The 139237-nt window shown below is 38.8% G+C and overlaps 16 protein-coding genes, 1 long non-coding RNA gene and 1 pseudogene across 22 annotated transcripts in view; 9 read left to right on the top strand and 9 right to left on the bottom strand.

Moving 5' to 3' along the window:
• The window catches only part of LOC116259710 (mediator of RNA polymerase II transcription subunit 4), a 2042-nt gene extending 1411 nt beyond the window's left edge, over nt 1-631 (bottom strand). Inside the window, exon 1 of the mRNA XM_031637618.2 lies at nt 1-631. This exon is cut by the window's left edge and continues 23 nt beyond it. Within this exon, the coding sequence (XP_031493478.1) occupies nt 1-260 (260 nt within the window). The 5' untranslated portion in view covers nt 261-631.
• A 2785-nt stretch (nt 632-3416) lies between these two features.
• LOC116259302 (uncharacterized) lies at nt 3417-8572 on the bottom strand. Its single transcript, XM_031637045.1, has 5 exons — nt 7928-8572; nt 7152-7413; nt 6609-6704; nt 6277-6485; nt 3417-3678 (listed from the first exon to the last, which is right to left on the bottom strand). The coding sequence occupies exons 1-5, from the start codon at nt 8434-8436 to the stop codon at nt 3603-3605; spliced, it is 1152 nt and encodes a 383-aa protein (XP_031492905.1). The 5' UTR covers nt 8437-8572; the 3' UTR covers nt 3417-3602.
• Nucleotides 8573-16085: 7513 nt separating this feature from the next.
• Nucleotides 16086-19970, bottom strand: LOC116258363 (formin-like protein 16). The gene is made up of 2 exons (XM_031635486.2): nt 18208-19970; nt 16086-17607 (listed from the first exon to the last, which is right to left on the bottom strand). The coding sequence occupies exons 1-2, from the start codon at nt 19740-19742 to the stop codon at nt 16314-16316; spliced, it is 2829 nt and encodes a 942-aa protein (XP_031491346.1). The 5' UTR covers nt 19743-19970; the 3' UTR covers nt 16086-16313.
• Nucleotides 19971-32638: 12668 nt separating this feature from the next.
• On the bottom strand, nt 32639-35026 carry LOC116258377 (two-component response regulator ARR17-like). 2 transcript variants are annotated; one of them, XM_031635505.2, is made up of 5 exons: nt 34799-35026; nt 34540-34604; nt 34343-34420; nt 33866-33936; nt 32639-33101 (listed from the first exon to the last, which is right to left on the bottom strand). In XM_031635505.2, the coding sequence occupies exons 1-5, from the start codon at nt 34890-34892 to the stop codon at nt 32798-32800; spliced, it is 612 nt and encodes a 203-aa protein (XP_031491365.1). In that variant the 5' UTR covers nt 34893-35026; the 3' UTR covers nt 32639-32797. The 2 variants fall into 2 exon arrangements, with proteins under 2 accessions (XP_031491365.1, XP_031491364.1); XM_031635504.2 differs by lacking the exons at nt 34540-34604; nt 34799-35026 and adding an exon at nt 33254-33799 and having other exon boundaries at nt 34343-34395.
• Nucleotides 35027-43921: 8895 nt separating this feature from the next.
• Nucleotides 43922-46926, top strand: LOC116259046 (uncharacterized). Its single transcript, XM_031636646.2, has 3 exons — nt 43922-44213; nt 44482-44570; nt 46559-46926. The coding sequence occupies exons 1-3, from the start codon at nt 44187-44189 to the stop codon at nt 46704-46706; spliced, it is 264 nt and encodes an 87-aa protein (XP_031492506.1). The 5' UTR covers nt 43922-44186; the 3' UTR covers nt 46707-46926.
• Nucleotides 46927-56716: 9790 nt separating this feature from the next.
• Nucleotides 56717-58509, top strand: LOC116259005 (peroxidase P7-like). Its single transcript, XM_031636585.2, has 4 exons — nt 56717-56993; nt 57183-57374; nt 57525-57690; nt 57909-58509. Exons 1-4 carry the CDS (start codon nt 56781-56783, stop codon nt 58298-58300), a joined length of 963 nt encoding a protein of 320 aa, XP_031492445.1. The 5' UTR covers nt 56717-56780; the 3' UTR covers nt 58301-58509.
• A 4122-nt stretch (nt 58510-62631) lies between these two features.
• Nucleotides 62632-64347, top strand: LOC116259006 (peroxidase P7-like). The gene is made up of 4 exons (XM_031636586.2): nt 62632-62877; nt 63058-63249; nt 63449-63614; nt 63688-64347. Exons 1-4 carry the CDS (start codon nt 62665-62667, stop codon nt 64077-64079), a joined length of 963 nt encoding a protein of 320 aa, XP_031492446.1. The 5' UTR covers nt 62632-62664; the 3' UTR covers nt 64080-64347.
• Nucleotides 64348-67118: 2771 nt separating this feature from the next.
• Nucleotides 67119-69065, top strand: LOC116259721 (peroxidase P7-like). Its single transcript, XM_031637634.2, has 4 exons — nt 67119-67363; nt 67813-68004; nt 68184-68349; nt 68532-69065. Exons 1-4 carry the CDS (start codon nt 67148-67150, stop codon nt 68924-68926), a joined length of 969 nt encoding a protein of 322 aa, XP_031493494.1. The 5' UTR covers nt 67119-67147; the 3' UTR covers nt 68927-69065.
• Nucleotides 68933-79890, bottom strand: LOC116259724 (uncharacterized). Of its 3 annotated transcripts, XR_007574030.1 has the most exons (5): nt 79753-79890; nt 77863-77970; nt 71372-71467; nt 69338-69610; nt 68933-69070 (listed from the first exon to the last, which is right to left on the bottom strand). It is a non-coding gene; the product is annotated as an uncharacterized LOC116259724 (long non-coding RNA). The 3 variants fall into 3 exon arrangements; XR_004173963.2 differs by lacking the exon at nt 69338-69610 and having other exon boundaries at nt 68936-69070; XR_004173964.1 differs by lacking the exons at nt 68933-69070; nt 69338-69610; nt 71372-71467 and adding an exon at nt 74105-74217.
• LOC116259719 (peroxidase P7-like) lies at nt 72155-74059 on the top strand. The gene is made up of 4 exons (XM_031637632.2): nt 72155-72547; nt 72952-73143; nt 73322-73487; nt 73662-74059. The coding sequence occupies exons 1-4, from the start codon at nt 72332-72334 to the stop codon at nt 74054-74056; spliced, it is 969 nt and encodes a 322-aa protein (XP_031493492.1). The 5' UTR covers nt 72155-72331; the 3' UTR covers nt 74057-74059.
• Nucleotides 78289-80214, top strand: LOC116259723 (peroxidase P7-like; annotated as a pseudogene).
• A 2081-nt stretch (nt 80215-82295) lies between these two features.
• Nucleotides 82296-83100, top strand: LOC126410285 (uncharacterized). Its single transcript, XM_050078972.1, has 2 exons — nt 82296-82667; nt 82970-83100. Exons 1-2 carry the CDS (start codon nt 82307-82309, stop codon nt 83002-83004), a joined length of 396 nt encoding a protein of 131 aa, XP_049934929.1. The 5' UTR covers nt 82296-82306; the 3' UTR covers nt 83005-83100.
• Nucleotides 83101-90414: 7314 nt separating this feature from the next.
• Nucleotides 90415-92276, top strand: LOC116259720 (peroxidase P7-like). Its single transcript, XM_031637633.2, has 4 exons — nt 90415-90641; nt 91049-91240; nt 91417-91582; nt 91761-92276. Exons 1-4 carry the CDS (start codon nt 90426-90428, stop codon nt 92153-92155), a joined length of 969 nt encoding a protein of 322 aa, XP_031493493.1. The 5' UTR covers nt 90415-90425; the 3' UTR covers nt 92156-92276.
• A 2037-nt stretch (nt 92277-94313) lies between these two features.
• On the top strand, nt 94314-98057 carry LOC116258505 (E2F transcription factor-like E2FE). Its single transcript, XM_031635673.2, has 11 exons — nt 94314-94684; nt 94773-94840; nt 94917-94969; nt 95068-95145; nt 95334-95393; nt 95503-95629; nt 96058-96125; nt 96211-96286; nt 96402-96463; nt 96580-97027; nt 97720-98057. The coding sequence occupies exons 1-11, from the start codon at nt 94593-94595 to the stop codon at nt 97824-97826; spliced, it is 1239 nt and encodes a 412-aa protein (XP_031491533.1). The 5' UTR covers nt 94314-94592; the 3' UTR covers nt 97827-98057.
• A 4023-nt stretch (nt 98058-102080) lies between these two features.
• Nucleotides 102081-115575, bottom strand: LOC116258863 (alanine--tRNA ligase, chloroplastic/mitochondrial). Of its 2 annotated transcripts, XM_050079157.1 has the most exons (13): nt 115401-115575; nt 114125-114256; nt 113814-114010; nt 111604-111782; nt 108893-108971; nt 107663-107797; nt 107427-107576; nt 106895-107005; nt 105841-106758; nt 104110-104382; nt 103269-103478; nt 102704-102858; nt 102081-102610 (listed from the first exon to the last, which is right to left on the bottom strand). In XM_050079157.1, the coding sequence occupies exons 1-13, from the start codon at nt 115546-115548 to the stop codon at nt 102274-102276; spliced, it is 3024 nt and encodes a 1007-aa protein (XP_049935114.1). In that variant the 5' UTR covers nt 115549-115575; the 3' UTR covers nt 102081-102273. The 2 variants fall into 2 exon arrangements, with proteins under 2 accessions (XP_049935114.1, XP_031492151.1); XM_031636291.2 differs by lacking the exons at nt 111604-111782; nt 113814-114010; nt 114125-114256; nt 115401-115575 and adding an exon at nt 109078-111554.
• Nucleotides 115576-117477: 1902 nt separating this feature from the next.
• LOC116258952 (SEC12-like protein 2) lies at nt 117478-125788 on the bottom strand. Of its 2 annotated transcripts, XM_031636474.2 has the most exons (12): nt 125593-125788; nt 124566-124703; nt 122936-123258; nt 121587-121681; nt 121112-121262; nt 119934-120025; nt 119721-119820; nt 119569-119641; nt 119344-119464; nt 118065-118181; nt 117913-117980; nt 117478-117704 (listed from the first exon to the last, which is right to left on the bottom strand). In XM_031636474.2, exons 3-12 carry the CDS (start codon nt 123212-123214, stop codon nt 117625-117627), a joined length of 1176 nt encoding a protein of 391 aa, XP_031492334.1. In that variant the 5' UTR covers nt 123215-123258; nt 124566-124703; nt 125593-125788; the 3' UTR covers nt 117478-117624. The 2 variants fall into 2 exon arrangements, with proteins under 2 accessions (XP_031492334.1, XP_031492336.1); XM_031636476.2 differs by lacking the exon at nt 124566-124703.
• Nucleotides 125789-126515: 727 nt separating this feature from the next.
• On the bottom strand, nt 126516-132271 carry LOC116258577 (protein EDS1L-like). Its single transcript, XM_031635774.2, has 4 exons — nt 131803-132271; nt 129549-129611; nt 128530-129267; nt 126516-127596 (listed from the first exon to the last, which is right to left on the bottom strand). Exons 1-4 carry the CDS (start codon nt 132112-132114, stop codon nt 126826-126828), a joined length of 1884 nt encoding a protein of 627 aa, XP_031491634.1. The 5' UTR covers nt 132115-132271; the 3' UTR covers nt 126516-126825.
• Nucleotides 132272-134617: 2346 nt separating this feature from the next.
• LOC116258513 (protein EDS1L-like) overlaps nt 134618-139237 on the bottom strand; it is a 5446-nt gene continuing 826 nt past the window's right edge. Inside the window, exons 2-4 of the mRNA XM_031635684.2 lie at nt 136849-136911; nt 136013-136744; nt 134618-135719 (exon numbers count right to left, since the gene is read on the bottom strand). Of these exons, the coding sequence (XP_031491544.1) occupies nt 134949-135719; nt 136013-136744; nt 136849-136911 (1566 nt within the window). The 3' untranslated portion in view covers nt 134618-134948. The remainder of the gene's footprint in view (nt 135720-136012; nt 136745-136848; nt 136912-139237) is intronic.

Below are 139237 nucleotides of genomic sequence, written 5' to 3'. Positions count from 1 at the left end.
GTGAGGGCGGCCATCTGATTGAGGAGGGTGAGCGCCCTGGTGTGAGGAGGCAAAAGGGACAGCAGGGTGGTGGTCTGCTTCTGTTGGGCGGTGGAGGCTGACCTTGTTGCTGCCGCTGATGGTGGTGGTACTGGCGGTTGTGGCGTTGGGTTGGTGCTAGTGGATGATGGGGGAGAGAGGATAGATGGGGAATGGGGATTGGAGAGGCCAAGCCTGGCAGGCGATGGTGCCATCATCTGGGTAGGGTTTTGCATCATCATCTTCTCCTCCTCTTTCCTTTTGCTTCCTCTTCTTAACCCCTCTGATCAAACCAATCGGCCGTCAGCCGTCAGGTGGAATTGGTTGTGGCAGAAACCCTTTGAACAGAGATGGAACGCAAACAGTTGAAGGCGCAAGCGGATATGCTGCCCTAATCCACAGGGAGAGACATAGAGAGAGAGGGAGAGGGAAAGGAGCAGATTCCTACAGTTCCCCCTCTTTTCTCGCCGGTTGGAGTTCCCTCCCCCTTTTCTTTCCAGTTGAGAAAATCTTCCAGAGTATCGGCATTCATAGATCACAACGGAGCCCGACGACAGTCTTTTCTCTTGCGAAAGGGAAAACTCACAGGAAAACGAGATCTCAAGTTAAACACTCTCTAGTTTTGATTTCTTTTACATAACCGTTTAAATCAAATAAACAAACGTGTAGTTAAATGTAAAAAAAAGGACAAGCTTACACGTATTTTTATCTACCACCAAAATTTGAAGTACTTTTATTACAAAATCAATAAATTTTCTGCCAACTTTTCCTTTCTGAAACCAGACTTCTTCTTGGTTATTCTTCTAATTCCCGTTTTCTTTCGGAATACAAAGTTATAAAGAACAAGAAATTTCTCCCATTAAAATGTTCCAGCAAAATGCCATAACAGCTACTCGATAGGGGAATATTTTCAGCTTTGAAACTGTCTTTGAATATGCACAGACCTACTGGATTGTACATTGTTTAGCACTCTTTTATGAAATTAACTGCTTGGAAATAATCATTATAACCAACAGCTTGAGGATCGAGACAAATATCTTCTCAGTCTAACAAACAAAATTTTTTGTAATTTTAGAGATCGTTTGGCATTAGGAACAACATATTGTTTGATGAATCTATCTTAAAATTGAAGCAGTATAGTAAAACTCTAGTTGATGTGTTTCGTATATTTACTCTAATTTTGGGGTAGGTTCATATAACATTCATATGGTATAATGCCGGCCCTAGAAAATTTCATCGAATTTTTTTAAGGGCTGGTATTCGCTGGAGTGGGTAGTGACCCACACCAGTCCACACATAGCTCTGGGTGTTCCTAATGTGAAACAGCCTCTTACAAAAAAAAAATATATCCATTTTGTTTTGGCTTCTTAAGGTCCCTTTTTAAGACTCCAAAAGGGGTTGGCAAACCCGGCCAGCCAAACGAGCTTTGACAATCAATATTCAACAAAACTTCCCCTTCGGATACAATGGGAAAATTTGCATCTAGGGAATTGCTGGAAGATCAGTAAAATTTTCTTGAATTTTTTTACTTTGTCTTCCTCTACCTCCCATCTATTCATATCAGCTAACTCTGCCATGAGAGGGCAACTGTTTCACTCCCTGGAGAGCTGAACACCCAGCAGCCTTCTTTTCTCATCTGTTTCCCCGTGGACTTGGATGGCAACCTGCTTGCATAAACAGACCTTCCCTCTTCCTTATTGGGTAGTCCAGGCACCACTATTGCAGAAGAAAGGTGCTAACTCTTGGACAAGTACCAATGTAAAAAGACTAGCCCGAGCATAGTGTACATATACCGTAGATTCCCCATAAACATCTACCCTAAGCAGATGTTAACAAAACAGTATTATCACTATGGGAGAGTAGTCGAGTTAGAAATTTAACTTCCATGGGGAAATATGACGGGCTTACTTTTCCGAACGGTTTCACAAGTAAGTTTTCATTCAGTTGTATTTTCACCCAGTTGTATTGAGAGCCAGGGCAGAGACAAGAATTTTTCTTGATGGGAACTGAATTATAGTTTCAAAATTTTAATAATTATAAACAATTTATATATATATATATATATATATATATATATATATATATATATATATATATATATATATATATATATATATATATATATATATATATATATATATATATATAATTGAGGGGATGGGGTGCCAGGCCCCTAATTGGGAGACTTTTAGGAAACCTTCTACATGAGGGTAGGCCCTCCTAACCTTTTTATTGCCAAATAGTTGAGTGCATTGAAGTAAAAAAGAAAAGTACCCAATTGAAGCTATTTATCGAATATGCATAAAGCACAAAGCAAACAATCATCGATTATATTAAGCACAAAGCAAGCAACTCTGGCTTTACTCCATGCTGAATATTTGCTTTAGTCATCCTCGTGTCACCATACACAGTTGTGGTTGCAGCCTTCTACTTTGAGAATTAACTATAATTTGTGCATTGCCTAACACTATACATGGGAATGTCAGGCAACAATAGCTTGCAATTGAGCAATGGTTTGTAATTGACCAAGGCTTATAGTATGGTGCCTTGGTACACTTGCTTGCCTATCGATGCAGAACGTTTAGCTTGTCTTCGCATTTGATTGCTCATATATAGATTCCAAACCGTGTTTGAGTCTGGTTGCTCGAATGTCGTATATTATGCTCTCGACGGAAATAGACAGAGTCCGGTTTCAGTTCACAAATATGCAAACCATGGAAACCACTGTCATAACCCAAATTGATTTATCAATGTCGGGTTTTGAATTAAATGAGGTTGCTATGAGGAAAGAGACCCACCGTTACCTTAGTTGTTTACAAGTATCGGCTTGAATCAGCCGATTTAACTTGAACAAGCAGCAAAGCGTTTTGATTCATCAGTCACTAATCAAATACAAGGATTACTTTTAAACATGTCGAAGTTTTGGTAGTTTTGATTAATTATATGCATCGTTATAAAAATATATATAATAATAACTTTATGCGAATTCACAATCAATTCAGCTGAATCACTAACTCAATAGGATATTCGATTCCATTTCCATTTTTTACAACACTACTGGTGAAGAAGTCCCAAGATGAAAACTGGTCACCCTAAAATCGAAGGCCGTATTTGGATATTTGGTCAGACAAGGCAGCAACATGACCTGACAGTGACTTTGCCACCGCGAACTCGAAGGCTGACACCACGGGACAATGATCTGATACCATTCGATTCCTAGAAATGAACGAGTTACAGAACGGTGATACACAGTCCACGGAAAGGGATGGCATTCAAACCCTGAGCAAGAAGCTGTAGTGCAACTAGAGCGAATGTCCGAATGACTCAACTCGTCACATTCAGAGAACAATGGTGCCTAAATGCAAGCCATACGTGTAGAATGAACATAAAAAATCAAATGCTTCAAAAACTTGGAACTACTTTTATAAATGGAGCAAAAAGAGGTTCACTTTACAAGTTCCTGGTTGCAAGCTACATCTATCAGTCTGATGAATTAAGATATAGAATATACTGGACGGTGGCACCGCCAGATTGGTATGGATGGCTCAACTTGATAGTGAAGAATGTACAGCCTAATCCTCTCTTTATAAGATCCCAACCACGCAGCTTAAGTGAAGCCTGTACTCCAACCCTCTCATATGGTGCCCCAAAAGCATGCACCTGCAATCACCACAATTTCGACAGTTAATGTACATGCATTGGTTCGTTGCATAATGTTATGCCAATCCTAGAATTACAGAAGAGACCAAACATTATGTACCAGATGTAAAGAAGAAGGAAGAAAAGAGTAAGCAACATTGTAGCTAGGCCAATGTTGGGTATATCCTTAACCTGAAGCAAAGAATGCTAGCGCAGCACAAGAGATGGTACATTCATCTGAACAGTTTCATCTTGGGAATGATTTCATCTCAAATTCCATAGCAATAAAATCTGACAGTAAAAATTAAAGCGGCACGCTTTTCCCATCAATGAATGAGTGTATGCTCTGCACACCTACATGTACCATAATCAAATGATCTCACTGCATTTCTCAAATTCACTTTAAAAGGTACCCTCACACTTCAGATGCTAAACCCATGGAATTAATTCTGTAGGACATGAAGTTCCTATATTCCAGACAAACTGCCGTCTAGTAAACTCTAGAAACTCAACAGTCACGAGCTATTACATTAGAATTTAGATTCTGTTGTCTGCAACAAGTTTATATATGCTGACAGGGGTTGTAAAATAAATTATTAGAGCTCACGCCCTAGCACATTCAGTCTCAATTATGAACCATCGAGCAATATTAGTATTTGTTCTGAACAAATAGTTTTACAGTAAAAATGTACACTGAAATCCCTATCACTGCTTTAACGGGAAAACGTATACTGCATATTTTGATGCTGCAGGACACATTTTGACCCTTTCTAAATCATGACACCTTACATTGACTCTCTCTCTCTCTCCACAACCCAGTTAATAGGACACAATGAATATACCAATAGGTAGATCACCAAAGGGCAAAAGCAAAACTCAAATGGTTCATGAGATGCAACTCTCTAGGCGAATCAAAAACACACTCATGACAGGCAAGAGCATACACAGATAGAAAAAATTAGGCATGCACTTGTGGTTGGTTATGATTCTAAGGATTCATATAAACAGGCTTGGATGTGACGAGGTGTCTGAAGCACAATTACTATACTTTGTATCATGAAGAGCAGCAGCTTAATTACTGTGCGCAGCACACTTCACAGATATATCCAGCATCTTCCACTGGCTCATACATTTGCACTAGCATTCAACTTCAACAAGAACGTAGAAGTGCAATCCATAGGATATAAGTTTTGAACAAGTCATATGCTCATGTAGGCCAAAAATAAATGTTCATGAGATAGATCAATGTTAAAGAAGTGACAAATGGTGAAAGTTTAACAGTAAGGAATGAAAATGGTGTTAAGATGTAAGCATTGTTGAGGAGGCTAGGTACAGCATAGATTAAGGTCAGTTAGCTGTTCAGAAAAGATACAAGTGGTAAAAGTTACAGGTCCAGCCACATAAAGATCTCAAATGTAAACTCTTATTTTGGCATGGCAACTGAATCTCCTTTAACTGTCACAGTTCATATGGTGTTCTCCCGTGTTACAATTACTGTAGTTCAAACTCCAAAGGAAGCTCTGGAACTTGAGAGCTCAGTGGAAAATACAAGGTGTACTGCCTTCAGATAAAATCACAGGCTTTTGGCTTAACTTGACTTAAATTTGACAACATCTGGATTTTTTGGAAGATCTAATGATTCTACATATCAATATTGTAGTTCAGCATGTCAAGAAAAACTGAACATGTTTCTCTTGTAATCGGTGCCTACAGGCAAACTCCAGACAGTTAAAGTACGTCTATTAGCCAACAAGATTATGGTCCATGTCCTATGCAGCAAGCATGTACATAAAGCAGGCATGGGATCAGTGTGAATTATTCATAAATGTGTTCACCTAGACAAGGTCGCAGTTTACCCAATATTTGTCCCGACTCTGAAGATCAAGAGCATACACTAGAAAATCTAGCTTTCTCTAGAAATAAGGACGTTGCACCAATATCATCAGCAACATCAACTGTATGACCACCACATCAAGAGAAACTTAGTGGAGCAGGAGAACATAGTGAAATAAAGCTTGCCGGAGCAGAAGAACCTAGTGAAGCCAGCAAATATTTATGACATATACATATTCCTACTTACTTTGATTAGCTGAAGGGTTTGGTTATTACGGATTGCAGTTTAGAATCATGTATATGAAACTTTACTCTTAGACTTACGTACTATGAACCTTAAGTTGATTGAACCAGTATACTTTGATTATCATATAAGGCCCATTAAATTGGTGTTTCTGTCAGCCATTAGTCATTACTTATCTATCAACTTTTTTTTTTAATGGAACTTGATTTCTTGGTAGGAAACACATTTCCCATTATTTCCAGTTTTTTCTTATGGAACTTGATTGTTGGTCCTACAAGTGCACATCACGTTACGTTTACGTTACAATATTGGTCTAAGGAGTAGAGAAAACCCAGTCCTAAACCCCCATGGGAACAATGGTAAAAAGAATCCCACAAAGCCTCCCTCGGGCCAAGAACTCTTGGGGCCTTTAACTTCCCTTTAGATGAGGGATTACGCCTGGATTTCACCTACGCTTATTGCAGAAAAAAAAAAAACATGACAACTCAGTACCTGATGGTGCAAAAGATCAATGGCATAAGTAAATCAGAAGGCACACTAACCAGAATATCAATTTAGCAAGGTAATCTCGAGAAGTTCCCATTGTGCTTCCATGACGAACTTCATCTTCAACATAACTCTTCATTGCCTCTGTAGCTTCCAAGCTATCTGAAGAATTTTCATTCTTGAAGAATCTTTGTAAGATGTTCTCAACAAGCTGCTGAATAATCTCCTCCACTTCGGGTGATGATGGGCGTGATAATTCAGTCACCTGCAAACCAGATTCAATAGAAAGATATGAAATGATACAAAGTCACTTTGGTACAGAGCCACTAGAGTTACTGTAAAGTGTAAACACATCAAAAGTTAGACTTTAAAGCAACAAAGGAATTACCATTTCAGGTTCTAAAGATCTTAAGTAGTCTAACAAGTCATTGCATTCCCCATTCTTTTCAATGATCGCAGTTTGCTTTTTTTCGGCATCCAGCTCCTGCAAAAACTTTTACGTGTCAAAACAATAAGAAACTGGATAGTCAAGACTCAAGAAATGGTTGACAAACTTGATAGAAGCTTTTTGGGAATCAAATAACTTTTTGATGCATGGACATTTTATCATTGATATGTTTGCAATAAGCCGTCATGTAAATAGAGCTGTTTGGGATTTTGTTAGTGTGTCATGCCCAGCGAACCCAAGATTACCATTCAAACTACATATCAATGGATGAAATTTTCGACTTTCTTAAGTGTTTCTAGTGAACATATCCAATATCCTAGGGACGGACATGGTTTGAGCCATGTACATGACTCGAAGTTCAGTGAGATTAGCAAAGCAACACCTTAAGGTAAAGGAAGTAATTAATCTTGGATTAAATTTTTGAGCAGAATTACAAGAATACTGCACAGAGTTTCAGGGAGTAGAAGGAAGGAAAACGTTTACCTCCTCTACCGTGGCCAACGCCGATTCCAGTTCTTGGATGTAGCTCAGAGCTTCCTGAGACAAATGACCAATAGTCCGCAGCCCTAGCTCACATTCTCCCATTAGTTCTTCTCCTGTGTGAACTCCAACAGCATCGTTCTGCTCGTCATTCAAATTGTCCAAGAATTTGGGGTCATTAGGTGAGACTTCCAACTCTCGTTCAAGAGGAATATTGAAGTTCCTCATCAATGAAACACGGTATTCTGCATTCCATAGCGTATACCTGGCAATGGAAATAAAAAGTGACCAAACGGGACGGAAATTAGACGAAATTTCATCTTTTTAACCACCAAACCTTCTCCCCATTTCAGAAACTGAAAAAGAACTATATCGTGGTGAGCTCAATAAACCGCAATTCCCTCAAATATTAGAGAAACCCAGTTCAGATACTTTGAGAATCTGAGTTTTACTCTTCGTGAACTTGGCTAAATCTTACTTCCGTATGGAAGCAAACCATAAAGCTTTGGGATTAGAAAATATTACTCACTGTTAAACGTATAGAAGAAAAAGGTCAATTTAAATTACTAAAGAAGCATAATTCATCGTAAGCGAACAACATCAGGAATTTTTGGTGGAATGTTGACAAGCTGTGACAACAGAGTTATAGAATATTGTCAAAGAACCATTAAGTCCTCAAAAGTCAATGAAAACCAGGCAATTCCATGCTCCGAAGGACCAAAAGCAATCGAAACACCTAAAGAAAAAACAATTTCGATGGAATTCAAAAGAATCAATACCCGGTGATTATCGAAGACGACAGAAGCCTCGCCATCGGCTGCTGCGGAACCTTCACCGTAACTGCGAACTGGTCCGACGGCAGCAGCCCCAGCATCGTTGAGATCGTCCGCTTCATCGACTCCTTGGCCGCGCTGGAGACTCCCTCGCCGATCACCGACGTGTCAAGCGGCTCGATCCGCTTCAAGATATTAGCGAGCACTGCGAATTCCCGATGAAACCTCACCCTCCGCGTCGAGACACAGTCCTCGCCGTCCTCACCGGTGCCGTCCGCATCGCCGCCACCAGCAGTCTCCCAAAAGCCGCCGTCGACACCAGGGAACAAGCAATTAAGGGACGAAGGGGAGTTAAGACTCCGCTTCCTGCAGCAGCCGTCGATTGGTCTGGGCGAGGCAGGAACCGCCGGCCGGAAATCGCGGGAAAAGGAGAGGGAGGGGCGGTGGAAGAGGCAGTCGGAGTGGGAGGCGGAGAGGGCGAGGCCGAGAACCCTTGCAGCTGAGGCGACGGCCATCAAGAAGAAGAAGAAGAGGAAGGAGAGGATGACGGGCTTTCGTCTCCCTCTCCTCACTTGGCTCCTCTTCGTCGCAGAGAGACGGGACGCTCACCTTCGACACCTCACGTTCTCTTCCAATTTTCCTTCCCTTCTTTTCTTTTTCCGTTTATCTCTTTTCTCCTCCATATTCCTTTCTCTTCCTTGTTTACCAATGAGTCGCCTGAACAAGAAGCCACCAATGGCACTTTTCCACGTCAACAGCAGTTCTCATCTCGCCTACCTTTCGGTAGGCTGTGTTTGATTCGACTTTCTTTCTTAGGAAAGCAGCTCTTTTCCCGCTAAAGCATGGCAGAAGGTTTCCTTCATATGAATCCAAGTAACATTTTAGTTTAAATAAAGGGCGGAATCAGAATTTTTTAGTTGGGTAAGTGGAAGTACATGGGAACCAACAATATTTTTCATAAATTTTTATATGAAATAAATTAAAAATTTTCAAAAATATAACTATAGAATTATTTCCCAAATTGAGAATAGGACAATGACCTTCTGAGTTAATTTTGCCTGTGACTTTCAAGAAAATTTCATGTCATGTGAAAAAAAAAAGAGAGAAACTGATTGTCAAACTTAATCTAGCAGAGGCTTCTTTTCCTCTTATTTTTTTATTTTCACTTTTTGTGGGGTCTGTTTCAATTGTGGTGGGGGAAAATCTCAGCATTTTTCGATGAAGTCTTTGTCACAAAAAATGTCACCTCGAAAAAGCTTTTTTTTTCCTACCAAACACATGGAATGAATGGCTAATTTTCACACCGGAAGAAAAAAAAAACGGTAACTTTTATACTATCTATTTGTGCCTTGCTGTTAGAAAAGAAATCTTTTACATTGTTGTTTAATAAATTAAAAAAATAAATAAATGGCTTCAAAAGACAAAATTGCACAAAGTGAAGATTTTCCCAGAGAATTTTCCCTAAACTCTTTTCCGAGATGCGTAGCCGCAACGCTTCCATGGGATTCCACGTGGAAGTCTTAGAACGCGGCCTAATCTTTTTGCACAAGCCAAAAGACGCCACGTGGCGATCGCTAGCAGGAAGAATCCCTTCTTGGAAACCCTTTCGAGGGAAGTGAGGGGCTTGTTCTTCAAACTCACCGCCGCTGTCGTGAAGACCAGAGATTCCGTTTCGTCTGTTCAGCAGTCTAACGTAGTCTGGTGTCCACTCAGCAGCCATTACAGTAGAACGACGGAAAGGTCCTCGCCTTTCCATTATTTGACACGAGAATTCCCCCAAGCAAAGTGGTGGTTTTGGGAGAAGCAGTGCACATATTTGGAAATTCACCTTGGCGTCGTTTCCTCCTTGCTTCCCTCTCTGTCTCTTTAATTTGCTCAACTTTTTTTGTTTTTTGTCGAAAGGAAGATCTTTTCTATATTCATAGAAAGGTGTTATCGTGGACTCGAGTCTCTCGCATTGTTGTTGATCTTGCGTATATAAGAGTTTGATTTTTTCTCCTTGAAAATTAATTATACACGAGATCTTCTGATCTTCACGTGTTTTCCAATGCATAAAAGAAATTGCTTTTCAATGTATAAAAAAGTTTGGTCGATTTCCAACTTTAAAAAAAAAAAAAATCATATCTGCCCATAAAATATATTTTTTCTAAACAGAAACTCAAAGCTTAAATCCCCAAGTACAGTAAAGTCGAGCCTGATGGATTTGCTTCGAATTTACAGTGAAGGGTGCTAGATTGATGAAGGAAAATCGCCGCGCTCTATGAAAAATTAAATAAGTATGAAATGATGTTCTTTCTCTTTTATGTTGCTATATCATGACAAAAAATCGTCTTCAACTTGAACTGTGATTTATCATGTTTTGAAAGTACACAGAACCAGCGCATTTGCTCGAACATGCATGGCAAATACCAAGTTTTCTTGATAAAATTAAGCATAGATATGTGGGTCACGAGGTACTTATTTTTAGTAGAGAGGATTTGATTTGGCATTGTGATCATCGTGAATCATTTCTCCATGCAAGTAATGTGTTTATTCTCTTAAGACAACAAAAACGTGATTCAATTGCAAATTATTAAGAGTAAGGCAAAGTAAGAGTAAAGGGCAAAAGAATAGTCAGCTCAGCTCTGTGGTCACCCCGTACAAAAGTGGTGAGATTGACACTCGATCTGTAAAGTTTCATCACCGACTCTCTTGGAAGAGTCGAGAAGACTCAAGAGCTATGAGCCTCCTTTTTAAAAGATTATGCTTAATTGTAATGATTAAAAGGTTTTTTTTTATAAATATAGGATTATGTGTATTCTTCCACCACCACTAATCCTCCCTATAAATAGGAGTGCTGGCCATCGTATAATGCATAAAATATAGTAAAGTGGGTTGTTTTCAAGTGTGTGTTCAAGTGCAAGGGTTGTTTGGGCATTAGCTCACTATGTCAGTTAGTTGAGGTGAGTTCTTATACTCCTTTTAAGTTTCATTTTAATAAGTAATAGAAGTGTATTATTTAAAGTCTTCTTGGTGCATATTTTACATCATTGTTTAGCTAAGTTCATTTTGTGAACTTTGTTGGCTTGGTTAATGAGTTTTTACTAAGCCAACTTTGTCAAGTTTATTATTGAGAATTATTTTGGACATCGAGACTCTATCGGTTTTTCTCCACATAAATTATTCGGGTTTATATCTAAGTTATATCTAGGGTCCACATTTTTGCCTACAATTGATATAAGAGAGAAGTTCAATCTAAAGGTCGGTTTAATAGTGAGATTATTTTGGTTAATTATATTCTGAGATTATGGTGACATTAGCCGTTGCATTAAATAATATTTAAAAATTTAACAATAACAATTATGGTTATTGGAAATCTTGCATAGAGTCATATCTTTTAGGACAAGAATTATAGATATAGTATCGAGATCAGACATAAATATTTCTGTTCATGAGAAAGCTAAGAAGAAATGAATGAACAAAGAAGGAAAAACTCTATTTGCAACTAAGATATCAATTGAGAAGGATTTATTTGAGCATATACGTTATGCTAAAACTTCTAAAGAAACATGGGATGCTTTTGTAACACTATTTTCTCGAGCTAATGACGTACGCCTACAACTGTTAAAAAATAAATTAGTTATATTAACTCAAGCAAACATGTTGATAGCAGATTTTATAAAATCCATAGGGAGATTTTCAAATTAATCCTAAGTCTAAAATTAGTGAGACCCATATGCAGAGAATTCTTGTTCGTGGACTTCATCCAGAATTTAGCAATTTTATAATTGGTGTTCAAGACTGGCCAGTTCAACCAACTTTATTGGAGTCAGAGAATCTTTTGATCAATCAAAAAACATTAGCAAAGCAAATCATTGGGTTTTCACTCAAAGTAAATAATGAGAAAACTTTGTTTAGTAAATATCAGAGATCACGTTGACCTGCTAAGCCTGTCATTAGGTCTCAAAGTAAGATCATTAGCAAAAAGAAAAAGAAAAATATAAAAAATAAAACAAGAGAAACTACATAGCAGTGGAGACCAAAGAAGAAGTGTTTTAGATGTGAAAACTTGAGTTATTTTGCTCGTGACTGCAAAGTCAAAATAGATGAAGGAAATGCAGTTACGACAAGTAAACAACATGAGGGAGCTAATGAGACTGTACAGAAAAGTTCGTTTCTGTACTTAATGAAAGTTAAAGAGGATATTAAAAAAGAAAGATGAAAGATGTAATTCTGCTCAAATAAAACTTGTAAAAGAAAAAGTGGAAAAAGTCAATTATCAAATTGATTGGACAATTGATTCTGGATGCTCAAATCATATGACACATATTGGAGAAATAGAGGTTGTAACTAACCTTGGTAAAAACCTGATTTTACGATATCATATTTTAGAAAAGACGAAGAACTTATTGTTTGTACCACAACTTATTTGGCATGAGAGACTCGCTCATGTTGGATATAACAAACTCCGAAAGATGTCTAATAAAAGACAACTGATTGGTTTGCCAAAGCATGCAGTACGAACAAACAACTTACAGATGTCAAAATGGAAAAGTATATAAGTGGTCATTCAAATAATTAAAATATAAAGTCAAAACATCATTCGAGCTTGTGCACTCAAATATATTCGAGAAAGTAGTAGACCTATCAGTTGGAGGTAAGTAGTTTTTTATCACATTTATTGATGATTTTTTGAGATATACTTATGTTTATTTAATGAAAGAAAAGTTTGAAGCACGTTAAAAGTTTAAGGAGTTTCACCAGATGGTGAGAAAGGAACTTGAGTATAGAATTTAGTTTCTACAAATCGATAATGGTGGTGAATAAACATCTGACATCTTTATGACATGCACAAAGCAACATGGTATTCAAAGGCAATTTACATGTGCCTATACGCCTCAGCAAAATGAAGTGGCACAACGAAAGAATCATCACATAGCAGTAACATGCTGAAGCATGATGCATGCGAATAACATGCCACCAAAATTTTGGACCGAGTGTGTTAGTACCGTGCTGTACACATAATTAGTCGATTACCATTGTCGAGATCTAATTTTATGTATCTATATGAAATACTCCATAAAAAAACCATTTGTAAGTTATTTTAGAATATTTGATTGTGTATGTTATGTTTTTTATCTAAGGAGCACTTGACCAAGTTCAACAAGATGGCATAGAGGTGTGCCTTTGTTGGACATGATCTGTATTAAAAGAGATGAAGATATACTGATCCTAGCACATGACAAGTTCATGTTTCTCGCAATGTCATCTTTGTGGTAAGAAGAGAAGAATGCATTTCTAAACTCTCCAGTTTTTTACAGAGATGTTTAAAATAAAATATAATTTGAGATGAATGAAGAAAAGTCAAAGCCAAAGCCAAAAAAAATTGAAGCAAGGCGATTACATAAACAAGTTCAAAAACTTGAACATAGCCCAAGACAAGAAGAACAAGCAAATCCATGGAGAACAACAGTTAGTTATGTTCAACAACGAAGTAAAAAAGAAGGAAAACCATCACAACTTGTAGAACCATAAGGAGCACCTATAACACTAAGAAGATCAACAAGAGTACTGAAACTAAAACCCAAGTATGCAAATGCAGACTTTGCCATCATGGAGGAGATCAAGATGGGCTTTTTTTTGAAAAAGCAAAAGATGTTGAAAAATGACAAGTTGCAATGAAAGATGAAATGAAGGCATTAGAGCATAGACTTGGGAGTTCATCCAAAGCCTGTAGGAGTAAAGCCCCTTACTCGTAAGTGGGTTTATAAAATAAAATGAAAGGCAAATGGCGCAGTCGATAGATATAAGGCTCAATAGCCATGAGAGAATTTTCACAGCAATATGACATTGACTTTGAAGAAACTTTTAGTCTTGTTGTGAAGATCACATATGTATGTATGCTGATAGTTATTTCTGCAAGCAATTCTTGGAAGCTATGGCAAATGGATATGAAAAATGCTTTCTTGTATGGAGATCTCGATCATGAAATTTATATAGAGCAACCTGAAAGATTTAAATCTCCAAACAAGCCAGACTGTCTGCAAGCTAAGAAAATCACTCTATGGATTGCAACAATCATCCAGAGCATGATACGATAAAATAGCTAAATTTTAGGTGGTTAGTGGATTTCAAGTTGCCTCAGCAGAATCAAGTCTCTTCATCAAGACAAGAGGTATAAAAATTACTATTTTGTTAATTTATGTTGATGATTTAAATATTACTAAAGATGACAATGAAGACATTAATCTCATTCATGAACATCTTACGGTGAGATTCAAAACGAAATGAGTTGGGGAAGTTATGACACTTCTTTGGATTGAAAATTGATTATGAATCTAAATGTTTATTTTTAAGTCAAAAGAAGTACGTTCATGACTTAATGCTCAATTGCAAACCTATTTCAACACCAATTGAAATAAATGTGAAACTTATAATTGATGAATGAGACAAGTTAGAAGATGTTACTATATACCCGTAACTAGTTGGAAGCTTAATCTCCTTAACATTATGAATACCAAGTATTGCCTATGTAGTTGGTGTTGTGAGCAGATTGATGCAAACTCTAAGGAAGCCACATTTAAAAGCAGTAGAAAGAATATTAAGGTATGTTAAATGAACTTCTGGCTTTAGTATACTTTATAAAAGAGAACCAATTTGTCAAATTGTTGGTCATTGTGATGCAGATTATACTGGAGACTTGTCGACTCGAAGATCGACCACTGGATATACATTCAGTCTTAAAAGTTGTGCAATTTCATGGTAGAATAAGAGACATCTTACAGTTTCACTATCTACAACAAAAGTAAAGTAGAAAAAAGCATCTCAAGCAGCACAAGAATGTGTGTGGTTGATGCATCTTCTGAAAGACATTAAATAAGATATGGATTATACAGTAAGACTCTATTACAATAATCAAATTAGATTTGCAGATAATCCGGTCTTTCATGCTTGAACAAAACATATAGAGGTGGAACATCATTTTATTAGAGAGAATGTACTCAAATGAGAGATTTAGTTGCAGCCAATCATTTCAGAAGATCAAGTCGCTGACATATTTACCAAAGACTTGTCAATGCAAACATTCACCAAGCTTAGAAGAATGCTAAGAGACATGAGTAGAGAGTCAGTAATGATGGGAAGATTGTACAGAGTCATATCCAACTCTCTTGAAAGAATCTAGAAGACTCAAGAGTTGTGAACCTCTTTTTTAAAAGATGGTGCTTAAATGTAATGATTAAAGGTTAAAAAAAAAATTATAGAATTTGGTGGATTCTTCCACCACACTAGTCCTCCCTATAGATAGGAGTGCTGGCCATTGTGTAATGCATGAAATCTAGCAAGTTGAGTGATGTTGTGTGCTCACTTCATGAGCTGTTTTTTCAAGTGTGTACTCAAGTGCAAGGGCGTTAAGTGTTTGGGTTTTAGCTTACTATGTGAGTTAGTTGATGTGAGTTCTTATAGCCCTTCCAGTTTCATTTTAACAAGTAATAGAAGTGTATTATTTAAAGTTTCATTGGTACATACTTTACATCATTCCTTAGTTAAGCTCACTTTGTGAAATTAATTGGCTTGGTTAACAAGTTTTTATTAAGTCAACTTTGTCAAGTTTATTATTGAAAATTATTTTGGACATTCGAGACTCTAACGGTTTTTCTCTGCATAAATTATTTCGGTTTGAATCTAAATTATATCTAGGGCCCACATTTTCGCCTACATGATCTACGGTATTTAATTTCACACCCTCGTTTACTTTCCCTCTTACAACTTGCTTATCACCTGCGATGGTTCATCTTACATTTGTTAAATCAGATTGAATGCAGTAAGTAGTAATTAACTTAAAAATGTATTATTTTCGGATTAATAGTTAATGATCACAAAATGACGACTTAATTAATGCAGTTTCTGCTAGTGCACATCATCAGATCTTCAATTACTTAAGAAGTGCTATATATATTTTTTGATCAGTGGCAGAATAAGTGTTAGCATATACCTTCGTTCCCAAATATATTTATTAATTTATTCCATAAACAATATGGTCATATATGCTAGCGGAAGGAATTAAAATACTGTCATTGTTTATAACCCAGTTTTAGTTATATATCACTGGAAATTAATTGAATGGGGTTCTATATTTCAATGTAGAGCTGTCATTCATACTAATTCAAATTAAGAAGATCAAAACTGTACCAACCCCAACGCTAAGCATCATACATGATCTTGGAGTTCTATATATCAACATAACATTAAAAAAAGGTAAGAAGCAATTCACTAAAGCAATTACTGGCTTCAATCTTTCCCTTGTAATGCAAGGGTTGCCCTATTTACAGATTAAAAAAATGGAGGTGTACCCCTGCCTCTCTTGTTTTCCCCAACAAAAATGAAATAAATGCCGACTCGAAATGATATACTGTCAGTCGTCTTCAAAATCATCGTCTGAATCTGTTGAAGTTCTTAAATTGTCTGTCAAGAAATGCGCCGGCAAGTTCGCGAACCTCGTCGGAGTCCTTTCTAGTCGGCCGCCGGGCGGCGAAGCCGTCCCAGTACTCTTCTTCTTCTGTAAGCCCCTTCCTATCTCAGCACACACCTGATCAACCATGTTCAGGAAATCCTTAACTATAACAAACAACTGCAACAAGTTCTCAGTCCGACCCTTCGACGCACTGGCATGGTAGTATTCCGTCGTCTTCTTGACAGACTGCAAGACCCTCTTCTGTTCTTCCTTCATCTCCTTCATCTCAGCCTCTGCGGCCTCCACAAACCTCATCATCTCCTCCTTGAATTCACCACCATCACCACCCAAACTCCACACGAACTTCTTGATCACACCCATTTGAGCTCCGAGTCTGTCGCAGCAACCAGAGATGAACTCATAATCGATTCCGGCAGCGCTTTTGACATTGGCAAGGTCATTACTAAGCCCACTGACTACTGGCAATCCGAGCTTCAAGTGCTCGTTCTCCCTTTCCTCCTTACTGCTAGCGCCAGTGACCAGGACGCTTTGATTCCGGTTGGCGACGCATCGTCTTCCTTCGTAACGGATAACTTCTTGCACCACAAAGTACAGAAGCGTGGTCTTGCCGTCCGTGCTCTTCACGTCGGCGAGCTTACGCAGTGTCACGAGATTAAAAGCCTGAGCGTTCCCCCGCTCCGTGCCGGCGTTCATTCGATTTCCTGCCTTCAACACGACCTCAAGCAGTTTGAAGAATAGGTCACAGTTCCTCAACTCTCTGCTAGCGAGCTCCAGTGTCTGGAGGCTCTTCTTGAGAGTGAGGATCTCCGGTTCGTAGTTTGATCGGAAATGCATTGCCTCAACCCGCCGGAATGCTGTCGGCACGGCAGTGAGGAGGTGGTAGAGAAAGGATTCGGCGTCTGCTAGCTGGGCTGCGTCGCTGGCAGGGTGGTTTCGGATGGCGGACTGCTCCTCCAGGGTGGGTGCGATTCCGGCTAGCTTCTCAAGTGTCTCGCCGGAAAGGCCTTTGCCTTGGAGGAGTGAGTCCATGATTGCTTGGCGGGATGCGCCCAAGGAGCGCAGGACTATGGCTATGTTCTGTGACTTGCGTGGGTCAAGTATGAAGGTTGATTGAGGGCCTTGGCTGGCAGGTGGGTTAGGTTTGGAGGACAAGGTGGGCGCGGTCGTCGGCGCCGCCGCCTTTGTGGTGGTGTCTTTGTAGCCAAACAGAGCTTCCATTAATTCATCGTCAAAGCTGCAATAGGAGAATATGTCCAATGAGTATTTGAAATGTGTTTGAAGGACAGTTGAAATTGACACTTAAAAAAGCTTTTCCGAACGCGAGAAAAACGTTAACAAAAATAAGCAAAGCCAAAAATTTCCATTTTGTCCCGTGGAATGGGAATTAGGGTTTTTTCAGGTCATTAAAGTAATCTAGGGCCCCCAAACATGTTCATTTGTTTATCATGTTGAATCAGTCAAGGTGGTAGATATGGCTAAAATAATCGATGAAAAGGACCGGCGACCTAACTGGAATGAAGTTGACGAATTGTATAGCGGCTGACTTCTCTGCTCAAGTTTATATTCAAAGATTCCATAATTGTTCAATAGCAAATTCCAAAATTTTTCTATGATGTAATGAAACAGAAAACAAAATTACTTTTTATTTTCCCTGGTTTGATGTTCTTTATAATCCAACCATTATTATTACCGTTAACTTAGTAACCATGTCTTGTCTTGGAGGGCTGATTGACCAAAGAGGCAATGAGACTGGCTTTCTTAAAAGGTCATCTAACAACGATAGGTAGAGAAATAACTTAAAAAAAGGAGGTCCACGAGGAAGGTTGAGGGGTACCTGAAGGAGCCGTCCCGTAGATTGTCCCACACCATGGAATGGTCGGCGTTGGCCGGAACCTTCTCCCAGTGCAATGGCTTCAACTTAGCCAGTGGCGCCGATTCATGCTCCGGCGAGCTTCCCGGCAACACCGATGAAGACGGCGCTCCTTCTCCCTTTACCTTGGCCGCCGGCTTGGGCTTCACAAGGGCGCCTCCCGGTGGTCCTTTTCCTGGCGGTGGAGGTACTGGCGGAGCCTTTCCAGGAGCGGGAGGAGGAGGTGGGGGAGGAGTCGAACTCTTCTTGGCACCTGGTGGAGGTGGTGGCGCCGTTGGAATTGGATTTGCCATTGGCGGAGGTGGTGGCGCCGTTGGAATTGGATTTGCCATTGGCGGAGGTGGCGGCGGGGACCGAGTTGGTGGCGGTGGTGTTAGTATCGGAGCCTGACCAGGAGGAGGGGGAGGAGGGGGCGGAGATGGAGTTGCCGCCGCTGGCCGAGGTGGCGGCGGTGGTGAGACTGTCGGAGCCTTACTAGGAGGAGGAACCGATCTGTACTTGGCACCTGGTGGATGTGGGAGTGATGGGGCTGGAAGTGGACTTGTCAGTGGCGGAGGTGGTGTCGGCGGTGATACTGTCGAAGCCTTACCAGAAGGAGGAGGGGGAGCCGGACTCCTCCTGGCACCCGGTGGAGGCGGAAGTGGTGGCCCTGGAATCGGATTTGTCGGGGGCAGAGGTGGTGGAGGACGTGATGCTTCTGAATTCCCGTCCGGCTTTAACGTAACAGCGAAATTAACATCCATTATTGGCTTCAGAACAGAACAGGGAAGAGGCGGAAGAAGATCAGATGAATTTGATCTCTTGGCACGGCCTGGTGGAAGTGGGAGTGGTGGCGCCGGAACTAGATTTGTTTGTGGTCGTGATGGCGGCGGACGTGACGATGGCAACGATGGGGAAGCCGAACTTGCCTCCACTATGATCGTCGGAACCAAATTCAAGTCCATTTTCGACTTGGGAGCCGAATTGGGGGCGCTTACCAGCAACGGTGCTGGGTTCGCCGCCGGCATCAGCGCGGGATCCATCTCATACTCCGTGACTTCGTCCTCTCTAGTCTGGTGGGATAGGAAAACCGGAGAAGTCGAAGAGAGGGATCCCGGCGTTCGGAGGGGAACCACCTGGGTAGCCCTCTCACTCTTTGCGTTGTTCTGGACTCTAAGCTGACGCCAGTAGAGAATATCGAGTCCGCTTTCATCGACGACCAGGCTCCTCTGCGCAGACCGGGGACGTCTGAAGGAGTCGCGCCTGGTGAAGGAGAACAGAGGGGACTGGCTACTCTGCAGCCCGCGAGTCTGGCCAAGCCAGGCGGCGAGCTCGCGGAGGAGACAGAGGAGGATGAGGTAGAGGACGACGGCGGCGACGATGGAGCCCAGAACGGCCGTGATCACCAGGGCGCTCTTGTGATCAGATGCCGATAAGGAAGGATAAGCGGGAGAAGAAGAGGACGTACTGAGAGAGATCATGAGGGAGAAGTGAACCAGGAGGCAGAGAATTGCAGCCATGTAAGAGATGGGGATCCCCTTTCAGACCTTCGCTGTAATGCTTCGTAAATTTTGGAAGGCTTTTTTCTTTTTCTTCTGTTAATTTATCTTCAACTGCCTGGAACGCTGAATATTATAAGAGTTTGCCGCCATTAATGTAACGTGTGGTGTTGTAATGGAAGAAAGAGGCAGCCACAGAGTCCAGCAGGGCTTGACTCCTTCAAGATGGCAATTGAAAACAGGCCTTTATATATGCAAACAAACAGATTATTTAACGTGACTTTGACTTGATCCAAATAGTAGTTATCGTTACGTAGGTCAAGTCCTTTGGCGTCATATGAGCTGCTAATGCTTTTGCTTATCTAGAAAGTTCATTTGATTAAACATTAAACTTTCGATTTTAACACTTTTTCTATTAAAATAAAGAGAACGTAATATCTATCTACAAAGATAGATTAGTTAGGGAAGCATGCAAAATCAGAGATATAATTTTTTTTTAACATATTAATAGCACCCGGTGCATCATCATAATTATGAATCCTCTCCAAAATTATAGTGTTCTCAACTCCACAATTTCAACCTTATAAGTAAGCCTAAGCATCGGGCCAGGCCACCGTCGGTACCTGGTTCGATTTGGTTCGAGCCTGGAAAAAGGCATCGGCTTAGCTCAGGTGAACCCGATAATTTTTTAAATATTTATTTTATTAATTACATATAATATTTTCTTATGATTAATTATATTTATATATTATTTTTTATTAAAAATATATTTGTTAATTTAATTGGGTTGGCCCAAGCCAAGTTCGAGCTTGGGTTTTAATGGTCAGGTCGGGCCTGAGCCTAGGTTTCGGGAGTCAGACCGGACCAGCCCGATGCCCATGCTTACTCATAAGGGAACCTTTTTTCTCCTAAAAATTTTGTCGTTGCATCCCGAGAAAATGACTTTTAAGCTACTCAATAGCAGTTGAAGACCATGAAGGTAAGGGGAATAAGGACCTAGTGGGTTGTCAATTTCATGATCACCCAAAGAAAAAGAAGAGGAAGCCGCCACCTTAATAACATAATAGCATGACAACATATTGGTTGGTGTGGCAGTTGCCCTCACTAGCCCCACAATTTTTTAATTCTCATACAGGTGCCTTCAAATATTTGCTTATTTACACATGTTGGTGCTTCATAAAAAGAAAATAAGTTTCTTAAATACTGTATCTTTTTCAAAAATTTGTGGCTTGTCCACTGAGAATTACATAATACCATAAAATTTTCTGTCGCTAAACTGTTTATTTGTTTAATGTTGAGCTTTCCTTTTCAGGTACTCAATGGGGTCGAATGTTTATGATATGTTTACTTGTTTGGATATGAAGTTCTATAAAGAAAATTTTAAACTATATGTGAATCCAAATCCTAATTTTGAATCTAATTCGAATCCAACTTTTATTCACAACCAAATTTGAATCTGACAGTTAATATTTTAAATATATAACTTGTAAATCCAAAATTGTACCATGGCATGTTAAGAGCAAGCATTCGAAACGAAAGAACGTTGGACGTATGGTACTTGTTTAGAATTAAATCGGAACTCAAATATGATTAGAAATCTATTTAATACCAGGTATGAATCCAACGGATCCCATTTGTTAAATCCATATGATCTCATAATCGCATGTTAAGATTTTCTTTTTCCACATCCGACTTTTCTGAAGCAGTTTGGTTGGATATCGAATCTAATAGGCTTCCATCGGAACTTCAAGAATTCTTAGGGGTGTTTAATTACTTTGGATTTGAAATCCATAAATCTAAGTGACATGCTTTTGCTAATATGGATACATAGTAAAGTTCATGTTCATCAAACTAAGATATTTATTTTACTTCTTTACATTAAGAAAATGTTGGATTTAAGATCAGAGTAGGGAGGGCCTGATTTGATTTTAAATTCACAGTTCTCAAATATGAGACTACCAAAAAGCATTCTAAGAGAAAGACATTTTATTTTATGAGTGTCTCATGAATCTGCCCTAAGGATTGGGCAGGTTTATTGGACATTTGGGCTAGGTGTCCATGAATCTACCTAATCTTTAGTGCAAATTCATAAAATATTCACAAATTATAACATTTACCAAATGATCTAGCATTTACCAAACGCTTGGCGTTAGAAACAACATGTGATTGTTTCATAAATCTACTTCAAACTTGAGAGTGAGTCATGTGACACTTGTTCAAATGTTTCAAGAATCTGCCCCAATTATGTGATAGACTTATAGAACATTTGCACTTTCTTGCTGATGCCAAATGACCCCAAGAGTAGTAGAGATACTAAACAATTGGTCGCATCCTAATATTTTCAAACATTTTAAAAGTGTTTTCTTATTTTTAACTAATTCTTACATCTTTCTTCTTTTATCCTTTGAATCAATATGATAATAACTTTTGCTTACTCATAATTGATTGAACCAAGCGGTTCGTAGGGGAGTACTTCTCTCGAAGCTCTTGGGAGTATTGTCTTTGGATCCATATTAGAAAGATATATATATATATATATAATATATATATATATATATATATATATATATATATATATATATATATATATATATATATATATATATATATAATATATATATATATATATATATATATATATATATATATATATATATATATATATATATAATTAACAAATTTTCAATTGGTCTTGAAGCAGAGACTGGATCTTGTGGGGCTGCATCATATAACTGAACTTGTGTGGCATATGCCTTATGGAGCCCCCACCTATCTCAGCCCCACAATGTACCATAAGTCCACTTAAGTCCCAAAGCATTTTTGGACCCTATGGGCAAGATGAATGTAATGGGGCTTCGGCCTCATGCTCAGATGGTGGGATCTTCTCCCTCCCAGTTGCCCAAAGCGGTTTTGGATTTTGGGCATTCTTTCAATAAATTTTGAACCAATTTTGCCAAATCCTATCTTCATTGCATGTAAGTCACTAGAATTCGAGCAACTTACAATATGAACCCGGTCGCCCATGTAGCCTAGTTTCACCATGTCATATGAACTGATCGCTGTTTCAAATCAATGCATGCATGCATTCCCACGGCATGGATGATTCTTCTGTGGAATTGCTTCCAATCCCTTCCATAAGAAAGTAGAAGAAACCCTAATTTCATTGTGGATCTTAGATGCATGGATAAGATGCATATATAAGGTAACAAAGGAAATCCAATATCTAAGAATGTCTTCCCATTGATTGAACTTGTAAACAAGAAAAAGTAAATCCAAACAAAACCACCAAGATCCATTTACTCCATTCTTCCCTTGAGCATCAAATTTGAATCTGGTTTTTAAAATCATATCTCAATACAGGTCAGATTTTTAAACCCAATCCAAACCGCACTACAATATGGAAAAACAGACTTTTAAAATATATGGACATTAGATATAGGATATTTGTTTAAAATTGAATTTGATATCAACCCAAATATGTAGAGAATGGAAAGTCGTATCTGAATCCAAATCAGAATTCTGATTTCACAGTTCGAATCTGATAAGGACCCAATTTTTACATATATATCTGAATCCCAATCTGAATTTTGAACTGAATGTGGCCCATTTTCAAAACGTAAGAACATTGGATGTAGGATATTTATCCAAAACTAAATCTGATGCAAATCGGACCAAATATTTATGTATGTTCGAATCCAAATCGGACATCATTTTGTAAATCTTAATCCAATCTGATTTCTTAATTGGATATTAGTCTTAATCAAATCTGATTGAGAAGTTTGCAAGATTTAGCTTTTTCATTAACATTTCTTGTTGGTTAATCTCAAGCTCTTGAAGGATGGAACTAATTGTAACATAGGTAGCGTATGACAGTTTGAACACCGAGACAGATTCATAGACTTCACGTTTTAGTATTATATGAATCTACTACAATTTTTAATGCAGATTCATGTATAACACTAACTGAATGTTCACACTGTCAAACGACTCATAAATATATTCTGGAAACTTGTTTTCATAATAAACATAAAGTTGGCTGCTTTTATGTAAATTAAGAAAATAGCGATGGCGATGGCATGACTAAATCGCGGACGAAATTTTAGCTTTTCATACTCAGCTTACCTCATTGTTTCATAATTACTCTCAAGAAGTTAACAGATTGAAAAGAAAAAAGTTTTTTCACAAGGTTTTCTTGATGAATCACCGTTTTTACATATTCCAGATGGAGGCTGAGCAGTTGGAACATAGTGGAAAATCTTCTCGATGGACCAGTTAGGGTGTCCAGATTGCTGCATTTGTGGCTTCTTCCTTAGCTCCAAAGAACTACAATAGCAAAAATTTGGCAGTAGTCTGGCTCTAGTTAGGTGGCAAACATTATAATTTTGGCCCCAGACTCAATTATTAAACCGTGAACAAGAAGCCAAAGCCCCCATTGTACACAGGGTCTAGGGCCTAGAGATACAGTGGCTTGCCTAGGGAATTATGCCCAACAGGGGCCAAGGCAGGTGTAGCATGGTGTGGGCAATTGCCCACACAAACTCATAAAAATGTTTATTTTCTTCATGGCTGTTTTTTTTTTCATTTACTTTTAAGAAATTAAAATTATATATCTAGTGCCCCACCCAGGCCGACTTGAAAAACCCTCATTGTACGTAGGGTCTAGGCCTAGAGGTCCAGTGCCATGCCTAGGGAATCGATGCATAACAAGGAGCGGAGGCAGGTGTAGCATGGTGTGTGCAATTACCTACACCAACCCATAAAAATGTTTTTTTTCATATTGAAACTTCATGCCTTTGAAAATTTAAAATTATATAACTATGCCCCTTTGCAGAATTTTCTTGCTTAGGGACTCCTGATGCCCATAGGAATGAAACTAGGAACTGAACTTTTACTAAGCCGGAGCATCGGGCTGACCCGACATCTAAAACTCGGGCCCAAGCCCAGCCCAACTCGAAAAACCCGAGTCCGAGCAGGTCGGGCCCAATTACATTAAAAAATGTTTTTAATATAAAGTAATACATACAAATAATTAATTGTAATGAAATATTATATATATATATATATATATATATATAAATAAAAATTTTAAAAAAAATCATTATCAGGCCCACCCGGGCCGGCCCAATAAGAAGTCGAGCTGACCCTGGTCTCATTTTTCCAGGCCCGAGTCAGGCCGAGTGCCGGGTACCCGGTGGCAGCCTGGCCCGGTGCCCATGCTTAACTTTTACCAATTGCTCAGTCGATCAGGTAGACCAAATTATTGAATTGAGTAACTTTTAGTTTAAAATAGTAACTGGCCTTTTACTAATCTCTCTCTCTCTCTCATCTCTCTCTCACACACACATTTTCTAGTATGTTAGAGAATTAGAGAAGGTTCAAATAGTGAATTGAATGAATCTTAACAAGGAAATTAAAAGAGGGCCCAGTTGCCAAGCTGAAAGGATAGAAGTGAAGGAAATTTTGATGGAACTATATATATATATATCTGTCCACATCAAGTCTAATCGGACATACATAAGAATGCATGCAACAACTTAGCAAGAGAATAGAGGGTGTTTGAACTTACTTCAATTTTTGTTAAAGAGAAGGTCTATCAGCAAGCTGTTGCAATGTCTAATGGGCACAGTTACATCTTTGTCTATTAAGAGCTTACCAAAAATTTAATTTCATTTATGGGGCACTCCAACCTTGTTGGTATATGAGGCCTCTTCTATTTGGCATGTTTGAAGCATAACCACAAATATTGTTTTTGGGTTTTAAATAGTGACGTTTTGTACTGGTATAAAATGGTAAAATTGTTTTTGATTAAAAAAAATTCACTAACTTCTAAAACAATTAATCGTTCAGCCAAAATCTTAAAAATAATGTGTATAAAATAAAAATCAAGTAGCTAAAAACTGCAAAAAAAATGAAAAAATGTGGAAAAACATGAAAAAAAGGGGAAAACAGGAATAGTGTGAATAAAATGCGTTTGATTTTTTTTTTTTACTTAAAAAAACATATTTTTTGGGTTTTGTTTGGCTAAAAAGTGAACGGAAAATGGATAGGTACTTAATTATGGGAAAAAGTGGGGAAAGACTGGCTGTAAAACTTAATTAGCACGAAAATATTTCTAATGAATTTGTTTTTCTTATAAGGCCAGACACTGCAGGCTAGAATTCTTAAGTTTATGTACTTATCTTGATATACTTGAATACACTCAGAGTGTGGTCTAATGGAGCCCCCTCATATTATTTTTTGACTGGTACAAGCATATTTTCCCAGTTTCAGCATTTTTCTGCCAAGGAAAGAAACTTCAAGCTTCAAGAAATAGAGAGCAAACCTTGTTAATCATGAACAAACAAATTTGCCTTTGCACTACTATCTACTTTTGAGTGCCCTCCATCAACTAAGTTTGTTATTGTTCCACGAACTTGCTCTAAAGGTTGAGTTAGATAAATAAAATATTGTTACATCATCTTTTATAAATTTGTCACATTTTATGAAGTAGATTTATAAAACAATCACAAATTATTCGTATTGTGAATACCACAATAGCAAACTATGTAAGAGTGCTCTTCCTACCAAATGACGTCGGTTGGAATACTTTATGAATGTTTCATGAATTTTTTCTAAAGAATTAGTATGAAACACTAGAACTACGTGTCCATGAATTTACCCCAATCTTTGAAATTGATTCGTGTAACACACAAGCATTCCATTTGCCAAACAAACTCCAATCGTACATTTGGCAATCCGAATGATATGTAACTGTTCCATGAATATAGCCCAAAGATTAAGGCATATTCATAGAAAACCTTAAAAATTATAATGTGAATTTGCAGTAACTTTTGAGGTAGATTCATAAAACAATTACAAACCGATCTATTTGTCAAACAGGCTCTACACGATTGAAAAACAAAACCACCATAATCAAATACTTGAAAATCTACATCTACCAACATGCACCCATTATTAATTGGTGGGAAAATGGACTCACTGCAAGAGAGTGGAGAGCAGGTGAAAAGCAGATCATGACAAGAAACTCCAAGAGATTTTGCCAACGATTTGGGTTGATTTTTTGGCCCACTTGAAGGACAGAGACAACGTCTCCGTTTTCTTGACTAAGGGTGGAAAATAGTTTCTCCTTGATCGTCGCACGACTCGCATACTCGTGTTGTGATCACAACAGAGGTAACTTTAAGATTTTTCCAGCAAGACGCCACGAAGTAGCAGCAGTTGCCCACACCAGTCTCGCAAAATATGTTTATATTTATCTTGTTGTTTTGGAATATTAGATTGTTTGTATATAAATGCCGTCAAAAGGATTGAAGCCAAAATCTCATTTTCCACTAATGATTAGCAGTCATTAATAGAGTGTGCTTCTCTTCACTTAGTGACACAAAATTTAACCATTCTTGATGTATGAGGTGGTGGACTTTACTCTGCAATTTTTTTTTTCCTCTAACAGATGGGCAAGTTCTTTAAGTCGTGAAGCCAAAGATCAACACAAAAGGTCATTCCTTCACATACTTCCAAACCGGCACAGCAATTATATGGGGATCTTTTACATTGTTTACATGTTATTCGATCACTCCAAAGTTCATGGATATAAAATTTGGGATGCAACAGTCCGGAAAATGATATCAATTCTTTGATAGGATTCCGATTTTTTGCTTGCCCGGTACAGGAAGCATTTAATATTCTTGCTGATGTGAGACTTCGAAAGACGAACTTCGCAAGATTTGTTGGGCCATATCAGCAAGGGGGAAGAGAGAGAGATGTCACGAGCATTATGAGATAGATCATAGATATGGAGCCCACCCTGATACGAAAAATCTCCTCGGAGACTTCTTTTATTGAACTCCTAGCAATCATATATATATATATATATATATATATATATATATAGAGAGAGAGAGAGAGGGATAGAGAAAAAAAAAAACCCGATCAAATGTGAATGCATAACAACATTTAGGGACAAAGTTTATTTTTTTCTTCTTTGAGTTATCTTGGCTAGGGTTTGTGCTTGGCTAAGAGAAGAGGAAGTTCCGAAGAACGATGCTTACCAATGAAAGCGTGGTAAGGCCCTAGGTTTTAGGGTTGCATCAAGTTATGACGCCCGCAAGAATCGAATCAGGAAATTGATCTTCTATTGGTTACTGGTCCAACCAGCTATGCTATGCTAAAGACCCTTGAGACAACCAAGCACAAAGGGCTGTACACAAGCTGAGTCGAGCCCGAGCTTGGCCAGCTTGAACTCGACTCGGCTCAAAAAACTTGAACTCGAGTTTGGCTTGAACTCGATTCGAGCTCCTTGTAGCAAGGTCGAGCTCGACTTGACTACACAAAATCGAGCTCGAACTCTACTCGTTTAACCCATTTAACTCGTTTAGTCATTAACTCGTTTAGTGTTAACTCGTGTACATTAACTCATGTAACTCACATAACTTGTGAAGCCAGTTTTGACAATCTTATTTAGAGTACCGGTTTGCGAGTCGAGCATGAGCCGAGTTTTTTCGAGCGAGTTCGAGTCGAGCCCGAGTTTGCTCGGCTTGTTTTGCAGCCCTACATGCACAAGGCTCACAGGTAACCACAATAACAATAGAAGAAAGGACAAAAGAAAGTTGGTCTCATAGGGCCCTCTTCTCTTACTTCTTTTTGGTCACTGCATTGAACAAGGACCTATGATTAAGTAGAGATAGGGAAAGATGCGGTAGGAGTCATGTGCCCTCAATATCTTATAAGACACTTGTATTGTTTGGACAATATTGGAAGCATCATGATGCTTAATTGATTCATTGCGAAGGAAAGTGGTTGAAATTTCTGAGAAAGGAAGCTGGCCAACCTCAGTGTCATGGTGAGCATGATAATTGGCTACATGGCTGCTCTTGTTGCACTTACAATAGTACGAGGACATGCCAACTTTAACATTGGATGTTGTTTGGTGACTCAAAACCCATGCGAAAGTTGATTTATTTAATGCACAGAGTCTCGGTTGTAGTTGTCTTTTTCTTGCTTGTTAAGAAGTGCCCCGTTTTGACTGGGGAATCTTGCTTCTAGTGGGTCTTTAATTTGATTTATGTGCACGGGGAGTAAACATATGTGGCTCTTGAGAAGCGGCCAAATACCAATTTGCATTCAAATGTTTGGTTATCTACTGTTGATATTAATACTAAACTTTTTAAATAACTCGGATTCTTAGATCTTACATATGGTTCATGTACTTTGTTTATTGTCAAAAAGTTTACTTGGCTTGGCCACTGTCTCACAAATATCCACCGTTAGATCAGGTGTGACGTGCATCAGCATCTTGGTTGTCACCTCAATCCCACTGCCGACTTTTCTCGCCCTGCTCTCTCTCCCACTAGAAATTTTGGGCTGAGAAGCACTGTTGTGATTCTTTTCAAAAATTTTATATTATTTTAAGGGGTACTAATAGATACAAATAAGTAAAAAGTAAGAGGCACCTACACAAAAATACTGGAAATTTGTGAGGCTGGCGGAGGCAAGTATTGGCCATATTGTAAGACTGCTCTTGTTCTTCGGATCTTCTTATGCATTTGTTTTTCTTTGTTTCGAAAATAATAGAAATTTGTGAGGCTGGCTTGGGCAAGTATTGCCCATACCAGCCTATTTGTAGCTCAGACTACTTCTCTTGTTCTTTTGTTTTTCTTATGCATGTATTTTTCTTTGTTTCGGTATTTTTTTTATAAATTGGTGATGTTTAGCAATCCATTTTGACAATAAATCTTCCATTTTATCGTGTTTCTCTCTCTCTATCTTTCACTCTCTTACACACACACATATTAGAAGAAATCAACTGCTCGACATAATACTCTCTCCCTTTAAAAACACAGCCATGTGGTGAGTCGAACCGCTACAAACATGATGAGATTGATGGATGTAGTTTGGTAGATGCCTCGTGGGTGTCTTATGAATTTGCTCTAAAGATCAGAGTATGCTCGTGTGTGGCACTAGTTCTAGTGTCACATAAATATGCTCTAATTTTTGAGGTAGATTCACTGGACACCCACATATTGTCACTGTTGCCAAACAACTCCATCAATGAACACAAGGTTCTGTTTCCTAGATACGAGGAAGGAATACTTGTTCCCAGTATTCAATCTTTTCTTCTACCTAAACAATTACAAGATTAATACCAGTGAGTGCATTTCTTTTCGAGCAAAGGCCCCGCAATGATCAAGAAGCAAAGAGCCATAAACTTTGACATTTGATAGCCTTTCCGATGAAGTACTCTTCCCTTCCAGGTTTTTGAAAAAAGGAGCTCAACTACCAACCTTTTGTAAGTGTTTATAAACTAAGTTCAAGAGGATATACTTAACAAAGTATGAGCTAAGAGAGAAAAAGCAGTTGCTAGTTGACAAACGACGTGCATGTCCATTTTTTATGGGAAAGTTGATCCAATTCCCACTTACTATCTTTTCTCACCACCTGGACTGACTTTCTCATTTTTTTTGGTATCCGACACAACCGCAAGCACGAGGAAGATGTCACAACAAATCCAGGAGAAAAAAAAAATCAAACGAAATCTTCAGAATCTTGCAAATCTTGGTTGCTTTTACGTTTTTGTTTATATCTTCAAGTACTCTTGCAAGTTTAAGACCCCATTGAACCACAATAATTGAGGTTTTGATGTAAGTTTATGACACAAAGGCATGATTTGCTTCCCTTAGTTGATTAGAGGGTAATTTATCAAACAAGAATATGATAAAACACGCATCTCGTCATACCATCTTTTCCAAACCCATGAGGGCTCCCCACATCTTCACAAATGGATTGAATCAAGAAACCCTAGATAAAAAAAAAATCATTAGATTTATCCCAAGGTTCAAGAAACCCAAGATAAAAAATCATTGGATTTATCCCAATGAAAGCTTGTTATGTGCACTATCCTAATGCAGATTCTTGTACACCAGACTACCTTTGGTTGGTGAAAAGGGGAGACACTTCTTAAGGATTTTTTTTTTTTTAAGTAGTGAAAAAAGTACATTAAAAAAAATCCTAAACAAAGATTAGATTTCACCACCATATGAAAATGAGGATTTGAAATCCTTCGTATGCAGCTAAAACCTCAAATTAAAGGTCCAAAGACATCTCATGGTTTCTATAGTGAAAAAATTATTTTTTTCCCTGCATTTTAAATGGAAAAATAAATTCAGAGATTGATGAGGTGAGAAATATGAGAGGAAGGTCGAAACAAACTTATTAGTTTGTGAACTAAATCATTCACGCAAATGGCTTCCTTTCAACTAATCAATCTAAATCCAAGAATTTGGGTTTAGGTTTTCTAAGCTGCCAACTTGTTCCACATGTCATCTTAAAGAGCCATCTTAAAGAATCCAACGTTGGTGGTTGGGCCATCTTCCACGGGAGCACTTGCTAAATGTGAGACTCTTTTATGTTGTTTGCTTACGGAAGAGATTCTCTTCTCTTACAAACTCTGCTTTAACAAAAGTTGAGGCCCCAAGATGCTTTAGAATGATTCGGGCAAAGAAATATCCGGAAGTTTTAGAGTTTTTAAAATCAGGATCTCTCAAAATTGTCTCCGTAATATCTGGAAAAAGAAAAATCCGGTTCCCTCTAAAGTTCTAAAAACTGGACGTGTCCTCTCTATAGTGCATGTATAACCTGGAAACGCCACCACCGGATGTGTCTTTTCTAGTAAGTCGATCGAATCTACTGAACATGAACCACATAATTACAATAACATTACTATCGGATCTGTAAAATCTTCCAGAGTATATCAAACATGCATTGAAAAGAAAATAAAAGAATCTCCGAAATACTTGCGCCCTCCAATGGTGTCACCTCAATCATCAGATATATATATATATATATATATATATGGTGCCCACTGATGCTTTCAGTTTGACATTATTGAAATTTGGTGGCACAATTCCTTTTTCTTCAAAGTTCTATAGATATATGCTTATCTCACAAGCCGATATCCTGTCTATCCTTAAGCACATTAAGCATATGCATGGATATGCGCGACCCATTTTTGAACTATATATTCTCTCAAGATATGACGTGATGTCGATGCCCAAACATTCAAAATTTACAAGAGGAAACTCTCAATTTGAAGCTATGTTATTTTTTTATGTATTCTGCGTACATGTTGTTCTAAGTACAACCGTGCAGTATTCAAGTAAATTAATGCCATTTACCACAGTCATTAATGTTTTGATACGTGGAATATTTCATTGGTATGGCTAATGCAAATTTTTAATAGTCAAAAATTGATATTCTTTATTAGTTTAAATTAGTTTTAGTATTTCATGAATTTATCTCAAATTTTGAAGTGAATTCATCGACACACTATTACCAAATGTCATCAAGAACACAATTGGTGTGAGCAACATAACACATGGAGGTTCACCAATGGCTCGAAAAGTTTTATTGTTCGAAATCGACAAAGCTGCCGAGCCAAAAATGTTTACCTAAAGGGACACAATTATAAAAATTCTGTTTTTTTATAAGGCACATCATATATAAATATTTAATTAATTATAAAACATCTGTATGAAAATAAAAACAAAAATAAATTGTTGCCGTATTCTCCCTCCCCTTTTCACATGTTCGCTCTCTCTTTTCATCTCTTCTTCCCCGCTGTTATTTATTTGCATCCTGCTTTCTCGTGCTGCGGACGTTTCGCCATTCTCAAGATCCCCCGGGTAAACAGCATCTTTATATGTGCACCTGCCACCACTCTTTTTGTTGGCTCATTATTTCTTCTCAACTTGATCCGATTTGTCCTCACACGCCACATGTCGTCACATGCCGGGGTAGAGAGACTAGAGAGAGAGAGATGAATTAATGCGTCAATATAGGGACCATTTAGCCTCCAATAGCATACGCATTCCACATGTGACCGCCACAACGAGGAGGAGGGAAAAAAAAAATCAATGCAAACGTATCCAGAAAAGAAGACTTTTCTGATTCATTCCGTATGAACAGATCTTAATTTTTCTTTTTACATGATTCTTGTACATATCTTCAAATTGCCATCACAAAATTAAAACAGAGAGAGAGGGGGGAGAAGTGCTCACGGCTCTCCCTGTACCTCTCTCTTTCTACGCCAGTAAGGAGTCAACAGTTACGGACTGAGAGTCTAGTCTGGCCAGCTTCTGTGGAGGCTGCGACGAAGAGGGTGATGCAGGGGGAATGACGTCAAGGTCATTGCATGGCAGTAAGGATGAGGACGATGGTGATGGTGATAATGGGGAGGAGGGCAGCTTCCTCTTGCGGGACTGCGCTTGATGCCCCTCTTCTACTTGCTCCACCACCTTCTTCCCAACCAGATAATCCTTCAACCTCTTCAAATCAGAGGGCTTCAACGGCTTCACTATGAAGTCCTCCGCCCCTTCCTCCAAGCACCTGCTCACACATTCACCACATGCTCAGAAGCAGACTCAACAAATACAAACTAGAAACTGACAAGCGAAAAAGGCCGTTTACCCTTTCCACCGTTTTTGTGCAAATCTGAACCAGAAATGACCAGTATTTAAATACACCAAAAACTTACGTACTTATAATTTTTCAAAGTCTTTGTGAGTTTTTTGAAAGGATGGTTGACGAGATGCGGCCGGAAAAGATCCGCCGGACAGTTCTCGATTCTGGACAGGCCAATTGCTCCTGACACTGTGAAGTTTCGACCTGAAAGACCCTGAACGGATCGATAATCGAGGCTCAATGTTCCGTACCGCGACGCAAGACGGGGCAGACCAACCGCCAAGTTACAAGCGAGAATCCCGGGTCCGGAACCCGAAATGAATAATCTCCAAAGTCGAAAGATTATGAATCCCGTTGTCCAGCCATTCCATAAAACGGACGGCCGCCGCCCATTCGAGAGGTCCCTGTCCCCAATGGGAAGATGAAAGTACCACCAGAACTCATCCCGGAAGGGAGGGAGCATCTTAAGGGACAGTTTCGCCATTAAAGGGAGCACCGGCGCCTTCCGCAGAAAGGAAGAAACCGGAACAGAGGTTGAAGACGTCGGGCGTTCGTTGTTCTTTTTATACAATGTGACGATAGTCTCCAAAAGAAAACACATAATTCACTGAAACGTTCGTCATCTGACAGCAGAGGGGCGATTTTGGTCATTAACAGCCTTAAAAGAAATCAGAGAAGTAGGGGCTCACCGGTCGATACGAGCGACGATTTTCTCCGACGACATGACCACCACGGGGATTTCCCTCAACGCCGACGATTGCTGCTCCAGAAAACAAAGCGCAAAAGAGACACAATTAGTCCCTTCACAGAAAAGTTATCGCCTACTTATCCGAAAAAACAGAGAGATTGGTCAGGTGTTCCAGCAAAAGACGCAGGGTCGGAGTCATGGTATCGGACTCGGATTCACTGAATTTCTCCAGGCAAGGAACCAACGCTGGAGAATAACGGCATGCATAAATTTCACAAAGAGCTAAAAGCTTCGATAACTGGAAAACCCGCGGAAATTTCATGATCGCGGTGAATTTCTACCGGCGCTAATTTAAAAAGCCATTGCTTTCTCATATGCTTCAAAGTTTAAACCATTATGAACGATTGCTGTGGTCTACAGACTCACGCAGGGCAACTCAGGGAAAAGGAATAGAAGAAATGAGGAAGAAAAAGCACACCTTGATTTTCTTAAGCAGCTCGAACCCGGTCATTCCGGGCATGCAGTAATCCGTGATTATCATATTAACCTTCAAGCTCTGAAATTTCCAAATAAAAAAACCGAGACAAAGCGAGAAATCGTGAGAACAGGACTCGGATCCAAAATCCTGCAAACAAAAGGGAAATAAACGGCGGATTTGCTCATCGGCTCACCCACCGGCTGCTGGTCGCCGTCGATGCCGAGGAACTGAAGCGCCCGCCTCCCGCTCTCCACTGTAGTCACTGCAATCCGAATTAAGAAAAGGTAAATCAGACACCGAAACAGAAAGAAAGAGTCACCAAGCAAGAGAAGCAGAGAGAAATTCAGCACACTGAGAGAATGACAAGTCCAAAAGTACGAAGCGAGGAGAAGGAAAGGAATATCATAACAGAGACATGGAGATAGTGTGTGTGTGTGAGAGAGAGAGAGAAAGGACCTCTGCAAGCGGAATTCTTGAGGAGGCGCTCGATAACTTTCCGGTCGACTAGGCTGTCGTCGACGGCGAGGACGTGAGGCACATCGCAGGCCATGAATGCGCTTCTCGGACTCAGATGATAGACGAAGTCAGACTCCCGTCAGGAACCAAAGCGAGAAGAACCAGAGAGAGGAGGGCGACGGAGAAGCAGCATGAGGGAGCGCACCAGGGGGCGAAGGCGGGAGAGGGAGACGATATTTATACAGAAGAGAGAGCGAGGGGGCGGTTCGGGGATGAAGGGAGAAGGCGAAGGGCGAGATCGACTTTTTGAGAGGAGCGTCGCTCTCCGGAGAGATTCGAGAAGGAGGATCGAGAGGGAAAGGAAGAAGAGGGCTTTGACCGGGAAAGCTCTTAAAAGGCCGAGCCCGTTGTGTTCATTGCTGACGGGACGTATCCTAGTCGACGGCTGCGACGCCCCTCCCGCCACCATCCCCCGCGATCTTTTCATTTAACCGCCGAGTTGAGGCAGCCCTCTCCTCCAAGCAAGCGTGTCATCGGCTCGGCTCGGCTCGACCCGGCCAGCGTTTCGAGTCTCGATTCAAAGTCATTTTATATGACACGCTTGAGAGCGGTATCGCTTTTCAACCCGATACGATACGCTTAAGCTCGTACCGGTTTGTTTTCCAATTTTCAAATTATTTGTCTCCTGTAAAATATAAAAAATAAAAACTAATGCCCACATGAACCGGTTAATAGAAAATCAAAACATATGATTGTTGGCTTCATCCTTGCCGAACAACCCATGTGAAGCATATGCTTGTGTCTGGACTGAGCAGACACTGCTTGCTTCCCTTTTGCACTTTCGTACTTTCAACTTCACCAAGTAATTTCACTTTCTTTGGCGGATCACATAATGTTGATTATTATGAATGTTGATGAAAAGTGTTGGTTTTTGAAATTATGCAAGTTCAAAACTTATTGGATAAGGCTTTGTGAAGCTGTACCTAATATCTCAAATCCGAGATTGCATTAGAGAGTGTTCGTTGTAAGATCCTTAGTTTAAATAAACAGGTGATTTTAGCATTGTGGCTCTTTAATCTACGTTACATGTAAAAAAATCTTGATTGAAGGTTGGATGGGATAGTGTCCGATCTTAAATCCATGAATTTGAGATCTTACTGATCTTATATCACCACGAGTCTCAAATCCATTTGAAACCCCGAGTTTGGGCTGCATCACTCGTTGGAACTAAGTCCATCAAAGCTTCATTCTCATACAAGAAAGTGCTACAGATCGAGCCGAATCTGCACGGATTTGGCAATTAAATTCATTAAAATGTATGAAGGAAAATCAAAGAAAATCGCGAGGAAGAATTTGAAAGATTGGGTAGATTCAAAGCAACCGGATCCTGGGTACGGATGGTGGGGTCAGATTTGGATTGTTCACAGTTGCCAGACTTTTGGTGGGTGTGAGTTTGGTTGGGCAACCGCTGTTTCATGTAGTGGAGCGGATGGGATCTGTGGGTCCATTTCTCTTGATCCGGTACTTCTTGGCTGACTGTCTGTGGGTCCCGGATCTGATTTTGTGTACTGATCCATGTATCTCGACCCTAAATCGATAAGATCAAACACAGGGTCCACCGTCCTTGCGACAGTCACATTCCATGAATTTTCTTTTCTTTCTTTGTTTTTTTTTTCTGAAAATTTCAGTTGTCCAGATTGTTTGCGACCGCGTTGTAACCCAATGCAAATTATTTGATAGAATTATAAAATAAACAAACTAAAAACTCAGAGGGTGTATTTGATAATCTTATATTAAAGATCAGATTCTACCATTGTGAGAAAATGAGGGTACGCCGTTAAATTCAAAATTTTGTATTTGAGGTTACATATTGACCATTTTATTGCTAATATCGAGGCAGCTTAGAACTCTAAAAGCAAGGGAATGAAAAAGGCTTTCTCGACGCTCACCTAAAAAATTACCTAAAATTCACATTATCGAAATTAAAACGGCCTACCTTGGGAAAATACATTATTATTATATTTATTTTTACAACAAATAAACATAAGAACATTTGAAACTAATAAAAAAAATTTAAACATTTTGAAAATAATTAAAAAATAGTGTCTCTGCCATTGAGAGTTTGCCAAGGAGTCGATTTGATGTTACGATGTTCCAATTACCGGCCGTCCACGTGGCCCGGCCGAGAGGAGGAGTCCGGCCGGCCCAGGTGGGGCCAGCGAGCGATCTCGGAAGATCTTCCGCGTTTCGGCCGCTTTCCGCCGAGGAGCCGAGGACAGGTGGCGATAAGAAAACAAGAAGATCGGCAATTCATCGGGAAGGTCGGGATTTGGTATCCGCAGCTTCGCCTTTTTTTGGGCGTCCCATATCTCGCGGGTCCCACCGGGTTTGGACCTTTGCTCCTTTGTCTTTTTCCTCTTTTGCTTTCCACACCCAAATCTCCACGATCCCTTCTTTGTCTGCCTTTTGATTTTCCTTCGTCTCTCATCCTTCAGCTTTCATGGTTGGACATGAACGCCCATTTTGACTTGGACTCGCCCAGGTTGAGTCCAGAGCTCTTGCAAGGTTCGTTCGCTAGTTATGGACCAGCGCATGGACTCGACCAGGTTGAGTTCAGAGCTCTTGCAAGGTTCGTTCGCTAGTTATGGACCGGCGCTTGGACTCGACCAGGTTGAGTTCAGAGCTCTTGCAAGGTTCGTTCGCTAGTTATGGACCGGCGCTTGGACTCGACCAGGTTGAGTTCAGAGCTCTTGCAAGGTTCGTTCGCTAGTTATGGACCAGCGCTTGGACTCGACCAGGTTGAGTTCAGAGCTCTTGCAAGGTTCGTTCGCTAGTTATGGACCAGCGCCAGCGACATCGCCTGTTTGGAGCAAATAGGTTGTTACTATCTCACGAATTTGCTTCAAAATTAGAGCAGGTTCTTGTTACAACACTCTATAATCTTTACCAATCTTTGGAACACACTCATAACAGAAGTACTAAGAGAGTGTTTGACATATCTAGAATCATGAAATTTTAGAATCAAAATACTCATTTTTTAAGAAACTATAATTATTAAACAAACAGGGCATCTTGTTTATGGAAAACCTAAAATTTTACACTCCATTTCAGTTTGAGGAGGAATTATGATTCTACAATTTTCATTTTTGAATCAAGATTCCAAACTACCGAACGCCCCATAAACGAGATTAACTACAGATCAATATGAGAATCAATTGGTTACAGCAAGCAAGCAGATCATGTTCTCAATCTATTGACAGAAGAGATAAAGAAGGAATGGGCACAACTGTAAATTAGGTTGATAAACATGGAAATAATGGATGTAAATTTAATATTACTATTACCATCGGTCGATGAGATAATAACGCTAATAGTTGTGAGTTTACACCAAACCACGTTTACTTGGGATTGTTTTCATGGTATCAGAGCAGAGCAGGAATTAATTACCAGTGCCATCTTCTTCTTCCTCACAAAATCCTGCATAAAAATACTACAGTTATGACTTGAATAATTGTTTGTCAACAAATTATTGCATGACAAGTTTCTTGGGTGGGAAAACACAGGTGAAGGGGTTAATGGAAAGTCAAGATATGACTGGAGAGCTGAATCTAGATTTTGTAGCTTGACAAAAATGTGATCGTGTCTTTACATGGTTGAATTACAGGAACACTTGTGGGAAGAAATCTTAAGGATGTGATTTGATTGGGCAAAATGCTTCAAAAAGGGTTTGGAGAGCTTTATCTACTCTACTCACTTAGTCACTTTGCTCATCAATCAAAATTCATTACCTTTATATGCAGCTGAAGTTGATTACATGCGGTGGCTCGGTAAGGATGATTTCCTCACAAATGGAGAAAAACTTAGTTCCACAATGTAGAAATTTCTTCACAAGTAATAATCTCATGAAGAATGCTTTAGTATTTCCATTCTCATTTTTGCTCTCCTTCATCTACCTCTTAGTTTATGAATGTATTAAATTTTGCCAATCATTGAGGTACAAAGAAGATGACTACTTCATTCTACCACCCAAAAAGAGAAGCAGAAACCCCTATCCAACCCCTCATTCTCTTAAGGTACATGAGTTTGTTTTTGGTAGCTCATGACTCAGCCCTCCAAGTGCTTCAACTTGTTCGTCGGTGACTTTCATTCCTTCTCATTTTTCTGCACAAAGAGTTGATGTTCGCTTCAACTTGTTCGACGATGACTTTCTTTCATTCTCATTTTCCTGCACAAAGAGTTGATGTTCGAAGCAAAAACTGACTGCCTACTAGCCCCTATCTCACCTATTGCACCAACCCCTTTGAAAACAAAGGCTTAATTCCTTACTCGAACATGAAACTTTTAACCACTCACCCACTTTGCGTCAAGAGTGTATGTGAGATCCGAGAGCAACTCAAAATCACTCGCAGACCTATACTATGTCGCACAATAGATTCAGTTTCCTGCCTTAGGTTGCTCATTTTTTTATTAGTTTTAAAATATTTTTTAAAAATTTCTTTCTTGACTTTATGCGTTATTTGTAATGATTTAAAAAACTAAATATTAGAATATATTTTTCTGATTTAATTGAATCCCTAACCCAAAGCTGGGCCTGACCGATTTGGATTCAATGTCTTATTTTCATACCGACGGTCCTCTCAAGACCTCGACTCGGCGGCACAACCAAATGGAGCGCACCACAGCGGGGTTCCCTTTTTACGTCTACCTCGTCCGCCTACTACAAAAAAGTAGATCCTTTCGTGATTTCCTTTCATTGCCACAAATAGGTCTCAAATCTCACTTTTTACAAAAGGTACCTTCTGGGTTTGCTCATTTTCTGCAAGCTGCAAGGGCGAGGGCCTAATCAATGGGGGGGTTGATAAAGAGAAGGCATCCAGGATGAGGCGAGGAGTCCCATCCTTTCGCCTTTGTTTCTCTGGGAAAGGAAGTCTTGGGGATTCGCGGGTCCTATCGGTTCTTGAGTAGTCAAAGATTTTCTGATACGTAAGATTTCTGCACCACCCAATCTCACCTTTTCAATTTTTATCAAAAATCATGCAACCAAGAGATATATGTTTTCCCTTTCTTCATTTACTGTTTCCACTCTCAAAACTTCTAAGGTTTTGAGATGAATTCCTTATACGCCATTATTACCTACCGCTCTTAGGCAAGCTATAAGATAGTCTGTTCCGACTGCAACTTCAACCATTTGATCCGAAATGATAAGAGATACTCGTTAATTTCCATGCATTTTTTGCTTTTGCTTGGTAATTGGCAAATCCTTCTTTCCCCTAAGAAAGTAATGAAGTATCTTTCATGGCCCATGTCAATGAATCAGTTTTTTTTTTTTTTAATTGTACTTGTGAGAAATCATGTAGATATATATATATATGTGTGTGTGTGTTTTGCAAAAGAAATGCAATTCTTTCAAATCGACATTGACATGCGAGGAATGTCAGGTTGATTGAAAATGCACATGAATTTAATTATTTCTTAGCATAAGGTTGAAGCTAGGTAGGTTCTATCTCTGCTTACCTTACCACATCTTATGTACGGTTTTAATTTTTTTGCCAATTTAAAGACGGCACAAGGATCTTACCAAACTGGCTAATATGGTACACTAGTTTGAAACAGTTTGCACAAAGAACAAGCGTTTATGAATGCATTTGAAACCCTAATCTTAATGTCACACCAAATAAATTGACATCTACTTGCTTGCGATATCTCATATCCTCGTGACGTATGATGAAATCAAATCTCAGTCATGCATGGCCGACCACGACCACTTTAAAATACTATGCCCGATGCACTTTTTACCACTACAATTAAAAATGTCAATTATTCATATTCGAATTAGATATGTCTTTAATTGTATCATTTTTTTTTTGTTTTTTTGGTGTTCACATGTTCATATTCAAATTCATTTGGATTCGAAAGTCAATTTCATAATCCGAATTTGATTTTTTACATTGATATCTGAATTTGAGTGCAAGTTTTGAATGGAATTTGAGTGCAAGTTTTGAATGGAATCTAGTCGGTTTTCAAAATGTATGGACACTCGATGTAAAACATTTATTTAAAACATCTAAATTCAAATGATATATATATATATAATTTAAAATCTGATCAAATGTCATTTCTCCAGTCCAAATTCGATTCAATTTTTTAATCAGATATTGTAATTTTCCCATATGAACAGTTCGGCCGATATGTGTCTGACTGGCCGAAATTAACAACCATGACCAATGGAAATCAAATAAAGAAAGAGACGATCTATGTCACCATAGTGCGGGGTGCAGGTGCGGGTGCCGGAACAGCACATATCAAAAAATTTACGTGCAGTGGTGCGATGAAGGTATTTATTATTATTATTATTATTATTAATTTATTATATATATAACAGAATAAGCATATTATTTTAATTTAGTTATTAATGTATATAACATACTTGAATAATTGTATTGCATAGTAAAATATCAAAACAACATATATTATACAAATTTAGTCGGAGGTGGGTGCAACAGTAACATAAAAAGAGTCTGCCGGTCCGGTGACTTAGGAGACGATACAGGTACAATCTTGACAATGGTATACAATCTTGACAGTTGTATATAGATCAACTTAATTTTGTCTTCTTTCTACCTTCATATTCCTTGGCCCTCGTTTATACACGTTCTAGCGTAAAGAACAAGACACCACGTCAGATTCGCAAATTAGACAAGAACCACACAGACTTAATTTTCTCCTCTCTTTTTTTTTCTTAATTCTCTCTGTTGTAGATGTGTCTCTGTCGCCATGACGCGTGTTTGTAGTTGAGACGCGTCAGAAGCATAATTATATGGAGAGTAGTTGTTGCATTCGGTGAACTTCAATCATATAAAATATAAAATTCGAACTCATGAATCGCATGTTGCATGACGAGACAGGGACAATTTGTCGGTGTGGGGTATTGTTATGTATATTATATGTTTGATATGTGTTGAAAGATAAAAGATTTCAATGAATCGGATTCTAAGTCACATATATCTCTAACTGTATCCGTTTTTTTTGGATTCAAGTCACACATATCTTTAACTGCTTTTTTTTTTTTTGGATATTCTTTACATCGAAAATAAGCATAAAGAAAGACATATATGAATCCAAATCCAAAACCACGTTTCACAATCTGAATCCAAATTTTTTAAATTCACTTATGAAGCTAAGTTCAAATTTTAAACTAAAGCTCGTAGGCTTTTACAATGTAAAGACACTAAATAGGTCTTAAGGAGCATAGCGTAGCTGGTCGAGATAGGGGCCTGTATTAAGGCAGGTCTCTAGTTCTATTCCCATGGGTGCTATGTTCCTGTGTCTTAAGGCGGTAGGGCGCGACATCTAAGCTGAAGGGTACACCATTGCTATCGCTGACACCGACGCAACTCAGGACCCCGAAAGCATGGAAAATGGGAGGGCCTTCGGGCCTTTTTCGAGTGGTGGGATTCATACCTCTCGCTCATCCGATAAAGGCACTAAATATAGGATATTTACCTAAAATTAAATCCAAATACGAATACGATCAGATTTCATTTCTTAAATCTGAATATGATCCAACTATTTAATGAGAAATTATTTTTTTTCCGTATGCCATTTGAATATCAAATCTAGTCAGATGTATTAACTTCTCTGTTGAAGAAAGTTTGCATTCTGCCGGCCGAGTGTGGAGAAATCGGGTGAGATCTATTAACCGAAATTTTATATAATTAAATTCCAATTCGGACTCAGATCCAGATGCCAGTTTCTTTAAAGTTGAACACAAATCTAACTAGCACAAGATCCAAAATTTATGTGTAATCATCTCATAAGTCTCAGTCGGATGTCGGTCTCTTATCCGGATATGAAACTTCATAAAGATCAAACCCGACCGGAAAGTGGGTTCAGATTTGTTTATCAGATCTGACTAAATAGATTCAAATCGAATACCATTTTCTGCTTTTACTTTTCTATGAAAATAATTTATGAGAAATGAAATTGTTGACATATCTGGCTTCGAGTGATGCATTTTGCATTGCTCCAAGTAAAAATATTATACATAATTTAGCATCTAAATCTCTCAAACAGAAGAATCTGAGATCTCCTGACTCAGTTCCCCAGATTTGTATGTGCAACTGTTGAATTTTTATTAGATCTCAGTCTAAGTCTAATACCAGAGTCAGATCCCAGATTCAGTTATGAAACTGCATATCAAAATTGAATCAGATTAGTAATCAGATTCAGATTTCTTTACCAGATCCTACTACATAGATTTGGACACATGCACCCATCAAATGTTGAACATTACTAGAAAATTTAGACAACCTCTGTTTCTTTCTGAATACAAGAGAAAAGAGTGTCTCCAAACGAAATTTTCAGCGACGAAAGAAAATAATCTAATAGTCCAACAAACGTCTCATGCGTTCCAATATTGTATATTGAATATTAGGTCTCAAATTATTATTATTATTTTTTAAAGCAAATGAGTTTCCAGCGTGCTGGCTGACGCATCACGCATATTAATAAAACTTGTGATCATCTCTTCCTACCACAGCTTGAAAAAGTATGGAAGGAAGCACAAGAGGCATGAACTAAACTATATTTTACTCTGCAAATTTCAAGTTCATTCCTTTTTTATTCACATCTTTATGTATATATTACCCAGAAAAATTAATCCATGTCCAAATTAGTGAGTTTTTTTTATTAATGTTTTAATTAATTAGATTTTTAAAGGAAGATTTCGCAAGAGAAATTTAAGCGTCTTTACAAAGTTAGGTATATTTTGAGTCATTTTTAGAAGGGAAATGATAATATTGATTGGTGCAGCCGTTTGACAAGGAGATCTTTGTTGGTCTTTCTAGTTAAGCATAGGAAAACTTACATGAATGTTTACAAGCAAAACAATTGGAAAAACCTTACCAATCTTATAGTAAAAAGGAAAAATAGTTTAAGATATTTTCTCCAACATGGAAATAGATTTACCTGACAAAATATTTTCTTTTACAATTTTTTTTTAAATGCCGATCATACGCCCCCTCCCCCTAAGAGATAACGATGGAGGATAAGAATTGGGCGCTAATGGAGGAAATGATAGATGTTGGAGGAGGAGCGCAGAATGATGATAGAAATTAGAAAAGACCAAGAAAACAAAACAGAAGGCGGTTTGAGGAGGACCAGATTCGACTACATCGGAGAAGAAGGTAGATAGTTTGGTAATTTTGCGTCTAGTGCGGAAGGTGGACTTGATCGCTTTATAAAAGAGGCAGCAGCCAGCAGATTTCTCAATCCCGCAAGAAACTGTGTGTTTGTGAGACAGAGAGAGCGAGGGAGAGGGAAGCGCGAAGGTCCATCCTCCTCGTCTCGACTCGCAGCTTTCTTCCGTCGTTTCTCATCTTTTTCATCAATGGCTTCCCGATGGTTGAGACCCGAGGTAACAAACTCTCCCCACCCCCAACTTCCTTTTCTTTTTTCTTTTCCTTCTTCTTCCTCCTCATTTGGTTCCGATCTGATTTGTTATGTTTGCTATGTCCCTTTTCTGGGATTTTTGGTGCCATCTTTGTGGTTCTCCGCCCATCTTTGTTATTCTTTTTGGGAGGGCATGGATGGGGGAAGGTGGTGCTTGATGATTCTTTTTACTGATCGATGGTGGTGAAAGAAATTGTAACCTTGTCTCTCTCTTTCTGTCTGTGTACGTGCAGGTCTATCCTCTCTTTGCTGCCGTCGGGGTTGCCGTTGGCATCTGCGGGTTCCAATTGGTTCGTAATATCTGCATCAACCCCGAAGTGAGGTTGTGAACTCCTCTTCTTCCTCTCTCTTTCTCTCTATCTCGCGTGCGCGCTCTCTGTTGTAAAGACTTGCCCCTTTCCCCCATAGATTGCATGCCTTTCTTTTTCCTTTGATAGGGAAGGTGGTCGGCGTTGAAGGGAACGCTTGACTAGGGTGTTGTTTTTGTAACTTTTGTTGCATAAATCTGATAATGGTATTCGTTTTGTTTCACGCTTGTGCTTCCTTAGTGCGGTAGCTTTGGTTTTTTAGATTGCTGATGGAGGTGGTTGGAACTGCCCTACAAGATGTCAAGATTATTTCAGTAGGGATCAGATTTCATGGATTGCTTGTGTTTTATGTATGAAAGAGTTTATTTGTTAGTTTCCGTTAAGTAACTACTAGATTCTTGCGATCACGTCTATTCTCATAAATTCTGAAATTCTTGCGATCATTTGGATCGTGTGTCGGAAACACGCAGCTCGAAATGTGAAATTCACTTCATGGCGGATCAAGTTTTAAGACCTGCCTGAAAAATCCGATTCTTATAATCGGCAGATCCTGTGAATACTGAAACATAGAATGGTCACAAGAATTGTGATATTTAGTAAACTTCTTGGTTCTTCGGAAAGTCAAGCTTGTCAGAGAATTTCTATTGTGCTTCCAATTTTGCCTTTCTACTTTTAGCTTTTAAGATTTGTATAAATTGTAAAACGAACTTGCATGTTCTCATGTGAGGGTTTGCATTTTCTTGTTCTCTTGTGTCATCCTTTCTTAATGTCTGCCACGTTTGTAACGCTCTTTTGTTATAGATGTAACCTCTAGCGAGAGAGCAATCTTTTGAACTTCTGCTGGCAAAGTAAATTTTGTGACACGTATTTATCGTGAATTTTGTTTGTTATCATGGGCACTATTATAGTGATTCTGCTTCGTCCACCAGACAAAGAGCTTCTCTTGATAATTTTGGAGCTTCACTTTTTATGGTTTTATGCAAAAAGATATGCTAATCTGCAAACAATTTTTTTCTAGTTTGTAATTCTTTTTCGGCCATTTAGAGTCTAGACTGTAAATACGGAAGCTGCTTTCAGTGGTATCTTATTGTATTGCTAATATGTTAAGGTAATTTCCACATGGAGATTTTACTAGTAAGCTACCTCACGTTGACAGTGTTTTCCGACTAGTTGATAGGCAACAAAGCAAAATATGATCTCTCCTATATGCAGTTCATTAAAAATCTTGAAAGGTGTCTGTAAGGCACTAAAGAAGGTGGATCCAAAGGCTACATGCTGGTACTGCTTGCCCCATGCAATGTGGAGATAGGATGAGGAATGGGTACTGTTTCTTTCATGGGCATAGTTCATATTAGGTTGGCCAGTATCATAATAGCTGTTTCTGCTATGTTATTCCCTGAAAATTTAATCCTAGATCAAGCCATTCTGTTAATTTTGATCGAGTGAACGTCCACTAGATCCAAGATTCCAAATAATGGCAGATGGAGGAACAGGATCTGAGCTATGTCTGAGGAAGGTGCAAAAGCCATTCTTATCTTCCTCGTGTACCCCTAGCTCTTCTGCATCTTCAAAGTAGTGCAGATCATGTAACCAGTACGCCGGGCTACTGTATGCTCCATCCAGTGAAGGAAACTAGCAGGTTGCAATGGATGGATAATTGGATATGCTTGAGGATTGGAATTTTGCTGCTAAAATGCAAGATAAACCTTGCGTTTGAGATTTTTCTCGGTTGTGGTTATTGGCTATTTTTTGTTCTACATTGTTCCCATAATTTTCTATCGATGAAAACAGCCTGGTAGTTGCCTTATACTTTGTCCACCCCTTTGGGCTACTGTTGATTTTGCAGCGGACTGCCCAATGGCCTAATTTTGGATTTTTTTTGCATAATGGTGCCGGTGCACATGAATTTGTTGGGCTCTCTGAATTCTATCGCTACTAATGCAAGTGTGTGAACGACTTATGCAGCATCTGATACAGCTCTTTTTGCTTCTGCTAAATGCAGGGTTAATAAGGAAAACAGAGCTGCAGGAATCTTGGAGAACTTTTCCGAAGGGGAAAGATATGCTGAACATAGTCTAAGGAAGTTTGTTCGGAACAGAGCTCCAGAAATCATGCCCTCACTCAACAGTTTCTTCGCTGATCCAAAATGAGTTCAAATAAACGTGTATGTGAACGAGACATTATCGCAGTATTTGTCTCTGCATTTTACTTGACTGTTTTCTCATTTTTCAAATTGGAAACGTGTTTCCAATGTGGCAACTGAGTGGCTCCTAAGCCAATTTGGTCATTGATGCCATGTTTTAATTGTTTGCTTGTTATCGAACTCAAGTTTGAATCTTACAGGACCCTTGATAGTCCTTTTCTTGTGCATTATAGCATGTGCTATTTCTTTATGATTGGCAGCGGTTATGCGTTTCATTGCATTAGATAATAAGAGCATTACGAAAGGCGTCGAGTTTAAGACTTTGGACCAGTTGGAGCCCTGTATTTTGCACCTCGAGTTACCTTGTGCTGTTTCTTCTTGGTCATTATGATGGAGGGCTTAGGCTCTTAGCTTATGTTTTTTCCTCAAAGAAGAGGTAAATTCCAAGGGGGCGATTGGCAACAGAAATACTATTACAGTGTCCTGTGCATCTGTCGCAAAGGTTTGGGTAGATTGATAGAACATTAATTCATAGAACACTGTTCTACTATTTTTTGGATCTGCTCAAATCGTTAGAATAGATTCATGACACTGTGATAGTGGTTTTTTTTGTTGTCAAAGGCCCCACGAGGTTTTCGTATTTGGCAAGATCTCTGCTAAGTGATCTGGTTTCTTAGGTATGCCCACTTAATTCTTCAGCATCAGCTCGACTCAACTCCACTTTCAGACCTACCGGCCTGGGCATGCCAAAATTTACTTGTTAGCGGGGGTCTTCTCATCTGCCGCCCACAGGTTTCTGCGGTTAGATTGGCAAAAGCACTTTTTGAAAGGAAGATGGGCGTGTTGGATTCTCACCTACCGGCTCCCAATTTTTTAGGCGTCTTGTCATGATCATAAACATGGGAGGAAATCTGGTGGAGTGGTACGCCAATTGTTTCACGTACTGTGGACGGTTCCCTATCTGTGGATTTCACCTTTATTTTTTTTGGATGTTAGTAGTGCAACTTTTTCAGAAGCGGACGGCAAAGGAGACTTGCCGTCGGGAATCTTGGTTGTTGGGGTCGGCTTTACTTTTTGACTACCTTTGGTAGCCCCAGATCGCTAAGATCCATATGTTTCTGAAACGCCAAAGTTTTAAAACATTGTGGTTGATTCTCTCTGTAATCCAGAACCCCCTAATGAAAGGGGTGGCCAAGAGTCATCAGCAAATGTTGACCGTAGCGTCTCTCTTGACGGCTCTGGCCTGAGGTCGCTTTATCTCTTTTGTTCAACCAGCCAGAAAAGAAAACTCATCATAGCCCTCTGATTTTGCTGGAAAAAAAGGGTTTCATTTTCATTTAATAGGGTGCTTTGAACAGTTTCAAGAAAAATCGGATATGGAAAATAGTTTAATAACTGATTAAGAAATAGGATTGGATTTTGAATGTTTGATGTGAGAAATAATATGTTTGTTGGGATTTGGATATATATAAATATTTGATTGGATTCAGGTTAAATTACTTATATCTAATGTTCTCATATTTTAAAAATCGGTTAGATTCGATTCAAAATTCAGATTTAGATATGAGTGTAAAAATTATATTTAGATCGGATCTGATCTGGTTTGTAAATTTAGATCTGGATATGATTTTTCTTTTTACATATTTAAATCCAAATTTAAATATATAAATATTTTAAAAAGTAGATATAGTTAAAGATATATCTGATTCAATATCCAATTTATTGACATTCATAAATCTCTCCCCTTCACAAGCTCACCATTATCATGTACCTTATTTTCAATTTTTATGAAAATAGAGCATCCAAATTAGTCGAACGATTAACATGCAAATCATATTATAGTTTCACAAAGTTCAAAGGACACTTGAGATACATATTCTGGTATTCTCGCTACTCTCTGTTTAGTGCTGTCCTTCTAGAAGAGCAACAACAACCGCCCAGTACCTGTGGTTTTTTTTTTTTTTTCATCTCAAGCCACTAATTGCTTGTAGGGAATATGAACATTTGGTTCTTCCAAAGAGGTTCATTATACGCTAATGCCAATTACAACAACAGAAAGAGTTGCAACTATGCTGCATGTAGAAAACCTCCACATGAGATGTCTTTCAATAACACATGGAACACCATGTGTTGACTTTGCTCATCTTTTCTTAATAAAAGGATTCAACCTGGGATAATTATGGGTTGCCGATGATAGTTGACTCACCAACACTATTGACCTCGCTGGAATGCAAGTGCTTTAAGTTGTTTTTCATTGTTCAAGCACAACAATAACTAGTGGATTTAGAATGGGTGTTAGTGGGATGTGTCTCTCTTCATTCTTTGGCTCCCGATTTCTTGGTCTGCCCCCTTTCTCTCTATCTCTCCTTGATCTCTATCGAATTCAACCCTTGCCTCTCTCTCTAAATATCTCTGATTCTTGCCTCTTCTCTCTATACACATGCAACGCAAAAGGACGAAGGAGAAGTTATTAAGAGAAGAACATCATGTAATAGATGCTCAACCTCAATTGGAGGTGATTGGCATTACTGTAGCATTGAAAGCAATGAAGTATCTCTCAGTATAATGCCAAGACGACCGGCTATTCTGGAATGAAAGGACAACAACCTCGAATTCTTGATGCACCATCAGCTCGATTCAAACATCCAGAGGGCTCGGCAATTGTTTGATGGCTTGAACTTGCCCAAGAGCAAGAAGAAGTCAAGGATCAAGTTTATTAGGAAGTCGATTGTAAATGTTTATTCTGCATGTAGCCTTTCTATATTTGATTTAGCGAAATGCAAGAAATTAAGAAGATTACAAAATTAACACCTGAATAAAGGCATGCCAAAGAAAGTTTTACAACTCAAGCATGCAAAACCTCCAAGGGCTAAATCTGGTAGCTGCCATCGGTCCATTATCTCTTGTTCAAAAGAAAAAAGGAACAGTTGAAGAAAAGTCCATAAAACAATTTGAAATAGAAAGAAGGAATCAATTGCTAGCATGTGTTCATAAAAGATGATCCTCCCTAAGGTCCACTTTTAATGAATGTCAAATCATCAATGCCAGCTATTCTAGCCTCATTGTTGTTTCAGTGACAGTGAAAAAACTAGCATATGGATTTTCAATGTCTTTATCTTCTCGCATTTCATTAAATGCAATGTTCAAAGGCCATAGTCATAGTAGAGTTGGTTTCAAGATCAATTTGATGGTGCAGTAAATCTCAAAAGTCAGAAGGAAGAACATTTAAGGGTCATTCATCCATGAAGGAAAAAGAAATATAGAAACGTTTACAATCTTCTTAATTTCTTGCAGTTCACTGAATCAATTACAGAAAGACTAGAATCAAAATAAATATGTATATATACATGCATGTTCATTCTGAATCAACAAAAGAAAAAAAAGGACGTATACCTGTATAAACATGTATACATACCATCTAGACTTTTTCGTGGAGCCAACCGTTTGTCAAGAACTCATGACATCTATCCTTTTGATCCACCTTGTAGAACATCTTCACAGCGAATTGAGTGATGCTTTTCATTGCTTTCAATACTATATACTACAGCCATCACCCTCTCTGATCCTCAGAGCCAACTCTTCTCAGATTGAGGTTGAACAGCCACTTTTCCATCCATTGGTTTCACAATAACTTCTACTTCTTCCTCTTCTGCTGCATATGCACATACAAAGAGACCATCAAGAGATCCAGAGAGAGAAAGAGGCAAAATTGAGGTCAAGAGAGAGATCAAAAAGAGGGTTCAAGACAAAAGGGGTAGACTGAGAGATTGGAAGCCAAAGAGGGACGAACATAAAACCCAAACTAATCAAGAGAAAGAGAGAGGGACAGGGGTATGTATATCAATAGGTTATATTTCGAAACAGATCCCATTGGTATGTATATCAATAGATATCAATATTTATCATTGTGCTTGAAGCACCAAACGAATTAAAGGACTTGCACGCCAGCCAGCCTCAATGGACCTGGCAGAGCTTCAAGTATCACTGGCAACTCATAATTGTCAATGGCTGAACCTTTTTGTTAAGAAAAGAAGGGCAAAGCCGACACATGGCGTTCCATTTGTTGGGAATAATGTATAGCTAAAAAACATATTTAGTGTGGTGATTTTTATACACTTAGGGGGATTGAAACTCTTTCTAGCATATAGTTTCTTTGGAAGAATCAAATCTCCATATTCCCTGCAGGTAATTAGAAGGCTTGAGATAAAAGCCAAGGTAATGGCTGGTTGTTCTTGCTCTTCAAGATGGGCTGCATTGAACAGAGTGGCAGTAAGAATACCAGAACATGGAAGTTTTTTGAACTTTGCAGCAGTAAAACATGATTAGAATGCTAACCATTTGATTAATTTGGATGCTCTAATTTAGTAAAAGATGAAAGTAAAGCACCCGAAAATGGTGAGCTTTTGAAGGACAGAACTGTACGAACAAAAGTTGTATTTTGTTAGGTATGACACTTGATTACACATGTAAAACGAGCAGATACAAGCAAAGCAGTTTTAAGGCTTCGAGTCAAAGCTGAATGATGGATTTGACTGTTTCTGTACCCAACAATCAACTTGTGTTTCCTTGATGCATGTCTCTGATGCCCTTCGACAACATTACGTAACTAAGTACTAATAATAGCTTATACATTTCTTCTGCAACTTGAATCCGAAAATGTACAGTTGGAGCAGGGTATGGATGTCTTTCATAGGGATGTTTCCACTTATCAAAGCAATGATAAGAGAATTCATGAAAATGGCAGAATTTTTTCAACTTCACATCCTGTGATCAGGGATGTAATTAAGTCCAAATTCAGTCCGTGAAACAATCAGTAGTTTTTGGGAAGAAAAGCAATTCCAGGAAGATGAATTCAGTCTATGCTACAAGCAGATAGAAGCACACATTGATACACTGGGAACTGAAACCAAATCCTCAACATTGATACCCGTACGCAAGTTGAAAGTGGTCTGCAAGTGAACTGATTTATGAAGGTAATTCCTCTATGTTCTGCTTTTATGGGAACGAAAGGCTAATAACAAAAAAAAAAGCATCAAACTCCTAGTTTCTACGTCAATCTGGTGATGTTGGTGTTTGCGAAACGGAAGTTCAATCAAGCATCGCTGGTGGTACTGGGTTGCAAAGCATTGTTCCTCTTAAGTGTTTATATAGAAGCTCTTCTGTTCATGTCTAGGATCGATCATGTTGATAGAATGTAAATCCATTGTTATTGGCAAAGCGCACAAGAAAAAATCAATGATCATCATCAATGTAAATCCATTGTTATTGGCAAAGTGTTACCATACAGATTAATATCTGGAAATCCTTCCAGCAACAACCCTCTTCCAGAATTGCCTGTCCTACGTCGAGTATATGGATTTATGCTTTGCCCTGGTTTGGAATATGACGCCTGCCCAAAGAAGATCTTGGGAGCATGTTTTCTTGGTGGAAATGGAAAAAATTCTGCTTTAGTGATTGGAAATGGTGCTGGATGGCTTGCTTCAACATTGTCATTTGGAAAATTTGGATGATTCGTAGCTATGTTCTTTGTAGATGCTGTGCTAAATCTGCTTCTCAAGTTAAGCGAGAAGTGTGGCAGACATGCTCATAAGTTCTTCTGAATATTGAATTGCCTGCTTAGAAGCTAAATGTGTTAAAATTGTGGCTCAAAACTAAAGTTTTTTCTCCTACTTGGGTGTCTAAACCAAGGGCAGGCTGGACAATTGAAATCGCCTCGTCAGTTTATTAGGGACAGCTCTGTAGTCTAGTTGCGTGGCATAATAATTGTGGTGTTTGCAAATTCTGGAAGGCTGTCCAAGATGATTATGTTTGGGGAAGCTTCATCTTCTTGAACATGTCCTAGTTTTTATCTTAATAAAGTGCCATCACACTGAGGTGGAGCAAGGACTTTTTCATGAGGGGGTCTGAATTATAGTTTCAAAATTATAATAAGAGTTGAAATCAAATTTTTCAAAATTTTTATATACGATAAATATTTTTTTTAAAATTTACAATTTTTTTTGAGGTGGGGTAAGGGGGCAAGGCCCCTACCAGCCTCCCTTATGCTTGTACCACACAGATACAATTATGTTGATACGGCATGATAATTTTAGAAAATATGGGTTAATGGGCTTTGAGAGGGAGAGAGAGAAATGTGGGTTAAGGGAAAGCGACAGAGAGTACATCTAGGATTTTTGGATGGATGATGTTTGAAGGATTTCAGTTTGTGTATATATATATATATATATATATATAGAAAAGAGCAAAACTATTGGTATTTTAAGCTAACTAAATTGATTACATTTGTTTGTGATTTTTCTTTTCCCGTTATAAACCATATGGATGTGATCTGTGGGTTTGAAAATTGGCTTTTGAATTGCTGCAATCAAATGCGTACCAAGATTTCCTGTTGATGAACTGGAAACTAACGTAATCAAATTTTCTACACTAGAATTAATAGAACAGAAATAAATGGTCGATCTGTAAGTTGCTGACCAATGCTGGAGGCACTGTTTGACATCGCACCAAAAGAAACTTAAGTTATGGGTCGAAAGGATTTTAAGCCCATAGGATCAGCTATAAGCAGTGGCGAAGTCAGAAAATTTTTGTGATTGAGGAGCGCTTGAGTCACCATCTGAAGTTTGGTGTCAAATTTTGAGTTATCATGTTGTAATTTTAGTTCTTTCAATGAAAATTTTAATGGGAGCCCTTTGTATCTCCGCTACTGGCTATATTTCTCTCCGGCAAGTTTGCAGCGGAAATCCTATATAACGGAGGCACTTTCGCAAGGTACTTTCCTTTTTTTTTTTTTCATGAGAAACGAATATAAAAATATAATTTGCCCATTAACAGCAGATTCTAGGAAGCAAAGGCTTGAACGAATCGATTCAGGTTCTGATTTATATGGCACTGGTTGCAAAGAAGGAAAATTGACTCTCTGGAGTCATTTTAAAGACAGAAGATCATTAACAAGCATTACTCTCGTTCCATGCAGGATAAGTTAACAAGTTTATTTCTGTTCGTCTGCTCTTTTGGATCTATAGTCTGTCTGTGTCATGCTTTATGTGATATTACTTCCAAAGAGAAACATACAAAACCCTTTTACTTCCTTATCATAGAATTGCGCAGCGAGTAGTTGGCTTCCAACAATGGGGTTCGGAAGGTGTCCTAAGACTTTCCTTTTTATATGCACTGGCTAAGGTGAGAATTACCAAAATAAAAGCCCTCTAAGCTCATTACCTTCAGGTTTGTGTTTGATTCACCACAGATCTGAGATCCCTAGGATCTCAAATCCATGGATTTAAGAACAGGCACATCTCCACCCCCAATCCAATCTTAAATCCATGATTTTTAACATGCAATATGTGTTTGAAATCCAAGCTACTGAGATAAAATACGTCTTTTAATGCAGTCTCAGATTTAGATCTGAAGCTATTAAACGCAACCTTAATTTGTTCAATTGTTAGTTTAACATAACCAAGTACTATGAAAATTAAAGACATCTATTTTTTAAATGTCTAAAACACCGTAAGCACATATTTCATTCCTTCTCGAATGTATATAAATAGATCATACAAATTTCATATGTATTACGTAGGAATGGCATAATGGGCATGAAGATGGGCAATTATGTCATCATTATTATTAATATTATCATTTTTGCATAACTCTTCTCCATTAAGCTCACTCTCTCTACACATTAGGAGCAATTTATAACTAATTATTTGGAGAGTTAAGTTAGCAATTTATGTTAACCATTCACTACTTGAGAATAATAAAGTCTTAAATAGAAATAATTCCCATTCTTTAAGAGTTTAGTGGTGTGTGGATAAGGTTGTTAGGTTCTATAATGATTTTCTTAGCAACTGAGGAGCGTTTGATCTGTGTCGGATTTAAAATCTAAAATGATTTTAGATTATCGGACCTTAGACTTCAAGATTTAAGATCCCTAGCTAAATCCTAATAAGGATCCAAAGTTTTTTCTGTTGAAAAAATGCATAAACTGGAACATAAGTTCTTTAATTTTTACATCTTAAAATTCATCGGTCTCAAATCACACCCTTCCTCTCTCATTTTAGATTCGTGAACTTGAGGAACAATGGAGATCTTGAATCGGTGGTGATATTTGATCTGCAACATACTTTAGTATTTTCACTCGATCAGAGAATAAACATTATCCCAGGATCCATTAACTGGATGCAAACATGCTACATTGCAGGGTTTTCCTACAAATCGAATAAAGCATTTGTTTTCCAGGACCATCCGAATTCTCCAGACGCAAAAGTTCATGAATGGTTTTGTACCTTTTATATTCGTATCCCAAGTCCGTTTCATGATTATGTTAAATAATGTCTTAAAAATAAGGTACAGGAATTGCTTATGCTACAAGGCTGGGCAGGGTCAATATTTTATTATTAATATAATTTTCATATATTTATATATATAACATAAATATTTTATTTCTAATTAAATTTGATTAAAATTGGAATGGGTCAGGTCGGTCCCGGGCTTGACCTATGATAGTCTCCCATAAACATCGTGCATTGTCGCTCCTTCTCAGAGAGTTTGCCCAACGCGTTCCTCTGACCAGTTCACCATGTCTTAATGCATCATGAACACAGATCAGTCTTCCATCTTCTATCCACCCATGACATCATTCCATCGACTACTATATTAAATGCACGAGGAGGAGGACAGGTTCTTTAATGCTTGCATCTGCCCACCCTACAAACTTCAATTACTAGTCTTTTTCGAGTTCGTTATCTTTTGAAATATTCAGAGCATGTCCGTGTCATGCAGATTAACGAGCCTTCTGTTGCGTGCCAAAAGTGAAGCGAAATGCGCAATTTCAAACTTCAATTAAATGCAGGCTAACGAAACCTGATAGAAGAAGTACGCTTTGCTGTAATGTGCCGAAGAAAGAGTTGATACTAAAAAAAAATTGAGCCAACGCCATATTGCAATAAAAACATATAAGCGTTGTCGCAAATTTGGTTTTGATGTTTTTCTCGAATATAATACAGACAGAGCTGACAACCTCGGAAAAATCTCGACAAGATTTAAAAAAGTTGTTGGTGATTTGCTTATTTCTTATATTTGTAAATTGCAAGTTGTTGGTGATGTTCTCTACTTAACATCACAGCAACTTTTCAAAGACAATACATCCAGGAAATTATGCACCAATATCTTGTTACTCTACTATATTACAGCTGCCAATTCTACCATTCAGCAGTACCATGGGTGTCTCAGGTTTTGAAGATTTTGGAGATTTCTCAACAGTCCAGCATGGTGGTGCTTCGATCGAATTTGGTAAGTTGTAGGGAACAAAATGTGAATCGGAAGCAGAAAGATGCGTGGTAATCAGAACACGGAACCGGCCATTCCAGATGCTTAGATGCTTCGAAAGCTGAAAACCAAAAAAATAGAAAAATCATCATTGTTTCTGGCTTTAGAAAAGGAGAGTGGTTGGTTAGTTGGCTAACGAATCCCTTGGACAATTAAAGATAATTGGTTTGACATCGTTCATATATATAGAATCATAGATATACCTAAACTAGTTCTTTCTATATGGCACAATGCTTTTACCTCATTTGAATGCTTATATAATGATAAAGTAGACTGCGATCCATCAAGAGAAGACAAACCAAGCACAGGAAAAAAGAACTGATCAGAGAGAGAGAGAGAGAGAGAGGTCAATGGATACTACTGCACAAAAAAGATAAAAAGGTTATACTGTACTGACCTAGACCACCTGCTTCATATGAGTCAATTAGGTTGGTGCCTAGGGTTCTAAGCAATGCACGCTATACCTATCGACTTGGATAACTGTTCCCCAGGTTGATAGTTTACTTGGATAACTCTTCCTGTTATAGTTCTTTATTTTTTCTGTGTAATGGAAGAAGAAAGTTAGAAAAGATGAAAAGACTGTTTCTATATTGACTAGATCACGTATCTGCTTAATTAGCATGGACCCATTTGGATCGAGTCAATGGGATTAACACGTATATATGAAGCCTCGACATTATCAATAGACAGCCAACCATCTGCAAAACACATCTTGCGCCTTAAGCAAAGGCAATTCTACACTTGGGCACTCGAAACAATGGCTTCCTCCTCTTTTCATGCTCCCACCCTGGTCTCCATTTTAGTGCTTCTTCTCGGCAATTCCCGTGCTCAGCTCACCCCTGACTTCTACGAAGACTCCTGCCCTGACCTCCTCAACATAGTTCAGGCTCAGGTTGAGATTGCTGTTCAGAACGAGAAGAGGATGGGAGCTTCTCTGCTTCGCCTGTTCTTCCATGATTGCTTCGTTAATGTACTGAATCGTCCCAACCATGTTCCTTCTGCTACTAAACAACTTTTTTTCGTGTTTATTTGTTCTTTCATACCATCAGATATCATCACAACATGAGTTATTTTGTCAGGCTAGCTAGTGCTCTTGTCTCTCTCTATTGTACTTATATATTAACATATTTATTGATTTTATTTTGCTTATGTGCTGCAGGGATGTGATGGCTCTATTCTTCTGGATGATACCCCAACATTAATTGGCGAAAAGAATGCAGCTCCAAATGCAAACTCCGTCAGAGGGTTTGAGGTGATTGATGTCATCAAGGCTGCAGTTGAGGAGGCCTGCCCTGGTGTTGTATCCTGTGCTGACATCCTAGCCATCACTGCTAAAGACTCTGTTGTTCAGGTGAGACTAACAGAGACTGGTACTTCCTTTTCTTTTAGAGAAACCAATGAATGGTGTGTTGATCTTCATGAAAAGAGCATGTAACTAAACATGGTAGAACAATTTTCTGCAAATTATTCATGTGAATTGATTGCATGAATTTTGAGACAGTTGGGAGGCCCTGATTGGGAAGTGAAGCTTGGGAGGAGAGATGCCATGACGGCCAGCCAAGCTGCAGCTAACAGCAGCATCCCACCACCCACAAGTAACCTGGATCAACTCATCTCTAAATATGCAGCACAAGGGCTCTCTGCGCAAGATATGGTTGCTCTATCAGGTGCTCATCCATCTCTCTCACTCTCCTTCTCCGTTAGTTAGTCTCTCTCTCTCTGTCTATATATATATATATATATATATATATATATATATATATTATATATAATATATATATATATATATATATATATATATATATATATATATATAATATATATATATATATATATATATATATATATATATTATGTATCCCTCTAACACCTCATGTGAAAGCAGGTGCTCACACCATTGGCCAAGCAAGGTGCACCACCTTCAGAAATCACATTTATCAAGAAACCAACATAGATAGCTTCTTCGCTAACACAAGGAAGCCAAATTGCCCAGGCACACCAGGCCAAGGAGACAACAATTTGGCACCTCTTGACATCCAAACTCCAACACTCTTTGACAACAGCTACTTCGTCAACCTGGTCGCCATGAAGGGCCTCCTTCATTCTGACCAAGAGCTCTTCAATGGCGGCTCCACGGACGCCATAGTTCAGAACTATAGCCAAAACCCAGATGCCTTCATCCAAGACTTCATCACAGCCATGATCAAGATGGGAGACATCAATCCTCTTACTGGCTCCGATGGAGAAATCAGGACCAACTGCAGGCTGGTGAATTAGAAAGAGCTTGTGGGCTTTCTTGATCACTTCTTGGTCAGAAAAGATATGCATCAGCAGTGAATAATTTGCATGGCTACTGTGACCCAACCCTCTTGGAAATTATTGCTTTCTTAATGTATTCTTTCGCATTTTCCAGTAAACAATGAATAAAAAGTGTGGTTTTGTCCTTGTTTAAGGGCAAGATCTTCTTACCGTCTTGCGAAATTAAATTCCCTCATGTTCAGATATTTCAATGCTCTGATTGTGGAACATTTTAGTGCAGATTTTTCTTTTGCAGATGTTAAGACAGCTTTTATTAGATTGTTCCCAATTTTGTTGGTACTCCTACGCACATCTTTCCGAAATTACTGTCCTTCCTTTTGTACCCACAAAGTTCTATCGATTATCGAACACTCACCATAAAAGTTCGGCCTTTTCCAGATGGCTATTAGGGAGTGAGTTGCGTAAAGAAGGTCCTTTTAATCTTTTCACCTTTTTTTTTTTTTTTGTCTTTATGAAAAGTTTTCTTTTGCTATTATACTCGCACTAAAATTTCATGCACCATGGCGTAACCAGCTTCGCACTTTAAGGCGGAAGTCAAAAACCTATCTTTTACAAAAAAGTTAAAAAGGAATCCAATGCGATTCAGCTTTTACAATTTGAACCTGCCCAGACGCTCTCTTAATTTGTTTAACTCATATGGTACAACATGGTTAATTTAGAAGCATTAGTAAACATTATTCAATCACATTCAACATTTTCTTTCGCAAAATTAAAGGGGACATTCCCCTTCTCTTTTAAGCAAAACTATGCCAGCAAAATTAAGACGGAATGGGTCTTCTTCCTTGAAGCATAATACCTTTCAGTCGCGATATCCAACCAGCATTGTTAGAGAGGATTGTTCTTCAGCCTGGGAGATCTTCGTATTATCCAACCAGTCAAGGAGAAGGTTTATTTCAGCAGCATCGCCTCCACAGTCCCCATTCAAAGTTTTCTAAACCAAAAGGACCATTATCTTCGTCTTTCCCGACGGCCTCTATGCAGGTCCTGTCATCCTTCTACGAACTAGGATATCAATTAGAGGGTCTTGCTGATCATGGCGAGGAATGGACTCACAAACCACCCCAGACGCTAGCCAAAAATAGAAACCGCTGCACTCTCTTCTTCGCCTTCCACGGCAGGGACCTGAAGACGTCCTTACATGCACTCCACACCACTTTTCTAAAGCCAGCTTAGCTTGCTCATGGAACTGTGTGCGTAATCATGTTTCTGCACCACCATGCCGAAACAAAACTATCCAGTAGTTTTTCAGTGACTTTGGATTAAGCTTCACCTGATGCCATCTTATAGTTCCTCTCTGAACATCCATCCAAGAGATCTTTGCTCTACCAAATTTTCTGACTACATAGTTCCAACAATCAATGACCAAGTTAGAGCCACTCTCACACTTTGTTAACGCTCAAGAGAATAAAAACAAGAAAAAAAAGAAGAACACACTGTGCTTCGGACACAATGTTCTCGTACATCCATGACTAGCAGTTTTCACTATCGTAACAGAACAAAGCACAAGCAAAACAGCACCCTCATAAACAAGAGTTCAAGGAAAAACATGTGAAGTAAAAAAAAAAACATAAATGCCCTTACAGCAAAAAAGTGCCTTAATAAATTAGAAGAGACTATCAAACATGGATCAGGCTCTACACTCCAACACTCAACATAGCAGAGAACACATGAGTTTGCTAAGGAAATTCCTCTCTTTTGTATTCTGTCAATAGTGAGAAGCCTCTCTTCACTAGAAACATAAGGCAACCAGCACGCTCAAGGAGGAGCCTTACTCTTCCTGCTAAAAATACTCCATCTCTAATGAAACAGTTACATTCGTTCTATGAAATACACTTAAAAAATTAGAGCAGAAATATTAGTTGTTATGTTACATGAGCTGTAAGCTTTTGAGAAAGGTTGTTGAAATGGTTACCATCGTTATGTTAACCAAAAAAGTACATAATTCAAAGAGTCTACATATGTATTTGCACGTCGATGTGACTGTTTTTGTTAAAAAATTTTCGAAGAAGGGGTTTATCATGTTCCACGTTGTAATCGGGAAAAAAGCAACAGTCTCGCTGGACACGTAACATCACAACCATAAAAATATATTAATAAGATGATACATTAAAAGCTACGAGTGGTCCAAATTTGATCCATTGACTTTAGGTGAGTTTGGGTGAGCGGATGAATTTTCACCAGGCCAAAGTCTCCTTCCTTCTTGCATCCTTTTAAATTTTAGAGCTGCTTTTTTAGGGTGATGTTTTTAATCTTCAACTTACATATAATGTTTTCCTTTCTAGCACAAAAAGTTGGTACTATAAAACAAGGCTTGCCCATCAGGTCTGAGTCACATATGGGACTAGAATCCCGATTCAATTGGACACTGATTTGAAATCAATCGACCATAAGCTATTCTTTACTAAAGTTTCCAATTGGATATATACCATATATTTGCATTCCTACCCAGATCGGCAACGAGAACAGCGGAAGACTGGCGAGGTCAAGTCAAGGATCGAGCAGTGGGCAGCACTGACTTTAGCTTGTGAAAGTTAAGGGCGTCGTCACTTAGTATTGTTCTCTTGTTCAATTTCATTAAAGATCCTGTATGACCAGTTCATGACCGTTACTTATACATCATAAATAGTGAGCCTTCTTCCACCTTCTATCCAACCATTGACCAGTTCACGATCGTTACTTATACATCATAAATAGTGGAGCCTCCTTCCATCTTCTGTCTAACCATCCTATCGTTTTTCATCAATTCTTAACGCAACGAGGAAGAGAGAAGGTCTGCCATTATAGGTCCATTAATGCTTACATCTGCGCAGCCCAAAAACTTTAATTAGTCGCCTTTTGCAGTTCGTTATCTTTTGAAACATTCAGATCCGCGTGAAACGGATACTAATGCGGCAATTTCAAACTTCAACTATATGCTACGGAAACCCTCCAACCTTTAAAAGTATGCTATGCTTTAATCTGCACAAAGAGAAGATCGCACTGGTAAATATATATAAACATGAACAAATAGCGTGTTCAACAGCATATGGTTGGATTAACTTTCAATTCTGCATGTTGAGATATACTTTAGTTAATGATGCAATTAACATCAGGTGGAGTTGATTTAAATTTTCAGGGTAAGGGGTTTTTTCCAACGGCCTCTGAAGAGAGGTTTTGCCCGTAGTTCACTGTGCATACTTCGGAACTCTTATGATATAAGGGAGGAGTGTACTGGAACATGACAATGATCACTAGTATCATAACCTAGAACCACCTGCAGACCATCTTGCAGCCTAATGTGCTATCCTCCCTACGGGCAAGAAAAAAAAATTGCACAACAAAACATAGTAGGACATCACAATTTTTTTGGGGTTAATTATTTTTATCAAAAGCTTAGAATATAGTAAATATTGGTGATGGACTAACGCGTCTGAACATGGACAAGTGTCTGCAGTAATAGACTTGGTCAGAAAGAAGCTACCTGTGCTGTGAATTGCAAGTTATGGGTCGTATGTCACTATTAATTAAGATGATAAAGTCACTAATCAACAAAAATCTGACCTTTTCCTTTTGAAGTTTGGAGTAATCTCTAGTTAACATCATTACCAACTTTTCGAAGACAATGTGTGAAGGAAATTATTACCAAGTCTTCTTCCCCATGATGTTTCTCCGAAAAGCCAACTCCACCTTTCAGCATCATAGGTACGTCTCTCAGTTTTTTTATGATTTTGGAAATTTCTGGAAAATCTAGCATTGTGGTGCTTCAGATTGTTCAATTGTAGAGAACAATACGTGAATTGGAAGCTGGAGGAAAGCGGCCATTCCAAATCTTTAGATGCTTCGAGAGGTGCAAACCAAACCATCACCGTCATTCCCAATTTCACAGAGAGAGAGAGAGAGAGAGAGAGAGAGAGGGATCCACGAAGAGTAATGCAGTACAACTAAAAAAAAGTGCTGTAAAGTACTGAATCTACTGATATAGAACACCTGCTTCATTGTGGGTTAATTTGGTTGGTGACACGGGTTCCTGTCTAGGTGACCCCAAATCATTCAACATCAAAACAAGTACTCATGTACATTGATTTTTACTCCGAAAAATCTTCCTGTTATAGAAGATCCTTCATAACGCGGAAAAGATCGAAAGAAAGTCTCTACATTGACTCGGTAACCAGCACTGCAGTGACCACATGGTTAATGCTTAATTAGCATGGACCACCTTGGATAGAGTCAATGGAATTCACTTGTACATATGAAGCCTGAACATTATAAATAGGCAACCAACTTCTGCAAAACACATCTTGTGCCTTGAGCAAAAGCAATTCTGCAGTTGGGTAGTCAAGACAATGGCTTCCTTCTCTGGTCTTGCACTCACTCTGCTCTCCGTTGTAGCTCTTCTCCTCGGCAATTCCCATGCTCAGCTCACCCCTAACTTCTACGAAGACTCCTGCCCCGACCTCCTCTCCATAGTTCAGGCTCAGGTTGAGATTGCCATTAAGAACGAGAAGAGGATGGGGGCATCTCTGCTTCGTCTGTTCTTCCACGATTGCTTTGTTAATGTACGGAATCTTCCCCACCACGTTCTTTTTGCTACCAAACAACTTCGTTTTGTATTCACAGTTCTCGCATACCATTAGATATCATCAGAATTTATTTTATCTGTCCAATGCTTTCTGTCTTTTTCTCTCATAAAGAGATATGAACAAATTTATTGATTGTATTTTGCTTCTGTGCTGTAGGGATGCGATGGCTCTGTTCTTCTTGATGATACCCCAGCTTTCGTTGGAGAGAAGAATGCAGCCCCAAACGCAAACTCTGTCAGAGGGTTTGAGGTGATTGATGTCATCAAGGCTGCAGTTGAGGAAGCCTGCCCTGGGGTCGTCTCCTGCGCTGACATACTAGCCATCAGTGCTAGAGACTCGGTTGTTCAGGTGAGAGAGTAATAAAGGATGGTGCATCCTTTTTGTTTCTTTTTTTTCTTTGGAGCAAGAAAGCAGAGGCTAGAGAAACCATTGAATAGTCGGTTGGTCTTAATAATAATAATAATAATAATAATAATAATAAACATGCATGGTAGAAAATTTTCTGCAAATTATTCATGTGAATTGATTGCATCAATTTTTGAAACAGTTGGGAGGCCCTGATTGGCAAGTGAAGCTTGGGAGAAGGGATGCCAGGACAGCCAGTCAAGCTGCAGCAAATAGCAGCATCCCACCCCCCACAAGCAATCTTAGTGAGCTCATCTCTAGCTATGCAGCACAAGGGCTCTCTGTGCAAGATATGGTTGCTCTATCAGGTACTGCATATTCAACTCTCTCTCGCAGCCTCGCTCTCTCTTTCTCTCTTTCTAACTCCTTGTGCGAAAGCAGGGGCTCACACTATTGGTAAAGCAAGGTGCACCACCTTCAGAAACCGCATTTACGAAGAAGCCAACATAGACAGCTTCTTTTCTAACACAAGGAAGCCAAACTGCCCGGGCACACCTGGCCAAGGAGACGACAATTTGGCACCTCTTGACATCCAAACTCCAACACGTTTTGACAACAGCTACTTCGTCAACCTGGTCGCCAGGAAAGGCCTCCTTCATTCTGACCAAGCACTCTTCAATGGCGGCTCCACGGATACCATTGTTCAGAACTACAGCCAAAACCCCGATGCCTTCATCCAAGACTTCATCACAGCGATGATCAAGATGGGAGACATCAAGCCTCTTACTGGCTGCAGTGGAGAAATCAGGACCAACTGCAGAAGGTTGAATTAGGACGGGCTTGTTTTCTTTACTTCTTGGTCAGAAAGTTAGGATTTGCTTCAATGACGAATAATTTTGTACCATGATTTAGGGCGTGATCGATCCTTAATGTGTTCTTTCTCATTTTGCAGTTAACAATTAGTAGGAAGTGTGGTTTATTTTGTCTTCGTTTAAGGGAAATATCATTTTCCCTTGTGTTGAAAGCTCCCCCATGTTCAAAATTTCAAAAATTTCACTTCCCTGATTATGGAACATGTGCTCTTACCAGACTTACCAGACTCTGCCACTTGAGTTCCAAATTTAAACCAGTATCTTCTTTTCTTTTTCGTAGCAAGCAGATGTTAAAAAAACTATTACTAGATTGTTTCAAGAGAAGCAAAGGCTTGACGTGCTCAGCATAATGCTACACTAATGTTGTATTATGAGGATTATCAAATACGTGGGAGTCGCTACATCTTGCCTTGTTTTTATTAGGAGCGACCTACTTTGCATGAAAGCCCGAGGCCTACGTAGAGAATCTTGCTAGTCTATGCTTTAGATTAATACTGGCCATATGAAACAAAGAGTTAACCAACATGGACATTGACCACATGCATCGCATGCAACTGAAATCGAGTTGCGTGCACCACGTGGTGCACACAACAAGTATACACACAACGTTTTTAAATGGACAAAAAGGAAGCAGTTGATGTATTTTAGAATTTTTTATGAATAATTTTACATTTTAGTTCGCTTTTAATTTTTTCATAACCCCTTCTTGCCTTCATAAAAAAAGTTCTTCATTTTGTTTAGTCAAAGATATTGTGATCATTGTAGACTTTTGTACTAATTTTTGTAAACAAAGGTGTGCATATAACCAGTTTCGATTGCATGCATGTTCCGGCCTTGACACCGAACATGCAACTTATATGTCCGATTCTTCACACAGTCTCGCGTTAGGGGTATTTTGGTCACTTTCGAAAAGCAAAGAGTACTTGAATGATTTTGAAATAAAGGTCAGTTTGGTCATTTTGACTGCTAAACATGCAACTAGCCTCAGGGTGGCCCCTTTTGGTCCATGTAGCCTTCTTCGCCCATAACTAATGCTGACAGCATTATAATTATATATATTATTTTTAATGAGGAGGTCGCATTTTACTATAAGAAATATATTAGGTTTGTTTACCATAACAACGGACGAAAAAAAGGAGGTAGAAGTATTTCTGTCGCCATATTTTAGTCTGATTAGAGTCATAAACGGCTTAGTCTGAAGTTGCACTTTTAAGTACTCTAGATATAAATGATTATCTGGAAGTACGTAAGATAATCATTTGCGTAAGATATAAATTATTATGAAGTACTTGTGCGCTAGCTGCTACTTATCTGGAGCAACCTGCTCCGGCATATATAAAAGCGGAAGACCTATACGTAGAGAATCTAGTTAGTCCTTGCATTCCATAGTTCATGCATTAAATATTAGGCACATGAGACAGAAACTAGCAGATGTGTACATTACTGACCATGCATCCAATGCAACTGCCTCTTTTTGACGGCATTACAATTAATTATATTCAATTGAATAAGGTGGTCTTATTTTTTTGCAAGAAATATTAGGTCTATTCACCATAATAGAAGCATTCAACTTAGGGCCATGATTTAGTTGACTATATATGCATGGAGTCAATGGTAACAGTGATGCTAAAGAAAACCGACAATATCAGGGGAGGAACTAGGATTTCTTTTTCTTAAAGATATGAAAGCAATAAATAGTATGACTAAATAAAAATTTTGATTATTTTTTTTACAAGGGCGAAAAACATTTTCCAAGATTTTCTTGGGTGCCATATTCAAATTTCTAAAAATTGTTTTTTAAAACGTTAGAGGGGCGATGGCCACTACCGGCCCTAGATTCACCTCTTGTCAATATATTTTGGTAGGTGCAATTTGATTAGGGAAGGAGCAAGTAATTACTTCATTTGGATGAACTGCGATTAATTACTCGAAGATTTGCGATCGATCAAATTGCAAGTATTAAGTTGCGCTTCATTTTCTTCATCTCATATGTCCTCGTCTTGGTTTGGGCAAATGTTCAAGTGTTCACCTTTTTTAAGTCCTCGCTCTCTTCCAGTCAAAATGGTGGGACGTCAGTCATTAGGTCAATTATGTGGGCACTGCCCATCTGCACTACAAACGGTGGCCGATGCAATTGAGTTGAAGGAGTTAACATAAGTTCACCTTCCTCCCAAAGAAACCCTGAAAGCTGAGGTTGAGGGGAAGGAGCTTTGGCGTCATTGGTATATCTCCACTCCAAACATGCCTGGAATGGAAAAACAGCTGTTCAGATCTTTTACTTCTTGGTGATCCCCAACACTTTATTTGCATTCTGCGCTGGAACACTTCATTTGCATTCTGCGCTGGAACACTGATTAGTAGAATAGAGGGAGGGAGCAGGGGCAGAGCTAAGGGGGCTTGCATAGGCCCTGGCTCCGTCATAATTTTAAAAAAAAAAAAATTACATCTAAATTTTAAAAAATTTTACTTGTCTTATATAATATAAAACATTTGAAAAATAAAATTTCGGCCAGTGTCAAAATTTAGAAACTTAAATTCGGCCAACCTCATAAAAAATTTCTCGCTCTGCCCCTAGGAGGGAGAGAGCTGATCAAGCCACCAATTCATCGACCTTGTTAACATGAATCAGAACCTTGTTAACACAAATCGCAAACACGAACCTACACTCATCTGTCTACATAATATTTGGTAAATCTACTCCACTGTAATTACTAATGAGCAATGAAGCCAAGTATTGCTTACTCCTCGACGGTGAAGGTAGAAGAAAGAGGGCAGGTGATATAACAAGTAAGTATATGCACACCCCAAGGCCTGCTCTCTTGAACCAGGAAAGTCATCGGTTTAGGTGTGGCGAGAGAGAGATACATAGAGAGATTTGTTGAAGGCAGGTTGAATGAGGTCAAGATGTTTTGGCATTTCATGGAGCCAACGTGTTATAAATAAGCTGCACTCCCTTCTTCAGTTCATAACAAGCCTTAATATCTTCTGCCTATAGCTGAAAGGAAGTACTAATAGCCATTTTAGTGGCCATGGCTTCTTTCTCTGTATTTGTTGCGGTTGCCATCACCATTCTGGGCCTCCTCATTCAAGGAAGCTCCCATCCCCAACTCTCCCCTGATTTCTACAGTGACACTTGTCCTGACCTCCTCCCTATCATTCAGCATCAGGTTCAGTTAGCGGTGGCTGAAGAGAGGAGGATGGGTGCTTCCCTACTTCGCCTTTTCTTCCATGACTGCTTTGTCAATGTACTCTCTCTCTCTCTCTCTCTTTTACAGACATGGAGAATATGAATATTATGCACCAACAGACCATGCTACCTGTGCCATTAGTCTAAAACAGGGTTGAGAATTGAACTGAAGTGTTCTGTGGCTTTAAAGGGAAAGGTGGAACATGGCAAACAAAAGAATCGTGCTTATTGACTTCTACTAAAAGTTAGCATTTTGATTGCCATTCTGAAAAATGTGTACCTGTTATGAGGAAAGTATGCAGGAAAACGAATCCAAGTTTTTGGCATTAGGGACAAAAACATGGCCCTCAATGGAAACGTCTCTACTTTTGTTGTCATTCATGTCCTTTCCAGAAGAGTTTTTGTTTTGTTTTTCATTCCCCGGTTGTTCGGACAATTGTAATAAATTCCCTACTTTGGCTTATTCTGTTGCAGATATGCTGATCATGGCTTCATCTTTTGTTGCAGGGGTGTGATGCTTCGGTGCTCTTGGACGATACACCGACGTTCATTGGAGAAAAGAATGCTGTTCCAAATAAAAACTCCATTAGAGGGTTTGAGGCCATTGATGCCATCAAGGCTGCAGTGGAGGAGGCCTGCCCTGGTGTTGTTTCTTGTGCTGACATCCTAACCATCACTGCCAGAGATTCAGTTGTTGAAGTGAGTTCTCAGAAATATATAGTTGACGGATTGAGGATTTTCATTAACGTCTCCTTGAACAGAAATGGAGACTTCTATTTTTCAAATTTTTTTATTTTGTGCGCCTTTGCTATATAAGTTTTCCAATTATGAAAGAACAGAATGATACGGATTTGTTTTATATATACTACCTCAAACAGTTAGGAGGGCCATACTGGGATGTGAAATTGGGAAGAAGGGACGCCAGAACGGCAAGCCAGGCAGCGGCAAACACCAGCATTCCACCTCCCACCGGCAGCCTCGATCAACTCATCACTAGCTTTCATGCACAGGGCCTCTCTGTTCAGGATATGGTTGCACTGTCAGGTTCTACACCACTCTCTCTCTCTCTCTCTCTCTCTCTCTCAGACGCAATTATTAACATAAATATATATATTATGCTTCTAAGATCTTGCCACTATGAATTGAAATTTCAACAGTAGGAGATTTTACATTGGGTACAACTTTGAGGATTAATTGTGACTGTTTACTGCCTATTGTGAAAGCAGGGGCACACACCATTGGCTTGGCAAGATGCACCAACTTTAGAAACCGCACCTACCATGAGAAGAACATAAATGGGCTCTTTGCCAGAGAAAAGCAAGAGAGCTGCCCAAGAACTGCTGGCCATGGAGACAACAATTTGGCGCCTCTCGATCTGCAGACTCCTACAGCCTTTGACAATTATTACTACAAGAATCTGCTTGTCTATAAGGGCCTCCTCCACTCTGACCAGCAGCTCTTCAATGGCGGATCCACCGACTCCATAGTTCACGCTTACGCCGAAAACCCAGATGCCTTCTATTCCGATTTCATTGCAGCGATGATCAAGATGGGAGATAACAAACCCCTCACTGGTACTGATGGAGAGATAAGGATGGAATGCAGGAAGGTGAACTATTGACAAAAGATGTTGGGGGCCTTGTACGTTCAATGGTCCAAATGATCATGTGTGCCTTAAAGCAGTCTTTGTCCGTTAGAGTCTGCTGGTTCTTCGTGTCGCTTTTACCTTTGTTTTTTTTTCTCTGTTAATAACTGTTCGACGAATCTGTAAAGGCAAGAGAAGGTTGTATTTTAGGAGTTCAATCTTTGCAAATTTGAATAAATAGAATTTGGGTTTTCAATGTCTTCTCTAAAAACTCATCTCCCCCATATCGAGATGTTTATATGTGTGAGTGAGCAATTCTAACACAGTCAGCTCGAGGAGGACTCAAATGATAGCCTCATACAGCTTCTATGTTGTCCTCTGTTTTCTTTGTGAAGAACATTAATGACTCATATGCGGTTAAGCCCACAGAGAGGAGAGATCGCTTACCATGGACTGCAGAGTGGTCGATGAATGCTTAGAATTAGTAGTGGCCTGCTGCAGATTGGGCACAAATGAACGAGCCGACTGCTTAATGTTCCATATTGTAGTATGGCAACTCTGGTGGACTCGCAATCAAGCTGCCCATGGTAATTGGCAGCACCCATCCATTCGTAGCATTACGAATAGGATTTGGAAGATAGGACAGAGGGTGGTTGAGGCGATCTTTTCGCAGGAGGATGACTGACAACTGATTCAACTATGGTGGTCCACTGGTATTTTCTGTCGTAAAGGACAAAAAATACATAAGGACGATCACACTCTTCAAATTGTTCATAATAGAATTAACCTAGGGTTAATGGTGCATGCAGTCTAGTGGGACAGGGATGTTGAGCTTACAAGTCGGTAAGTAGAATGACTCACAGTGGGGGATACTGCTAAAATGCACCTGCTGGAGTTTTGGTTAGGTAAGATGCTGAACAGCTCAAGACGCCTCACGATCATATCCTCTAACAACGGTTCGAAATGAAGAATACGAGCCATGATTGAAGGACGCAGAACCATTCCAGCAAGATAGATCATTTTCAGAAAGTGTTATGAAAGAACCAATGTAGATGATCACTTTCCATCAGTGGATGCAGGTCAACAACTCTTGATTTATGGTCAGCAAGATGGATGCGACAATGGCGGGTAGTTATTGCATTTTTTGTTTGCCTACTAGCAGATGGGCAGTAATGTTTCTTCTCGCTTAATCCTAGGCTATGGGCAGTAATGTTTAGGCTCTTTGCTCAATGGTCTCTGTCTTGAGTTACGATGGGTGAGGGTTTTTGCTCCCATGTTTTTTCTTGTAAATATAATTTTTTTGGCAATAAAGGTGAGGAGCCTACCTCCAGCAATCCATTATTGGAAAAGAGCAAAACTTTTGATAAAAATTCTCAAATAGCGCCTAATGAACAATCAGTTTATGATAAAAATGACAAAAATACCTCTACTAAAGAACCAGCCCTCTCTTGGCTTATGGAAGACATTTCCGTCTTTTGGAGTAGTATTTTCGTCATCAAAAAGTATAACTAATAACTTTTAAAACTTGAATAGTGATTTGTTAAACATTTTGAGACTTTTTTTTTTTTCCAAACTTTGACGCTTTTATGATTCTAGTCCTACAAGTGTGATCAAAGTTAGGTTTGGCTTGTAGAGATAGTTTAGTTGTGGATTATTAAACCTAACGTGTACCAAACTTTTTACTTGCTACGCAAAATAAATCTTAAAAACACATAAAATATTTTTATTAAAGCTCAAACGGACATGTATCGGTATAATTTATTAAAAGCACAATTAATAACACCCTTCCTCTATTGAAAAAGTCAACGTAAATTACCTTTTTCTCGAAGGAAATGATCATAATCTGAGCTTTTCTACTATATTTAGAGGGTGTTTGATGGTTTGGAATGTTGATTCATTTCAAAATCCTAATTTCTCTTTATCAAACTGGAATGAAATAAAACTTTCATATTTGAGTTTCTTAATTCGGAAAACAAATACCCTGTTTGTTTAATAATTCCAATTTCTTAAAAAATGAGTATTTTGATTTTAAAATTCAATAATTCTGGATATATCAAAGGGCCTCTAAAAGATTGTTGTCCATGCAACATTATCATAGCATTATCATTACGTTCAATACACCTTGGTGGATCGTGTGGCTATGTAGATAGAAATTCAAATTTCTAAAATGCAGATATTGTTTGATGGATTAAATTTTAAAAATTATCATTAAAACACGGTCGCCATAAGAATACTAAGGATAGTTTATGGTACATAAATGATGCATAGTGATTTTAACAACTGTGGAGCTTGAGCTGTCAATGACTATTTTTAACCCGCATGTATATATATATTCAAATCCGCCTAAAACTTAATTTCTCTGATCTTTACAGGGAAAAGGTTGACAATAGAGGTCGGGCATGAAACGGATAAAGCAGAAAATTGATGCTTACTTTGTCAAAAAAAAAAAAAAAAAAAAAAAAAAAAAAAAAAAGGCTCTACCTGGAGATATCGGCGGGCGGCGGCCGTCAACTTAAGAGATAAATGATTCTGAAGTACTTGTGCGGCTAGCTGCTACTTTTCTGGAGAAACCTGCTCCTGCAAATATAAAAGCGCAAGACATATACGTAGAGAATCTAGCTTCCCATGCATTCCCTAGTTTATGCCTTAAAACATTAGACACACGAAACAAAAACTAGCAGAGACATGTATACTGGCCATGCAACTGCTTGCTTTTGACGGCATTACAATTAATTATATTCAATTCAATGAGGCGGTCGCATTTTACTATAAGAAATATTAGGCTTATTCACCATAATAGAAGCATTCAACTTGTGGCCATGATTTAGTTGACTGTGTATGTATGGGGTCAATGGTGAAAGTGATAATAAAAAAACCATCAGTATCAGAAGTAGAGATAGGATTTTTTTTTCTCAAGGGGCTGAAAGTAGGACAAAATAAACTTTCGACGTTTTTTCTTACAAGGGAAAATTACATTTTCCAAGATTTTTATGGTTGCCAAACTAAAATTTGTACAGATTTTTAAGAGACAAGTTTTTGTTTTTTTTATGGAGCCAACGTGTTTACCTACACTCATCTGTTGACCTATTATTTGGTAAATCTAATCCATTGTAATTACTATGAGCAATGCAACCAAGTTCTGATTAATCTTCCAAAGAGAAGGTAAAAGAAAGAGGGCAGGTAACACAACTAATAATTATAGGCACAACCCAAGGCCTGCTCTATAGAACCAGGAAGTCATCGGTTTAGGTACGGGGAGAGAGAGAGAGAGAGAGATCCAAAGAGATTTGTTGAAGGCAGGTTGAATGAGGTCAAGATGTTTCGACATTTTATGGAGCCAACGTGTTATAAATAAGCTGCACTCCCTCCTTCAGTTCATAACAAGCCTTAATATATTCAGCCTATAGACGATAGGAAGTAGTAATCGCCATTTTAGTGGCCATGGCTTCTTTCTCTGCATTTGTTGTGGTTGCTATCACCATTCTGGGCCTCCTGATTCAAGGAAGCTCCCATCCCCAACTCTCCTCTGATTTCTACAGTGACATTTGTCCTGACCTCCTCCCTATCATCCAGCGTCAGGTTCAATTAGCAGTGGCTGAAGAGAGGAGGATGGGAGCTTCCCTACTTCGCCTCTTCTTCCATGACTGCTTTGTCAATGTACTCTCTCTCTCTTGTCTCTCTCTTACAGACATGTAGAATATGAATATCATGCACCAACAGAGAAATCCGCACCACAAGCTACCTGTGCCATTAGTGCTGAAACAGGGTTCAGGATTGAGCTAAAGTGTTCTGTGGCTTAGAAGGGAAAGGAAAGAACCTGGCAAAGAAAAAAGTCGTGCTTATAGAGTTCCACTAGAAGTTGGCATTTTGATTGCCAGTCTGCAAAATGTGTACACCTTATCAGGAAACTAAGTAGGAAACAGAATCCAATTTTTTGGCATTAGGGGCAAAAACATGGTCCTCAATGAAAATTCCTCGATTGTTCGACAATTATTTTAAATTCTCTACTTTGGCTCATTCTGTTGCAGATCTAATGGCCATGGCTTTCTCTTTTGTTGCAGGGATGTGATGCTTCGGTGCTCTTGGACGATACACCGACATTCACTGGAGAAAAGAATGCTGCTCCAAATAAAAACTCAATTAGAGGGTTCGAAGTCATTGATGCCATCAAGGCTGCAGTGGAGGAGGCCTGCCCTGGTGTTGTTTCTTGTGCTGACATCCTAACCATCACTGCTAGAGATTCAGTTGTTGAGGTGAGTTCTCGGAAATAAATAGTTGACGGTTTGAGGATTTTCATTAACTTGTTTTGAACAGAAACGGAGACTTCTATGTTACAAACTTTTTTATTTTGTGCGCCTTTGCTATAAAAGTTTTCCAATTATGAAAGAACAGAATGATACGGTTTTGTTTTATATATACTTCCTCAAACAGTTAGGAGGGCCATACTGGGATGTGAAATTGGGAAGAAGGGACGCCAGAACGGCAAGCCAGGCAGCTGCAAACACCAGCATTCCACCTCCCACCAACAGCCTCGATCAACTCATCACTAGCTTTCATGCACAGGGCCTCTCGGTTCAGGATATGGTTGCACTGTCAGGTTCTACACCACTCTCTCCCTTTCTCTCTCTCAGAGACAATCGTTGACATAAATATATATATTATGCTTCTAAGATCTTGCCACTATGAATTGAAATTTCAACAGTAGGAGATTTTACATTGGTTACAACTTTGAGGATTAATTGTGACTGTTTACTGCCTATTGTGAAAGCAGGGGCACACACCATTGGCTTGGCAAGATGCACCAACTTTAGAAACCGCACCTACCATGAGAAGAACATAAATGGGTTCTTTGCCAAAGAAAGGCAAGAGAGATGCCCAAGAATTGTAGGCCATGGAGACAACAATTTGGCCCCCCTGGATGTGCAAACCCCAACAGTCTTTGACAACAACTACTACAAGAAGCTGCTTGGCTACAAGGGCCTTCTGCACTCTGACCAGCAGCTCTTCAATGGCGGACCCACCGACTCCATAGTTCACACTTACGCCGAAAACCCTGATGCCTTCTATGCAGATTTCATTGCAGCGATGATCAAGATGGGAGATAACAAACCCCTCACTGGTACTGATGGAGAGATAAGGATGGAATGCAGGAAGGTGAACTATTGACAAAAGATGTTGGGGACCTCGTACGTTCAATGGTCCAAATGATCATGTCATGTGTGCCCTAAGCAGTCTTTGTCCGTTAGATTGTGCTGGTTCTTCGTGTTGCTTTTTATCTTTGTTTTTCTTTTTTCTCTGTTAATAACTGTCCGACGAATCTGTCAAGGCTAGAGAAAAAAAGAAAGTTGTATTTGAGGAGTTCACTCTTTGCAAATTTGAATAAATAGAATTTGGGTCTTCAATGTCTACTCTAAAACTCATCTCCCCCATATCTGAAATGTTTGTATGCAGTCAACTCGAAAAGGACTCAAATAATAGTCTTCGTACAGCTTCTGTGTTGTCCTCTGTTTTCTTGGTGAAGAACATTCATATGCGGTTAAGCCCACAGAGAGGGAGAGATTGCTTACCATGGACTGCTGACCGGTCGATGAATGCTTCGAATTAGCAGCGGAAAAAAGTATAAACAAAAACAAACATCAGGTAAATGTCCCAATAATGTTTGCCGTTATATTTTCGTCAGTGAAAATCCACTGGCATTGACACTACCAATGTCTTTGCACCTTTTCTTAAGAATCATGATTATAAGTGAGAATCTTTAGTGACGTCCATGGAACCCAAGTGTGAAATCTGCTATGAGTAAACTATCTTTTATGTATAAAGTCGCAGGCTGCACACAAGCGAAAGCGAAATTAAGGCTGGCCACCAGGTACTCGGTACTTGGCCCCGGCATGTTATCTGGTTGGCGCGGGTGGGCTAGATAAGTTTGATTCGATAATTTATTTTTAAATTTTTTTATTAATATATATATATGTATATAATATTTTATTATAATTAATTATAATTATATATTATTTTATATTAAAAAATATATTTTTAAATTTAAGGGGGTCTGGCTCGAGACCAGGCTTGAGCTCAGGCTCAGGCTCAGGTTTTTCGAGTCGGGTTGAGCCGGCCTGAGCCTGACTCGTTATCGGGCTAGGCCGACCCAATGCCCAGGCTTAAGCGAAATCAAGCTTGAGTTGGGCTAGCTTAAACTCAACTCAACTGGAAAAACCCGATCTCGAACTCAAGTGGAGCTCGATAGAACAAGCTCAAAATCCACTCTTCACTCATTTAACTTGTTCAACTTGTTTATGTTAAGCATGTTTCCGTTTCTTTTAACTTGTTTAACTCATTAACTCTTTAACTTGTTTATCTTGTTTAGTTGCTATTACTTAACCATTTTCTTATTGCAATTCAACATTCATTGTGCAATCGAGCCGAGTCATGTTTAAACTAGTCAAGTTCTTACAAGTCAAACTCAATTCATATATTTAACATTTCAAACATGCATTTGCATTTGAACTCAAGCTCAACTCGTCTACAAACAAGTTGAGTTCAAGTTGAGTTTTGATAAGCGAGTTGGAGTCGAACTCGAGCTGGCTCGACTCATCATGCAGCCATAAAAATACACACATATTGAAAATTATATATTTGCGCCTTCTAAAAATATAAAGTCTAGATGGCACACTAATTGTTTAAATGTAACTTTTTTAAAAAATGTATCCACATATATGGTTTTAGATGTCGACCAAAAGCATACTTTAGCTAAGCTCAGCTTGAACAACTCGCTCTATGTTTTGAAAAAGTACTTAACAAATGGTTTGACACGGAATTGCATTATGAAATAATGGGCATATAAAGTAGTGGAGTTATTCGGGACGGTTGTCCAAATAACTTCTTTCTGAAAGGCGCTCTTAAACTTACTTGCATGTTGCATACTTGAATTTTTTTCCGAAAAAAGTTGGCAAAAGACGCCAAGGTTTGGGCAAATAACAAATAGCTAATCTTTAAAAGTTAGCGAAAGGAGCAAAACTTTTGATAAAAATTCTCAAATAGCGCCCACTGACAGGAAACATCAATTTAAGATAAAAATGACAAAAATACCTCTAGTGAAGAACCAACCCTCTCTTGGCTTATGAAAGATATTTTTGCGTTTTTTGGAGTACTAGTATTTTCACCATCTTATATTAATAACTAGTGTTTTCTACTAGTAGGTTTCTCTTCGCTAATTTCTCTCAAAAGTCTTAACTTTTAAAACTTGACAGTGATTTGTTAAACATTTTGAGACTTTGTATATTTTTTTTTTCAAATTTTGATGCTTTCATGATTCTAGTCCTACAAGTGCGATCAAAGTTGGGGTTGGTTCGTAGAGATAGTTTAGTTTTGGATTACTAAACCTAACATGTACCAAACTTTTTAGTTGCTATGAAAGTAAATCTGAAAAATACAAAAATAAAAGCAAACGGACATGTGTCGGGTTAATTTATTAAAAGCACAAATATATATACACGCGCGCACACACACACACACTAGCTAGGTGAATAATTTATATGACGGCTTAATTAGCTAAGCAATAATTATTTAAGTAATTTTGAAGCGACCTCTCTTTCACGGGACATCTAAACTTCCTTGGCTTGTTTCTCCCTCTCTCTATTGAAAAGGTCGACGTAAATTATCTTTTTCTCTAAGCAAATCATCATATCTTCTCTACTAGATTAAAGGAATGTTGCCAATCGAGCATTATCATTATTTTCAATATATCTTGGTGGATCGTGTGGCGAATTCAAATTTCTAGAATGTAGATACTCTAAGATGGCTAAAATTTAAAGATTATCATTAAAACCAGGTCGATGGCTATAGACATACTAATAGACATACTAACGATGGTTTATGGTACATAAATGGTTCATAGTGATTTTGACAAGGGTTTATACACTTTCACTGACTGATTTTTAACCATTGGCAAGTCCTGCATTCGGCGGATTTGAATATATTGTTTCTCACGGCGGGCGGCAGCCGTCAACTTCTTGTAAGTACATAAGAGTTAAGACAAATGGTTAGGAAGTCCTTATGCGGCTAGCTTCCTAGTTATCTGGAGCAACCTGCTCCTGCATATATATATATATATATATATATATATATATATATATATATAAGTCGGAGACCTATACGTAGAGAATCTAGCAAGTCCTTGCATTCCATGCATTAACTATAGCACATTAGACCAACTTTAGCAGACATATATATTGACCATGCAACTGCTTCCTTTTGACGGCATTACATTAGGATTTGTTTTTTTGATAGGGACTGAAGGTGATAAGTAGTATGACTAAATAAAATTTTTGACATTTAAATTTTTTTACAAGGGTGAATTACATTTTTCGAGATTTTTGTAGGGGACAAATTAAATTTTCTAAAAGACAAAGGTAAAATTTTGTTTTGTAAAACTTGGGAGGGGCCAAGACACCAGGATTTCTTTTTTTTAAGGAGCACTTGAGTTGGCAACATAAGTTTGGTGTGGGCCTAGCATGTAATTTTTGAGTCACGTCAACATGATGTTAAAATAAGATTTTTGTTGGGCTGATGTGGGCAATGGCCATACCAGCCAACAAGTAGCCCCGCCAGTAGGCCAAGGCCCCTAGCTTTGCCTCTAGTCAATATATTTTGGCATGCAAAATTTGGTTAGGAAAGACACAAGCATGGGTTAATTTGGATGAACTGTTATTAATTAGTTGAAGATTTGAGATCGATCTAATCTCAAGTATGAAGTTGCTTTTGATGTCTTGATCCCACCATGCAGTGCGTGGGAGTTTGGGGCAAGTTCAAGTGTTCACCTGTTTAAGACTTTCTTTCATGGACATAGTGTAGCAGGTCAGACTGGTAGATGGTAAAAGCTTGGTCATTAGTTCGATCGTTGTGAGCACAATTTATCTGGCTACAAATAGTGGTAAACGCTACTTTCAAGTTTAAGGGAGTAAAGGAAAGTTTACCTTGGTCTCAAAGGTTTTGGCCTCTTTGAAGTATTTCCACCAAAGCTTGGAAAACCACCTGTTCAGCTTTTTCCATTTCTTGGCGATCCCGAACACTTTGATTACATTCTGCACCGAAGAGTAATCTTCAATGGATTAGTAGAATAAAGGGAGGAAGAGATATCAAATCATGGACTGTTAACTAGAATCAGAACCATGTTCACATAAATCGCAAGCACCAACCCTACACTCATCTGTTTACCTAATATTTGGTAAATCTGCTCCACTGTAATTACTAATGAGCAATGAAACCAAGTATTGATTACTCCTAGATTGTGAAGGTAGAAGAAAGAGAGCAGGTGATATAACAAGTAATTATATGCACACCCCAAGGACTGCTCTGTTGAACTAGGAAAAACATCGGTTTAGGTGTGGAGAAAAAGAGATACATAGAGATTTGTTGAAGGCAGGTTGAATGAGGTCAAGAAGTTTTGGCATTTTATGGAGCCAACGTGTTATAAATAAGCTGCACTCCTTCCTTCAGTTCATAACAAGCCTCGATATCTTCAGCTATAGCTGATAGGAAGTACTAATCGCCATTTTAGTGGACATGGCTTCTTTCTCTGCATTTGTTGTGGTTGCTACCACCATTCTAGGCCTCCTCATTCAAGGAAGCTCCCATCCCCAACTCTCCTCTGATTTCTACAGTGACATTTGTCCTGACCTCCTCCCTATCATCCAGCGTCAGGTTCAATTAGCAGTGGCTGAAGAGAGGAGGATGGGAGCTTCCCTACTTCGCCTCTTCTTCCATGACTGCTTTGTCAATGTACTCTCTCTCTCTCTTGTCTCTCTCTTACAGACATGTAGAATATGAATATCATGCACCAACAGAGGAATCCGCACCACAAGCTACCTCTGCCATTAGTGCTGAAACAGGGTTCAGGATTGAGCTAAAGTGTTCTGTGGCTTAAAAGGGAAAGGAGGAACCTGGAAAAGAAAAGAATCGTGCTTATAGAGTTCCACTAGAAGTTGGCATTTTGATTGCCAGTCTGAAAACTGTGTACACCTTAACAGGAAACTAAGCAGGAAAGAGAATCCAATTTTTTGGCATTAGGGCCAAAAACATGGTCCTCAGTGGAAATTCCTCGATTGTTCGACAATTGTTGTAAATTCTCTACTTTGGCTCATTCTGTTGCAGATCTAATGGCCATGGCTTTCTCTTTTGTTGCAGGGATGTGATGCTTCGGTGCTCTTGGACGATACACCGACATTCACTGGAGAAAAGAATGCTGCTCCAAATAAAAACTCAATTAGAGGGTTTGAAGTCATTGATGCCATCAAGGCTGCAGTGGAGGAGACTTGCCCCGGTGTTGTTTCTTGTGCTGACATCCTAACCATCAGTGCCAGAGATTCAGTTGTTGAGGTGAGTTCTCAGAAATAAATAGTTGACGGTTTGAGGATTTTCATTAACTTCTTTTGAACAGAAACGGAGACTTCTATTTTACAAATTTTTGTATTGAGCGCCTTTGCTGTAAAAGTTTTCCAGTTATGAAAGAACAGAATGATAAGGATTTGTTTTATATATACTTCGTCAAACAGTTAGGAGGGCCATACTGGGATGTGAAATTGGGAAGAAGGGACGCCAGAACGGCGAGCCAGGCAGCTGCAAACACCAGCATTCCACCTCCCACCAACAGCCTCGATCAACTCATCACTAGCTTTCATGCACAGGGCCTCTCAGTTCAGGATATGGTTGCACTGTCAGGTTCTACACCACTCTCTCCCTTTCTCTTCCTCTCTCAGAAACAATTATTAACATAAATATAGATATTATTCTTCTAAGATCTTGCTAATATGAATTGAAATTTCAACAGTATGAGATTTTACATTGGGTAGAAGTTTGAGGATTACTTGTGACTGTCTGTTGCTTATTGTGAAAGCAGGGGCACACACCATTGGCTTGGCAAGATGCACCAACTTTAGAAACCGCACCTACCATGAGAAGAACATAAATGGGTTCTTTGCCAAAGAAAGGCAAGAGAGCTGCCCAAGCATTGTGGGCCATGGAGACAACAATTTGGCCCCCTCGATGTGCAATCCCCAACAGTCTTTGACAACAATTACTACAAGAACCTGCTTGGCTACAAGGGCCTCCTGCACTCTGACCAGCAGCTCTTCAATGGCGGATCCACCGACTCCATAGTTCACGCTTACGCCGAAAACCCTGATGCCTTCTATGCAGATTTCATTGCAGCGATGATCAAGATGGGAGATAACAAACCCCTCACTGGTACTGATGGAGAGATAAGGATGGAATGCCGGAAGGTGAACCATTGACAAAATATGTTGGGGACCTTGTACGTTCAATGGTCCAAATGATCATGTGTGTCCTAAGCAGTCTTTGTCCGTTAGATTGTGCTGGTTCTTCGTGTTGCTTTTTATCTTTGTTTTTCTTTTTTCTCTGTTAATAACTGTCCGACGAATCTGTCAAGGCTAGAGAAAAAAGAAGGTTATATTTATTGGAGAGGAAAATCAGTTTGATCAGTTTGCTGATTTTCAGGAATCAACAAAATCTTTCCTATACATCAAAAAGGAAAATCAGAAGGTGAAATTTTAGGAAAGAAATTATATTCTTTCCTAAGATTGTGATCTCTCAATCCCAAAATTTGTGGGATTTGTATATGCCTGTAAAGTTGTATAAATACCTCACCATATGTGAAATGAATGATTAAGTTGGCTCACTCATCTTTTTTTTCTCTCGTTTCATCACGTTCTTCTTCACATGGTATCAGAGCGTGAGACACTCTGAGCAGAAGCGCAAGAGAGCTGCTCCTCACTCGAGCGTCCTCCTTTCTTGGGTTGAAAAGAGAAAAACATCCCAATCTCTGCCCGCTTGAGCCCTTGCCCGTTTTTCAGAGTCACTCCTCTGTTCTGTCCGCCTGAGCGTTCTGCTCAGCCCGCCCCTGCATCGTCCGCTCGAGCGTCCTTCTCATCCGCTCGCTCAAAGGCTCTGCGCCCGCTTCTCATTCCGTGAGACTTCAAATCGTTTGGGTCATTCCGTGAGGATTCTGCTATCCCCAACCATCCCCAAAACGTTTCCGCTGCTGCTGTCTGCCCGAGCTCGAGCTGTTCGCTCCGTTTTGCTTCAGAACCGCTCCTTTGTTCGCTCTGCCCGAGCGAGCGATCTCCTCTGTCCGCTCGACTCCCAACTCCGTTTGCTCCTAAATCGCCGGCTCGAGCGCTCGCTCCTGCACCGCCCGAGCGAGCGATCTGCTCGGTACTAGGGCTTCCTTTCTCTCTGAATGAGGCGAGAGTGTGCAAAGAGAAATAGGATTCCTTCTCTGCTGTGACCATCTGACGGTGATTCCCTCTCATGCTGCCCGAGTGATTTCTTCTCCTTTGTGTCTGGACTGCCATCGCCCTTCGCCAGAGCATCCTGCTGGAGCGGTACTGCCGCTCCACCCGCTCGAACGCCTGCTTTCTAGAGCGTTGCTTGCATCGTCCGCTCCAGCACCGCCCGCTCAAGGTTCTGTTCGCCCGAGCGTCCAAATCTGTTCGAGTGCTTCTGCATCGCTCGCTCGAGCACTCAATAGCTCGGTGCCTTTGCCGCTCTCGTGCTGACCTCCTTTTCTCACTCTAATCACTGGTCGGGAGGGAGACCGTCCTTGAAATCGGAGGTCACGTAAGGGTGCAATTTTTTTTTTGCAAGAAGGATTCACGTTGGATCTAGAGCTCGTATTAATTTTTCTTGCGCATTCAATATTCTTTGACTATGGTGACATCTCCTCTTGTTGATCGAACCGATATTTCTAGTGATCAAAATGAGTCACCTTTCGTCATGCACCATTCTGATAATCCTGATGCTGTCTTAGTGACTAATCCCCTTGTTGGAGATAACTATTCTACATGACGACGGGCAATGAAAATGGCCCTGAGTGCCAAGAACAAGTTGGGATTTGTTGATGGTTCTATTTCAAAACCTGCAACCACTAGCTTGGACTACATGCCATGGGTTTGCTGTAATGACTTGGTTTTATCATGGATTCTTAACTCATTATCCAAGGAGATAGCAAATAGCGTTATCTATGCAAGTGAAGCTCACGAGGTTTGGATTGATCTTCAAGAACGTTTCTCTCAAGGTAACGCTGCTCGTATTTATCAATTGAAGAAGATGATATCTGATGTACGCCAAGAACACAATTCATTGGCTGTCTACTTCACTACACTTAAAACTTTTTGGGATGAACTTGGATCTTATTCAACTGTGTCTACATGTACTTGTGGTGCGTTTAAAGAGTTTCATTCATGTCAAGATCATGAAAAAGTTTATCAGTTCCTGATGGGATTGAATGAAAGTTTTAGCAATCTTCGAAGCCAGATTCTTGCTATTGATCCTCTACCCAACATTAATAGGGTATATGCTATGTTGCTTCAAGAAGAGACTCAACGTCTTCTCACACCAAAAATGTCTGGATCTAATAACATAGCTCTTGCAGCTAGGTCTTCTCCTACATCATATACCAAACGGAATCAGGCAAGAATGCCTAATGCTACTCGCAATCGTCCTCGACCAAAGTGTGATCATTGTGGACTGCTTGGACATATAAAATCTCGATGTTATGTGCTTCATGGTTATCCTCCAAATCATCCTAAGGCTACATGTTCAACTAGTGATTCATCTAAAATTGAACAGGCGCAACAGGGAAGAACATCGGCAAACAATGTAAAAGTCAATGCTGTTTTGTCACAACTTACCGAAGAACAGGTCAGTCAATTGGCATCTTGGTTAAATGTTGATACTTCACCGGCTGCCGCTAATCTAGCAGGTAAACAATCATTCTCAACTCATTTTCCTTGGATCATTGACACCGGAGCCTCAGACCATATGACCCCTCATTTACATTTGCTTTCTAATATCAAAATTTTATCAAAACAGCGTGTGATTAACCTACCCAATGGACATCAAACACTAGTCTCTACTACTAGAACAGTTTACCTTTCAGCCAATATTCAGCTTACTGATGTCCTATATATTCCTGATTTTAAATACAATTTATTATCAGTTCCAAAGTTCACTAAGTCCACTAATTGTATTGCTGTTTTTCTTCCAACCTGTTGTGCTTTTCAGGACCCTTTGTCGAGGAAGCTGATTGGAGTGGGTAACTTGAGCGGTGGACTTTACCATCTTCTTCTTCCAACTACTTCTCATGCTTTGTTTGCTTCTCCTAGTAATAAGACAGCTCATATATAGCATATGAGACTTGGACATCCTTCATTTGATAAGTCTTTTTCATTGAATGAAAACATCTCTATTTCCAAGCATGATTCTCCTTGTGATGCATGTCTTAAAGCTAAATTCACTCGTTTACCTTTTCCAACTAGTACTAGTAGAGCAAGTGATCCGTTCGGGTTGATTCATTGTGATATTTGGGGAGGATTCGTCTCACACGGGTGCACATTACTTCCTTACTATCGTAGATGATTTTACACGATCTACTTGGGTTTTCTTGATGAGGTTCAAATCTGAAACATTTTCTTGTTTAACTCGTTTTTGTGTCATGGTGTTTACTCAATTCAATACTCATGTGAAATGCGTTCGGAGTGATAATGGTGCTGAATTTACAACTCATAATATGCAAGTCTATTTTCATGAGCATGGCATAGAACATCAAACCTCATGTGTTGGAACTCCTCAACAAAATGGACGTGTTGAGAGGAAGCATCGCCATCTACTAGAGGTGGCGCGAGCACTTAGGTTTCAAGCAAATCTCTCGGTAACTTTTTGGGGTGAATGTATTTTGACAGCAACCTTTTTAATTAATAGAATGCCATCAACTCTTTTAAATAACAAATCTCCGTTTGAACTTCTCTTTCATAAAAAGCCCAATTATGAAGATTTGCGTGTTTTTGGATGCTTGTGTTATGCCAAAAATTTAAACCTCATGCATAAGTTTTCATCACGTGCACAAAAATGTGTTTTTGTCGGATATCCTCATAATCAGAAAGGGTATCAGGTATATGATTTGGATACCAAACAAATTTTTAAAAGCAGAGATATATCTTTTTTTGAGGATAAATTTCCATTTCTAACCGAACAATGCCATACAAATGATTTGAACAATGTTGTTTTACCTCATCCTCAACCAGATTACCTTGGAAAGGAATATATGTCATCGTGTGAGAATGGTGTTCCAGCAAATTCCTCCCCGTTATCACCTATTCAACCTCCCGATTCCATCAACAATGACCAAAATCTGTCAGTTTCAGATCATCGACCTATGTCAGATGATCCACCTCCTCCAGATGCACTTGCTCTACGGAAATCTAGTCGTCCTCGTCATTCACCATCCTATTTTCAAGATTATGTGTGTTCCAATGTGATGGTTATAAGCTCACCGCCTAAGGAATCTACTTCAACTAAGCAATCCTCAGGTACACGTTATCCCATACACAATTATTTACCTGTTCACAAATTCTCTAAATCTCATTATGCATTTTTAACCTCTATCATGAGTAATGTTGAACCTAGCTCGTATGCGGAAGCGGTTAAGTATCAACATTGGTGAAGTGCTATGGCTGATGAGATTCAGGCTCTTGAACAAAACAGTACATGGTCTATTACTACTTTGCCTCCACACAAAAATCCCATTGGTTGTCGTTGGGTTTATAAGATAAAACGGCGTTCAGATGGAAGTATTAAACGCTACAAAGCCAGACTTGTTGCTAAAGGATACACTCAACTAGAGGGTCTTGATTATCATGAGACAATTGCTCCGGTTGCAAAGTTAACAACCATGCGCACACTTCTTGCTCTTGCTTCTATTCAAAGATGGCATTTATATCAAATGGATGTGAGTAATGCATTCATACATGGAGAATTACATGAGGAAATATACATGACCATTCCTCCAGGCCTTTTGCGTGAGGGGGAGTATTCTAGTAATAAAGTATGTCGCCTTCATAAGTCTCTGTACGGACTCAAGCAAGCACCACGTAACTGGTTTCACAAGCTATTATCTGCACTCAAAGGCGCTGGTTTCATTCAATCATCAGCTGACAATACTCTCTTTACTAGGAAACATGAAAAACAATTTATTGTTATTCTTGTCTATGTTGATGATCTTATCATTGCAGGAAATGATGAACCAGGAATTGCTTCAGTTAAGCAATATTTACATTCGAAATTTCACATTAAGGACTTGGGAATACTTAAGTATTTTCTTGGCATAGAAGTTGCAAGAGCGCCATCGGGAATATTTCTAAGTCAAAGAAAATATATCGTGGATATTTTGAATGATGCAGGTTTGATAGGAGCCAAGCCTATAGACTTTCCAATGGAGCAAAAATTGCGTTTAACTCCCAATGATAGTATTCCATTGAAAGATCCAGCTAAATACGAGAGGTTAGTTGGACGTTTGATCTATTTAACCATTACTCGTCCAGATATAATGTATTCAGTCCAAGTTCTCAGTCAGTTCATGCAATCGCCACTGACTACACACTATGAAGCGGCACTTAGAGTATTGAAGTATTTGAAGACTTCACCAGCAAAAGGAATATTTTTATCTTCATCAAGTGCAAAACAATTGAGGGCCTATTGTGACTCAGATTGGGCTAGTTGTCCTACCACTCGTAAATCAGTTAGTGGATATATTGTGTTCTTGGGGAATAGTCCTATTTCTTGGAAATCAAAGAAGCAGTCTACTATTGCCAGATCATCTGCTGAAGCAGAATACCGGGCAATGGCTTTGACAATTTGTGAAGTTGTTTGGTTAAAAGCTTTATTGAATGACTTAGGATGGAGTCATGATAAACCAGTCAATTTATATTGCGACAATCAAGCTGCTCTGCATATTTCAGCAAATCCAGTTTTTCATGAAAGAACGAAACACATAGAGCTAGATTGTCACTTTGTAAGAGAAAAAATTCAGCAAGGAATAATTCAGGCTCATCATGTATCATCATGTTTACAACTAGCTGATATTTTCACTAAACCATTGGGGAAAGACAGTTTTCAAACTTTAAGAATCAAGTTGGGTGTTTCAGATTTGCACACACCAACTTGAGGGGGAGTATTGGAGAGGAAAATCAGTTTGCTGATTTTCAGGAATCAAGAAAATCTTTCCTATACATCAAAGAGGAAAATCAGAAGGTGAAATTTCAGGAAAGAAATTATATTCTTTCCTAAGATTGTGATCTCTCAATCCCAAAATTTATGGGATTTGTATATGCTTGTAAAGTTGTATAAATACCTCACCATATGTGAAATGAATGATTAAGTTGGCTCACTCATCTTTTTTTTCTCTCCTTTCATCACGTTCTTCTTCATAGTATTTGAGGAGTTCACTCTTTGCAAATTTGAATAAATAGAATTTTGGTTTTCAATGTCTACTCCAAAACTCATCTCCCCCATATCTGAAATGTTTGTATGCTTGAGTGAACAATTCTAACAGAGTCAGCTCGAAAAGGACTCAAATAATAATCTTCGTACAGCTTCTGTGTTGTCCTCTGTTTTCTTGGTGAAGAACATTCATATGCGGTTAAGTCCACAGAGAGGGAGAGATTCCTTACCATGGACTGCAGAGCGCTCGATGAACGCTTCTAATTAGCAGCGGCCTGCTGCGCAAATGAACGAAGCAGTCTTCCGCTCCTTATCTATCCAGAGGCTCCCCCCTTAGACAGGACCTGCATGTTTCCTTCATCTGTGTTTCAAACCTCATTCAATCTCCTCGAAGCATATGTTACATGTATACTCCCCATCGTCGATATATCAAGGACTACGAGATCATTTTAAAACGTAAATTCTTAAATTCATAGCCTGGGCATCACCGGCCCGGCTCCGCCCAGCTCATACGAGTCAGGCTCGAATCGATCCGACATTCGAAACCGACTTGATTAAAATAAAAAAATATATTTTTAATACAAAATAACATAAAAATTTAATTATTTATAATTAAATATTATAATTATATATAAAAATTAATAAAAATCTTATCAGGTCAAACCGGTCAGTAGGGCCGGCCCACTCTGGCTTGCCTCATAACTTATCGAGCCAGTTGGGTGCCTTTTTTCGGGTTCGAGCACTGACCCGAGTGAGGCAGGGTACCAAGTACTCGTCAGGTACTCGGTCCAATGCCGGGGCTTATCCATAAGTAAAAGAATTATTACTAACGCCCATGGAGTGTAAAATCTATTAATGCATCAGTTTACTTATATATATAAAGACACGCATAAAGCTGCAGACGAGTTAAATGGAGCTTGAGTTGGCCCAGGTTGAACTCAACTCAACTCGAAAAACCCAATCTTGAACTCGAGTCGAGTTCAATAAAATAAGCTCGATCTCCACTCAACAATATAATATCAACCTCGAACTTCACTCATTTAACTTTTTCAACACATTTGAACTTGAGCTCGACTCATTTATAAACAAGTTGAGTTCAAGTCGAGTTTAAATAAGCAAGTTCGAGTTGAGCTGGAGCTGGCTGGACTCATTATGCAACCATTGAAATACACACAGATCGAAAATTATATATTTGTGCCTTCTAAAAATATAAAGTCTAGATGGCACACTAATTGTTTAAATATAACTTTTGAAAATCTATCCGTTTATGGTTTTAGATGTCGACCAAAAGAATACTTTGGCTAAGCTCAGCTTGAAGAACTCGCTCTGTGTTCTGAAAAAAGTACTTAACAAATATTTTGACACGCAATTGCATCCATATATGATTGAATTTATGAAATAATGAGCATATAAAGTAGTAGAGTTATTCGGGACGGTTGTCCAAATAACTTCGTTCTGAAAGCACTCTAAACTTACTTGCATGTTGCATACTTGAATTTTTCTGAAAAAGCCAAGATTTAACAAATACCTAATCTTTAAAAGTTAACGAAAGGAGCAAAACTTTGATAAAAAGTCTCAAATAGCGCCCACTGACAGGAAACATCGGTTTATGATTAAAATGACAAAAACACCTCTGGTTAAGAACCAACCCTATTTTGGTTTATGAAAGATATTTTTGCGTTTTTTGGAGTATTAGTATTTTCGTCATCTTATATTAATAACTACTGTTTTCTATTAGTAGATTTCTCTTTGCTAATGTCTCTCAAAAGTCTAACTATTAACTTTTGAAACTTGAATAGTGATTCGTTAAACATTTTGAGACTTTTTGTATTTCTTTTTTCAAATTTTGATGCTTTTATTATGATTCTAGTCCGACAAGTGTGATCAAAGTTGGGGTTGGTTCGTAGAGATAGTTTATTTTTTGGATTACTAACCTAACGTGTACCGAACTTTTTAGTTGTTATGAAAAGTAAATCTGAAAAATACATAAAATAAAAGCTCAAACGAACATGTATCAGTTTAATTTATTAAAAGCACAAATAAATAAAAAATATATATGTATATATACTCACACACACTAGCTAGATGAATAATTTACATATGAGTTGACCTCTCTTTCACGGGACATTTAAAGTCTAAACTTCGTTGGCTTTCTTTCTATCTCCCTCTCTCTATTGAAAAGGTCGACGTAGATGATCTTTTTGTCTAAGCAAACGATATCATCTCTACTAGATTAAAGGGTTGTTGCCAATAGAGCATTATCATTATTTTCAATATATATTGGTGGATCGTGTGGCGAATTCAAATTTCTAGAATGTAGATACTCTAAGATGGCTAAAATTTAAAGATTATCATTAAAACCAGGTCGATGGCTATAGACATACTAATAGACATACTAACGATGGTTTATGGTACATAACTGGTTCATAGTGATTTTGACAAGGGTTTATACACTTTCACTGACTGATTTTTAACCATTGGCAAGTCCTGCATTCGGCAGATTTGAATATATTGTTTCTCACGGCGGGCGGCAGCCGTCAACTTCTTGTAAGTACATAAGAGTTGAGACAAATGGTTAGGAAGTCCTTATGCGGCTAGCTTCCTAGTTATCTGGAGCAACCTGCTCCTGCATATATATATATATATATATATATATATATATATATATATATATATATATATATATATATATATATATATATAAAAGCGGAAGACCTATACGTAGAGAATCTAGGAAGTCCTTGCATTCCATGCATTAACTATAGCACATTAGACCAACTTTAGCAGACATATATATTGACCATGCAACTGCTTCCTTTTGACGGCATTACAATTAATTATATTCAATTCAATGAGGTGGTCGCATTTTGCTGTAAGAAATATTAGGTTTATTCACCGTAAAAGAAGCATTCAACTTATGGCCATGGTTTTAGTTGAGCATATATGTATGGGGGGGTCATTGGTGCCAGTGATACTAAGGAAAACCGTTAGCTGGTGTGGATTTAGGATTCTTTTTCTTAGGGGCTGAAGGTGATAAATAGTATGACTAAATAAAATTTTTGACATTTAAGTTTTTTACAAGGGCGAATTACATTTTTTGAGATTTTTGTATGGGCCAAATTAAAATTTCTCTAGGCCTTAAGAGGTAAACTTTTGTTTTTTAAAACCTTGGGAGGAGCCAAGGCACTTGCGAAGCCAGGATTTTTTTTTTTACTAATGAGCACTTGAATTGGCAATATAAGTTTGGTGTGGACATAGTAAGTCATTTTTGAGTCATGACAAATCTTGGGATGCTAAAATAAGATTTTTGTTGGGCTGATGTGGGTAATTGCCCATACCAGCCAATAAGCAGCTCTGCCTCTGGTCAATATATTTTGGCACGAAATTAGGAAAGACATAAGTCATGGCTTCATTTGGATGAATTGCTATTAATTTGTTGAAGATTTGAGATCAATCTAATCGCAAACATGAAGTTGCTTTGATGTCTTGATCTCACCATGCAGTGCATGGGAGTTTGGGCAACTGTTCAAGTGTCTACCATGCTCAGTCATTAGTTTCATTCTTGTAAGCACTGTTCATCTGGTTGCAAACAGTGGTAGACGCTACTTTCAAGTTTAAAGGAGTAAACAAAAGATTACGTTGGTCCAAATAAACCCTAAACCCTGAGGGTAAAGGCAGGGTTTTGACCTCCTTGGAGTATCTCCACCAAATTTTGAAAAACCACCTGTTCAGTTTTTTCTATTTCTTGGCCAACCCGAACAATTTGATTGAGGCTAATTTTCTATGGACTAGTAGAATAGAGGGAGGGAGAGATCTCAATTCATGATCTGTCAACGTGAATCAGAAGCTTGTTCACACAAATCGCAACCACGAACCCACACTCATCTGTTTACCTAATATTTGGTAAATCTACTCCATTGTAAATACTAATGAGCAATGAAACCAAGTATTGATTGCTCCAAGATTGTGAAGGTAGAAGAAGGAGAGCAGGTGATATAACAAGCAATTATATGCACACCCCAAGGCCTGCACTCTAGAACCAGGAAAGTGATCGGTTTAGGTGTGGAGAAAGAGAGATACATAGAGAGATTTGTTGAAGGCAGGTTGAATGAGGTCAAGATGTTTTGGCATTTTATGGAGCCAACGTGTTATAAATAAGCTGCACTCCTTCCTTCAGTTCATAACAAGCCTCGATATCTTCAGCTATAGCTGATAGGAAGTACTAATCGCCATTTTAGTGGCCATGGCTTCTTTCTCCGCATTTGTTGTGGTTGCTACCACCATTCTAGGCCTCCTCATTCAAGGAAGCTCCCATCCCCAACTCTCCACTGATTTCTACAGTGACACTTGTCCTGACCTCCTCCCTATCATTCAGCATCAGGTTCAATTAGCAGTGGCTGAAGAGAGGAGGATGGGAGCTTCCCTACTTCGCCTCTTCTTCCATGACTGCTTTGTCAATGTACTCTCTCTCTCTCTCTTGTCTCTCTCTTACAGACATGTAGAATATGAATATCATGCACCAACAGAGAAATCCGCACCACAAGCTACCTGTGCCATTAGTGCTGAAACAGGGTTCAGGATTGAGCTAAAGTGTTCTGTGGCTTAAAAGGGAAAGGAGGAACCTGGAAAAGAAAAGAATCGTGCTTATAGAGTTCCACTAGAAGTTGGCATTTTGATTGCCAGTCTGAAATCTGTGTACACCTTAACAGGAAACTAAGCAGGAAAGAGAATCCAATTTTTTGGCATTAGGGCCAAAAACATGGTCCTCAGTGGAAATTCCTCGATTGTTCGACAATTGTTGTAAATTCTCTACTTTGGCTCATTCTGTTGCAGATCTAATGGCCATGGCTTTCTCTTTTGTGACAGGGATGTGATGCTTCGGTGCTCTTGGACGATACACCGACATTCACTGGAGAAAAGAATGCTGCTCCAAATAAAAACTCAATTAGAGGGTTTGAAGTCATTGATGCCATCAAGGCTGCAGTGGAGGAGGCTTGCCCCGGTGTTGTTTCTTGTGCTGACATCCTAACCATCAGTGCCAGAGATTCAGTTGTTGAGGTGAGTTCTCAGAAATAAATAGTTGACGGTTTGAGGATTTTCATTAACTTCTTTTGAACAGAAACGGAGACTTCTATTTTACAAATTTTTTTATTGAGCGCCTTTGCTGTAAAAGTTTTCCAGTTATGAAAGAACAGAATGATAAGGATTTGTTTTATATATACTTCGTCAAACAGTTAGGAGGGCCATACTGGGATGTGAAATTGGGAAGAAGGGACGCCAGAACGGCGAGCCAGGCAGCTGCAAACACCAGCATTCCACCTCCCACCAACAGCCTCGATCAACTCATCACTAGCTTTCATGCACAGGGCCTCTCAGTTCAGGATATGGTTGCACTGTCAGGTTCTACACCACTCTCTCCCTTTCTCTTCCTCTCTCAGACACAATTATTAACATAAATATAGATATTATTCTTCTAAGATCTTGCCAATATGAATTGAAATTTCAACAGTATGAGATTTTACATTGGGTAGAAGTTTGAGGATTACTTGTGACTGTCTGTTGCTTATTGTGAAAGCAGGGGCACACACCATTGGCTTGGCAAGATGCACCAACTTTAGAAACCGCACCTACCATGAGAAGAACATAAATGGGCTCTTTGCCAGAGAAAAGCAAGAGAGCTGCCCAAGAACTGCTGGCCATGGAGACAACAATTTGGCGCCTCTCGATCTGCAGACTCCTACAGCCTTTGACAACAAATACTACAAGAACCTGCTTGGCTGCAAGGGCCTCCTGCACTCTGACCAGCAGCTCTTCAACGGCGGATCTACCGACTCCATAGTTCACGCTTACGCCGGAAACACAGATGCCTTCTATGCAGATTTCGTTGCAGCGATGATCAAGATGGGAGACAACAAACCCCTCACGGGTATTGATGGAGAGATAAGGATGGACTGCAGGAAGGTGAACCATTGAGCACAAACGTTGGGGCGCCTCTACGATCTGTGGCTGAAATCATCCTCCTTGCATGCCCTTAAAGTTTGATCTTCTTTTTCATTGTGTTTAGGAGAGAACGATATAACGCGGTTCGACTCATTTCAGCAATCACGTCCATGGTGGTTCTTTTTTACTCTCAATTGTTGGCTTCTTTCTTCGTTAATTTGTTAATAAATGCTTCGTGGAATCCGCCAGGACCCAAACACAACTGCTGTGTTTGGTGAATTTGCTTTTAGCCGATTTGAATAAATTGAAAATATTGGCTTCTCTCTATCTCTCTCTCTCATTTGAGATTATTTGGATTTGGCGGTCCATTCCACAACAGATGAATATGGCCATCTCATCAAGATGGCATTTAGGGGTTGTTGACAAACGTAACAGTGTTTGTGTGAGTATTATTTTTAAATTTGTTTAAAAGATTGAAACAAATATATAAGCACCAAGTTCTAGTGTTTCATGAATTTGCTTGCTCTATTTTTAAAATAGCCCATAATAATTGATAAAATGGGAATATATATTAAAATTTGAGGACAAAAAGTCCCCTAAATACAAAAATTAAGGACAAGACGTCCCTTAGTTACATTCTAATCTTTAAGGGTGTGTTTGATTGAAATGAATAATTTAACGTGGTAAATTTACCATGGTAAATTTTTTTGGAAAAAAATACAAGATGAAATTTAACTCTCTTTCGATTTAATGTCTTGTTTGATTGCATGGAAGTTTAATTTTTTTTTTGAAAAAAATACAAGATGAAATTGAACCCTCTTCCGATTTAAGGCTTTGTTTGATTGCATGGAAGTCTTTTACAAGGTAAAATTATGTGTTTGATGCACATGGTAGTTTTTTGCAGGAGAGACTTTTTTCCTACCATTAAAAATTATTGTTTTATTGGTTCTCTTCCAATTTCACGTGAGTAGAAATTGAAACTTGAAAGGCCTTGCACAACAAAGAAACACCACACACGCACGCAAATTAAGAAAAAATATAATTACAAAAGAGAAAAATAACACATGAACTTACAAAAGCAAAGAAGACATTTTCATACGAGTTTTCATACAGCATCTAGTTAAAGTATTAACAAAGCATGAAACAACTGAAATTATAGGAGCAAAATGAAGTTGATCTTGCAAAAAGTAAAGGCATTCATGATATCAACAAGTCCTATGAATCAAATTGAAAAAAAACAGCAATTCACAATGTATTTTAGTTTGGGTTGCTCACAAACCCACGAAAAAGAGCATCAATGGAAGTGAAAAAAGGGGAATCGTGAGAGATGAGAGGAACGAGAGAGAGGAAGAGGCTCTGAGACAAGCAGCAAGAGAGGAAAGACTCGGAGAGAGGAGAGGAACCAGAGAGGGGATGAGGCGACAAATGGGAAAGAGGCAACAAAAGCAATGGAAGTGAAAAAAGAGGAATCATGAGAGAGGAGAAGAGGCGAGGAGAGCAAGGGAAGTGAAAAAGGGGAATCGTGAGAGAGGAGATGAACGAGAGAGGGGAAGAGGCGACGGATGGAAAAGAGGCAGCGAGAGAGGAGAGGCTCTGAGAGAGGAGAGGAACGAGAGAAGGGAAGAAGCGACGGAGGGGAAAGAGGCAGCGAGAGAGGAGAAAAACGAGAGAGAGGAGGAGGCAACAGAGGGAAAAGAGCAGATGAAATTTACCCTTGTAAAAAGTCGGATGTTGAGACGTTCGACTTTTTTGCAGATGAAGTTTACCGTTATCGTACCACTTTTTCGAGGTAAATTTCTCCGCGTTTGATGTGTTTTTCCCTTGCAATCAAACGCAGCATGGAACACTTACAATAAAACCAAGACAATTGAACTAGGTTTTCTTTTTCCCGTGTTTGATGATATCATCCCTTTAAAATCCCGCTCACTGATCAGATTTGGTCTGACCAGAATACCCTCGCCCCCTACAGAGTACAGATGATAGGAAGAAAGGGAAACGAAATTCAAAAATGCCGCGAGTCAAGCGCCACGTGGGGGCGGAAGAGAGATCTGGGACCGCGCCTTGGATCAAGGGCGCAGATTTCGTCGTCCGTGATTTCGAATGAGGAGGTCGCGCACCACGTGGAGACTCTTCGTGTGGGACCCGCCTTTGGCTCTTTTTTCGAACTTGGCGAAACGCGCCACGATTTCTTTGTTCTTCTCTTTGATGTTTTGTTCTCTTTCTTTTTGAGAGGGAGACTGGGAGAGGGAGAGCTTCAACGGTCCCTTCGCGCCTTTCCCTCCTTTCTCACCCACCACCACCATGTGATCTCTCTCTCTTTTTTCAAATCTTCTCCTCAGAAATTACGTTCACGGTTCACTTGCCTCTCTTTCTCTCTCTTTTCAAATTTTCTCCTCAGCAATTACGATCGCTTCTTTCTCTCTCTCGATTTGCCTCTCATGGCCTTGGGTCCATTGACAAGAAGGTGGTGATGGAAACTTCGTCTTCGATGTTGAAGGATCTGCACTATCGCCATTATACCTACAACCGAAAGGACAAATCTCTTGGACTCCTCTCCCAGAAGTACCCATACTCTCTCTTTTTCTGGAACACCTTTTTTTTTTTTGGTGCACTGGCGTCGATGGCTGAGATCTATCTGGGTTTGACGCAGCTTTCTTGCCCTGTACAATCGGGAAGGTGTTGAGTCCGTTGGTCTGGATGAGGCCGCTAGCCGTCTTGGTAGATCTTTCTTTCGTTGATCCTCTGCTTTGTCGCCGTTGTCGTAGCTAACTAGGTGTTGGGTTCATGTGGGTAGGCGTGGAGAGGCGGCGGATCTACGATATCGTCAACGTGCTCGAGAGTGTAGGCGTAAGTCCCCATTTTTCGCTTATGTTCTTCTCTTCTTTCTGTTTTCTCGATTTGGCTGTCGAACTTTCGGCAACGTTTCTGCGGAATTTTTGGTTCAGGTTCTTGCGAGGAAGGCGAAGAATCAGTATTCTTGGAAGGGGTTCGACGCGATCCCGCAGACCTTGGCGAAACTCAGAGTACAATACCGTCTCCTGTCCTTTTTTTTCTTAGGAATTATAATGTTCGCGTGTTTTGATAAATTGTCCAGCTAGTGATTCATTGCTGACATTTGATCCGACGGAAACATGCTAAGCAATGTTTGGTTCCTTGATTTCCATGTTTTTAGTGTTCGGGTTTGATTCTTGTTGTGTTTTGTTATGTATAGGAAGATGCAACAAGAGAAGCATCTAACAAAGCACTGCCAATTGTCTCTTATGAAGTCAGAGTAAGTCACTTAGTTTATCTTTATGGGATTCAGCAATCGCTGGTCCGCCATTGTCGCATTACAGTCACGTCGTACTTCTTGCTAATTTGTTGGACATTGTTGGATTAAGGATTCTGACGACGAGGACGATGAGAACTCATCCACCCCCAATAGCCAAGAACCCCCACAATGTAGTCCTGGTTCTGTTCTTCTGAAGCCAGCTGCGTCAAATACAAGTACAGGAAAGCCGAAGTCAGGTATGCTTTGGAAAGTGGATCATTTATGGAAAGAATATTGTGTGGGATGCATCGATGTGGTGATGAATCATGGGTGTGCAGTTTGCTGGTCTTGATAATAGAGAGACGGCCAACAGTAATGGGCATCACGCACTTATTTTACATGCTTTTATGAGCCCTCAAGTTTGAATTAGGAGGTGACATTGATCCTACTTGCCACGGTTCACATTGGTCCTTTTTATCATTTTGACTTCCATGAAGCTTTCTGTTTCTTCATATGGTTCTATAAGGTATCGTTGGGTTGCCATATTATGCGCCACCTCACGCTAAAATTTTGAGCCTCTTTGGGAGATCACACTGTCTATAAACAATTGAATACTGAGGAGCATATGTTGGAGTACACAAAGATTTTATTCTATTTGTTGTTAAGAGATTCTCTGTTGTGACAGAGTGTAGAAGGGAAAAGTCATTGGGCCTCCTCACCCAGAATTTTATTAAACTTTTTCTCAGTTCAAAGGTGCACGATCCTATTTATTTGTTTCAGTTAATTTCACTATGAAATTTCGATTACCTATACTAAGTTATTGTCGTATTCATTTCAGGCAGAAGTTGTCTCACTTGAAGAAGCAGCAACCTTGTTGCTTGGGGAAGCAAACGATCCTTTGCAACTGAGGAGCAGTAATTCTGAAGTCCACTTGATCCTTGCTTACCATTCTACGTGTCTTCTTCAAAGCTATAAAAGCTCAATTTCGTTGTCTTTTTGTTAATTTCTTTCTATGTTTACGTGATGCAGCAAAAGTTAGAAGACTATATGACATTGCAAATGTACTGTCATCTATGAATCTCATTGAGAAGGTGAAATTAGTTTGGTTTTCCTTTTACGTATACGGATTGATGCAGAAATTTGCTTAAATATCACTATGATGAGTATCTTACCTTTCTGAAAACTTTCCAATGGCTACTGTGTTCAGACACATCATTCGATCACCAGAAAGCCTGCATTTGTATGGTTGGGTGTCGATGGCAAGTCTAAGAACTTAGGTTCCATGATTTCGCCTGATACCTCTGAGGATGAGAGCAAGAAAAGGGTGTTCGGGACAGAAATTTGTACCAATATAATGAATGAAGGTAAAAGGAGCAAACCGTTACCAGTACTCCAAATGCTTAAGACAAGGAAAGAAAAAGAGATGAATTTGGGAGACGGTGATGATCATCAAGGTATGACGCAGTTGTCTCAGCAACAGCAGCAGCAATGCCAAAAACAGCACGAGCAGCAGGAGAACAACTCTTCCAAAGGTTTTGTTTTTGGTCCTTTTAGCCCCGTTTGTCTACCTCAGGCAAATACAAGGAGCAGTTCAAAGCGAGTTGAAGATTGGGATGCCTTGGCTACTTCATTTTATCCAAAATACAAGAATCAAGGTAAGGCGTTGCAATATTTTCACTTACCTGGAATTTTGGTTCACTGTTAACGTGCGACGACATCTAATATGCAGGTTCTGGCATAATTTGAGCAATCTTTCGGGTTTGAGTGTCACTAACGTTGACAAAAAGTTGTTTGTCTCACTTGAAGATCTTTGATTCCAAACCCAGTATTAGTCTAACTGCTCAGTTCTTTTGATCTGTGTTTTCTAAGCTTGAGATGCTGACTTGGTGACTTGAAGAGCTACTCGAGCTTCTCCAAGTTTACTCATGGCCTGGGCAGCTCACTCCTTTGAGGCTGTCACATCATTTACTTTTCGCTGCAGGATTCTTGGTTTGAATATCAATGAATCTTCCAACAACCTGCACTGGTATACATCATATGCTTCCGGTTAGACTCTTAGAGTTGGTCTTGAGTCTCCAAGTTTCAGAAACCAGATTTATGCAGCCTGTACCACAACTTGATAAGCTACGATGAGAAGTCTTCCTAGTTTGGTGAATGTCTGTTGATACACATGGTAGTGATTCTCACGTGAAGCCAGAGAGGAGGTCACGGGAGGAGACCTAATCTAAGATCTTAACTCATATCTAAAAGTTCTTTTGCTAGCTTGGGACCGGGTGTCTGTTTGTATTTGCATTTTTTTTCTTATTAAAACTGTCAAATTGAATGGTTATTTCTTTCTGTTTGTCAGCATTGAGTGAGCTCTTCGCTCACTATATGGAAGCTTGGCGATCATGGTATGCACAAGTAACCGCTGGAGGATGTCATCAATCTCATTCCCGTTCCTCCCAACATTAATATGTTTGTACCTCAATGTACATCTTCTACTGAACAGCTGTTCTGTTCTGTATTGTTACATTTCCCATTGACAGCACGCCCATGGACCATGATAATGCTTTTTTATTGACAGCATTACATTGGTTTGCTACAGGCATGATTATTTTCTTTGCAACAGTTCTTATCTAACTGTACCGTTTCAGTTAACTTTCAAGTTTCAATAACCAAAATGTTTGGGATTTTCTTGTTTTCCATTAAGCAGGGATATGGTTGTCAAATATCTGGCTTGTCGATGCCTCTACTGAGCACCTAACAGTGGAAGCCATGATGATTTTTGAACAAGCGTTTCTTAGAATATTTGTGAAGACTTTGCTCAAGCTTATGTGCATTGGCTCAAATTTTAACTTCATATAACAAATCCCGATCAAATACAACGAAATTATCCATATGCCTTACTGTTGGATCAGCAGTTTACTAACCGCATCCTCTCGTGCACGCTTGCACATGCATAGATTCCTTGTGAACATTGAGGCAGGGGATGGCCCTGGTTAAAACGAATTTAGACAAAAAATAGTGATACAGGTAAGGGGAAGAAACAAAAAAAAGAAAAAAAGAAAAGGAAACTATGGGTTCTACAGTCTTAAGACTATACATCCGCCTCTCTTAGAAGCTATGTAACAAACTCTCAACAGGAGGGTCATACCACTCAATCGTGGAGACATCAGTCCTTCACCTACGTCTCTTGTTGGACATGGATACAAAACCTACATGATTCCATCTGCTGGAACCATGTCAATAGTATTGTTGTTTCCTCGAATTCATCCTACAGTAATTTCAGAAACCGATGTCGTTGATATACTCTGACCAGGATAATACAGATGAACTGCCTGATCCAGCAGCCCTCATTTGGTAACTCTTGCTGTGTGACAATTTCACTTAGCAACATTCAATTGATCAAATGCATTGACATGGATTCAGACAAGGAACCTTCGTCAAGTCAATGATGAAGTTTACGAAGACGCTTCGTTGTGGATGTTTGAGCATCGATTACGAGTCTAAAAAACTTCTTAGCTTTTGCCTTCGCTTGGACGCCTGGTCTGAACCTTCAGCGGATCTACTTTCAGCGATCCCTTACTAAGTATCTCAAAAAAGGCCACTCATTAACGTTTGGATAAAAAAGGTAAAGTGTACGGGGTAAGACAAGCTGGAGGGGAAAAAATTCACCATGAGTAGATTCATTTTTATTTTTCAATCTGAAAAAAGATCACCGCTTTTGCATTTATGGTTGAGCTCAAATTTTTCTCCATATGATTGAAGAGATTTCAGCAAAACTGTTTCCCTCGATTAAAGCATACTTCTATGGTGTCTCACCATTCCTCAGAATAGTAGTAAGCGTGCTCTAGCATCTAGTATCCAAAAGACCCCAGTGGATTGTTGTCTGGCAGATCATCTGAGATCTCCCTAATCAATAGAGTATAATAGACACTTGGACTTCAACCTTATCGACTTGAGTAAGTTGGCACTTCTCTCTGCTCAGTTTCTTATTTTTGACTGACGAGGAAAACATCTTGCAGTTTACGGGAACAGAGAACAAGAAAAACACAGTCGTTGCATGGGTACAGTTGCACTGCTATCTATGTTCGGTTCATCACATCAAAACACCAAACAACTACAAGTAGCAACTAAATGCATAAATATTTTTGTGGGAAAACCCAAATGGCTCGACACCATATTCTAATTACCTGATGAGGCTCACTGTATACATTAACTAAATGATTGACCTAGCTGCAGTAGCCCTAAAACCATAACTGACGGAACGCCACTGGCAATAAACTAAATGTCAATTGTCAAGTATGGTACCAAGAGAAACCACAACTCTAACATTTCATTGTCGAAACTTCTATACCCTATATCCAAGAAAAAATTATGTGCAACAAAGACTTAACCTGGCTTATGGAACCATCCTGTGGGAGCTGTTCAAATTGTCCCTTCTATTGATTATGGATAACAACATGCTCAGCACCATCTCAATTGAAACTGTTGAAGGTGAATAGCCACAATGATGGCAGCCTGAAAGCAAGTATAAAGACATCATCGCTAGTCTCCTTTAAAAAGCTGAAGTGGATCTCAGTTTTGTCCTCAGCTGCCAAATAAATTTCATCCTTCAAGGTCTCAAGTAAATTATTGATGGACTCAAAAACATCGCAAGGATCTGCAAATACAAAATCAAGATTCTCGCTCTTGAGAATTAAGTGGCTCAGAACATTTTCCAATAGAAAGTACCGGGAGATTTTCTCTTCATGGAACAAGTGCGTATGGTAGCCTTTCGTCATGGTATATGGTTTCTTTATGGTAGCCTTTCGTCATGGTATATGGTTTCTTACTTTGTTGGATTTCCCTTCTTCAGGCTGAACTCGTCTTTCTTAGCCTCTGTTGAAGGTGCTTGAGAATGAAGATTCAACAAGCCATCAACGTGAGCAGAAAGAAACAACCCATTTGAAAACATTTTCAGCTATCCTCAACATCTGATCAGCCCATTGAGCAGCTATTTTATCTTTCTGGGAATCATTACCTTGACTTCATTAGAAGAGAAGCAGCAACAGGAAAGCTCAAGAATTTTCTCCAGGAAATGCGACTTCATTCTTAAGGTTCGGATAAACAACCAAATAATTGCAAGCGCTTCCAGGACATCGATGCAACCTTGACAAAAGCATCACAATCCTCATCACCCTGCAGTGACCATGAGCACCTTTAATGGATAGGCTCAATAGCAGAAACAGAATCAGAAATCCTCTGCCATGTAAGCACAATATCGATAACCAAGACTCTGATACCAAAATCAACAATTCACGTGGTTAAACCTTTTCCTTCTTCATGCAATGGCTCCCAAGCTGTTGTTTCCTTGAAAATTCTAGTCGCAGACCTCACCACTTTAGGCAAAAACTCTGATTTTGTAAGTCTCAGATCTCAAGAAAATGTAGTAACAAATCCAGCATCGAGAAGGCAAAGATTGTCAACTAAATCTGCCATCACTTTCAGCTGTCCTCAGTTCAGAAACCATGCCGTGTGAATCAGGCAGTCTGGTGATCGATTTTTTCTCTTTTGAAGGCAGCATGATCAAACTGCACCCAATCACAGAGAAACACAGCGATCCATGGTGTACCAATAAATTGTCTTCCCATGCACTCTAATAAGACCCTACATCCAAATTTCCCTCATTTACACTGAATTTGACGAACTTCAGCACAATTTCAATCTTGCAACAGGGCGATTAACACAAACAAAAAACACAGAAATAATCAAATTCTGCAGCAAAAAATGCTCTAAAAATGAACATAAAAATCTTTAGCGAAAAAACCAAAAAGGAAAAATACGAGAATCACAACTAAACCTCTGAAGAGGGAGGTCTTTCTCCAGGATGAAGCACGGAAAGGCTCCGGGTTTCTTGCGGCAGAGGGGAAACCAGTGATAAGAGGTTTACCTAGCATCATTTTCATCTGTTTCAGGCCGAGCCAATCTCCACCTCTCCGAGGACATCCTTCAGCTCTGGCTGGAGACTCCGCCTCATCTGGACTCCCTCTTCTCCTTCTTCCTCTTCTTTATCTGTACCTCTACCTCCTCCATGTTGGAAAGAGAAACCTGAAAAAATGACAACAGGGAAGACAAGTCCGTTCCCTTTTTTGTGGATGATGCCCTGCTTCAGTCGCCTATCTTTCCCTTCCTCTTCCTCTTCCTCCTTCTTTTTTCCATTTATGAATTACACAGCAGGGTTTTTTTTTTTTTCTAGTTTCATAAAAGGTGAAAATTCAGCAGGAAAGGAATGAGGGTGAAAAAGTTAGATCTCTTTGGGTCCAACAATTTTCAACCACTTTCAAGGGTAGAAAATAAAATTTTAGCTAGATGAATTTTCACCCTATTTGTGGGTGTGTTTCAGAACTTCACCCTGAGAATACCAGCGGGGCATTTAAGTGGTGCATCGGAACACACCCTCAAAATCAACTTACGTTTCTGGAACACATTGCTCATCCAGGGATTTCCAAGGGTACAACCACAAACTCATCAATAAGAGGATGGAACACGTAAAGCTTGCCATTACCAGTTACATATAACTTTCACGTTTCAACTGAAATTGGAAGCCCTCATACTAGATGAGCATAAGTGACTAATGTTGATATCTGTCTTCTTTATTTATTCTGGAAGAAGAATCATGTAATGAATGAGAAGAAACAAATATAAACCTGCAATATTTTCACATGGACGAGGAAACAGAAAAAATAACTAATCTGATAGTAGTCTTTCTCTGACAAATTCATATAAATCAATAAATGTAGCGACATCATTTATGCACGTATACATTCGGGTGACATTGCAAAACCATAGTTTGATGCTAACTTTCTACACCCATGACCCATGTGAACATGTGAACCACTCAAATATTCAAGATAGATATTACATATGCTCCTGCAACTTATTTTACACTTTTGGATAACAGAGACAAAATCTCAGTCCTTGCTGCTTCTAATGCCTGAGGTAAGTTCTCTGGCTTTTTTCCACCTGCCTGTGCAAAATTTGGCCTGCCACCACCGCCTCCACCACATATTTTAGCCAGCTTCCCTACAAACTTGCCGGCCTGTATCCCTTGTTCAACAACCTTGGGACTAAAAGCTGCAACCAAACTCACCTTCCCCTCTCCAGGACAAGAACCCAAAACCACCGCTGCAGGATCTTCTAATTTGTTGATGAGAAACTCTGCTGCAGTCTTCAGTGAATCAGCATCAAGATCATCCATGCTTTCAATGAGAATTCTGTAAACAGGAAATGACATCAATTGCATACCTGCAACCTTGTACTCGAAACAAAATCATGCTTGTCAATTGGTCAAGCATTTTTTCTATTACCTAGTTGCAGGAGTACCACATGTAAAACTTTGGCTTTCGATAATGGATGCTTTACATACGGCTACTTCAGCCCGTAAAGCTGAAATTTCATTTCTAGCTTGTTTGAGCTCTTCCATGAGATTTTCAATTCTTGTAGTTACCTCCTCAGCTTTAACCTTTACAGAAGCAAGAAACATAGAATTAGAACGAAGAAAATTATCTCAAATCCTTTTTAGATTCATCAGGTGATCTTACATCAAATGTGTGCAACCAAGTGTAGCCATTAAAAAAATAAACGATAAGTGAAGTTATGCCACCTCACAAGGATTATTACTAGCATCAACTATCACTATTGTGACTATCTTGTAAAGAATTGTGCTAATGATGCATCAATCTCCCATAAGCAAATTGTAGGATCCAACAGTCGGATGAACCCATAGAATAGTCATCCATGAAAACCATATCTTTCTATGTGTCAATACAAACATGAAACTTGTATGTTTCTAAAAATGCAGATAACCGGAAAGCAGATGAACCTGCTTCAGGTAAGAGAATTACATATCCAAGAAAAAAGTTGAACACATACCTTCAGGGTGGTACTTAAATTCTTTAACACATTGTCTCGAACATTTACATAATCAAAAAATGCTTCACCAGCTACTGCCTCAATGCGCCTAATTCCAGAAGCAATCCCTTGTTCTGAAACAATTTTAAATGCTCGTATCTCTGAAGTATTGGTGACATGTGTCCCTCCACAAAGTTCCATAGATACCCCAGGAACTTCTACTACTCGCACCTGATACATGTGCAGAACAAAAACTTATTGAATGGCCAAGTGAATCCCTGAGAGATGGAGTTTTAACTGGAGTAAAGTATGAGCAGATGTTATCAAGATGTCAAACTACATTGATTGCAAATACCAAACTGTGAAAATTGATCATCCCACAGCTAGCCATCAAAGCTTATCAACACGACCTGCCTATTACATAATCGAATTTCATCCAAAAGTATTTTTTTTTTTCTATTGATCTTTATAGTTTCAATTCTTCTTCAACAACATACATGAGAAACCACTAGAATATTTACTTCATCGAGAAAGCAAGTATAACAAAGCACTACCAGATAACTGTAACAAAATACTTTATTCTAATAAACGTGAAGGACACCGGTTACACACTCAAATATCTCTCTCTATGCAAAACATACACTCACGTTTTAAATAGTATGTAAGGTACGATATTCCCTGGACAGTAGTATATTAACCAAAAGCAGGATAATTGAGAATCAAAAGCTACATTATGCTTAGAAAAGTTTCCATGACAAAAGAAGATGGGGCATTCCTCATAAACTTTGTCGCAAAAACAAGCATGAACAATAGGAGGGAACAGAAAACACACTAATCTGGTTAAGAGAAATAGGGCCCAAACCTGATCTTCATACTTCTCACCAAACATTGCAATAGCCCCAGCCCTTTTGGCTTCAACAAGAGGCATGACTTGTGTCTGCAGAGGAGTAGCATCACTAATCCATCGGTTTACAAGTCCTTCAACTTCCAGTATCTCATGCTCAGAAAGCGGGCGATGAAAATTAAAGTCAAACCTCAGGCGATCAAAGTCCACCAATGAACCTGCTTGTGATGTAGCTTCACCTATGGTCAACTTCAGAGCTGATTGCAGCAGATGTGTAGCAGTATGGTGAACCTACCATGTGTCAAGAGAGAGACAATAGATTAAGTTCATTCTTCCTACTACCTGTACAGGTTAAGAACATTGTTTTAAACTCTAGTAATTTATTTGAAGCTAAAACATTTCTCTCTCTCTCTCTCTCTCTCTCTCTCTCTCTCTCTCTCTACATTACATCTATTTGCAGAATCCACATACTGATTTGCTGCGGAATTATAGGAAGTCTGGGCTAGAAACTCGAAAGTGATGCTTTCTGGAAGAAACTAGATGTTGATGGTAATAAAAACTTCATTTTCTGATTCTTCCATGGGCAAGGACCAAAAGACCCAACCTAAAAGGTTTCTCAAGCTTTTTTTTTTATTCAGTAGCACACTACTCAACAGTGAAAGGACATTGTAGGTACACCGTACACCAATGCTCTGGAACACAGTGCATGTGCATGTATAAAGAGACATAGTAACAGACAGTTTCTCGCTATCAACCAAATTGACTAATTTCATAAAAGTAGGTGATCTTCCCTTTACCAGTGAAAGATGCCTTTTGGATCAAAACTCCTGAATATAGGTCAATGGATCAGCTTTAGACTTGTGCACTAAGTTTTACCAATGGCTGTGAAATAAAGTATGCAAGGACACACACACTAAGTGTTAAGTCAAGGTTTGGTTTTGGGTTGAGCCAGACCCAATCCATTTAGCATGTGGGCGGTGACAAACTTGTAAGATGTTTTATTCTTTTGTGTATTTTATTTGCAACTTAAGTGTGATTAGCTTTAAGTAATGAATGGGGTGGGTGCTAACCCTAAGGCCCCTGTTTTCTTCTCTCTCTCTTCTCGTGCAGACTTCTTCTCTCCTCTTCCTCTCGTGTCTTCTTTAAGATCCCATCCGGTGGTGATCTAACAAAATCTTACACTAAGCACTTGTTAATTTTTTCCTAACAATCAAGATAATAGGTAGAAAATAACTGTAACGATGAAGGATAGGGGAAATATTATGACCATAAAAAGGAACAGCATGAAGATTGTAAGCCAAGACAGGAGCAGTAAGAAGTACATAGAGTTGACTCAACAAAATAAAGAAGAAACTTTGTAAAGTTTCATCCAAATTGCACTGAGGAGTTCCTAAAATATGATATCCTTGAATCAACTTCAGCATGCAATACCATCCAATGTCAGTACTTGGTGTACTCCAGAATAACATCGTAAAATGGCAGGCTCTTTTATTATATTAGAAAAAATGCAACTTATCCTTCAGAGAAACAAGATGGAAGCATGCCGAAGAAAAGGGACAAGCGCAACAAGTTAAAAACACAATTCAGTGTTGCCACTTTTAGGCAAGTTTGGACAAAAATTATTGCAGCTATGATGCTGGGAGATAGTTTCTAGTAGACTGACCAAGCTAGGAGAATAACTACTGAAATGCTTCCAAATCAGTCCAATTACCAGTTCAAATTTGGCATGTAAACAGTGAAGGTCTTTACCCTTGCACGATTTCTCAGATTTGCATCAACTGCAGCATCAACGTCCTTACCAACCACAACAAGGCCCTGCTTAACAATGCCTTTATGCACAAAAAGACTCCCATTGGACTTCTTAACATCTTTGACCTCCACAATACTTTTGGCAGTGTCTCCAGTGCCTAAGACATAAAGAAATCCACAATCTCCAACTTGACCACCTGATTCTGCATAAAAGGGCGTTCTGTTTAGTAAAACTTCTACTTCATTTCCTTCTAAAGCCTCTTTTGCAGGTTTCCCGTCCAATAGCAAGCCTTGAACTGTTGCCTTTGCAGAAAGGGTTTCATATCCTAAAAATTCAGTATCGGGAATGCATGTTAGTTCTGAAACAGCAGTTGCAACTGACAGCTTGACAGCATTGTGAGCAGCCTGAGATTGTTGCCGTTGGTTTTCCATTTCAAGATCAAAACCCACCATATCAAGGGAGACACCTCGTTCCTCAGCAATTTCACTCGTAATTTCAACAGGAAACCCAAATGTGTCATACAAAAGGAATACATCCTTCCCTGACAAGCAAGGTCTAGTGCTTCCATTACCAGCAGCACCTGCCAAAGCATTTTCTAGGAGTTGGTCTAGCAGTTTTTCTCCCCTTTCTAGCGTCTGGACAAATCGCAGCTCTTCTCTTTTCAGTTCCTCAAGAATATGAGCAGATCTATCCTTTACATCTGGATTTATATCAGAGCTCAATTCTATGACTTTCCCAGCAATTTCTGGCAGAAAAGCTCCCTCAGATTCATCCCTGCCATCTCTTATACCAAGCAACCTACAAGTTCGGACAACTCTCCTGATGAGCCTACGGACAACATAACCCCTGCCTAGATTTGACGGCAAAACACCATCCGACAGAAGGTAGACCACTGCACGCATATGGTCTCCAATGATCTACAAGAAATAGAAATATAGTGATGTCACTAACATGTAAATCTATAAAGCTTCTGTGTTGCATGTGAAACCAAATTACCAGAAAAGTCCTATTATATTAACTTAAAATGCTCAAGGAACTGAAAGCCTATCTTACCTTAAGATGGGTCTTTGTCTGTTCATTGGCTTCAGGATATGCAACTCTGGCCAACTCTGCTGCCTTCTCTATGATAGGATAGATCAAGTCAGTTTCATAGTTATTAGGAACCTGCATTGCAAACAATATTAATATTAGGTGGGCATCACTCAAAACTTCAAACATCCTTCATAAGAATGCATTCCGAGTTTAGATTGATTCATTTGCAAAGTAAATAATAAAACCAGATCTATGCCTAGTTCTGAAGTCCAGGGAATAGGAGATGATTTGAAATCGTATAGCCAGGTAAAATGTCATGTGTTTCTGGGAAAAAGTGCATGCTTATCTAGAGATCATTCAGTTGTGTTTACATACAAATTCATACCTCGGTGGATGTTTTATGTGGACCGACAAACTTTCTACCTGATGAATCATTTCTGTTGTATTTACATACAAATTCATGCCTTGGTGGATGTTTTATGTGGACCACAAACTTTCTACCTGATGAGAATCAAAACCAGAGAAATATGTTCCAAACAAAATACAGCTTTACCTTCTGAAGGATCCGAGCCATGCGTTCAAGACCCATTCCTGTGTCTATGTTCTTCTGCAGTAATGGCTCAAGTGTTCCATCATCTGTCTTGTTATATTGCATGAATACCAAATTATAGAATTCAAGGAATCTGCTATCATCCCCTAAATCCTGTACAAAAAGCCAGTAGAAGAAATGATGAAGAGTGCAACACTCATGAGACAATGTTTTGCAGCATCAGTTATTCTAACACATACAACATCCAAACAGCCTCTTTCTGGATGGAAATCATAATATATCTCTGAGCAAGGACCACATGGACCAGTAACCCCACTCTTCCAAAAGTTGTCATCTTCACCCATCCTTTTAATTCGTTCAGCTGGGACACCAACCTGTGCAAACCAACAAAATTAATTTCAACTGTAAATATCTGCTAAACATTGAGGGCTATGAATCACCATCATAGAAAATCAAAAGCAAGTTTCTTTAAACAAATCTACGATAAACCCTGACCTACCTGATCACAAACAAAGGCAGAAAAACTTCAAAAAAAAAAGAAAAAAAGGAAAAAGCAATTCTCCTCCATGATCTGGGACAGGAGCCGGAAAGCACTTTTTGAGACCATACATATGCAGATCATATTATGCATGCGAAATATATGAGAAATGACCAAATATGATACAGATACCAATACATAGAAAATGTTATAATTTTTGTGGGTTAAAGAAAAATACTTGTTATGAGATATTATAAGCATGATAAAATAAGAACATTTCCAAGAACACAGTAACACACAGAAAAAAGAACTTCAACCAAAATCCAAGATTGTATATAGAAATAATCACATCCCAATTTGGAGTCTGAAATGGGCTGGCAGCCACATCATAAGTTTGAATTTCTACATGGCTTCTGCTCCAATTAGAAGGATTCTGATGATGGGTTGTGGCTCAGAAATATCAGAGATGTCTCTTTTTCCATATTATAAGTTGTAATTTTATGTAATGGCTGTGCGTTTGCAACCAACATCATCCTTTCTTACTGGCCTCTTGTTAATCGTCACAATAACTTTCTGTAAATCTTATTCGTGTGGTATTCTATCATTCTCAAAGTCACTTCTCACCCGAATATGCGTATGAAAAAAGCAGAATTATTCCACCAGATCCTGTGTTCATATAAGGCATAAGAATGGATTTTCAAGCTATCTCACTATTAACAAAGCCCCCCAAAAAAACTAAAATTAAAAATTCAGCAATTAATTATTTGGAACTTCAATGGCTATGCAGGATGAGTACGAGGGCCTGCATCAGCTATGCCTGTATTCATATGACTAAAGAAAGATGATTTCAAGTAAACAAGAGATATGTTTACAAGAAAGAAAAAAATATAAAATGATGATTAGAACAGCAGCAACAGACTGACATGGAAAACAAAATCCCTAAAGGATTCACAACAGTATTCCACAATAATCTGCATAGGTTAAGACCTACTTCTTTGTGCCATATGGAAAATGCTTCATCGTCATCCTGAAAAACACTGATCCACAGTCTCTCTGGAGGCAGCTTAAACCTGTATGTTACGGTTTGAAAATAAATAAAAAATATTTGAAAAAATTAGTTGAACTCAGATAGTGAAACTGAAAATATAAGAGCATATCTGCATTTTTAAGAAGTACCTGAAACTTAAGATAGAAACTAGTGTAACTGTGTATGTCAATCGCCAAGGCAAACTCAAGTCATTTTCTGGACACCATATGAGACTCATGCATATGAATGCTGCCTTGGAGTACGTCTTTGAACACAACTGATTTTACGAAGTTAGTTTTACAGATGGTATCTCAAGACAGAACCCTCGGATCCACATGTGCTGAATCAGATAGAGTTCATATGGTGCATGCTTGATAATTTAACTTCAAGCATGTGGCATGATCAATGTAATTCCGCTCTTGTGTGCTCTTTCTGTATGACTTTTGTATAAGCAAAAATAACCAGTTCAAGAATACACAATGAAAAACTTATATAGCATAGCTCACATAACTTCCTAATTTGATGTGCTGGACATAAGCTGTCATTAAGAAAATGCCAAAATGGAATAAATCATAGCCACAAATATCGTTCTCGGGTTTTTATCGGCGAGGTTTTTCTTGGATATTTGTCGGCAAAGTCATTTTTTTGGGAAAAATCTCGGGAAAGCCTCAATTTTAAAAAAAAAATAAAAAAAAAATCAGAATGTTAGGTAAAAATTCAAGAAATGAAAAACTAACAAGTATTGTATTGCATTTAGGAGGTCATGTTAAATACCTAAAACAAAGAGGAAATAAAACAATTAAACAAAAGTTGAAAAAAATAAAAACAGAAAATGAAATAAAAAAGTAAATGAAAAATTACGATAAATCGCATTAAAATAGCGATAAATTCATTTCTACCATTTTTTAATAAATTAATAAATAGGGATATTCTCTCGTTTTATCATTTTCTTTGTTTTTTTCATTAATATCGCGATATTTTCAAAAATACTATGATATTTGTGGCTATGGAATAAATGGCCAAGAGTCTGAAATTCTTACTGTATTGAAGAAACCCTTACATGAAGTGTCAGACCAAAGTTGCCCAAGATGGAAGAAAAATCAAGAAGCACAGGAAGCAGAAGCAATGAATGAGTGGAAAGGGAGAAATTGAAGGGAACTTGCATTCAGCAGGTAAAAGGACTTCCATTGGAATAGCATAATATTTCAAATGTTTATTGCAGTTCAAAAAAAAAGTGCAATATAAATTGTCCCTTATTTGGTGATAGATATGTGAACAATTTTAAGAGGCTTCTCAAGGCGTGGGCAAATGGTTCATAGATTGGATCAACAATATCAATATTTGACATGTCTATTTCTGCTGCCATACTATTACTGCAGCAAGGTAAGATCACCAAATAAAATCAACTGATGTAACTCTCTGTACTAGGGATGCAAACAATTTGTATTAAGGTCAGATCACAAGCTTTATGGAATTGCACTTATCAGACCTTAGTATTCAAATTTTGATTTGGAAACAAACCTAATTTTAAAATTGTATCCAGACAAAACTTGCACAATTTCTGAGTTCATGCAATCTGGGTGGATCTTTATTTGATCCCAGTCAGGTCTCGAACTCAAGTTCAGATTTAGTAGTGAAACCTCGTACCAAATGCAAATCCAGTTAATAATCTGATATGGCTTTCTTCACCGGAACAAAGTAATGGTTTCAGATTCAGGTTGTTAATATGTCCGACCAATTGACAACCCTAACCCCTACCTGTGACAATGGACGCAATGGACTACAACTTTATTAACACCTTAACAAATATGTCTGAAATAAATAACCAAGGCATGTGAAAACATGATCAACAAAGGAATCAAAAAAACGATTGTAACTGAAGTATGCAATTAAGGAATTATATAGTAGTCATACAAGAATCTTATGTATAGTGAAAGCAGAAGGAGATCTCACGATAAAGTTAGATCCTAAACTAGCAGGACTACAATCACTTGCATTGCTTAAGAAAATGCAATTTTCAGATCAAGACAAGGCTGACAAACTCAGGGAAGACAATTAGATCCACATATATAGGTGTGCACATAGAACCATGTATAACCTCTAAAAATCTCACGTAAAATTATATGGATTCCAGGGGCTCCATGATACAGAGTCACAGACTAGCTATACAATTTGAAAGTTGTGGTACAAAGTCACAAACATACAACAAGCAAACATGGCAACCAAAAAGAAAATAGACAACAAGTTGAGTAGGTAAGACACAGCATATAGTCATTTCCAATCTGATCAATCATAACCACCATAAACAAAATCAATCTTTCACCACCAAAATGGTACTGCAACTACAGCTAAGAAATAAGAAAAAGAAGGCATCAGTTTGTCATGAGAGAAAACTTAAACCCAAACAATGAATCAAGTGAAACTCAACCTTGATAACCAGACTAAGAAGCATATCAGGACGTTAACTAGTACATACACATGGGAAACTAGCATCAAAATGTAAACAGGGAGGTTGCAGTATCACAAATGATCACCTTCAAATGGCAACTAAGGTTCATAATAACAATATTGGTACCTATGGTAGAGAGACAGTAGACAACATTTGTAAGTATTACAATATCTAGCGCATAATTTACCCATCCATCTAATGTTCAGCAATAATAACTTTGTCATACTCCATGGTTATCAGCTCCCATGCCCAGGTGACGGCCTCCCTCTTGAAATAATCACCAAAGCTGAAGTTGCCAAGCATCTCAAAAAATGTATGATGTCGGCTCGTTCTACCAACATTTTCAACGTCGTTGGTTCTTATGCACCTTTGAGATGTAGTTGCACGTGCTACTTGCCTAGGAACCTGTACATAAAAAAGACAGTGTATTGGATAAAGCAGAGCACCCGTAGCATAATAGCCTCACAAATATATAACGTCATAGATTTCTCTGAGAGTCTAACTTTGTGCAAGTAAACAGATGTTTACTACAATATTTTCATTGAAGCAACAAAGGGCATTTCAAACATTGTTCATGAAGCATCAATTACCAAACTACCCACTTACTTTCCTGATGAACTCCTCCAATGTTGGTTCTCATCTAAGTCACAGGGTGCGTAACAATGTTGATATGGAATTTAGGGACACGGGTATGTAAAGCATACCAGGTATTTCATGGTTTATGTCTGGATCAGATCCAAATCCAAGTCATTCCATTTTAAGGCATTCAATTTTCTATCTTTAATTACAACGCATTATTATTTACTTATGAACTTATAAACTACTTTGAATTTTTGGGGTCAGTGCAAATTAGGAACTATGAATTATTTTACTTGAATGTTTGTATACAGCAAGGGTGTGTGTGTGCGTGTATATATAAGTCTGTGTAATTATATACACACGCAACCTGCTGTACCCCAGCACCCACATCTTTTAAAATTGGCATGTTCAAACCCATACATTTACCCATACCCATGTGATCTATGGGTATGGTTTGGGTATGGGTACGGATACAACAACTTTAAAAATTGTGGGTACGGGGGTACGGCAGGATATATATATGTATATGTGCAAAATAACACAAAAAAATCAAAATGAAAGCAACATTTTAATAAACAAGTGATATAGATAAAAACATTATATGTTAATGAACAATAACTCTAAGAATAGAATGAAAAGGTAGAAAAAATTAAATCAAAGTAAAATTAAGCAGTTTGGATCTAAAAGTACTCAAGTGTGTCCAAGTACCCATTTTAGGTATGGGTACAGCGACACAGGTACGTGGACCTTATTGAATTACTCATGTGACTTAACATGTGACTTAGGTTCTCATTTTCTAGCAAAATGTAGAAGATGAGATCAGGATTCTCAAGGTTGGATCCTAGCACCTCAGGTATTTGCCTAGGACATCTAGGTAAAATCTACATTTTCAGCAACAGAACCTGTTTGGGCTTCTGCACAGCTGAGGTTTCAATCAAAAGCTCAACTGGCCATTCATGACACCTGTATCCTGGGCTTTGCTGTTCAATTGTATGTATTTGCACATGAAGACTATATACTAAAGTATATACAACATGTATTTAAGTATGTCTATACTATATAATATGTAAATATATGGTATTTTCCCTTTTCTTTGTTTTTTCCAATATGCTTTTGTTTTGTTATTGACAAGAAATTAACATCATGCCCAGACAGCTCAAATTCCAGCTATTGGGAGCTTTCCAGTACTGGAACATGTACATCTTGTCTATATGGTGGGCCGGCTGCCCCTTGCTTTATGTATGCTACAATGGTGATTAGAGAGGATTTCTTACTAATAAAATATGGTCTACTGTTTTTTGCACAAAGTCCTTTATACACTTTGTGTGTGTAGTTTTGTAACTCCACTTTATCTCTCTTGAGAGTTGAGTGTAACTTTGATTCTTAAGTGTGAGCATGTCCTAGAAGCCTACTTCCTACCATCTATTTACAGTGACTAAAACAATGCCCAAACCCGTAATGTGCCAGATAGATTGTCAGCATAACTAAATGACTGCTTTCTTCTTGGTGTGTAAAGTTCTAGTTTCCTTGATCAATTCCAATTCCCATATCAATTGGGCATGATTCATAATAAATGCGCTCAAGTCTGGTTTTCAGAACCCAGAAGTTGCTATAGATAGTCTTAATTATAATTACTATTCACACAATTTCACTTGACAACACTGACAGCACAAAAATTGTATACTTGCAAAAATGGCCAATATGCAGGTACACAACATTTTGAACTTCGTAGTTTTCAGTTTATACATTTATGCTACCGATAAAAAGTGGAAAACACACTGGGCTCCAGAAAAATATCTTAAGAACATTTTTGATATCCAGAAAGAAAGTTCTGTAAGGACGTTCAACAGATCACACCTGACCAAGAAAGATAGGCTTAAACTGAAGCATCCCAGCTATAGTAAGCAGGACTGTGGGATCATCTGGCACAAGGGAGGCACTTGGAAGAATGGCATGACTACGAGAAGCATAAAACTGAAGAAAACGTTGGCGTATTTGATCTCCACTCAAAGGGTTTTCTGAATCTTTTCCTGGTGATATTTCTGTCAAGGCCTCTAATATGTTAAAACAAAAAAATTGATCAGACAAACCTCATCTTAGCACTGAAGGAGAAAGCGAAACACAAGAAGGTTACTTTCAATTCTGACATTCAATATAAAAAATTGTACCAGAGAGAGAACTTGATTTAATTCTGACTGAAATTTGTCCATTTAGAACCTTCTTCGATGTAGATTTGTAGAATGTTCTTGGGAAGATTTTGAAAGTTGAAATTGAACTAATGCCAAATTGTTTCTCCCAACCTGAAACGGCCATGTACTTTCAGATGAGAAAAAATATGGAACAGAACACACAGTAATAGAAGGCAACTGAGAAGGCAAATTGCAAAGCAGAAAATATTCCTTTCCACTGATAAAATACGAATAGCCAGATTAAAATCTGTTACTAACAATGCTCTGGCACTATTTTGCAAATACTGGTCTCTTTCCTTTATGAAAGAAGATTATACCAGTGGATCTAAAAACATATGCTGCGACTCTTTCACAAGGAAGTTTGACTATTGAAACATTCACAAGATAACTAGGAACAACTGCAGCTTTATAAGACTTTTCCGTTATCATTCTGGTGTCTAAATGTTCTCCAAGTGAGGCTTTTCAAGAAACATTTTCATTATAAAAAACGTCAGTTGAAGAGTTGACATGACGAATGAACTACCAAATCTCGAAACAAAATAAAGAAATCTGCCTATATCGAGAAGGTACAGTGCATTAAGTGACAAGGACGTGACTGATCAAATTCAGCTATGACAATGTTATATCACAGAAAGCAGGGACGAAATCCACTATCATCAATATCTTTATAAACCACAGAGATCGTTTAAGTGAATCTATCTTTATGTTGATTAATTTGATCAGGATTTCCAAATTTGCCTATATTTCTATGATTAAATGTGTTATTCCGCCAGTCGAGCACTAACCATACAAACAGTTTTCCAGTCAGACCAAAGTTAAGGTGAAACTTTATATTCTCTGTCGGAGTCTTTTCACCCATCACTTTGCGCCTCGATTCAGCACTCAACGTCAGCCTATCATTCTTAGGATGGTTTAGTACCAGAAAGGATACCGCATAACATTTTCTCAGAAACCAATTACTCAACAGGTTACCCAACTATTTCCCAGTCCATTACGACCATATTTTCTGAGTCAGCGGCTCTATCAATTCGTTATTTCAATTTTCAACAAATTCGCCAATCAAAACGTAAAGTAATTAATTGCACCATAAGACCTTAAAACATTTCCAATAAAAAAAAACCACTTTCCGCAGGTCCTCCAAAAAGATAGAAAACCTAAAATCCAGAGTGCAAGGCAAACCAACACCGGCGAGAAGCAAAGAAAAAGAAGAGAAAAAGTTGGAGGCTTGTAGAGAAATAGGAGCGTGGAAGAATACCAGCAAGTGGAAGCCTTCTGGAAGGGTCACGAAGGCTCGAGAAGTCGAGAAGCAAGGCTCCTCTCTGCAGAGAGATGGAGGGAGCGAAGGCGTCCATGGCGGGAGAGGGGAGGAGAGAGGAGAGCAACGTTCCCTTGATGCTGTTCATTCAAATTCTCTCGTTATGCGGTTGAGTGTTCGTGGATAAACCATAGTGTATTAATGTTTGGCTGTGGCATTGTGCTGAAAACGGATCGGATATGCTTAAATATTACATCCAAATTACGGATAAGATTATCCGGATCTGCTTGAACGGATTTCATTTGGACTCGCTTCAACGTTTTAGGTTTGGTATAAATTTTATAGACCCAGGTTAACATTTAATTTCTGTTGTTGATAAGTGTTTCATTCTACCGTCCGGCTGAGATCCGAAGCCCCCACTCTTCATGTTAACATTTAATTCAAATGAAATTTTTGCATCGAACAATAATAACAGCACGACCACTTCAGATCTGGATCCAACTCTACATTATCAAAACCTTATTCTATCTCTCATGCAATTTCAAATCAGGTATTAGCAATTTATGTTCGATTTTTCATGAAGATCCTGCAAAGAAAAAGGCCTTTTCGCCCATGGCATTGTTAAGGAATTGGGTATGATACTGGTAAAGTTGTCGACGGATCTGATTCAAGATATTGGTACTATGTCCAGGTCCAAATATGAAACGCATTGCCTTCCTTTTCCCTTTGCCAATCGCCCGCAGCTAGTTTTCCTTTCTTACATGCTTGCCTGAAGCGATGCATTTACATAAGAATTTCAAATTGAAGGTTGTCAACAAGTAAAATGAGAAACATTTGCTAACAGACTCAATCTCTAATGGGCCTTACTTTGTCTTGGGCCTGACCAATTTGCAATGCCATCAATAATTTAATGCAAGAAGCAAGTGTTTTCATAATATATACTAATAACTACAAATCAGATAACTGGTATTCTAGTTCGTTCACGTAAAGCACCACCAAGACTATATTCTTAATGTACCATGGTCAGTTCTTCTAGGGAACTGGTATATACAAGGTATCAGCTGCTTGTTGCATAAAATGTTGTCTGACCTTGAGCATGAATGTAACTAAGCGAGTAGCGTTTGCATATAAAACCACAGAAAACCATTTGCTTTTTTTCTCACTGGGTAGTCAAATTGAATAAGATTAGATAGGTTAACACACAACCAACCCAATTTCACAGTTCGCACGGTTCATTCGAATATACAGTAAAGTCTGACCCATTTGCTCCCCTGATCAAGAGCAATACCCCTCACTCTAGATTTCACTGGCTTGTCGTTCATGATTCTTGGATGTTAGGGAACTAGAAACTGCTCTTCAATGGCAAAAATACATAGTTTTATGTGTTTGGTCCATGTATTTCTTGTTGAATCTGGGAATGGTTCTCCCCACAGCAGACCTGGTTGGACCCAGATCCAGATCTGGTACCAGTACCTCAAAGTTGGGCCGTGCTGACAGTAGGTTCCAGCTTCAACCGAAGCACCAACGTGAATAAAGACCCTAACCAGCCAAAAGATCTCAGTAAGCAAGCAAAATATGATAAAATGTTATTTTTTTATTTAACATCAAGCAAAGAATAGTGTACATGTCTGACATCAAGGGGATCATGCATTGGTAAAGAAAACTCCACATAACACCTACACTATCCATGTGAAACGTAATGCTCCTGACAAGCATGGCAAGGCAATGTTAGAGGCTAAGCGCATTTTCCTTTTATTAAACAAGGGGAAGATGGAGCGGGGTGACAACACCCAGTATGTATGAATGCCAACTATTGTTACATAACGTGAACACAAGTTACAAACAAGGTGATGCCAGTGCATCAATATCTGAGATGCACGTCAGACAACAAGAACTATCCAAAACCTGATTTTCCGATGACAGTAGATGATTCCATTGGTAGCCGAGCAAAGGCCATCTTGTGTATGTAACAACCTACAGTGCACCAAAAATCAGAAACTCAAGCAAAGGAATTGACCAACAGGTAGTACTTATGAAGCGGCACGTTTATGCAGTGCTGGGAGAATCGTGGGGCCACTGTCCACAACGAAAGCAGCGTCCTTAATTATATAAAATTGAATCAGCAGGCGAATACACAGTAATACAAAGGATTGATGATTTTACAGAGAGATTCTTCATAGCAGTAGACTGACATTTGGAGCTCGATTATTTGTGTTCCCAAAAGCTAAAAAACTTTATTCATCTTTAAGAAATACATCACAATGGCAAGTAGAATCATGAAAATGAGAACTGGAATGTTCAGACCTGCAGAATATCAGCAAAGAAACATAATAAGAACCAGATGAGACTCTCTCTCTCTCTCTCTCTCTCTCTCTCTCTCTATATATATATATATATATATATATATATATATATATATATATATATATATAGAGAGAGAGAGAGAGAGAGAGAGAGAGAGAGAAGCACTCGTAAAAAAATAGACAAGGAACTCAACAACCAAAACACATACCATTCTGTTTCTTGTTCTCGACTAGAGTCACTCTTGCACTTGAGTCACCAGATGCAGAAACCAATGCCCTGAATCCATTCATAACCAAAGAAAAATCTCATGTAGTGACATTCAAAATTGTCTTATGACTGGTGTGCAGGATTAATGGATACCTGGAATCATGAGAAAATTCCAATGCAGTAACAAACACTAGGTGGGCCTCTTTGACTTTCTTCTGGACTTGCATAGAGAGGGTATCAGCTATCAGAATGTCACCTTCTGCTGTTCCACTGCACATGGCCACAACCAAGTTTTCTAACAAATTATGCATTGATGGCAGTGGACAAAAACAAAGGCAAAAGTAATATCAAATCACTTCACATAGGATTTCTTAAAACAGAAAAGAGATAAAACACATCCAGACTTCCAACAAGAGGTTATAAACTTATAACAGATGCTTCACGATAATCATCCAAGAAGGAACCTGGCGCAGCAAAGATCTAGATAACCTCCAGGCCAACTTGCAATACCACATAATTAGGTGAACCACAATCTTCTTCCAGTTTACCAGTTATAAGCATTTTAAATTAGGAACTCATTGTCCAGCCATTTGGGCATAAAAGTTTGAGTCTGTATAATCAGCACACAGGAACTGTCTCCTTCAGCCTCAGAACCTTTTCTCCACACCATTAGACAACAACAACAAAAAATGCAATCTATAGCATAGTATTTGCCATTAAGGATCAAAGTTTGAAGAAGTTGGGTTCACAATAATTTTTTATTCCCTGCTTATGTATCTGGACTGATGAAACCATATATCAATAACCCAATTTTCAGGATAGAACAAGCTTTAAGGATGAGGAATGTTCTCATGCCCATCAGAGGAAACCTGAATTAGCCACCTGAAGCACAGGACCTACCTTGGGCATAAAACACATATATAAATATGACAGGGCAAGCAACACAAAATTCTCTTTCTTCACAGGAGTGGAGCCATAGCTTTTAAATATTAGCAATTTACACCAGAATATAGCCACTATCATTATTCTTGAGAATAAAGTTGTGTTTTTAACTTTTTCAAACTTCAGATAGTCCACATTTTGACCAGCTGAGATGAGGTTGAGCAACTCAACACGGAGACGCTTGAATTGTGTAAGAAGATAATGCACTTAGTTACAGAAGTCTTTTATTTTGTCTCATTATGTTCATGTGATCATCAAACTTCCTTTCAAGAAAATTTTAAATGCAACTGATAAAATAAATAACATAGCACCATGTCCTACAGAAAGCAATTATCAATTAAATCCGAGAAATAATGCTTTTAATTTTTATAGAGTGAAATGACAAGGCATACTTGTTTACATCCACATGATTGATGGGCATGTATAAGAAATAAAATGCCTATATCCAAGAAAGGAAAAATCATAAAATCTTGTGACTTCTAATCATTACATTGCAAGAAGCTTTCCATCAGGTGATATGTTAAAGGCAGAAACTGGATTTTGAGCAATACGTTTCTCTGTGGTTCTCTTCCATGAGCCACTATCCCATGTCAAAATGCATCCATGTTCACCTATACAAGTAAAAAAGGGAATAAGAAGTAGAAAAGAGTCAATAATAAAAACAGCTCATAATATGATTCAGGAATAAATATAAGAAATGGACTTTGAAGCTTGCCCTTTTTGGTGGCCATATACAGCACTTTGCTATCAAAAACTCGAGAAAATCTACAGAAACGAAAGCTTTCACCCTGAAAACCAACCACAGAGCATTTAGAAATGCTCAATTCTAATAACAGGTTAAGCTTCCTATATGCTAGTGCTATTAACCTTGTCTCCGGATAAAGAAGCCACAGCTGCTGATGATGTAAGGTCCCAAATTCTGCAAGGGCCACTATCTCCCAGTGACACAAGCAACTTTCCCTCAGGACTGCACAAAATATGTAACAGAAACTACAGTTAGTAAGTCTTCCCTACAATCTCGCTTTTTTAGATGTTTCTTTGTTGCCCTCTACAAGGCCGCATTAAGTTTGGAAGTGGTACCTGAAATCCAGATCTTTAACACATTCGTGTGCATTTGGTTGGTCAACTATCATTTCCATACTTGGCCACTTAAAAACTCTCAGATGGCCATCCTGCACATTTATCATGTTCACACTTTCCTAAGCCCCAAAGAATAATGAAGTAACTTCTTTTGATAATGAAACAGTTTCATCACCAGATAGAAATATGCTAGCATGTAAGACTAATAAGGACCATTTCCAAATTTAACAATTCTACTGATGTACACGATATGAACTTCATAATGAGTGTCCAACTCTCCTACCATAATGAGTGTCCAACTCTCCTACCATAAACAGTTCATTCACATCCTTCAGTCTCACAGATGATGCCTTCCTCTTTCAGGTACCACTTTCTATTCATTTTGTGTAATGGGAAACAAGTCAGTTTTTATGATCATGTTGAACAGGAGGTTTCTATAGAAAAACAAGCGAAGGATCATGTGAGAAATGAGGATTGGCAGGAGGAGAACTGGAAGTCCTCACATTTCAGGTATTTATGCACAAGAACCAGAAGAAAGTGTACAGCTCCTGTTCCTTTATAGAGCTCTTGGTGATGAACCCTGGCAAGGTTTGAGGAATAAACACAAGAGGAGAAATGAATCAAATAGATGGAGTGACCTTCACAGTTTCTTCTTCTGTTCTTTTCCGTTATCATTTTCATAGGATCCATATGCAGGATCAGTTCGCTAGTTCAATAACATTGTACAGTTCAAGGCGAATTGAGTTTTATAATTTTATTGCTTCACTGCCTGAGAAGGTTAACTAGCTAGAACTAGGCAATGTTTCATCAATCACTGGACCACAGGCGAAGCAAGATAAGCACAATAAGTGTGCAACTGTACAGGAAAACCAGTGAAACCATAGCTCGCCTCTCATCCTAAGCATGTAACAACATGCAGATTATTCCACCAGAAGGATGAATCATGATCTCTGCCTCCTCACCCACATGTGCCCTTGTATTCAGACATCCCTAATGATAATGCTAATAGAAGAGTGATCCAAGATAGGTCAAGTATGGGAGGAAAAGTAAAAATAATATCTCGACAAACTTAACATGCATATGTGGACATGAAAAAAGGAAAATAAAATTTCAAATAACCCTGTTAAATCTACACCTATGCCAAAAGATTTGGAAGGACCCCAATAAGATACTGTTACCTCACCACCAGATGCAAGCATGGATCCATCAAGGTTAAAGGTCAGCGCTATCTGTTGGCCAGCATCTTCCAGTTCTTTTAAATTCTTTTCAGAAGATTTTAATCCCAATTTATGAGCTTCCGCATCTTTTGAAGCATCCCACTCAAACCACCTAAGTTCAAAATTAAAAAAAAAAAGGTTTTATCATTAAATGATGAAAGCATGTGGTTGGGTAAAATTAGAGCCAAAATTTTAAAGCATCTCCTGCAAAAAAGCAATTCTCAAAGAGAAGATCAGCACCATAACATTTCTTCTCCTTAGTTAAGCAACACTTGATATTCTTTCTCCAGAATATGCATCACCAACTTGAAGCTGTTAATTTCCGTATGTGATCATATAAATGTTAAATAAATATATTTTGTACTTAAGCTTTTACACTTCACTATAACCACTATAGGTTACACTTTTTATGCATAGTATCCTAATGCAAATATACCTGCAGCCTTTGGGGAATGAGCAGATCAATCCTTCGCCACCAGGATGGACAGCAGTTCTATAAGGCAAGTCACCATCAGTGTGGAACTCATCCACCTGTTATTGAGAAGCAATTAAAAGCCTTAATTAAGAACAAGCAAGGGAATGTGTTTTCTCTGAGCTGCCAAAACTCTGTAATACTTTAGAAAGAGAGTTAGTGACGAGAACTTGTGACAGAGGCTTCTGTTGCAGATGGTTGGTGCCCAGTTAGATCATTTTATTTTTATTTTTTTTTTCTATTGAGTAACTTCCTTGCTCTAAAAGTGCTCTGACCTTCTACTCTTCAGGATATATACATCTAGGCTTGATGTCTTATATGATAGTTGCCACTGCTTCTGACCCTGTGGAGATTACTATCATATAAGACATCAAGCCTAGATGTATATATCCTGAAGAGTAGAAGGTCAGAGCACTTTTAGAGCAAGGAAGTTACTCAATAGAAAAAAAAAATAAAAATAAAATGATCGAACTGGGCACCAACCATCTGCAACAGAAGCCTCTGTCACAAGTTCTCGTCACTAAACATAGAAAAGGTATTCAACCATTTGAAAAGTTCATTTGTTAAATCGTTCAAACAATTGTCATTCTTGACACTTATCAGGAAAGTTTGTAGATCCTTCAGGAAACAAATGGCCACAGCAAGACATAACTACTGAGCTGCAGAAAATTCCGAACAGATCCCATTCACTAGCCTAATGGAAATCTGGCTTTTTATATTCTTCCCAAGCACTTTGATATGAACAACCTAATGGCCTATTGGCGCCAACCAAGTCAACTTCATAAGTCAAGCAAGCCCCAATAGAAGAGAATTCCTCCTCCTTCATATTGCATCTAAACAATATCGAAGGATCTCATCTACAGCCACTCATTATCAGTAGCTGCATCCAATCCAGAATAGCATTCTCTCATTTCCAGGAACGATGTACGATATGTACAAAGATAGATATGTGAATTCTTCCTCATAGCTCCACTACCTAACCACTACTACTGACGGAGAATTTTCCAAAATGTACAAAAAAGTGTGACTTGTTTCACCCACTATTTTAAATAAATCCAATCTCCAGATCAATCATGTGCTTATAGAATGAATCATGAAATCTACATATTTTGCTCAGAACTGATTTTCAAAAGATCGATTCCAGATTTTTTGGAATTTCTCAGAAATATCATACACCAATCCCGGGATTCCAAGTTTCCCTCAAAACTGTATTCTATCATCAACTGGATATCTGAGGCATAAAGCACCCAAAGACATCTTAAGCATGACAAAATACTCAACAAAAATAGAGGAAGGAAAAGGAAGTAACTTACCGGTGGGGAGAGCGAATTGGACGAGAAATCAAATTTGGAGAGGAAGATAGAGTTTTTGACGCCCGTTCGGCTGTCTCCTCCACCCCCGCTCAAGATCAAGTACCCGAGGGGTGGTGGAGAGACAGCATGGCCTCCCTCTTTCTCTTCCTTCTGTTCACTCCCTCCTTCTTCCTTCGCTTCTTTGAAATCTATAGCATGGAAGGGAACCCATGAGGCAGAGAAGATGGGCTTCCCGTACTTCTGCGAGCAAGGTGGTGGTGGCTTCCTCCCCCTCGCCATCCTCTCTCTCTCTCTTTCAAGGTGGCAGAGCCAGAAATTTTTTGCTATTGCATAGTAAATAAAAAATGCTTAAAATCATACAAAAATGGAAGCAAACATATAGTGCATGAACAAGACACTACTTTGGATTAATATAGATGTGAATGCAGCTAAACTCACCAATGCTATAACCCTTCTCAAACATTAGAAAGGTCCCACTTATAATGGGTACAATGAACATAAATGAAAAGAAGAACAGCAAGATGCTTTCTAAAAACTAAAGGGGAATGGACATAAAGGAGAAAAAGAAAGCAAGATATCTTCTAAAATCTGAAGTGCTCACCATGTCAAAGTTTACAACTAGAGGTGAAAAATCAAAATTCTGTTATTAAAAATCCAGAACAGTTGCATGTTTTTTGGCATCAAACCTAGGGCATCATTTGATTGCAGGGAAGAATTTAACGTGGTAAATTTACCATGAAAAGAATTCTGGAAAAAAAAAACAGGATGAAAATTTCCCTCCTTCCAAAAAAAGGCCATGTTTGATGGCAGGATAGATTTTTGCAAGGTAAAATTAATTGTGTTTGATGCACAGGGTAAAATGAAGGAGAGACTTTTTAGGTGACCGTTCGAAGATGTGGTTTTTTTTTTTTCTCCTCCATTTTCACGTGGATACACTCACATTATTGATGGGGCATCCACATAACATGGTTAGCATAATGATACCTATAAATAGCAAAAGAACCGCCGCAAGATGGACCCATTTCATTTCATTTTCTATTCAGTTTACAAATGGATACGATTATGAAAAAGCAACAGCAAAGCTCTCATTCTTCCCCATAATAAAAAAACAATACCCATCATAGGAGTCCAAAAACAATAAGCAGCAAAATTCAAAATGAAGCAATTGAAGAAACTGTACTGAAAAATATTAAGCAAAACATTTTCTGGAAATAAAGACCTTTAGACTATCATACAAGCAAAGAATCATGGAAAGGTGATATATGTAACTGAGGAAATTTTCCAAAAAATTGTTATGCTAACAGATTTACGCATTTACAGGAAAATAGCCGCTCGACGTCATCCAAACAAGCCACAAGAAAAAATTTGGGATTCATCGGGGAGAAAAGATCGACCGAGGGATGGAAGAACCAACCAAAAAGGGAGGGCATGATACAGAAAAGGGATTGCCAGTTCCAATCATCCAAAGCAGATGCTTAATCACAATGTCTCTTTCAGGTCACGGGAACAAATGATCAGGATGGAGTTTACCTTTTCCTTTTTCTCCATCACGAGATTACACTCCATCTTTCTTCTCCATCACGAATACAAAAAGAAAGAACGCACAATAGGGAGAGAGGTGTTGGCGTACCTCAACTTCTTCGAAGGACAACGGCGATGGCTGGAGGCAAAGCGGCGACGGTGGCGCACGGCGAGCGATCGGGCGAGCGGTGGAAGAGGAAGGCGGAGAGTCAAAGGAGTCGTCCTCGAAGCCTTAACGGGCAAATCCCTTGAAAATCATGTTTTACCACGTTAATTTTAACAGTGTTTGAAACGACCGGTTGAAAACTTACACTTTTTTCCAATTTCACCTCCTCTACAGTCTTTCCCCCGAGAACAAATCCAAGACGTTTGTTTTTTATGTCTGAGTGGCATTGCGCAGCCTAGAAAATAAGGGCATCGCTGATAATGTTTGTAGACAATCGAACACGCTCTTAATGATTTTTCCAAACCAAGAAAAGCTCTGGTCTCTCTACACTAAGGCATTGCAATAACCTATTGGCTCCTGTTAGTTGATCGTTTCATAACTTACGAAGAAAAAAAAAAAGATTAATGTTTTTCCTCAAGAGAAGATAGAACAGACAGGATTGAGGTTATAAAAAATAGATGTTTGATGAAAGAGTAAGCATCAAATTAAGCGCATTTGAATTGATTATGGCCCACGGTTATAAAAAATAAGTTGGTTTAACCAGAGCTACCAACAGGTAAGCATTTTCATTGATATACCGAACAGTGAATTGCAAACAGATGCATAAAAAATGCCATATACAGCTGAAATACAACGTGAGAGACAAAAAAGCAAGAGCGCAGGATGCAGACCCACCAAAAACCCAAAGTGGCCAAACTCCAAAAAACAGAAAACCCTAAATGGCCAAATAAAAAAATCTCTAAATCAAGAAAAATTAGGCAGAGAGAGAGAGAAGGGGGTAGAGTCATACGAACTTGGGGAAAAGAAATTTACATGATTTCGTTCCCATGTATGAAATTTCATGATTTCCACAAGCAGATTCAATGATTCACAAAGGGGTTATATGCCCATCTTCAAGAAGTAGGGAGACATAGATGCCCACAAGCATACTGGGAGATCAAAAGGGAGGAAGAGAGAGAGAGAGACTCACACAGCGGGCGGGCGGTGGCTGTTGGGCAACGGCAAACTATGGTTGGACAACGGCGGGAAATTGACGCTACGGGGCTGCCGGTGGGCGACAGCAGGAATCTGGTTATCGTCGGGCAATTGACAGACTTCTCAAGCTCGCTGGACGAGCAGGTAATGCATGCTCTGAGTCCTATTAGTTGCAGCCGGTGAGAAAACCTTACTCTCCTGGAAAATATAGGGAAACGAAAATCTGACGATATTTTACAAAAAAGTAACGTACTTTTATTTAGGGGATATCGGAGAAAATTAAAATCTGTCGATATTTTCGAAGGTAACATTTTCCCTTTTTTCTTACGAACAATATTGGAAGTGGAAATCATGACTTTATTGTTGCTTTTCAATGCAAGACTAGCTCCATATCTACGCTACGTTTGTTTCCTGGTCGATCATAAACTTGTTTCAAGCACACTATTTGTCTCGATTAGCGTGGTACTTTGTTAAAAGCTTGATTTTAATGTCATTCAAATGAAAAGTTAGAACGACTTTTAGCTAGAACTTGGTCACCATGCCTTATATTGACGACACTTGAATTGTAGGTTGGCGAGTTCTGAATTCAAAAGAGCTTCAATTATCCACTTTCGAGAGAGCAGAGCAGGATGTTAACAACCTATATTGTTCGAAGAGGCTTCCCCATTCTTCCTGCCTCTAGAGTCATAAGCTGCATTAAGATGATAAAAGCGTTACCAGAACTAATATATAGCATGTTAAAGTTTGGATGAGAAAACTGTTTTTTAAATATATAGCACGTAGTTGGATGAGAAAAGTGTATTTCAGGATTTTAAATACAATGGGCACAACATGTCCCAAAACATCGCTCAGTCATGCCAGTTTTCTTGATTTTATAAAGAAAAGATGCGGTGTGTGACATTGAAACGTGTCTTTCTTGTTACAAACTTTCGAATAAACTTTATTCATGCAATCTTTATGCAACTCATTCTTTATACAATCAAACAACAGTAGCTAGCACCCGTTACAGTTCAACTCATGGAACAAAACCATCTTAATGTCTATGAATACATACCAAACAGCATGTTGAACATAATAATTATATATCAATCCAAATTAATAAGGCCATGAACTTGGATCTACATGAAAGCTGACTTCCTCTGAATAGATCACGGAATATCATCACTGACATATGAAGAACCAATTATGCAGCTTTAGCTTCATGACTAATTGCTCCAAGGCCATGGACTCAACCTGGGACCGTCGGATTAGCAGGTCGTGCCTCCTGCACCATACGATCACGAATGCGGGAACTATTCTTGTGTTCCTCCGGTAACATTCCCCACCATTTAAGGAAGGTGGGCCGCTTGAGCTCTGGCTCTCCAAGTGCCCCCTCTGTAAGCCACTTCTCTACCTCCTTCTCAAACTCCAGTACACCTTCTTTCTCAGAATCAAATCCATTCTTCTTTATTCCGATGCACATATTCTCCACTCTTGCCCAAAAGCACGAGTCCAAGTTCCATTCTTTCCTCCACAGTGGGTCAGCTTCTGGCACGAGCCGTCTCATGTGCCGGAGCCAGTTCTCTGGGTACCTGTAGTAGTTAGGCCTTGCTCGCGAGTCTGCCTTGTACAAGTTGGTCTCTTCCTTCTTATCATGCCTGTAAAAGTTGGCTATGTCGATGGGCTCGACCAAGAGGCGGATCCTCGTGCCGAGCTCGACCCACTCGCGGTCGGTCTCGAACGAGTCGGGCAGCTCGAACCCTTTGACCAATTCCCGGACCTCTTCCCAGTGGCCTACCAGCTCGAGCCGGGTCACGTTGGCTTCAAAATCTGCCTTGTTCTTATGCAACTTGAATGCGTCGTAGTAGCCTATGCCGTCGTCGCAGTTGGTGCAGTAGGTCTGGAGTTTGCTTAGGCAGGCGTTTATGTCGTGCTTGTAACCATTGACTGTGGCCAAGTTCTTCTTTCTCGCCTGCTCCATGTCTCCGGCAGCTATTAAGTTTAGCCTTGCATCCATGTCCTAACAAAAGCCAATCCATTACAGTTCAACAACAACAACAACAAATTAGACGGAGTCACTGAAAAAAATGGAAACATATATACCAAAAAAATACTGATGGAAAACTAATTAATGACTTGGTAACTTTCTCATTTCTAGGGAAAGGTATCTAAGAAACTTATTGTGCCCCGTTTAATGCAGATTTTATTGTGTATTAGGGGAAACTTACATTTTTTGTACGGCTTTTCATACTCAAACCAAACACATGAAAAATTACCCTGCCAAATTCAATGGATCAAGGTAATTTTACCCTAAAAAAAAGTCGAACCTGGGGAAGTCTGACCTTTTATCATCTATTTTTTTTCATGGTAATTTTACCACTCAAAATTTCACCCTACCATCAAACGGAACCTAGTTTTGAGTGAGCTATAAATTTTGACAATTAACAGGTTTAAACCACGAGAGCTTCAGGAAGAACTTCTAACGAAAAGAAACTCCATACTAATGTTGACTGGGGTACAATTATACACTCTTTTAGGTGATTGTTTAAAAATAGTGAAAACAAGGAAGAGACAGAACTTGAAGTTGTCGAAGGAGTTGTTTGGCAACAATGACAGTATATAACTATTTCATGTGCCTATTCCAAATATTATGTCAAATTTATAGAACACTTTTGCCATACTATTTGGTGCATATATGAAACAATAACACACTATTACTTGACATTAGCCTATTTCATAAATCTATCCCAATTTTGAAGTAGATTTATTGAATGAATACTCGTATGTTTTTCATAATATCCAACATAAGGCTCATTTGGCAAATGAAATGACTGCAAATTGATCCATAAATATGGATCAAAAGTTAAGATATAAAAGTTTCATAAATTTGCCCCACGGATTTATAATATAACAGATAGATAATTGTGAGAGAGAGAAAGTGAGGAGCACTTACAAGGTCGAGGATGTTGGGGGCAGAGTTGACATCATCGTCTTTATCATTAACTGAGAGAGGAATCGTCTGCAAATTATCCAGGGGAACTATTTTCTTTATGTCATATGTTTGATACCCATTGCTCCCGCTGCTCGATCCTTCCAAAAGAAGGGAGTGGAACAGTATCTGCGTCACAGCCTCATGGTTTTCCACCTTCACTACCTTCCCCTCACTGCAGCAGAAGTAGAAGATCCCGAAGGGCCTGTAAGGACTCAGCTTCACGAAGCCGTTCACAGCCGCCAAGAGACAGCTACCACCAGCCGAGCTCCTCAAGACGCATGAATCATAGCTTGCAATGGAGAAGGCATTGCTGAAAACAACGTCGAAGAGCTTCTCGGATACTTGATTGGTTTCTGAGGCAGAAGACGAAGTGCGGGGGATGGATCCTCCCGGATTAACGCGTGACGGAAGAACGGATTGTAGGTCGCCGGCGATCTCATCACGGGGACAAAAGTGGATCCGGGGAATGGGGTCCCGCGGGAGGACAAAGTTCTTGAAGCAGGACGACCAGCCCTCTCGACGGATCGCGTGGCCGACGATCTTGTCTCCGACGAGAGGGGCGCCGAAGGTAATGCAAAGCACGTCCGGCTTGGGGTCCCGGCAATGCTTCTCTAAAAGCCAGATGGTTGCCAAGATTGCGGCTGCTCCTCCGTTAGAAAGTCCTGTAAAAACAATCTTCTTCTTCCTTGTCCTGTCAGCCTAAGATTTTTCATAAGCAATTGCATCGTTAATTTTCGATCGTTTGAGTGCCACCGATAAACAAAGGTTCGGTTTCTTTTACTGCGAATTTGAGATCTGCTTACTTTAAATCTACAGATTTTGAAGTTTTACTTTTCATGATGTTTAACATATATTATTAAGATCCTGATTTTCTAAAACATACTTTTTAATGCAATCTCGAATCTTGATCTAAGATCCTAAACAATCAAATTCAACATGAAATGGAGATCTACACGAGCCATGGAAATAAAAATGCATACCTGATTATTGAGGCAACATGAAACTTTATCACGACTGTCTTCCGAGGATAAGCTCATCTCGATCTAACCCCACCAACCAAAAAAAAAAAACAGAGGACTTTAGAATAACTAAACACACACATGTTAAAGCTTCATAATTACCAATTTTTTTTTATTTAATTCTGTTTAATTGTGTACACGATGAGAGCATTTTCTCTTTTTTTGGTTTATGGTGTGTTTCCATCTATCTGAAAAAAGTATTCTTTTTTTTTTTCTTACTCTTTCTTTGCCCTTCTTGTTAATAGGGATGCCAATAAATCTTATTTTAAATCCCATATCCACATAAAAAAGTTGGATATGAAGAAAGAAATTGATGCCCATTTAAGAATTGGATCGGATTTTGACACAAGAATTGACATCCGATCAGATTCGGGTACAGATTTAAGTAAATATTGATCAGATTTGGATTCGGATTAGGATCATATTTAGTTTTAACTAAGCATTCTGTACTCAATACCTGTAAATGGTTCTACATTCAGTTTTAAAAATCAGACTTGGATTTAGATGTTAATCCAAAGATCAGATTTGGTTTGGATTCAGATTATGAGTTCACATTTTGGATTGGGATATAGTATTGATTTTTCTCATTCGAATCTGAATGTGAATTTTGAATATATAGAGATTATCTGAAAAAGCAGATATATTAGTAAAGTGTGCATTCGATTCATATATGGTTCATTGACATCCATACTTATTAATCCAACGAACGCCAAGTAGAATCTTTTTCATCTGCGAAAGGGAGACCTGCACTCCTCAGCTCAATTTTATCACGTCTGAATATCAAAGAATTTATATTTGCTTATATTTTTCATCCAAACAAATGATATCGGTATAGATTTTCGTATCGAATCGAAATGTAAAATGTATTCAGCGAATTGGTGAATCGAATCGGAATAGGCGTGGTCGTGAACTGGAATGATTAAAAAATGTGTTTTAAATATAACATCAAATTTAAAAAATTAGAAATCAGAAAGGAAAGAAAAAAAATAGAAAATAACATCAAATGACAAACACACTTTGTTAAAAAAAAATATATTAAAAACATAAATAGCTTGAGTGGGAGGCACGTCTCTAGATTTAACCGGTAAGGGCTATGCTTTTTTACATGCAAGTTGAAAAACATAGAGATTTCACCATACAAAGGAAAGGGACATAAATGCATGATTAACTATATATAAAGTAGTTGGTTTAAAACCACATTAAAGCACTGTTGACAATTGTGAAAGCTACACCTTTTTGCTACTGTTAAAAACGTCCCAATGTTTTCCCATGGATGATTAAAAAGATCGGCAATAAGATTATTTTAGTCAACATGATTATTCAAACAGTTAAAAAGAAGTTAAGATTTAAGAAAAGTAAATATTTTACTCTTCAAAAACTATATGAAAAAAACATTGACATCACTTCTTTAAATACAAACATGAAAATAATTAATTTAAATATAGTGAATCATGGATAGATATTATTCAATATGGTTAAAAAGGTCCATGCAAGCCAATAAGTCATAATTTTGTCGTCTTGAAAGATATTGCATTAATCTTTTTATAACATTAACCCTAACTTCATTTAGTTATAACAAGTTAAAATTAATTAAGATGAGGTTATTTTTTGTTAATGGCGCCAAAAATTAAATGTGGTTTTGGCAACTTTAAAAGCGTACATGTAATTCTATTATGGCCGTTAATTTTTATGGATGTTCTTCAAATTTCTCTCTTATTAATATTTGAACTAATTAGGTGTTAATATGATTTTTTTCTTTATTAATGCCAAAAAATTACAAAAGGAAAGATAGAAAGAATTCGGCACATACAACTTTTCATGTTTCTTTAAAGGCCAAAACATTGAAGCTGTAAAATTTTAAGAATAAATTTGATAGAGAAAATCCTATGGATTCCTTTTATTAAAAATGGAAAAACTTAGGTGCATTTTTATTAATATTAAAAAGCTAGTCGTGCTTTTATTATTGGTAAGGCTCGAGCCCAAAGTTGAGCGCAGAGTGAAAATATCGTTATAAAAAATGCAATTGTTCACGTGACATTGAAAATATCGTGATACTTTTACTCCAAATCGGCACATCACGGGAAGGAATTTTCTCAATCTCAGGTGCTTCACGGTTTATTAGTTCTTGGCAAACTTGAAAAGAACGAGATCATGTTCAAGATATCGCGATAGATTAATACAAACGACATAAACTGCCGGTTTCCGTTGAACGCACCTCATTTGGTAGCCGGGATTGGAAATCCAGCAGGATCTGGTCGAACCGCTGAAATAAGGCCAAGTTGAGGATGCCGGAGTCACCGGAACCGAGGGCCTTAAGCGACGGAAAGTAAGTCGGATACGGCTTCGACCTGCTGAACTGGTCGCCGTAGAACCAGTGATCGACGGACCTCGACCCCTGGAACGCGAAGATGGGTTGGGAGCTGACGGAATTGTCCTTGACAAAATGGGAATCGGAATCGTGAGCCCTGAAGGCCAAGGAGCAGCACTTCCTCACCAGCTGCAGATCGTCGTCCGGAGAGGGGTCCATCTCGCCGGGACTCCACAGTCTCCGCAGGACGGCGGCGGGCAAAGACGAAGGGAAGCGGCTTGTATACGTCCGCGCACCTGTGGTTAAATACCTACAACGTCCTCAAGCATCTCGCGTAATTACTTTCTTGCCACGATCGGCCACCGGCGCCTGTGATTGTGAACGGACGGCATCCATTCTGGCCGTTTGCATGCTACATAGATTGCCTGATCATATATAAAAGAAAAATTCTCCAATTCTTCCTAATCAGGCCTTTCAATATGACATTATAGTATTAGAAGCAAAAAGAATTTGAACCCCCAACCTGCCTGAAATCCTGACAATTGGAATAGATTTGTAGAGCTGGTCTGCTGGTACACTTTAAAGTATTTTTACATGTTCTTTTCCTATTTCTTTATGTCCTAGGGTTACAAGAAACCGTTGCTGTTTTCCCGGTGTCTCTAATATTTGCGATAAAACCCTTAACAATGTTTTGATAACATTAATGGATGGTAGATAACAACATGCGTCGATGTAACGACCTGACCCACTTTAAGCTTGGGCTCTTGGTTCGATCAATTTCTACCTACACCCTAATAATTTCGGTTTCAGCTTTAATTTCAATAACTTTAAAAAAAAAACCTAAATTTGATGCCAAAAGTAGTTTGACTTTGATCGGATCTCCCCATTTAGTACGTGTCTTTGTGGGCAAGTTAAGAATGACTTGTTCCGAGCAAAGATAAAGATTCTAGGCCATGGCTGGTGATTATGTTATATAATATGTATGTTTCCCTTTCTCTTTATATATATATATATATAATTAATGTTTGTATGTGTGTGTGAGTAAGTGTATGTGTGTGTATAGGGAGAAAGAATAGGAAGTGGGTCACTATTGCAAGACATGCTTCCTTTTTTGTTAAAAAGGAATCATACGTACGGATGAAAAATAGAACGGGATGCTTTGAGTTCAATGCCCGAGGAGCGCTAAACCCATTAAAGTTAGTGTTGTTTATACAAAATTTTCTAGCTCGGTCACTTACAGTCACTTGCAATGGTAATTAGAAATGAATTGGCTTGACAGTTTTGAGTCTTAGGTCATGGGTAGCTAGAGACGTTATTCATGTCCAAATTGAATATATTTAAAGACCATCTTCTCAACTTTTACATTTTGCATTCGTTTAACACGTACCCACAATACTTGAAAGCAGGCAATAAAGTTCTGTTCCATTGGGAAGCCAACCAATAAAGTTCTCTTCAATTCCCGTTTACTTTATTCAGTGTCTGCAGCAAGAGAATCTCCTTTCGATCATCCATTTTTGTTTTATAATTTGTAGTGCAAAGAATATGCCCCTTTTTCTCGCTTTAACCTCTCTCATATCTTCCACTCCTCCCTTACATGTACAACCCCAAGATGCCTGAAACTACGTTTTTATTTTTTTATTTTTTTTTAACCAATGGGTGGCAAGCTAGAAAAAGATTTAACATTTTTAAATTTGTTTCTATTGTTTGGGATATTGGAGACAATACAAAACCTAGTTTAGTAGTGAAATTGTTCTTAACATCTTTATCCATTTACTTAAACATATCTACATTTCAGGACCTGATCCATGGACCAATTAAAGTGAGAAAAAAAATGGCCGGAGAATTTGGTTGTTTTAAAGTGAGAAAAAAAATGGCCGGAGAATTTGGTTGTTTACATTTTAGTGGGTCAGGAATGATATTATTTATAGGAATGAGAATGTCTCAGTTCAGTGCATGGCACCCTCCATTTTGTATGATTTTTGGTTAATTTCCCATAACTTATGGGGAAATGGTTGTATTTTAACTTCTTATAAGAATTAAGAGCTGATTTTTGGATGTAATCTCTTTTTGGAGTTCAACTTTTTGTTGTACTTATGTTAATGTTATTTTCCTCTCTCTCTATATATATAACCAAGTTTTGCTTGTTCTCACCCTTTCTACAACTTGAGTATTGGCATTCAAGGAACTGTATATACGTGAGTTGGGAATCCTTGGCTGTAAGAGGTATCTTAAAGGGGTGTTTCTTTGTTTGCGTGTGATCTTAATTTATGAATGAGTGGTAGAGTTAATTACTTTTACTTTTGCTGATATGGCAAAAGATGCACATAAAAATCCACATATTGACAAATTAATGTTGTTCTTGGATCGAACTTCATATCCAAATTTATCTCCACGCTAATTATTACTTGTTTACAATAGCAAATGGTTTCATCTAAAATGAGATAAGATCATAAGGGGAGACCTGACCTTAAGATCATGGACCTTAAATCCTAAGGTTTTCAAATTAGTAAAAGCTAAGCGAACTAAGCATCTCCTAAACGTACTCACCGAAAAAAGAATATGATGAACCGGAGAACATGAATTGAAACACTCATTTCTCAAGGAAATTACTTAATTGCACAAGGAAATTTGTAATTTTTAATGGGAAAACGCGACAAGTTTTATGGAATGTGCTGACAACGGGGCTTGATCACCATTGAGACATTCATTTTCTGTTCTAAAAGAAACTTTATTAATGTAGTCTTAATTATGCAACTCATTCTTTCAACAACCAAACAAAGCCTCCAACACCTACAATTTAATGGAACGAAACCAACTTAATGTTTTTATCACTATATGGTAAAACAGCATATTGGGACATCATAACACAATTCGTGACATCCACAATGAACACAAAATACATACATAAAACACACTTGTCAACCCAAACGCCATGCATGATTTTGGATCTACAGGAAATCTTACTGCCTCTGAACAGTGACAATTAACAGCTTTTGTCACTAATGAACCAGTTGCGAAGCTTTAGCTTCACTAATTGCATCTTGGCCTTGGACTCAACTTGGAACCGTCGGATTAGCAGGTTGTGCCTGCTGCACCATACGATGTCGAATGCAGGAACTATTCTTGTGTTCCTCTGGCAACATTCCCCACCATTTCTGGAAGGTGGGCCGCTTGAGCTCAGGCTCACTCAGTGCTCCCTCTGTAAGCCACTTCTCTACCTCCTCCTCAAACTTCACTACAGTTTCTTTCTCAGAATCAAATCCCTTTTTCTTGATCTCGATGCACATGTTCTCCACTCTTGCCCAAAAGCACGAGTCCAAGTTCCATTCTTTCTTCCATAGTGGGTGGTTTTCTGGTACCAACCTTCTCATGTGCGGAAGCCAGTTCTCTGGGTACTTGTAGTACTTAGGCCTTGCCTGTGAGTCTCTCCAATAGAGGTCGGCCGCGTCCATCTTATCATGCCGGTAAAAGTTAGCTATGTCGATGGGCTCGACCAAGAAGCGGATCCTTGTTCCCAGCTCCACCAAGTCCTCTTCTACCTCAAATGAGTCGGGCAGATCGAACTGCCTGAGCATTTCCCTGACCTCTTCCCAGTAGCCAATCAACTGCAGCCGGGTCACATTGGCTTCAAAATCTGCATTCTTCTCCTGCAACTTGAATGCGTCGTAGTAGCCTATGCCCTCATCACAGTTGTGGCGGTAGGTCTCAAGTTTGCTTAGGCACTGGTTTATGTCATCCTTGTACCCATTGACTCTGTTCGAGTTCCTTTTCTTCGCCTGCTCCGCCTCTTCTGCAGCTATTAAGCTCAACCTTGCTTCCATGCTCTAAGCACAGCCAGCCCATTACAGTCCAGCAACAAATTAGTTAGACAATCGCATTAAAAGCAAAGAAACATATTAAAAATACATACATAAGCATAAACGACTAGCAAACTTCTTGGCAAAAGCATCTAACAAACATCCCTAAGATCTGTGGGAGTTGTAAATGATGTATATAAAGTGTGGAAAAATAACTGGTCTTAGTTAACCACGTAGAAATTTTCCAAAAATTGCTATAGAATAGGTGATAATCTGTTACATGTTTTACAAGAGAGAGAGAGAGAGAGAGAGAGACTTACAAGGTCAAGTATGTTGGGGGCAGAGTTGACATCATCATTTTGGAGAGAAATAGCTTGCAAATTATCCAGGGGAACTATTTCCTTTGTTTCATATGTCTTATAATCATTGCTCCCAATGCTCGATCTTGGCAACTGAAGGGAGTAGAACAGTATCTGCGTCACAGCCTCATGGTTTTCCACCTTCACCACCTTCCCCTCACTGCAGCAGAAGTAGAAGCTCCCGAACGGCCTGTAAGGACTCAGCTCAACTATCTCGTTCACTGCTTCCAGCAGCGAGCTACCGCCAGCAGAGCTCCTCAACACACATGAATCACAGCTTGCAATGGCGAAGGTATTGTCGACCACAACATTGAAGAGATTCTGAGATGATTGATTGGTTCCTGGGGCAGAGGACGAAACACCGGAGTTGGATCCTTCCGGATTAATCCATGCCTGAAGAACGGCTGGTAGGTCGCTGCCGAGTTCATGACGGGGAGAAAAGTGGATCCGGGGAATGGGGTCATGCGGCAAGACAAAGTTCTTGAAGCAGGATGACCAGCCCTCTCGACGGATCGCGTGGCCGACGATCTTATCGCCGACCAGAGGAGCGCCGAAGGTGATGCAAAGCACGTCCGACTTTGGGTCCTGGCGATGCTTCTCTAAGTACCAAATGGTTGTCAAGATTGCTGTTGCTCCTCCACTGGAATATCCAGTAAAAACAATCTTCTTCTTCTTCTTTGTTCTTCTGTCAGCCTAGAAAATTTAAAATTGCATAAACAACTGCATCATTAACTTTCGATAGCTTCAGCAGACGACACTTCAAGCACATGCAAGTCACGCGGCACCATTGCACATACCTGATTATTGCTACAACATAGAAGTTTGTCACGAAATCCTTTCGAGGATAATCTCGCCTCAATCTAAAAAAGAAAGACAAGATAATTTTCAATAGGTAAACACATATACCAATCCACAGCTTATAACATTGAATAAATATAGCAGTTAAAACAGCTAGTAGCCGATGAAACGATTCATTTAATGCGCATGCATCCAATAAACAAGCAATTACCAATAAAAAATTTATCCGTTTTTAATTTAAATGAAAATAACTCCAGTACCATTATCCCATTTTGTAACATTTTTTGGCTTGTGATCAAACTTATCCCCACCTATCTTTACTGTTCGGGATTCAGATAGAGAACGTTTGCATCCTTAGATAAAAGGGTGTTCACCAATTTTTCTGAAAAAAATGTCATTAAGGGACGAGTTGGTTTGATTTGATAGCCTGCCTGAAACCAATCTAATATTTTGCACATGAATGCACACGATCAAAATTGGTTGGGTTCGGATATTCTGTAAGATCTGATTATGCTGAACCTGAATATACGTCTGCATGTAATTTAATTTTAATTTCAAACTTAAAAGGCATATCTCTTGCCATTTTTAATCAGATCAGCATGCATTGGTTACTTTTACGTTGGTTTTTGATAATATGAGTTGAAGTGGGTTATAGACGCCGTGTTGTGTATGAAATTTTCATGTATACTCTTCTAAATGGCAAAGAAGCCTTTTTTTTGTGTCTCATCATACCCATGTCATTATTTTATACCTCTTTCCCGGGGCGGAACCAGAAATTATTCAGGAGAGGGACCGAATTATAGTTTCTAAATTTTGATAGGGACAGAAATATTATTTTTTAAATTTTTTTTGTACGACAAGTGTAATTTTTCAAAATTTACATGTAAATTTTTTATTTTTTTTTTTAATTGGAGGCCAAGGCCCTTGCATGGCCCCCCTTGGCTCTGCCCCTGCCCCTCTCATATACATTATCTCATACCCTTGTCGTTATCTCATATCTCCTTCATTATCTCATACCACCTCCTCTAATTTTCTTAGACGCTATGGATATGCGATAATGACAGAAATATGAGATAACAACATGAACATGACAAACAAAGGTATGTGATGCTGTGGGTATGAGATAATGACTATGAGATAATGACAATGGTATTATAATGACAAGGGTATGAGATAATGACATATGTACGAGATAACACGACATGGGTACGAGATAACGACATGATTAAGAATATTCATTGTGCACATGCAATGTTAAGACATTAGAGTAAATATGCATATGAGAAGTAAGTCCACTTTCGGCATACAAAACTCTTCTCAATATGAGCTGCTTTGGATGAAGTCACGATCGAGTTGCATCTTTTCTTTTATCTGATTCTTCTTCTGTCTAGCTAGTAGTAATATTTTGTACGTGGACCCAAATGTCGATCCATTTCACCATTAAAACTGATACATTATCTTTTCAAGTCAAGTCGTTCATAGGTGGTGGACGACAGTCCACTATTGGGTGAGCGGAGGGACCCCATTGCCTAGGTGAGAGGCCGAAGCTTTCCTTCATTCTCCCTACCATGGAGTTGAGAGCTATGTTGAGATATGAGTGTGCTTATGATTACTCCATTCAATTTAAGAGAAAAAGTAGCAGTAGCAAGCATTATAATAAAATTGACAACCGAGCTTTCAGTATCCAGCTAGCTATTGACAACTGAGGTCTCAATAGCTAACAAGTCCAACCAACTATGCTATACCCTTAAATGCGCATTGTTGACCACACATATTTGTCCTCGATATTTTAATTTAGCTTTAGCATTGGCACAACTAGCCATAAATGTAGCACCACTACCAATTTAAACCCCATGTGGGTAGGGGTGTCATTAATGGGTCAGCTACATTGACCCAGGCCACATGTGCTCACAATAAGAAGAGAAGGGTTAAGTTGATAACTTGGTGCTACTTTATATTCTTTGAACCACTGGCAGAACCTGAAATTTTGGCTGGAAGGACATTAATTCGGAAACTTCAATGTCTTCAGATGCAGTTATATATATATATATATATATATATATATATATGAGGACATTAATTCAGAACCTTCAATGTCTTCAGATGCAGTTATATATATATATATATAAAAGCAATCAAATATTTAAAAAAAGTAATGTGAAAATAACTATATTTTATAGGGCGGGTGAAGGCAACTTCCAGCACTAGCCCCCATGTCTAAACAAGAAAACAGGCTATGTATATAAGATTAAACAAATTAATCGACACAAACCTCAAATCAACCTCCAACCGTGATTAAGATCAGCTGCCTCAAGTTGATTCAACAGGTTAATAATTGCGTTATTATGAATTTTTGTTGATAATAGTTGTGTTAATTAACTAATCCTA

Source organism: Nymphaea colorata, chromosome 8 (assembly GCF_008831285.2).
Source record: "Nymphaea colorata isolate Beijing-Zhang1983 chromosome 8, ASM883128v2, whole genome shotgun sequence".
Lineage (NCBI taxonomy): Eukaryota > Viridiplantae > Streptophyta > Magnoliopsida > Nymphaeales > Nymphaeaceae > Nymphaea > Nymphaea colorata.
This window is presented reverse-complemented; position numbering and strand designations above follow the sequence as displayed.

What these genes read in the sequence shown, in the direction of transcription:
- LOC116259302 (XM_031637045.1), bottom strand. Translation starts at nt 8,436, where the DNA reads ATGGCCGTCGCCTCAGCTGCAAGGGTTCTCGGCCTCGCCCTCTCCGCC. An exon ending in TCGTCTTCGATAATCACCGG is followed by an intron (nt 7,414 to 7,927) that starts GTATTGATTCTT and finishes TTCCATTGCCAG; the next exon opens with GTATACGCTATGGAATGCAG. An exon ending in GATCTTTAGAACCTGAAATG is followed by an intron (nt 6,486 to 6,608) that starts GTAATTCCTTTG and finishes TCTGGTTTGCAG; the next exon opens with GTGACTGAATTATCACGCCC.
- LOC116258363 (XM_031635486.2), bottom strand. Translation starts at nt 19,742, where the DNA reads ATGGCTGCAATTCTCTGCCTCCTGGTTCACTTCTCCCTCATGATCTCT. An exon ending in CTACGGGACGGCTCCTTCAG is followed by an intron (nt 17,608 to 18,207) that starts GTACCCCTCAAC and finishes CTCCTATTGCAG; the next exon opens with CTTTGACGATGAATTAATGG.
- LOC116258377 (XM_031635504.2), bottom strand. Translation starts at nt 33,777, where the DNA reads ATGTGTTTTCTTTTGGAGACTATCGTCACATTGTATAAAAAGAACAAC. An exon ending in AAGACTTTGAAAAATTATAA is followed by an intron (nt 33,102 to 33,253) that starts GTACGTAAGTTT and finishes ATGTGTGAGCAG; the next exon opens with GTGCTTGGAGGAAGGGGCGG.
- LOC116259046 (XM_031636646.2), top strand. Translation starts at nt 44,187, where the DNA reads ATGGCTTCCCGATGGTTGAGACCCGAG. An exon ending in CCCGATGGTTGAGACCCGAG is followed by an intron (nt 44,214 to 44,481) that starts GTAACAAACTCT and finishes GTGTACGTGCAG; the next exon opens with GTCTATCCTCTCTTTGCTGC. An exon ending in TGCATCAACCCCGAAGTGAG is followed by an intron (nt 44,571 to 46,558) that starts GTTGTGAACTCC and finishes TGCTAAATGCAG; the next exon opens with GGTTAATAAGGAAAACAGAG.
- LOC116259005 (XM_031636585.2), top strand. Translation starts at nt 56,781, where the DNA reads ATGGCTTCCTCCTCTTTTCATGCTCCCACCCTGGTCTCCATTTTAGTG. An exon ending in CTAAAGACTCTGTTGTTCAG is followed by an intron (nt 57,375 to 57,524) that starts GTGAGACTAACA and finishes ATTTTGAGACAG; the next exon opens with TTGGGAGGCCCTGATTGGGA. An exon ending in AGATATGGTTGCTCTATCAG is followed by an intron (nt 57,691 to 57,908) that starts GTGCTCATCCAT and finishes ATGTGAAAGCAG; the next exon opens with GTGCTCACACCATTGGCCAA.
- LOC116259006 (XM_031636586.2), top strand. Translation starts at nt 62,665, where the DNA reads ATGGCTTCCTTCTCTGGTCTTGCACTCACTCTGCTCTCCGTTGTAGCT. An exon ending in TCCACGATTGCTTTGTTAAT is followed by an intron (nt 62,878 to 63,057) that starts GTACGGAATCTT and finishes TCTGTGCTGTAG; the next exon opens with GGATGCGATGGCTCTGTTCT. An exon ending in AGATATGGTTGCTCTATCAG is followed by an intron (nt 63,615 to 63,687) that starts GTACTGCATATT and finishes GTGCGAAAGCAG; the next exon opens with GGGCTCACACTATTGGTAAA.
- LOC116259721 (XM_031637634.2), top strand. Translation starts at nt 67,148, where the DNA reads ATGGCTTCTTTCTCTGTATTTGTTGCGGTTGCCATCACCATTCTGGGC. An exon ending in TCCATGACTGCTTTGTCAAT is followed by an intron (nt 67,364 to 67,812) that starts GTACTCTCTCTC and finishes CTTTTGTTGCAG; the next exon opens with GGGTGTGATGCTTCGGTGCT. An exon ending in GGATATGGTTGCACTGTCAG is followed by an intron (nt 68,350 to 68,531) that starts GTTCTACACCAC and finishes TTGTGAAAGCAG; the next exon opens with GGGCACACACCATTGGCTTG.
- LOC116259719 (XM_031637632.2), top strand. Translation starts at nt 72,332, where the DNA reads ATGGCTTCTTTCTCTGCATTTGTTGTGGTTGCTATCACCATTCTGGGC. An exon ending in TCCATGACTGCTTTGTCAAT is followed by an intron (nt 72,548 to 72,951) that starts GTACTCTCTCTC and finishes CTTTTGTTGCAG; the next exon opens with GGATGTGATGCTTCGGTGCT. An exon ending in CTAGAGATTCAGTTGTTGAG is followed by an intron (nt 73,144 to 73,321) that starts GTGAGTTCTCGG and finishes TTCCTCAAACAG; the next exon opens with TTAGGAGGGCCATACTGGGA.
- LOC126410285 (XM_050078972.1), top strand. Translation starts at nt 82,307, where the DNA reads ATGTCTGGATCTAATAACATAGCTCTTGCAGCTAGGTCTTCTCCTACA. An exon ending in GGCTGCCGCTAATCTAGCAG is followed by an intron (nt 82,668 to 82,969) that starts GTAAACAATCAT and finishes TGTGCTTTTCAG; the next exon opens with GACCCTTTGTCGAGGAAGCT.
- LOC116259720 (XM_031637633.2), top strand. Translation starts at nt 90,426, where the DNA reads ATGGCTTCTTTCTCCGCATTTGTTGTGGTTGCTACCACCATTCTAGGC. An exon ending in TCCATGACTGCTTTGTCAAT is followed by an intron (nt 90,642 to 91,048) that starts GTACTCTCTCTC and finishes CTTTTGTGACAG; the next exon opens with GGATGTGATGCTTCGGTGCT. An exon ending in CCAGAGATTCAGTTGTTGAG is followed by an intron (nt 91,241 to 91,416) that starts GTGAGTTCTCAG and finishes TTCGTCAAACAG; the next exon opens with TTAGGAGGGCCATACTGGGA.
- LOC116258505 (XM_031635673.2), top strand. Translation starts at nt 94,593, where the DNA reads ATGGAAACTTCGTCTTCGATGTTGAAGGATCTGCACTATCGCCATTAT. An exon ending in AGACCTTGGCGAAACTCAGA is followed by an intron (nt 95,146 to 95,333) that starts GTACAATACCGT and finishes TGTTATGTATAG; the next exon opens with GAAGATGCAACAAGAGAAGC. An exon ending in AACTTTTTCTCAGTTCAAAG is followed by an intron (nt 96,126 to 96,210) that starts GTGCACGATCCT and finishes TATTCATTTCAG; the next exon opens with GCAGAAGTTGTCTCACTTGA.
- LOC116258863 (XM_050079157.1), bottom strand. Translation starts at nt 115,548, where the DNA reads ATGAACAGCATCAAGGGAACGTTGCTCTCCTCTCTCCTCCCCTCTCCC. An exon ending in TAAATCAAGTTCTCTCTCTG is followed by an intron (nt 114,011 to 114,124) that starts GTACAATTTTTT and finishes TTAACATATTAG; the next exon opens with AGGCCTTGACAGAAATATCA. An exon ending in AAAGAGGCTGTTTGGATGTT is followed by an intron (nt 107,577 to 107,662) that starts GTATGTGTTAGA and finishes CTTTTTGTACAG; the next exon opens with GATTTAGGGGATGATAGCAG.
- LOC116258952 (XM_031636474.2), bottom strand. Translation starts at nt 123,214, where the DNA reads ATGGCGAGGGGGAGGAAGCCACCACCACCTTGCTCGCAGAAGTACGGG. An exon ending in CCAATTCGCTCTCCCCACCG is followed by an intron (nt 121,682 to 122,935) that starts GTAAGTTACTTC and finishes TCTCAATAACAG; the next exon opens with GTGGATGAGTTCCACACTGA. An exon ending in GTATATGGCCACCAAAAAGG is followed by an intron (nt 119,465 to 119,568) that starts GCAAGCTTCAAA and finishes TTACTTGTATAG; the next exon opens with GTGAACATGGATGCATTTTG.
- LOC116258577 (XM_031635774.2), bottom strand. Translation starts at nt 132,114, where the DNA reads ATGGACCCCTCTCCGGACGACGATCTGCAGCTGGTGAGGAAGTGCTGC. An exon ending in AATCCCGGCTACCAAATGAG is followed by an intron (nt 129,612 to 131,802) that starts GTGCGTTCAACG and finishes TGGTGGGGTTAG; the next exon opens with ATCGAGATGAGCTTATCCTC. An exon ending in CATGTTGCCTCAATAATCAG is followed by an intron (nt 129,268 to 129,548) that starts GTATGCATTTTT and finishes GAAAAATCTTAG; the next exon opens with GCTGACAGGACAAGGAAGAA.